General features: G+C 44.0%; 1 protein-coding gene across 1 annotated transcript; it reads left to right on the forward strand.

Moving 5' to 3' along the window:
* The first annotated feature begins 7,236 nt into the window (after positions 1-7,236).
* On the forward strand, positions 7,237-119,931 carry SIGMAR1 (sigma non-opioid intracellular receptor 1). The gene is made up of 4 exons (XM_069214835.1): positions 7,237-7,590; positions 77,296-77,496; positions 94,315-94,407; positions 118,911-119,931. The coding sequence occupies exons 1-4, from the start codon at positions 7,443-7,445 to the stop codon at positions 119,141-119,143; spliced, it is 675 nt and encodes a 224-aa protein (XP_069070936.1). The 5' UTR covers positions 7,237-7,442; the 3' UTR covers positions 119,144-119,931.
* Positions 119,932-144,179: the final 24,248 nt, after the last annotated feature.

Below are 144,179 nucleotides of genomic sequence, written 5' to 3' on the forward strand. Positions count from 1 at the left end.
CTAAGAAGCAAGACAGTTTTTATTTGTACTCTTTGGGGGCCTGGGTTTCTATTATACATGAACACCATTAAAGTTTATTAAACCAAACACGCCAAGGTTTTGTACAGCGCACATCCTTAAGTTGTGTATTTTAAAGCCCTCTTATACGTAATAATGAAGAAAAAGGAGCGAAATAGAAATAATAGTCTAAATAGTCTTTTAATTTTAGCTTTGTCAGACCCTCTGATCCTTGGGTAACAGTTTCTTCCTTTCAGCATAGAGACGCGCTGAAAACAGAGGCTGCCTGTCTCTCCTTGCTGGTGATTTAAAGCCCAGGACTGGAAACTTAATATTACCTTTTAGAGTCACGTTTTTCGAACATTTATTCAGTGGGTTGTGTGCACTTCAAAGACTCGAGTTACATCACTTGACTGAGGTAGACATATCCCTCTGAATGTAATGCACAAAAGGAATAATTCATACAGCAAAGTACTCAGCCTCAACATCATTTATATTTCCAATACCGGAAATGAGTTCTATTTTGAGGGACTAAAATCATCAATTATTTTTCTCTTGCCTGAGACATCAAGGTCACATCATTCTTCTATATTTCCCTGAAGAAGTTGTCTGGATTATATACGGTACTGCACGGACCACGCTGGTTGCTTTTTATGCAACACCAGTAGAAATTGAAGATAAAGGTCTATAAGAAATGTTAAAAGACTGAATAAGTTCTTTTTGTTCTAGTCCGCTGCTCTTTATATAATTTAAGCTGGAGACAATGGTGGGAACAGCGGCAAAATAAGAGCAGATAAATCCTCTCCCAACGGGTGAACTGACGAAAGTTATCCTCCTCTAGACTCTTAGGGCATTTGGAGGTAGTTCTGTCTGAGTTAGGAGTGAGATGCACTCCTTGCACCATTTCTTCACAGCTGTGCAGCACTTAGTGCCAGTTGCGACGTTTAGGTTTGCGCAAGTACGCACGCTGGTCTTTCGCTGCATTGGCAGCAGCCCCGACATTCTGGAAACAGGGCATTTGAGCCTCTTTGAGTTGGCCAGTTGACCAGGGGGTCCTGGTGGTTTGTAGGGCGCCAGGCCCCATTGTGTATTTTTGGTGCTAGGAAATGTATTTCTTGTAGTTTGATTTTCAGACCCTGTTCTGGCTACCTTTAAACTGTGTTTTATGATTTTGAGGTTGTCTTGCATACTTTGGGTTATGCTAGTGAAATTATGTTCCACCCTGTGCTTTTTGCCCATAATGTTGGTGATACTTAGGAGGTAAGTGTCTAATATTAGACTGTTGAGATTTTGGGCGTACAATGCGTTTGATACCTATTGTGATGCTGTGCTTTATATAGTTTATATCTCAGGATGATAAGTACAGTGATTTTCCTTTTACACCACTCCATCTTCAGTCCTATCTTGTTGAATCAGCCCTGTTCTGAAGTAACAACCTACCCCTAATCGCCTCACTTTCCTGTCTCCACAATAACCCAGGTTCCTTCATCCGACGTCTGGATTACGTGCCCCCTTCTTTCCCTCATACTTCTCCCCACCTCCACCGTCCTAGTAACACCCTTCCCTTATCCCCACCACCCTCCTCCTCCACAATTTCCAACATGGCCACCGCTCGAATTAAGTCTGGAATTAATTGCTACAAAATCATCTACCCTTCTAACCTGACTAAAGCTGCAGCAAAACGTTTCAAACATAACACCATTGAATGTTTCCCCGATTCCCTTTTTGTCGATCAGTTTTACAATGGTCGGTATGGGGGGCTCAAAAACGATCTAATTTTTTTCACGCACGACATACCCTCTTGGTCTACCAGCTTTTACAATTCCTTTAACGTCACCTCCTCCTCCTCTATCCCTCATGGGAAACAGCTAAAAATGTCCCCCTCTGCGGGTTTTAACGGCTCCCTCACTATCTCACTCTATAACAACGGTACTGTTATGATCCAAGCCAAAGACACCTGTCTCTCTCTCTTTGACCGCCTCTTCCCTTCCCTACTCCCCTCCCCTGCGACCGGGCTATCCCTTGACTCTCCATCTAGCTCCACCAATTACTCCCTTTCTCCTCCCTTGACCCCCCCACTCTCCAATAGGCTGCACCATGGGGAGGCACAGGTCGACCCTCTTCTCTCCCCTCGGACCTCCCCTCCCATTCTTCCCCCCTCACAGTATGCCCCTCCCCTCTTCACTTCAGCCTTACCTCTAGCTAACACGCTCCTCGTCCATTCTGCACCGTCCCGGCACTCCATTCTCATCTCCTCCCCCCTATCCCTTCCGGCCACCCCCCTCCTTAGACCACCTCTCCTCCAGCCCTCTCCCCCTGTCTATGTTCCCTACGTTCCCCTTGTTCCCTCCTCCTCTCTGCTTTTCCGCCCACTCCTCCCCTCACTATGTACCCCGATTTCCCCACAAATACATTCCATCTCTCTCCCTCCCCTCTCTCCTCCAGCTATGCTGTGCTACCCCCTTTCCTCCCCTGGTAACCCCTTCCCTCCCTCGGACCGAGCAGAATCACTTCCTTTCTTCAACTTCCCTTTCTCCCAATCCCCCCCACTCTGCCTGATACCCGCTCCCTCACAGCCACCTTACTTAGCTACCAGGACCTATCCAACCCCCTCCCCTCCCTTCCTTCCAAACCTCCCTAATCCCTATGACTCCTCACTCTCCTCCTCTCTCCTACCGCCCCACCGCCCCACTCCTCTCCTATCGCCCCCTAATTTTGCCCTTAATTCCTATCCTTCTTGCAACGCCAACAACGACAACTCTCCTCTCACCCCTGGCGCACCATCTCCTGCTCTCATCCAAAACCTTTCCCCACCTCTGAACCCTATACCCCTACTCCCCTCCTGTTCCCCCACCTCTCCCTGCCGTACACTGCCTAGTGCACCCCCTCCTGTTTCCATCGAGCCACCCAACATGCTGTGCTCTTCCTTACTCTCTCTGGAAAAATAAGCTAGGCTCTCTAATCTCCGCCATCTCCCAACTTGAAGCTACCATTTTAGTTTTAAGCTCCAAGATCTCGACTTTTCCACACACCTCAGTTCCTTTGGCAAACACTCACCCTTCCACGAGATGCACCTCACCCCCACACCCCATTATAGTTAAGCATAGCCTGTCGTCTGCAATTCCACACAAGCACTTGAACGCCACCCTTCCTTCACTTCCACTTCCCAGTAACCCTGTTATCTACACTATTCCGACCATCTCCTCTGTCAGAATCACTCGCCCACCTAATCCCTCCCGAGCACCCTCATATAAGTACAATATCCCTATCACCCCTCATAGCCCAAGTGCCCCCGTCACCAAAACAGTTGCGTCAGAGCTGCGCTGTTTGCTCCACAACTGCAGATCTGCAATAAAACACAAACTTGAAATCTCTAATACCATCAACTTGCACAACATTGACATGCTCTTCCTCACAGAGACCTGGTTCAACGATACCTCTCACTCTATGTTTGATCTCCTTGTACCCACAGGCTATTCTATACTTAGAAATGAAAGAATTGACAAAGTTGGGGGAGGGGTTGCAGTCATCTTTAGAAACTCCCTTCAACTTAAGGCTCTTCCTAACAGCTCCTTCCACACTTTTGAATGCCTATCTCTTGAGCTTCAATTGCACCACCGCTCACCTCTCAGATTCCATGCTATTTACCACCCGCCTGGTAGCAGCCCTTTGTTTATGGAGGAACTCACGGACTGCTTCAGCGACCAATACACGCAAAGTGACAATCAGATCTTCGTGGGTGACTTCAATGTCCACTGGGGCTCGCCTCAAGACACCTATGCGAATTTGCTGGCCACCTTCCTCTCTGCAAACAATCTTATCCAACACTGCACAGAAACAACACACTCTAAAGGCTCAATCCTGGACCTTGTTATTTCTAAAGCAGGCTTGCTGACTATCGCTACCCCTATTCATGTAGACTGGTTGGACCACCTCCTCATCCCATTCTCTCTTCACCTATCACACTCTATAACTCTTGGCCAGCCTAAGAGGGCTACTTCCTGGTTCCGTGACACTAAAAATATTGACCTCAGTACCCTCTGTGATTCTGCTTTGCTATCACTTCCAAGGCTAGACCCGGACCTAGATGTTAACGAACTCACCTCCCAATGCCTCACAGTCCTTGCAGTCAAAATCAATAATGTCGCTCCTCTCCAAAGCAAAAAGAAAAGGCCCACTCCCTCAGCACCTTGGTTCAACAAATCCCTCTATGAAGAAAGGAAGTTCCTAAGAGCCCTTGAGAAACAATGGAGACAAGCGCCCTCCACTGAAAATTTGGCCACGCTTCGTTCAGCAAGATCCAAGTACCACAAGCTCATCTTCCTTGGAAAAGCGTCACACTACAAATCCCTCCTTGACTCAGCCAAAAATAGACCCAAAAAACTATTCGATCTCATCAAGAACCCAAACAGCTCTCCCCCAAACTCCAAATTGGAAGATTCCACAAAGAAAGCAGCGGAATTCGCTGTATTCTTTGACGAAAAGGTAAAATCACTCGTAGATCAGGTCATTCATCCTACCCCTACAGAGGAGCGCAAATCCTTAACCATTTGGCAAAACTTTGACCCCATCTCTGACGATGCTCTCCTTAAATGCATCCTCGATACAAAGCCCTCTAACCATTCTCTTGACCCCATCCCTAGTGCCATTGCCATTGACTTCTATACTAACTCTCTTTCCTATTGGACCACTCTGGTCAACCTCTCCCTCAGTCAAGGCTCCCTTCCTGTTTCCTTCAAAACTGGGCAGGTCACCCCTCTGCTTAAAAAACCCACCGCTGATGCAAACGACCTCAACAACTACCGTCCCATCACTAACCTACCCTTTCTTGCGAAAATCACAGAAAAATGTGTAGCGAAACAACTCTCTCACCATATCAAGGAAAATGATCTTCTTGACAATTTCCAGTCCGGCTTCATTCAAAACTGCAGCACTGACACAGCCCTGCTGCTAGTGTTTGATGCCGCGCTGCGGATACTCGATTCAGGGGAGTCTTGTCTTCTAATTCTTCTTGACCTTTCTGCAGCCTTTGACACTGTCAATCACAACACTCTCCTTAACACTCTTCAACAGAGAATGGGCATGGAGGGCACTGTGCTCAAATGGTTTGCCTCCTTCCTCTCTGATAGATCCCAAATGATCAAAATAGCGAACAGTCTTTCAGCTCCTTTAGCGGTCAGTCAAGGTGTTCCTCAAGGCTCCATGCTTGCACCCACACTGTTCAATCTCTATTTAGAACCGTTGGGAAATCTCCTGAGTAAATCCGGGATCCACTATCATCTATATGCGGATGACACTCAGATTTACCTTAAGGTGGCCTCCAATCACGATCTCTCCTTCCTTAGCTCTACTCTCGACTTCATTCAAAACTGGATGTTAACTCATCAACTGATCCTGAATCCCTCCAAAACAGAATTCCTCCTCCTCTCCTCCTCACTTTCTCATCCCCCAGTGCAATCATGGATGGATCAGATCAATCTAATGAACAATAAGCCCATCATTGTCGAGAGCGCAAAATCCCTTGGTGTCATACTCGACAAAAAACTCAATCTACTCTCCCACATCGACTCCATTGCAAAGTCTGCTCGACACCAACTGCGCCTTCTTTGGGGGATTCGTCGCTTCTTCCCGGAGCACGACCTTAAAACCCTGGTCCAATCGCTGGTTCTCTCCAGATTGGACTACTGCAACTCTCTTCTTACTGGCCTTCCCAAATCCCACCTTTCCCCCCTGAAGTCTATTCTCCATTCAGCAGCTCGTTTCATATATAGGGCCAAAAGAAGCGACCACATTACACCCATTTTATCCACCCTCCGTTGGCTCCCCATAGAGGCAAGATCTATCTACAAAACTGCTTGTATCACCCACAAAGCCTTGCACTCCTCCTCCCCTCGCTACCTGGTGAATAAACTGAAACTCTCTGGGGGCTCCAGACCATCACGTAATGCAGAAAAGTTATTGCTTGAATCCCCCATTTTCAAGAAGGAAAGATCGATGGCCCAATCCTTTTCAGGCAACGCGGTGAGAATCTGGAACTCACTTCCGCCTCAGCTTCGGACCACCACCTCTTCCCAGGCCTTCAAAACTGACCTCAAAGCTCTCCTCCTTCAAAGACACTTCCAAATTTAATTCAAGCCCTCTGTTTTCTGAAGGAAGTCCTTCCATTATAGGAAATTCTGTTCTCCATGCCTATAGAAGTGCCTTCCCAGGCACTTGAGTGTCTGCCATTTAGTGCAGTATTATACCTCTACCTGTATTTTGTACTCTTTTGTATCATGCACACGGCACCTCCTTTCCTTTTACAACGTATCATTTGCTACCTCTTATATCTTGTTTGCTTTTGATACATGCACAACGGCTACCTCTTATATCTTGTTTGCTTTTGATACATGCACAACGGCCACCACTGCCGCATGTAACATAACTATTGTTTTAGTGTTTTGAGTGTCTACCACTTTATTTTTTATTTTTATTTTTTTTCCCTCTACTCATACTTTATTTGCTCTTGTAACCTGCACACGTCACTTTTTCCTTTCGTAACGTATCGTTTGCTACCTCATGTATTTTTTTATACTTGCACAATTATCACTATTGCCTCATGTAATGTAACGCTTGCTTTTGTAACAGGCTCACTTGTAATTCTTCTCCTCTTGTATCTTTACTTTGCCTATTGTGAAGCGCTCTGACACCTTCGGGTAAAGTCCGCGCTATATAAAAACGCATTAAATAAATAAATAAATAAATAAAAAATAACAATGTTTTGAGTGCCCATGATGTACACTGTACACATCATTTGACATCAAAGACGGAGTGATGCTTGGGTGAGAACCTCTCCGAACCCAAGCAAGTTAAACCCAATCTAAAATGGACACTCGGAATACTTCTGGTTTAACCGGCGCCCTAAGATCGAAATGTGTGTTCTTTTAGTTAGGCTGCACTGAAAAGGCTCTAAAAAATGAAATGCCACATTGCTTTTGTTTATTTGGGCTGAGGCTGTGCTTAGTGGGCCATATTCATATCAGACCAAGTATGGGGGCGGCATCCTTTGTAATCCTTTCTAATAAAGTATTTTTGTTCCTGCTGATGTATTAGTCACATTAACTCACAAATACCTGGGAAAGTGAGAAATAAATAAATAATCCTTCTCTCCCATTCGAGTACACTAACTATGCAACATACTCTTCCAAGATGGCGCCTGCTTTAATTACAGTGTCTCTCCCCCCTCTTCCACGGCAGGCGGGAGGAGGTGGCTTTTCAGTGCTGTTAACCAGCGCGTGCTAGAGTCCAGCGTACAGGCTGCCAGTGTCAGGCAGAGCGCGTGCGTGCGAAGCTCCCTGTTCTGTGCCACTCTCGCGCCAGGGCGTGTGCGGTCTGCGCCAGGAACAGGGAGGCGGCGCGCGCTGCAGGTGGAGCGTTGCACCCCAAGGTCCTTTTCTGGCTGCAGCATGGCAGTGCTGAGCTCCCGGGCACTGCGGGCAGCGCTGTTGCTGGCAGTCCTGGCTGTGGTCATTCAGTTGCTGAGGACGTGGCTCAGCTCCAAGTCCTATCTCTTCAACCAGAAGGATATCGCCGAGCTGGCCAAGCAGCATGCAGGTGAGACCCTCATTGTAGTCTGTAGGCGCTTCAGTGCATAGATGGGAGGCTCTGGATAGCTCCCACGAGCACCGTGGCAGATAGTCTGGTGTCTACAGGGCATCAGAAAGCATGTCCAGGGTTCATTTAACTTTAGATTTGTTAAATCAGTTAATTCTGAAAGATGTAGTCACGTTTTACTAGTTTTAAAAATTCAATGAATTGACTGACTAAATAACTGATAACTTTCAGCACACGGTTGTGATGCAAAGAATTTCATTAAAACCTGAAGAAAAGAGCTTAAGGATCTAGCGCTGGTCCTGCAGGTCTGACCTCTCCCCTCCCTGTGTGCATTAACCTCCACGATCTAGGCTCAGCGACTGGTGCAACTATTCAAAGAATGTGAAACCTAGGTGTTGCACCTGTTTACCCTGCTGAGAGCTGTACATGTCAAATAACATATAAATCCAGGATGAATAGCGTTTCTGTTTTTTATTTCTGCATGTAGCCACTGCGGAGTAGTGAGTCCGTTACCACCGAGTCGAACGTGTTTTTTTGCATGCAAAGCCCAGTTGCAGCCTAAAAGATTGTGAGATCTATACTCTATAAAGTTTTTATCTTGAGTAAAAACTTTAAAATAATCAAACTGAATAAATAATTCCTTCCTTCCTCGTACCAGATGCAGGTTCTGAACGTTTGGTGTGGGTTTTTTGCTGCAATTGTACATTATATCTACGGGTGTACTATTGTCTTTGGCCCCGTCTTTCGATTTTTTTGTTTCGTTGTTGTATTGTTTCTGAGTCTTAACATTGTGTCTGGACTTCCAAATTCTAGTTTCACAAGGTTTACTAGGCATGATCAGAGATGGTTAGCACTTTCAAAGATCCGTTTTCCTGGGATACTGGACAGTGTCTCAATGTCCCTTTCCCTGCATTCAATTTGATGCATGTATTGCGTCCAGTAAATTCTTTGTACAATCAATCAAGGTTTTTGTGTAGCGTGGCTAATCACCAGCTCGGGTCTTAAGGCGCTCGGGGTTCTGCAGCTCAGTCGAATCGCTGGTTGGCTGGTCTTGAGGTCCTTCCTGAATCGAGGCAGAGAGGGAGATTGCCTGAGATGAAGAGGAAGAGAGTTCCAGGTCTTCGCAGCAAGGTAGGAGAAGGATCTTCCTCCGGCTGTGGTCTTGCAGATCCGTGGGAAGGCAGCCAGGGCCACGTGAGCGGATCAGAGTTGTTTGGTGGGTGTGTGGAAGGTGAGGCGGTGGTTGAGGTAGGCAGTTCCGATGTTCTTGGGGCTTTGTAGGCATGCGTGAGGAGCCTGAAGGTGCTTCTTTTGTTGATTGGGAGCCAGTGTAGGTCTCTAAGGTGCCCAGAGATGTGGCTGCGGTGAGGGATGTCTAGGCTAAGTGTAGCTGCGGCTTTCTGGGTTCTTTCCATCTCTTTTGGAGCTTCTGGGTGGTACCTGCGTAGACTGCGTTGCCGTAGTTGAGTTTGCTGCTGACGAGCGTCTGGGTGATTGTACTTCTGGATTCGATGGGGATCCACTTGAAGATCTTTTGGAGCAGGTGGAGCGTGTGGAAGCAGGAGGATGAGGCTGCGTTGACTTGGAGGTTCATAGATAGCGAGGAGTCGAGGATGATGCTGAGGTTATGTCCATGGACGGTTGGTAGTGGGGGGGTGGGGGGGAGTTCGAGTGCTGAGGGCCACTAGGAGTCGTTCTAGGCAGAGGGGGTGGTGCCCAAAATGAGCACTTCTGTCTTGTTGGAGTTGAGCTTGAGGCAGCTGTCTTTCATCCAGGCGGCGACTGCTTTCATCCTGTTGTGGAAGTTGGTCTTCTCAACTGTAGGTTCATCGGTGAAGGAGAGGATCAGCTGAGTGTCATCGGCGTAGGAGACGATGTTGAGTCTGTGGTTTCTGACAATGTCTACTAGCGGGGCCATGTAGATGTTGAAGAGGGTGGCGCTCAGGGAGGAGTCTTGAGGGGCGCTGCAGATGATCTCTGTAGGTTTGGATGTGAATGGTGGGAGCATGTCTCTGGGTTCAGCCGTTAAGGAAGGAGACGATCCATTTCAGGGCTTTGCTGTGAATGCTGGCGTTGTGGAGACTTGCGCAGAGGGTGGGGTGAGAGACGGTGTCGAAGGTGGCCGAGAGGTCCAGGAGGATGAGAGCTGTGGTTTCACCTTGGTCCAGGAGATTGCGGATGTCATCTGTTGCAGGGAGGAGGGCAGTATTCGTGCTGTGGTTGCTTCGGAAGCCGGATTGGGAGGGGTCCAGTACGTGGTTGGTCTCCATGAATTTGGTGAGTTGGGTGGTGATGGCTTTTTCAATGACTTTGGCCAGGAGGGGAAGCAGAGAAAGGGGGCTGTAGTACTTGAGGTCCGTCGGGTCTGCTGAGGGTTTCTTCAGCAGGGGATTGATCTCTGCGTATTTCCATTCTTCAGGGAAGATGTCGGTCTCAATGGAGCAGTTGACGGTGCGGCAGAGGTCGGGGGGAAATGGTGTCGCTGGCTTGGTTGAAGATGTGGTGGGGATACAAGGGGGTTCTGGGGTGGACAGTCTTCATGATCCGTAGGGTGTTGTCGGTGGTTCTTGTGCTGGCCAAATTTTTACAGACCTCAATCCACAGCAAAGCCTCTGCTGTGGTGATGCCACTCAGTCTGTGATTTCTTCCTCCGCCATGTCCCCCCAGCAGAGTTTTTTTTTGTTGCTGAGTTACACCTCCTTGCTGTATACCTGTGAGTTGCATTTCTTTCTTCAATGTCTGCGTCAATATATGTGCAGACAGTTTCCATGGTTGTATTGGGGAATTCTTCATTGTGTCCATGCCTTTTTCCGTCGTTGATTAAAGATTCCCGTGTCCCCTACCAATACCCAAAACTCTGTTACATGCAGGAGACTCCAGTCCATTTTTACTTTTGTAATCAGTCGAATGCATGTGTGTGATATTTGTATAGCACAAACCTAACCAAAGAGCAGAGCAGCTCTATAAGGTCAAAGGCACAGTCAACAAATGATTGAAGAGGTAGCAAGGCTCTCAAAATATAAGTTAACTGTTACTGCATCGCGATGTAGTGTTCTTTAAGGAGGTGCATCTTCAGCTCTATTTTAAATTGGAGCATGGTTGGGGCTCCAGTTTAGGGCAGAGCGACTGGTGTTCCAGATCCTAGGTACGTAACGTTACATGCTTATAATGACTATGACAAGTCACCTGCAGCATTTTGTGTCCCATGTGGAATGTGAACTTTCCACATTGGCATCTGTGAGAACATGGTACACAAATACTTGTATGAGACCACTTATTTAAGTTTCATCTTTCCCTGAAAAATATTTCTCCATTGTTTGTTTGTGTGGCAACCTGACATGGTCACTGTGGATTTGCAAGTTGGACTTGGATTTCATTTCTTCTGCAGTATCCATCAGGCTTCCTCCTGTTCCTTGTCCTGATTCCTTAGCAGTCTGTCTTTGCTTTGGTGTAAGGACAGGGATGTGGAATTCCTATCGCCCGGGACATCTGGTTTGGGGTCAAGGGCAACAAGTTTTTATGTTTACTTTGTCCTTGGGGCAAGTAGGCCCAACCCTCTGCAGCACAAACCTTTTGGCTGCCTGTTTACAGAGAGTGGAACTCTCTGCAGTTGAGGTAATGTGTTTCCAAAAGATAATGTTGTTCGAACTTGTATTTATGGTTCATTATTTGAAATCCTTCATTATTAGGGTGAGTGCTGTAAATAAATGTTTTAAGGTCACACTTCACTACTGATGTTGGTTCCAGTACAAAAAAGAAAAACGTGTATACACGTTTGAAAAGTTTAGGCTATGAGGCTAAGTATAATGCTCCCAGAATGCTCTCTGATTAGATGCAAATGAAGTGTCATTTAGTAAAATGTGTTGGTGCATGCTAGTATTTCCCAAAAATATTTCTAATGGAAAATCAGTGTAACCATTTTCAACACGATTATGGCAAGCATGAAAATAAACAAACACTGACAAAGCCAACTGATCTGACATATTTTTATAAGTCTTTTAGTTTCATCAATGCGTGTCTTGTTTTGACATGGCTTTTGTAACACTTTATTGTTGTGGGAGCTATCAGGCCCTCAACACTGGCAAAAAAAAAACAAAAAACGTTTTTGAACTCTAAAAGCACACATTGCCACCAGTGGCATAACAAAGGCCCCGCAGCCGCCCTCCTGGGGGCCCCTTCAGCACAGCACCTGGCCTGAGTGAGTCTGGAGACGGGGCTCCTCCATGTTCTTTGCAAAGGGGCACCCTCCAGTTTCGTTACGTCAATGATTGCCACTGTAGTTCCTGACACTGAACAAAACTACTTTGTGTGCCAATTTGCTCCTTGTGGAAGAGCAGAATACGATCGCTCACAGTAAAGCCAGCCGAAAGAGAGAGAAATAGAAGTTTAATAAAAACAAAATGTTTTGTTAACACCAGACCTAATTAGAGACCAAGACCCACATGTAGGTAGCTTTTTGCATGTCGCAAACAGCGACTTTCGCTGTTTGCGGCGTGCAAAAAGCACATTGCGATGCACAAACCCAGTTTTGCCATTCGGTAACCTGGTTACCGAATCGCAAAACGGGTTTGCGACTCGCAATTAGGAAGGGGTGTTCCCTTCCTAATTGCGACTCGCAGTGCAATGTAGGATTGTTTTGTGACCGCGAACACGGGCGCAAACCAATCGCAGTTTTCACCCATTTCAAATGGGTGCTAACACTTTCGCTAAAGGGAAGGGCTCCCCATGGGACCCCTTCCCCATTGTGAATGTCACTGTAAACATTTTTTCAGAGCAGGCAGTGGTCCTGCGGAACACTGCCTGCTCTGAAAAAATGAAACGAAAACGTTTCATTTTTCGTTTTTGTAATGCATCTCGTTTTCCTTTAAGGAAAACGAACTGCATTACAAAAAAAACAGCTTTATTAAAAAGCAGTCACAGACATGGTGGTCTGCTGTCTCCAGCAGGCCACCATCCCTGTGAGGGCCGCCATTCGCAAGGGGGTCGCAAATTGCGACCCACCTCATGATTATTCATGAGGTGGGCATTTGCGAAGCCCTTGCGAATCACAGATGGTGCCATCCTACATTCGGATTTGCGACTCGCAAATTGCGAGTCTCTCTGACTCGTAATTTGCGGGTCGCAAATCTGAACCTACTGACATGTGGCCCCAAATTCTTAAAGAAAGTCACAAAAGTGCACCCATGGTATATGTCGTACCCCTATAAAATATTTGTGAACTGTATTTTAGCATGGGTAAATACGATGTGTAGATTTGCTTATGTGAAAATCTATTGAGCATTTGCAAGTTCATTTTCCCTCCAGCCACTTTCTTCCCAACCCTGGAAGAAGTTCTAATTCTGCCATTGTCAGGAGTAAATGTCCAACCTTTCTTATTATGGGAAAATGTTAGAGAGAAGCTGGTGAAAATCTTTAAAACATGCAGGTTAGTAGGTTTGCAGACTCAAAGGCATTTCAGCCCTGGAACTATTGCTTACTGCTTCCTCCAGCCCCAGTATGCAAATCTGCAGAAAGGTGGAAAAATAAGGAAATTGCTACAGTAGGGATTGAAACTGCAAGTATTCAAGCCCTACTAAGGTAGTAGCCCTGGCATAATCAGAGAGGCTATTATCAGAGCTCTTACATAATGAGATTGCTGCCATAATTTGTCGCCACACTACATGGCACCAAAGGGACAAGTAGATCTTTTTACAGGACAAGTAGATTTGAGAAGCAACCTGTCCCCTGGACAAGTAGATATTTTAATAAATTCCACACCCCTGAAGGAGATTAGTCTGTCTCAGAATCTGCTAGTATTCTGTTTGTATCCCAAATCTTGCCACCATAGCTCCCAGCTATCTTCTCTGTTCAACGATGTATGGTGCCTCGTAGGTCCAAAAACTTGACATGTGAGCCGACCAGCACAGGGTCTGATGGGCGTTTTTTAACAAAGCTAGTATACTTGGGAAAAAAAACATTCCATGGATGCCTGCTATCCAGGCATTCCATGTATCCAAGCAACATAACAGGTTTTTTTTTCTTGAATGGGATCAAATGTGCCATTTCTTTAAAAGATCGTTTTTCCACTTCTCTTTGCCTAAATCACGATAGGCCTTTAAAGAAAAGCCATTGTCCAGCAACCTCAACATGGTTATTTTTATTGTTTTTTTTTTTCCTCCTATATAGCACAGATCGGTACAGTGACTAACTGTGCTTTACATGGGCTCTGTTACATGAGATGCAAAAACAACCATCAAAACACGCTTTAATTGGGGTGACAAAGTATTCAAAATTGTACACAATGTAGAAAGGAACAGCATTACGCATTTAAAATCTCCAGAACAATCAGTTTTCCGAAGAGTTGGTGAAATGCAGGAAAAATGATAAGAAAACAAGAATATTTTTGAAAATCTATTTAGAGCTGTAACGTGCATCGAGCACACACTACTGTTGATTTAAAAAAAAAACTTAGACCCTCCAGATAACATGGGGTCCATGGATAGCATATCCTTGGCTGGAATAAAAGAGGGGGGAAACAGCGGAGAAGGTAGGTTCCATCTAGTCGGGGATGTGCACAGAACAAGAGCATATGGCTTTGAGAGAGAGCCCCAGGAATTGACCCTCAATCCCCTTTTCTTCATGAATGGTAATAATCGTGTACAGATAGTATGTACTTTGGGATGAAAGTTGGTATGCACTAATTTGAAGAACTTCTGGCGTTGTTGGTTGTCAGTTACTGTATGAAAGAAAATTATTAAACCCCTTTACTTCCCATCAACAAAAACGAAATCTCTCCTTTTAGAAGTAGGTTTTTATGATTTCATGTTGTTTCATTGTGTTACATTAAGCTATTGGCATTTGCATAGTCTTCCACTAGTCACCGCTTCCGGGTTCAGTCCATGTACTTTCAAAGCTCCATCTCAGTTCAGAGTCTGATAATTCTTGTGATGATGGTTTTAGGGTGGTGTGATGTATGAGAGCGTGCAGTGCGATATCCTTCCTGCGAGGATATTTGTTGAGTTAATGGGTAACAGGAATATCTTTAGTCCTTTTGGTAGTCTGAAGGGATTTTGAAATCCTTCACGGACATTTGTGTCCCAGAAGTGAGACAGGACAGCGATTGCTTGCATGACTTGTTACCAATATGCTCCTTGTCCAGCAGTTTACGTGTGAATTTACTTTCTGCTTGATGCGACACACTGTAGTTTGTGTTAACTTTACAGCATATGTGAGCTGTATTGGGTGGTGGAGGGTTCTGTCTGTCTAATGTATTCTGCTGTTTGTGTGGCTCTCACACCTTGTTGGCAAGTGCTGTTGACTAGTCTGCTTTAGGCATAACTCTACCATGTTTGGTTCTGTTCAGTTTGTATATATTGTAAAGGAAATGGGACTGCTTACTCTGGCAACAGAGACCCGAGCGTCCTGCATCAATAAACAGCAATGGTCCAGGCAGGTTCTTTTAATAAGGGAATAATACGTTTTCCTAAGCTTTCTCTTCTAGTTGTGCATGTTGCCTCAAGAGTAAGCTGAAATATTTATAGAAGTGCAGTCTGTCCCTAGACCGGCCAAGTATATACAAATTGTTATCAAAGTGCAAACCACCTGTGGGGAAAAAAAAAAATAGAAACGGTAAGAGCTTCAGCGCAGTTCTCGGTACTAGAGTAGGCGGGCAGTAATATATGCATCTACCAGTAATATCTGGTGGGATGCAAATTCCATGAGAACAAAGAAATGCAAACAAGCGGTGTATACATCATCCCTGGCTCTAACAAATGAAAAAGCTCCCTGTTATTTTATATGCATTGATGTTTCAATCTAATACGCACTTTAGAGACCTCGTGAGGGCAGAAACTATTTTGCAAGTTTCATTGTTATACATTGTAAAAAATATATATAAGTAATTCTTCAACCCATATCCCAAGAATTGACTACATATTTCATGTGCCCTGAAAAACTTTATTTTCGCCTCTTTCCTGATCATTGATATCTTTGATAGACTGAGGAATTTCAATGAGATTAAATACAAGACTTTACCAATGGGCAAGAGTGGATGAAGTTACAAGTCTGCTATTTGAAATTCCCTGTTGCAGTTGGCTCTATGATTGTTGAAACAGAGTGGTCAGTTGCTATGGGATGAGGCCATTGGCGATGACCCCCAAATGGTAAATACCTTCAAAGTGAGAGGCGCTTAAAACATTAATATTGAGTTTGCAGCTCTTGGAAAGATGCAAGTTCAAGATTGGGAAGCAGAGACATCCATTGCACGTCACTAGAGGGCAGGAGCGTTGACGGAGTGCAACCTCCAGAGGCTTTTGGCAGAACCTGAAAAGCCATTTTCTGGACCAGGCATGCCAAGACACTTAGGGGGTTATTACAACTTTGGAGGAGGTGTTAATCCGTCCCAAATGTGACGGATATACCACCAGCCGTATTACGAGTTCCATAGGATATAATGGACTCGTAATACGGCTTGTGGTATATCCGTCACTTTACCGTCACTTTTGGGACGGATTAACACCTCCTCCAAAGTTGTAATAACCCTCTTAGAATTTACTATGCTAAAGACCTGTTGCCAGCTCGAGAGGAAATTGGTCACAGGAGAAGGTAGAGAGTCGAACTAGGCCTTGTCCTCCACGGAAGCTTCTAAACTACGGTGTGATATCTCTTTAACTAGGAGAACTGGTTATAGAAATACCATTCATCTTGAAAGGCCCAGTCTTGTGTGAACTGTCAGGTCCTAGCGCTCAGCATAGCTCTGCAGTGTGGAAGAGCCTTACATGGAGGAAAGTTGGTGTCTAACTGGAGTTAATCGGTTTGCTTTCAGCATCTTCTATGTTGGTTCCCAAACATTAAACTACACCCAAAAGTTTCTATCTCTAGGCTGGTTTTTGTGTGAAACTGTTATAAAGTGAAATACATTAATCCTACAGGAAGAACGTTGTGTGCACCATAACCACAGAGATGCGGTTTGCAGCCCACTATGCCAGGCTTGGGTTGCAACGCAGACCAGTTTTGCCCTCCAGTATTTGCTGTTACATTCAATTACATTGTGGCATTTAAATGCCTAATCTTATTTTCTTCTTCCTGTGGTTTTAAACATGAAGTATTTGCATTTGGCGTATTATTTAGTGTGAGTGTAAGTTCTTTGATACTATTGTTAAATATGTGTACGCTGAATTTCTTCCACATGTTTTCTCCAGGGATTGACTTTTCGCTTTGGCTTCGTTAGCAAAGGTGTTTTTAGAAAAACAAGTTTACCTCTGAGGTTTCCCCTGTTTTGGCAATAAGGGAGCTCGACACAGCTCACACCTAGACAGTGATATCTCTCCACATCACCTGCCAGGGCCTATTCCCTAGCACACAACTCGACATTGAGCCAATGTAGATTTACAAAATTTAAGGGTCATTGCGGAATTTCGATTGATGAGTCCTCAGCCCTGTGCCCTTGATAGCAATATGAGGAACCTATAAAGATGTAAAACAAACTCGACCCAAAAATGCAAATGTTATGTTATATTAATATTTTACTTCTTATTTTCAGTTCACTCTCGTTAGCTTAGATTTTATAACTAGGGTTGGGCGGATTAGTGTAAATTTCTCTGGAGAAATTACGCTAAACTCTTTAAAAAAAAAAAATAATAATAATAAATTATGTGTTATAACCCAAATTCCCAGCTTTGGCCTTTTGCACTGTTTTGCAAGAGCGAAATGCATACCTGTGTCCGTTTCTGGTGCAAGGATGCATTTCACTCTAAAAATGCTCAAAATACCGCATGATGGGAACAAAAACCACTTGCTTTCAGTTTGTTTGCATTTTTGCGATAGGATTTTTACTCAAAGTTTCAGTTATGTGACATGATATCATCGGAGAAATTTTGTGTAAAAATAGTAATGAGAAATTCTAGAAATGAAGCAGGACTACGCCATTGTAAATGAAATTTCACCCGGGCCCACTGCCGACATGCAATCATCTTCTGATGCTGTCTTGCCTTATCTGGAGGTGTTTTTTTACTATTGATTCTGTTGCTACTTACGAGTTACTGTCTAAATTAAAATTCTGTTCATGGCTGCACTCCAATCATTAAACAGAAAAAGGCCAGCGCCTTCCATATCATAAGTCGAGCAGGCACCTCAGTTACTCATAATATCGTAGACTTTACATACAGTGTTTTCCCTTGATCTTTCACAATGCTTAAAGAATGAATAATTAATTTAAATGTGCTGTATGCCATTATGCTCACAACGTAGAGGTCCAACTCCCTTCTGACAGCACTAATGAATGTAGAATTACACAGACCTGCACTCGAGTGAAAAATAGTGCTTTGGACCCTTCTAGAACATTCTCACTGCATGGCCAGCGTAGAGTATATAGACTGTTTTCTCATTATAGGGTTTTACTAGAATCGTAAGCTAGGTTCCCCATACCATATTTGCTGCTCCATCTGCTTTAGCCATCATTTTCTGAGTGTTGGCTTTGGATTTTCTATATGAGGTACAACTTGCTTCTTGTAAATAGTGCTCATTTCTTATTTAAATCTCCAATCATATTTCAGAATGTTTGCTCCATACTGAACACCTAAAATAAAACGAATGTACTGTTGTAGAACTCTGAGGTTTATTTCATACCCGGTATTATGATCTGTATGCACTTATGACTATGAGTAAAGAATACGCACACCAGTGCCCAGCTGTACACAGGTGAGAACTTTTTTTGATACCACGGAGAGCCTGCTGTGCAGGTGAGAACTTGTGCAATACCGTAAAGTGCTCATTCCTAAGCGTATATTCCAGAGCCTATGTCCTACCTTCATGTGGACACCAGCAGTAAGATGAGACCCAGTAGAACTTTAATAATATCACCAGGAGCATCCCCTCCCCTTTTCTCACTCCTTCTTGTCAACCCTTCCTTCTCCAATCTTCTTGTTCTCCCTGGTAGCAAGAAGATCATTTGAGTCTAGCGAGGTCCCTTCTCCTGCTGCGGCCAAACTCCTCATTCACCATAGTCAACGAAGCATCCTCATGCATTCAAAAATACCACACGGATATAGGAGTGAGTGCAACAAACCACTCACAACAAAGAGTTAAGCACAAACATCAGACATGTTCAAACTATATCTACATTGTTATCATTTTGAATGAAGATGGAAAGTTTTTTTTTTTTCCTGTATGTTCACATTCCCCAGAGATGTTGCGTGCATAAGCTGTATTCAGAGAAAGCATGTTTGCAAACTTGCTAGACTGAAGCATTCTTTTATGGACACTCTCCTAACAGGAATACCAGATTATCATCTATACAAACATGCAGTTGAGAATATTAAAATACAGTTCTAACCTCCAGGGTAACCACTGAAGAGATCTTAACAGTGTTATGTTACTAGAGCTAGGTAACAGCTCAAGTTGCTAAGATGCGCCCCCAGCAAACTCTGGCAGTATGCACAGTCGATTTCAAACAAGACAATCCCCTGAAACAGCGTGTTAACATATTTTTCTGGACAAATGGTTTATGGCAGTGTCTCGTGCATGCAGAGTTGTGGATCGAAAGTATGCAAGACATTGCATTTCTCAGGTGCAAAGCAGTGTGCATTTATTGATGGGGACTGTGCAAAACATGGTTTTTGCACTCTATCTACCAGGTCTCATAAGAAAGAAAAGCATTGTGTTCTTCCTCTGTCCTGTCCATTTCTTTCAAGGAAGAATCCACATTTCCATCTTCTAAATATTAATCTATTTATCCTCTACCTCACCTCATCTTGGTTTCCTGGACCACAAGATGTAAGAAGTACCAAACTGTGGTTGCTCGAGAATGAGTAAACTACTCATTGCCATGTGGCACGAATACTCTGTGGGCGTCAGACCTCATCCTTCAGTTCTTTAGTTCGTTTGCAACATTGGTTGTTTCCCATCTCACAAGCGTCTGTTGGAAGAAGAGCTTCTACAAGATGCATTGGCCTGCGAAGATTGATATGTTGTCCAGCTATTCATTTTTTTTTTCTAGGAGTAGATCTTGGCTGAAAGTTGACACATCTTCACTGGAGAGTTACAGACCTCTTTAACACCCACTCTTCTTAAGCGCTTGTCATGTTACCAGTAGGAGTACAGGATCAATAGAGTTTGGCCATTGACGCAACTTGTGTCCTGGCCTTCGTCCACATTAGACCTTTCACACTACAGGTTTTAGTTTACAGCTGTGACACTCACATTGCATTGGCCATGTTAGGGTGCTACTGTAGAATGGATATTCTGGCTTGCCCATTTTGTGATCAAGAGTCATTGCAGTTGGCCTAACTGATGTGAGATTCCTTGGAGAGTTGTAGTGCACAGGGACCTCAAAAGGCTGGCACCAGTCTGGTCTCCTGCTCAGAGATCATTGACACAACAACTGCATCCTGATCTGAGTATATGTAGGGAGAGGTTAGTGCAGAAGTGAAGAGTAAAATCCAGCTAGCACTAGGGTAAAAGTGCAAAGATTAGGAGAAGCCGTCTTTGGACTTCAGCAGGCTGTGGCCATTTATGTAAGGTTGCTCAGATGTGTAAAACAGCTACCAAGTTGATTCTGTTCTAATTATCTACACCTCACATTTCTACGTTAATGACAATTGAACACTCCTCTTGTGTATTTTATGTACAGTATGACAGTGACCCTTTTGTGGGGACTGATTTTCTTATAGGAGTTGGTGTAGATAGAGTGCGCGGATGTGAAGAGTGGAATTTGCTATTGTTTTCAATTGTTGAGTGTCAAGAGCCAAAGACTTGATTGGGTAATGGTGCCCTTTCCCTTTTTCAAGAGGGGTCAGAAATGACCTACTACCTCACATATTACACTACTCCTGGCATATTAAATGACCTTACTCATGAAATCTCTAATAGCACCCTTGATTGCTTCATCCAAGAATTGTGTCAGTGTGCTACATGGTTTGTTGGCTGGGGGTAATTCAAAAAGTTAAAAATGAGACCAATCATTTGAAAGTAATAAACAGACAGTGGTATTGTGCATTCGATATTTCTTATTTATCATCTCAACAACATTTAGTGGGTGTCACTCTTCTTACTTGTATTCACTCACATAAGAAACAAATAGACTTTAATGTGTTAACATACTTTTCAAAGTTTCACCACCAACAAAAATAGCGTTCCTTATTAATTCACCTCAGTTGGAATACCTACCAAAACAATACTCAGTGCTCCAAATTTTCAATCGAAAGGGTTGATGTGTATGCTTTAGTCAGTGATAAGCCATCTTCTGCAAGGCTCAATGGACTATCCTCCATTGTTTTGTAAAATACACTACACATCTTGATGAGATGGGCAGAATGACATACACCATTCTAGCCATGCGTATAATAACACTGTTCCTTAATACTTCGGTAACAGCTCACCCCTACATTGTACATTCTTGAAAAATATGCAGTTATTCCAAAACTTCAGGGAAGATCTGCATCTAAACACGATAAGCCTTCCCTTAACTTGCAGTTTGTCTATAGCTCTGTATGCCAACTTTTATCATAGGGTCTTGTGGCCAGGGGTATAGAGATATATTTAAAAAAAAAAAAGTGCATTTTTTTGGGGAAAGTCTGACCAAACTGTAACTGACCAAAGGAAAGGCACTTTTTGTCAGTATAATATATTGTATGATATTTATATTGTTTTTGAAAAATTCAGCTTCTCTCTTTTGTGACACATTCATACAATTTATTTGTGCTCTATTAATAAAAGTATGCTCATAAAACATTGTTTTTGTGCCACACTTTCAAGAATTTATAATACTGACTGGACTGGATTTCACTGTTGGCTAATAGCATCAACAGGATTGTGTGCCTGAGATATGACGCAAAAATTCGTCTTTAGTTTTTTGTTTGTTATTAATTTAATTGCAAAAAAATCTTTGAAAAAACGATTAGCTGCAAGAAAATGTGTACAATACCCTATGTGTATCCATTTGTGTGCAACACACATGCACTTTTTTTTACTGTTCTAGATATCTGCTGTCTTAATGTGACTTTATTCAGTAATATATTTCACTTATATGACCTCGCTACCTAAATGTCCTAATACGTGATTCTCCTCTGTCCAGCTTTAGTCAAAGTCCTGAGGCATTAAGCACTGGAATGTAGTATACTTACACCTGTGAACCTGAACAGACGTGTGGGTTCATTTTCCCAGTGGTACTCCATTTTCTCAACCTATGGAAGATATAAAAATGAAGTTAAGCCTGCACACAGAATATAGCAGAATGGACTTAACCTATTCTGTGTTGGTACAATATATGACGCTAAAGATGAGGTTATGTCCGGCAATGATGGCTGCCCCTCCATTCGAACAATCGGACAATAGTGACTCTTTGGATTTCTGGTTCATTATTAGTTGTCGAGACACACTGATGAGTAATCTCGATTGTGTCCGAATTGTTTTGCAATGAAAATGATATTAATATGCAGATGCTTGTTGCCACACAGATACCTTAACCGTGGAGCCCCCTTATGAAGTCCTTATAAACAACTTTCTAAATTCTCCATTAGCAGTCCAGACATGACTATATGATCTGCTACCAATGAGGACAGGTAGCAGTATGGTGTGCCACAATCGTTTGTGTTGTGGCTTAGGAAGATGCACAGTGAGTGTGTTACATTGCCTAAGCTCAATATTAGGGGATCTCTTCAGGTAGAGAAGAGCCATCCAGGCCCTTTGTAATTGATGTGTAGTAGACAGAATGTACATATCCACACAGAGGAGTACACCTCTATTCTAGACTGTAATAACTTGTTGCTATAATGGTCAAGGATATTTGGTTTATGTACAGATTCCTGAGTTCTACTCCTCATGTCTGGCTATCAAGGTGTAATGTGCCACAATTGGTCTAAGCTTAAAATTGGCATGCCACAAGGAGCCATTGTCTACCCAGGACCAGATAAGGGGATTACCTGGCATCCAGACCACCCACAGGATCAGTGACACTACAGTAGTGACCACATATGCCAGTCCACTTACAGCTCTCCTCTGGAGCCAGTGATGCTGTATTGCTGAGGAGCTGGGCCACTATATCCTTCACTGCGCAGTGGTCGTCCAGCCTGCCAGAGTACAGTACCCACCAGCAGCTCTTGAAGGGCCTAAAGCCTACTTGCCATACCCTTGGGGCACCTACTGTGCCCTGTCTCTGCCCTGCCACAGGGGAGGAACCACATGCAAGCATGACCTCCTGTTGAAGCACATCTGAGGCTGCTAAGCATCAGATGAATGCCCGCCATGCAATTAAATGCCACTTGAGAGGCTTCCAGTGAGAGTGGGGCAAAGAGCCAAGTTTCTAAGCTCGTTTCTAAATGTGTATATACTCTTCACTCCTAAGGACTTTGCGCCACAAGCCACAAAGATTTGCATAATGCTCATTTGAGAGGTGAACAGAAAGGATTTTCAGCATGTTTGGTGAAGGAGCCCAGTGATCAGCAGGTTGAGGTTTTCAGAATTCCTTGTTTACGAGATGGTACCTGAACTGCACAAAGTTCCTTAAGCTGCAAGCCAGTAAAGAGATCCTAGAGAGGATGAAATGTGGTTCAGTTTATGAAGACTAAGTGGCATTTTGAATGTGTTAAGGAAATGTATTGAGTAGTCGGGTGAGACAAAATAGACCAGATCCAGCCTATACAAAGCCTAGGGGTTCTTGATTACCATTTGACTCTAGATGGATAAATATGGCAGAATCCGACTGACCAGGCTTAAGCTGAAGAAAGCATCAACAGAGCACAGCTGAGATTTTAGGGTACAAAGACTTGTTGAGTCTACGATTAATTCTAACAGTTGTCGTAGGAGAAGAGAACGCCCCAGAGGTGGCACCATGTTTTAGTGTCCCATGGCAAAGGTTCCTTTTGAATGGAAAGGATCTTTCCTCTAGTGCAGGTGTCTCCAAACTTTTCGGTACGAGGGCCACATCGTACATTTTATAGGTAATCACAGGCTTAAAATAATCAGTTGGATAAATGAATGAATAAAATTTGAAGGGATAAATAAGGTTTACTTGGATCTTTTTTGTAATTAGCATGATATAATTCACAACAAAAGAGAAATGTGGCAATAACAAAGAAACAATGCCCTGCTTAAAATGAGAAATGACATGCAGTGAGTAAAAATGTCAAACATTAGCAAATGCTCTGACAAAATAATCAATTACTTAACTGTTGATCAAATCTTGGAGAGAGCTGGACGTGGCCTTCTGGCCATAGTTTGGAGACCCCTTCTCTAGTGGGGTTCAACGTGGGAAAATCAGTAATCCTCCACCTGCAGACATCGGATTTTGACTGATTCGACATCCACTCTATTTCCATAAACCAAAAAGCAGCTCAGTGCCTTAAGCGCACACAAATGAATTAACCTCATATGCGTGAAGCTGGAGCAAAAGAGGGAGCCGGAATAAAGCAGTACCTTGAAGGTAGTCCAGCATCACAGCCTTCAGAGTCTCTTCAATAGGAGTAAGGGACACTGATTGGGTTGTAGAAGACAAGAATGATTCTACCTAACTTGGATCACTTTCGTAGTTCTTCAGAGAGCTCTTGAAGGAGTGGTAGTGGACGGTCAATGGCAAAGAAGGGAGATGGAAGATCTTGTAAGATCAGTGATCTCATCCCATCACCATTCCCCTCCTTGCTGACGTTGTCAGAAGCCTATTGTTGATACTCTAAGCACTCTTACCCTTCGAAATCCCTGTTCAGCAGCAGTCTACTTAGTTAATTTGTTCTTAGACCTTGGAATCTGGATAATTTCTTCTTTGTTCAAGAATCTTAGCAGGAGAAAGGGGCAGGTAGATAAGGTGGAAGATTACTGGATCTAAGGGATACATTGAGACCATCTTCGTTCATGGCATCACCTTGCCTTAGTAGCCTTGCCATCAATTGGTGAAGTGGCCATTGGGTTTAGAAGAAATGCATCTAAAGGTAGCTTATGGCTTTCTGAAATTTTACAAGGCAAGGGTGAATGCGAAGCAGGGGAGTTGGGAAACTGTGGAACTAAATGCCCCTTAACGACTGCCCTGGCAGTCAGCACTTAATTTGTGCCGGCGTTTTCCGGTGCTCAGGACCAGCACTTATTTCTCAACACCAGCATTTATTCCTGACAGTACACCACATGGTGGCGCGGTCAGTCTTTTCCTGACATCACATCCATAGATTGTTTAAAATTTCTATATATATGTGAATTAAAATTAAGGCTCCCCGTTTTCCAGTTTTACTTATTTTCACATGATGAATAAAAACAGAAATACATTTATTTTCCATTCTGTATTTTATTTTTATATGTGGATAATTTTTTATTTTTTTATTTGTGATTCTTGAGTGACTTCAGTTATGACTGCCAGGCCATAGCTGTGCGTATTGACAGGTAAGATGGTTACTAAAATGCCTTTCTTTTTTAATCCGGCTTAAGCAGCAGTAGATATGCACAAGGTTGATACTAAAGTTTGCACGCTTTCATATAACTGTATTTATTTATCATCTGTGGGTGTTCGTATCATTGAAACTTAGCAGGCATTCAAGAGTGTACATTTACCTTTTAAATAAAAGTAGAAATACACCAGTTTCAGCTTCATTAAAAAAAACGTTTTTAAAGAAATTGAAAATTAGCACTAGAAATATGGAAAATACAGACTGAGATGTCAAAAAATAAATAACATAAAACCTGAAATCCTAATTAAAATATAAATACTTTGTCCAGTTCATTCTCAAGGGTATGGAATTTAATAAATTATCTACTTGTCCATGGGCCAAGTTGCTTCATAAATCTGCTTGTCCTGTAACAAAATCCACTTGTCCCTTTGGTGCCAAGTAATGCGGTAACAAACCATGGCAGCAATCTCATTATATAAGGGCTCTGATAAATAGCCTCTCTGATTATGCCAGGGCTCATACTATAGTAGGGTTTGAATACAAACAAATCCCTTATTTTGCCACCTTTCTGCAGATGTACATACTGAGGCTGAAGATAGCAGCAAGCAATAGGTCCAGGTTTGGACTGCCCTTTTGAGTCTGTGCAAACCTATGAACGTGCATGTTTTAGGGGTTCTGTAATTGTTGTCCGTAGTAAGAAAGCTTGGACGTTTATTCCTGACAGTTGGGGGAAGAAGTAATTGGAGGGAAAGTGAACTTGCAAATACTCAACAGATTTTGCACAAGTACATCTAGACATACATATTTGCTTAAGCTAAAATGTTGTTCCCCTGTATTTTCTAGGAATACCATTTCCTGGCCTACTTCTGTAAATTCTAGGTAATTCATGAGTTGTAAATCTGTACTAATGCAAGGACATATACTATAGGTGCATTTTTGTGACTTTCTTTAAGAATTGGGCCCCTTATTAGGTCTGGTATAGACCGAGACCTTTTGTTTTTATTACAATTCTGACTCTCTCTCTGTCTACTGGCTGGCTTCACTATGAGTGACTGCATTGTGCTCTTTTACAAGGAGCATATTGTAACGCAAAGAAGTTTTGCTCAGTACCAGGAACTACTGTGGCAATGTGTGCTTTTTGAGTTTTTTTTTGTTGTTGCTTTTGCCAATGTTTGTTATAATAGTGAGGGCCTGGCAGCTCCCACAACAATAAAGTTTTTCAAAAACCATGTCAAAACAAGACCCGCATTGGCAAAACCAAAAAGTTGTCGAACCTACTGACTTTAACAATGCTGATTTATTTTAATGTTTCCCATAATCTTGTTGAAACTGGTTATAATGATTTTTCCATTATGGATATATTTTCTAGAAATACTAGCACGCATCAACATATTTTACTAAATGATGCTTCAAAGAAATGGTGCTTAAAACTTCACAGCAGCTTAGCAGAACATTTTTTCCCTTCCTTGCATTTTTTTTTAATGAACTTTTTGATTTTAAAACCAAGAATCCTCAATATTACTTGCAAGCTTCTGCAAATATTTGCATCTTATCAGAGAGCATTCTGGGAGTATTATACATAGCCTCATATTCAACTTCGCAATGAAGTGTACACATTTTTATACTGGAACTATCATCATTATGGTTGTCTGAGCTTCTACATTTCCATAGCATGCGGTCACCCTAATAATAAAGGATTCACGTTAATGAATCATAAATACAAGTTCGAACAGCATTTAACACATGGACACACATGTTATCTTTACTGACACAATGCCCTTCCATGATCCATAATGTGGTACAGTAAACTGGCAGCCAGAAAGTTTGTGCTACTGGGGGTTGGCCCTACGTGGCCAATGACAAAATAAATATGAAAACTTGTTGCCCTTGACCCCAACCAATATATTCAGGGTGTTGGGCTATAGGAATTCCACACCCCTGCATTATATATTTAATGACTTTGAATAATCCAAATGGGGGCTTTAATTGGAATGTGTTGGTTATAAGGTAAGGGTAGCTCTGGCATTTGGCAGTGATGGCAGGTTGCACAAGCTGCAGTGGTACATCATAAAAAATACCTTGGGCCCTGACACTTATTTTTTCACAAATTAAACCAATGTGCCTTGGTATTTTGGGGGGTTGTTCCACCCCTAATAAATACTTATATCACAAGGGACTCTGCTTCCGCCATATTCTGAATTCCCCACCATTGAATTGAATTGAGAATATTTTTTTCCCTTTGTCATGGATTTGTGTTTGGTTCAGATACAGAACATCTTCACCTGTCCAGAAGGCCTCTTTGATCATAAGTCATTGGTAACAAACTTGACAACATGTGTACAAGCTATCACTTTGACATTTTGCCTGTTAAGGAAAAAGGTCACCTTAGTCAAAAACCAATCCATCACTTTACGTTTTCTACACCCGCCTTCATCTGTATCCTCTTCTCCCCCAATAATACTGCACTTCTTCCCAGTTCCAGGTGCTAAACGAGGACATTTGTGTTCTCTGCACATATTGTGCACGGTTTAGCTGGCAGAATTCGAGTGATAGGGGGTCCTTGGAAACCTAGCTAGCGCAAACTCCTGCTGTTGCTGGATCGAGGTTTGTTTAACCAGGCTTAACTCGGCAGCTCTGCAGTCACGTGGCGCTTTTATTTCTATTACACGGAGCGTGGGTGGTTCCCTTATTACAGAAATCTCCCCTCCCCTCCGAGGCAGAGGGTGCTTGGTGCCCCTGTGCCCGGTCCACTCCTGCAGGCCACGCGAGTATTAAAGCGCTGCAGGCATTGGGCGAGCGCGCCTTGTACTAGAACGGTAACATCTTGTCCTGGCATTTCAGAAAGATTTACACAAATCCACTGAAACATCAATAACGCGCACAGTGGTTGCGCCAGCCCACACAACAAAGAAACAGGAATTTTAACACAAGGAAAGGCGTGGTGGCTTTAGGGCGACGGGAAAACAAACCTGGACAACTTCCTGGCGCTACTAATTGTGTAAGTGGAGGAAGGGGCAGGGTTGGGTTTTACAATTGAGCCAGGACTTCCCTTAACCAGTTGTTGCTGCTGCACTGGGCATTGGGTCAGCGATGACTGCAAGATGCCCGGTGGCACGGAGTGCGATGTTTGGGAGATTTCACTGCCATGTAAACAAGGGAAACAACAGCGTCTTTATTTAAAAAAAATAGGTCTTCCTGGGCACAAACCCTGTGGAGAATAGTAGAGGGTTGATTATCATATACAGTTCAGATTGACATCATAGGAAGTACCATCACAAAGGGCATTTTTGGTTATACGTTTTATAAATCTTAATGTACTTTTTATACGCATGAATGTTTAAATAAACTCCAGAATGGCTAAAAGTCCAACATTTTTAATGAGACACTTGGTAATGACGTTTTTATATTGCTTTTATTAAGTAAGCAGAATGAGCAGGGTATATTTGTTTCAACCATTAAACTTGCTGTTGATTAGTGTTTTATTTCGTGGAATTATGTGTCCACCTAGAAAGCACAAAAGTGCTTCACATTTGCAGTTTGTTAAGCAGTGAAAGAGTTAAGTGTCCCTAAAATAAGAGATTAAAACATAACCCCCCTCCTAAGCCATCCTCACTTTGTAAAGGGCATGCTGCCAGTGGGATAGAGGTTTACACACACATATTAAGGCCAGATAACTCACTTAGGTGGTCATTACAACCCTGGCGGTCGGTGTTAAAGCGGCGGTAAGACCGGCAACAGGCCGGCAGTAAAAAAAATTACAATTACGACCGTGGCGGAAACTGCCAACAAAGACAGCCACTTTAACACTCCGACCGCCACGGTGGTACAAACAGCTTGGCGGTCACCACCAACAGACAGGCGGAGGATAAAGTACCGCCCACAGTATCACAACCTACCAATCTGCAACCTTTTCCGGGGCGGATTCACCGCAGACAAAAGCACGGCGGAAACAGGACTTCGAAGGGAAAACGCTCACTTCTACACACCCCACAAGGAATCCGGACGCCATGGAACCAGAGCTGCAGATCCTGCCAGCCCTTATCTTCTTGCTCCTCTACCAGGAGCACGAACGCCGGCGGCGAAGACAACGGTGAGTATTGCACCTACGACATAGGGGAGGGGGGAGGAAAAAAACAGGGACACACACTCGCAACACCCCCACCCACGACAACACACACACTAATACAGCATGATATATTATAGTTACACCCCCTAACCCCCCTGGAAGAATGCAAAGACAAAAGAAAATGAGTGTAACCATTGTAATATATTAAAATTAAGTACGCCAAAAAAAAAAAAAAAAATATATATATATATATATATATATATATATATATATATATATATACATACACTATACACCAAGCTTAGTAGTCCAGGTAGTGCTCCAATGAAGTCTGTGGAACACGAGGCCCACACAAGATCCCGACCCTGACGGAGAGAACAGTGCAGGGGCATCATAGAGCAAGAAAACGAGCACCTCAGGGGGAGGGAAAGGGGGGGCAACTCAGCCGGTTGAGTGCACAACGCCAAATCCACGAGAGGGCCACATGCCCACTGTTCCATCCTGGGGAGTGCAAAGCCACAGTCTCACAAGTGGATGACAGTCTCCACTGGTTCTGGAGGGGGCATGGTGCCCAGAGTGCTTCATCCTGCTAAGGACTGAGGTAGTGGATGTGAATCTCCACTGGTTCTGGAGGGGGCATGGTGCCCAGAGTGCTTCCTCCTGCTCGTGAAGGACTCAGTAGCGTCAGTGCCCTTGGCGCTCATGGGCCAGCAGTGCTTGTGGCGGCGGTGCCCTGTTCAGCAGTGCTTGTGGCGGCGGTGCCCTGTTCAGCGGTGCTTGTGGCGGCGGTGTCCTTTGCAGTGACTCAGTTGCTGGCGGTCCTTCATGGCCCAGCGGGGCTGGTGGTCCTCTCTGGCCAGCGGGGCTGGTGCTGGCGATCCTCTCTGGCCCAGCGGGGCTGGTGCTGGCGGTCCTCTCTGGCCCAGCGGCGCTGGTGCTGGCGGTCCTCTCTGGCCCAGCGGCGCTGGCTCTCTGGCCCAGCGGGGCTGGTGCTGGCGGTCCTCTCTGGCCCAGCGGGGCTGGTGGTCCTCTCTGGCCAGCGGGGCTGGTGCTGGCGATCCTTTCTGGCCCAGCGGGGCTGGTGCTGGCGGTCCTCTCTGGCCCAGCGGCGCTGGTGCTGGCGGTCCTCTCTGTCCCAGCGGCGCTGGCTCTCTGGCCCAGCGGGGCTGGTGCTGCCGGTCCTCTCTGGCCCAGCGGCGCTGGCTCTCTGGCCCAGCGGGGCTGGTGCTGGCGGTCCTCTCTGGCCCAGCGGGGCTGGTGCTGGCGGTCCTCTCTGGCCCAGCGGGGCTGGTGCTGGCGGTCCTCTCTGGCCCAGCGGGGCTGGTGCTGGCGGTCCTCTCTGGCCCAGCGGGGCTGGTGCTGGCGGTCCTCTCTGGCCCAGCGGGGCTGGTGCTGGCGGTCCTCTCTGGCCCAGCGGGGCTGGTGCTGGCGGTCCTCTCTGGCCCAGCTGGGCTGGTGCTGGCGGTCCTCTCTGGCCCAGCTGGGCTGGTGTTGGCGGTCCTCTCTGGCCCAGCTGGGCTGGTGCTGGCGGTCCTCTCTGGCCCAGCTGGGCTGGTGCTGGCGGTCCTCTCTGTCCCAGCTGGGCTGGTGCTGGCGGTCCTCTCTGTCCCAGCGGGGCTGGTGCTGGCGGTCCTCTCTGTCCCAGCGGGGCTGGTGCTGGCGGTCCTCTCTGTCCCAGCGGGGCTGGTGCTGGCGGTCCTCTCTGTCCCAGCGGGGCTGGCGGTCCTGTCTGGCCCAGCGGGGCTGGCGGTCCTGTCTGGCCCAGCGGGGCTTGTGCTGGCGTTGGCCTCTTGGGCAGCAGGGCAGGTGCTGGCGTTGGCCTCTTGGGCAGCAGGGCAGGTGCTGGCGTTGGCCTCTTGGGCAGCAGGGCAGGTGCTGGCAGTGGGCTTCTGGGCAGCGGGGATGATGGCGGTCTTCTCCGCCGTGCTGCTCTTCCCAGACCTGCTGACTTTCTTGTGGCCCTTCCCCCACCTTGGAAGGTGTCGCAGCTGACTCCACACTCCCACCTCTACCTCTGGGAGCGGCTTCGGTGGCTGGAGTCTCCCCCCCCCCCCCCCACCCCCCCCTCTCCCACCAGGCACTGGTCAACTTTAGATGCTTCACAGGTGGGGGACTGTCCGTGCTGTGGCTCCGTGCCACAATGGCTGCCCTGGTGGGCGGTGCACTCCAGATTCCGGTGACTACAGGCACCACTGGTCCCGGAGATGTTGTGGCTGAGGTGCTAGGTTGGGACCTGGATAGTCTGGCCCTAGGAGGGAGACAGGGTGGGGGAGGTATGGGAAAGAGGTCAAGGTTGGACAGGAAACGTTTTTTGGAAACACTGGGACGGGTAGCTGGAGGGGGTTTTGGAGTGGAGGAAGAGGTTGTGGTTGTAGGAGGTGTTGGTTCGGTGACTTTAGGTGAAGGTGCATGCGCTGGAGGCTGTCTTGAGGTGGATGGCTGTTGGGTGGGTGCGTGCCTGCGTTTGTGTATCTTGGGAGGTGGCGTCACAGACACACTGGGAGAGGACACAGGGGAAGTGTGAATGGCAGTAGAGGTGGTGACTGCATGTGAGCGGGGTGTGGTGGTGTGTGTGCTGGTGATGGCAGTAGTGGCTGTAGATGTCGTGCATGCAGGTGTGAGTGTAGACGAGACTGGGAGGGAAGAGGGAGACGAGGAGGAGGGGGGACACAGTGGAGGCAGTGGATGTTGGTGTGTCTGCATGTGTGTGATGCTTGCATGAGTGCCTATTGGATGTGTGGTGCTTATGTTTGCCTGAGCTTCCCTTGTGTGTTGAGGTGTGTGCATGCTGGTCTGAAGGTGTGCTTGGGATAGCCTGAGGTACAGGGGATTGGGTCTGGGTGGAGGAAGTTGGAGGGGGGAGGCTAGAAACGGGGACAATGGCTGCCATCACTGCTGAGGCCAGAGTCTGAAAAGCTTGCTGAAGGGCCGCCTGACCAGAATGAATGCCCTCCAGGAATGCATTTGTTTGTTGCAACTGCCTTTCTGCACCCTGGATGGCATTCAAAATGGTAGACTGCCCAGCAGTAAGGGACCAGAGGAGGTCAATGGCCTCCTCACCGAGGGCAGCAGGGGTGACTGGGGCAGGGCCTGAGGTGCCTGGGGCGAAGGTGATGCCCACCCTCCTGGGTGAGCGGGCACGGGGCAAAGGCTGAGGGGCTGCTGGGAGGGTGGTGCTGGTAGGGGGGGGTGGCGGCTGTACCTGTAGATGCGGGGGGCACAGATGTTGCCGCCACCACAAGGGAGCTCCCATCAGAGGACGAGTCTGTGTCACTGGTGTCAGCTCCTGTCCCCACCGTGGAGCTCCCCTCGCCCTCCGTCCCACTGGTGTACTCCGACTCCGTTGTCTCGCCCTCCAGGGCCATGTGGGATGCAGCTCCCTCCTGCTCCGTTGCCACTGCTCCTCTGCCTGATGATGCTAATGCACACAAGAACAGGGAGACCACAAAAAGGGGGGGGACGACAGAAGAAAGACATGTTGAGTGCATGCATTACCGCTACCGTTGGCGGACACGACAGACACAGAAGCCCCCTGCACTACGCCGCGCACTTGGCCTCCACTGTTCAATCCCTGGGACATGGCCTACAAGGCTATGGACAATATCTGCGCACAACGATTTTGCAGGAGCCTGATTAGGTGTACTTGGCACTGTACACAGGTGGTGTGGGGTGCCACAGGCTCTGCCAGCACAAGGGGACCTTGCCTCCTAAACTCGCCCTGGCCTACGGAAACCCACAGCCCACCTCCCCCACCCAGACACCTCCATTGCACGCAAAATCAGCAGAATGAGAGTGTACTCACCACCTTGTGGCTGCTGTGATGCCCTCAAGCGCCCATCCAACTCCGGGTAGGCCACCGCCAGGATCCTGCACATCAGGGGGGTCATGGTTCGACGGGCACCCTTCCCACGTTTGGAGGCCATCCTCAGCTGAGCCTCCGCCGTCTTCTTGCTCCAGCGGCGAATGTCCTCCCATCTTTTACGGCAGTGGGTGCTCTGTCTGTGGTAGACCCCCAGGGTCCGGACGTCCTTGGCGATGGCACGCCAAATATCTTTTTTTCTGGTGGCCGCTGACCTACATGAATTGTACGGGGAGAAAAGAAAAGTTATTATGAAATGCACCGTCGCAGTCATTGGCCCCCATCCCTACCCTTGCCATGATGCACATGCACTCACCGTCGTTTCATGCACGCCTCAATCTCTCCCCCAATCTTTCATCCACCCCACTCCACACAGGCATAGCCCATACAGCATGCTTCCAGTGTATTTACCTGTTTGTCTGGAGGACCGTAGAGTAGCGTGTACCGGGGGAGGACCCCATCCACGAGTTTCTCCAACTCCTCCAATATGAAGGCAGGGGCCCTTTCCCCAGTCGCACAAGCCATTGTCTCTTCCAGACTGAGGTCACAGCAGGACTTGCAGTGTAGGTCCTCTCCTGTTGAAGTTCAGGTATCGAGTGGTTGAACAGATAGAAAATGGTGGTCACGTCTGCGGCGGATGCGTACCGTCACCCCCGGCGTACATCGTCATTGGCTCCTGGGACCCATAGGGTCCAATGTTAACCAATGCAGGATTGTGCTGCGGTCTTTGACCGCCTACTGCGATGGTGTACAACGCCAGCGCAGTTACCTCACATCCCACTGTCCCAGTTTACAGGTCAGGCAGCCGCCATTTCAAGGGCCCACGTGGCTTAATTTTTAACTGTGTCACACATGCCTAGCCTCAACACACATACAGGCCAAATATCGGATGATGATTCATGTTCGGTGTAAACTGTGTTTACGTACCTCTGAGTTGTTTGACTCTGTGTTCGCTGTTGTCCTTCATTGGCACCGTCCCCTGGGACATGTGAGGAGATGGCGGCATCCTCCGGTGTACAGACCGCTGGTGGACCTGTCGACAATGGAGGAAAGACGTGATCATCACCTACAGGCTTGACCGTGCCACAATCCAGGAACTGTGTGCCCAGTTGGAGCCAGACCTGATGTCAGCTACCTGCCATCCCACAGGAATCCCCCCCTCAAGTGCAGGTGTTATCAGTGCTCCATTTCCTTGCAAGTGGGTCATTTCAAACAACAGTGGCCATAGCATCAGGGATGTCCCATCCTACGTTTTCCAACGTGTTGTCCAGAGTGTTGTCTGCCCTGCTGAAACACATGCAGAGCTACATCGTTTTCCCTCCTGTGGAGGATTTACCTACAGTGAAAGGAGACTTCTATGCCCTGGGACATATCCCCAACATCATAGGTGCCATTGATGGGACACATGTGGCTTTGGCACCCCCTGCAGGAGTGAACAGGTGTACAGAAACCAGAAGAGTTATCATTCCATGACTGTGCAGATGGTGTGTTTGGCAGACCAGTACATCTCCCATGTTAATGCCAAATTCACTGGCTCAGTGCATGACGCTTACATCCTGCGGAATAGCAGCATCCCTTATGTGATGGGTCAACTCCAGAGGCACTGTGTGTGGCTATTAGGTGAGCACCTGGAAGCAAGTCAGTGGGAATGGTTGTCTGGGTCTGGGGGATATCCCTACAGGTTAGTGTGTGTCTATCAGTTGTCCCTCGCCATTTGCAGGTGACTCTGGTTACCCCAACCTGTCATAGCTACTGACCCCAGTGAGGAATCCCAGGACAAGGGCAGAGGAACGCTACAGTGAGGCCCATGGGCGAACGCGGCGGATAATAGAGCGGACCTTCGGTCCTCCTGAAGGCCAGGTTCAGGTGCCTACATATGACCGGTGGATCCCTATTCTACTCACCAAAGAAGGTGTGCCAGATCATCGTGGCCTGCTGTATGCTTCACAACTTAGCTTTGCGACGACAGGTGCCTTTTCTACAGGAGGATGGTCCAGATGGCGGTGTTGTTGCAGCTGTGGAGCCTGTGGACAGAGAAGACGAGGAAGCAGAAGAAGAGGACATGGACAACAGGAACTCTGTGATCCAGCAATATTTCCAGTGAGAGACAGGTAAGAATACAAACCTGCCTACTACATGTACTTTAACTCTACTACCTCTCTACTGTCTGTCGTTTTCACCCAGTGTATGGTCACTGAGTTGTCACTTTCCCTTACGATTTCACAGATGTGGGTCCCACTGTGTGACATCTGCTTTGATTCCTCATGGACTACAGCTGTGTGAACTAGGTATTTTGACATTACAATTGAAAGAGCATTTTGCCACAGTAATTGCTAATACACTATTCCGAAATCACAGACTGACTCCAGATTGTTTTGTGCTTCAAGGGTGTTTATTTAAGCGCTCAATATTGGAGGGGGTTGCAAAATGGTGAGGGTTGATGGTGGAGGAATGTCCATGGCAGAGTTCAGTCTATTAGTCTCACAGGTGTATTGCCCAAATGGGCAAAGGAAGTGGAACTAGGGCAGTTTAAGGATAGACAGGGTGACAAAGTGGGACAGAAGGATGACCTTCAGTGTGGTCTCATTTCTTGGCGGGGGTCTTGGCATAGTTCTCTGTCTTTGTCCTGGATCTCAGGGACCGTTTGCGGGGTGGTTCTTCCTCTGCAGGGGGTGGGGTGCTGGTGTGGCGGTCCTGTGGCGGTGCCTCCTGTCCACTAGCGCCGGCAGAGGTGGTGGGCAGTTCATCGTCCATGCTAGTGTCAGGGGCCCCTTGTTGTGCCACAGTGTCCCTCCTGGTGTTGAATACTTCCTTCAGCACCCCTACGATGGTGCCCAGGGGGGGGAATTGATGGTTCTGAGTTCCTCCCTGAAGCCCAAATACTGTTCCTCCTGCAGGCGCTGCGTCTCCTGAAACTTGGCCAGTACCTTTGCCATCATCTCCTGGGAGTGGTGGTAGGCTCCCATGATGGAGGAGAGGGCCTCGTGGAGAGTGGGTTCCCTGGGCCTGTCCTCCTCCTCCTGTCGCACAGCAGCCCTCCCAGTTCCCCAGTGTTCCTGGGCCTCCGTCCCCTGGACCGTGTGCCCGCTACCACTGCCCCCAGGTCCCTGTTGTTGTTGGGGTGGTGGGTTAGCCTGGGTTCCCTGTAGTGGTGGAAACACAGCTGATTGATGTGTCTTGGGGACGTAGGTATGGGCCCGCTGGGTGGGTGCTGTGCTGGTGTTTCCAGAGGGGGGAAGGCTCTGTGGTGGCCTGTGACTGTGTGAGGGGAACCAACTGTCCAGAGGTCCCCGATGGACCGGGTTGGTCATCTAGATCCAGTTGGACAGAGCTGTTGTCATCACTGTGGGCCTCTTCTGTTGGTGTGGACATGTGTGGACCCTCCTGTCCGGTGACGTTGGGTAGGGGTCCTGCAGGGGTATAAAAGGATGTTTATTACATCTGTGTGTGCCATGGTGTGCAATGGGTGGGTGTCCGTGTACCCCAGTGCTTGCATTCCTGTGTAGGACCTTGTGTTATGATGGTTTAGGGGGGTGTATGGGTATGTGCAGTGGCCATGCTTTGGTGATGGGTGTTGATGCTTTGTTGCATGCAGGGCTTGGTGTTGGGATGTGTGGGTTGTGATAGTGGAACATTTGTGAGGAGTAGGAGTGGTGAGGGTGAGGGTGTGGGTATGTGATGGCATGCAGTTAGGGTGGGGGATGTAATAGTTAAGATTTGACTTACCAGAGTCCATTCCTCCATCTACTCCTTCAAGGCCCTCAGGATACAGAATCGCCAAGACCTGCTCCTCCCATGTTGTTAATCGTGGGGGAGCAAGTGGGGGTCCGCCGCCAGTCCGCTGAACTGCAACGTGGTGTCTTGAGACCACGGACCGCACCTTCCCCCGTAGGTCGTTCCACCTCTTCCTGATGTCATCCCGATTTCTTGGGTGCTGTCCCACTGCGTTGACCCTGTCCACAATTCTTCGCCATAGCTCCATCTTCCTAGCAATGGAGGTGTGCTGCACCTGTGATCCGAATAGCTGTGGCTCTACCCGGACGATTTCCTCCACCATGACCCTGAGCTCCTCCTCCGAGAACCTGGGGTGTCTTTGCAGTGCCATGGGGTGGTGTGGGGTGGTGTGTGTGGTGATAGGTGGGGTGATATTTAGTGGTGTGTTGTGTGAGGTGCGTGGAAGTTCTGTGGGTGATGGTATTGTGTGCCTGTGGATGCTTGGTAGTTGTTTGTGGTGTCTCTCTGGCCTTTGTTCGGGATTTTTGGTCGTAGGGGTTTGTGGGTGATGTAGGTGTGTGTTTTATATTGTATTGAGTGTGTGGGAGTGGTGTGTGTATGTGTATCAGGTGTGTGTATTTGGAATTGTCCAATGTGGCTGTGTTTTGTATGTGTGTGTGTATTTTGAGCGCAGCGGTGTGTACCGCCAATGGAATACCTCGGGTGAAAGACCTCCGCGTGGATTAGTGTGTTGTGATAGTGTGGGCGTATTTCTGTTGGTTTTGTTTTCGCCAGTTTATCACTGACCTTTGGTGCGGCGGACTTGTGTGGGTGTCTGAATTTTGTCGGAATCCGTGCTGTGGGTCATAATAGCTGTGGCGGAGTGGTGCGGTGGTGTGTTGGCAGTCTTCTGCACGGCGGAAAGCGGCTTTTACCGCCAATGTTGTAATGAAGGCCTTAGTGTTTGAAAATGCATCCAGCTGCAGTGCTGGGGCACTCCGATATCTTTCAGCCTTGGGACCTGGGGACTCAAGTCCTCTTTCTAAAAAATAGTGGAGGGACTTGGTCCAGCCCCCGACTTGTGCCCTGTTTCTATCTAAGTGAGTCTATGCACTGTTTCTGCAAGTGTGGGCACGTGAGCCTATGCAATATTTCTGCAAGTTAGTGCATGCTCATGAGCCTGTGCAGTATTTCTGTGTGCGCACTTGAGCCTGCGCAGTATTTTTGCAAGTGTGTGCGTGACCTTGTGCAGTATTTCTGTAAGTGCACGTGAGCCTGTGCATTGTGTGTGCGCATGTGCGACTGTGCAGTATTTTTGTAAGAGTGTGTGTGTGTGCATGTGAGCTTGCGTGGTATTTCTGTAAGTGTGTGCATGTGAGCTTGTGCAGTATTTCTGTAAGTGTGTGCAAGTGCACCTGTGCAATATTTCTGGGTGTATGTGAGCCTTTGTAGTATTTCCGTGTGTGCATGTGATTCTGTGCAGTATTTCTGCAAGTGCGTGCGCGCATGACCTTGTGCAGTATTTCAGTAAGTGTGTGCTTGTGAGCCTGTGCAGTATTTCTGTGTGTGCGCGTGAGCTTGTGCAGTATTTCAGTAAGTGTGTGGGCGTGAGCCTGTGCAGTATTTGTGTGTGGGCGTGACCCTGTGCACTATTTCTGTGTGCGTGCGTGCCTGTACAGTATTTCTGTGTGCGCGTCTTAGCCTGTTCAGTATTTCTGTAAGTGTGTGTGCACGTGCACCTGTACAGTATTTCTTTGTGTGCATGTGCCCATGTACAGTATTTCTGTGTGGGCATGTGCACCTGTATGGTATTTCTGTGTGGGCATGTGAGCCTGTGCAGTATTTCTGTGTGGGCACGTGAGCCTGTGCAGTATTTGTGTGCGCATGTGCGACTGCAATTTTTCTGTGGGTGTGGGTATGTCAGTTTGTGCAGTATTTCTGTAGGTCTGTGCATGTGAGCTTGTGCGGTATTTCTGTGTGCACGTTCGCCTGTGCAGGATTTCTGTGTGTGCATGTGAGCCTGTGCAATATTTCTGTAAGTGTGTGCATGTATGCCTGTGCAGTATTTCTGTGTTTGCTTCTGAGTCTGTTCAGTATTTCTGTAAGTGTGTGCATGTGCCCATGTACAGTATTTCTTTGTGTGCATGTGCCCATGTACAGTATTTCTTTGTGTGCATGTGCACCTGTACGGTATTTCTGTTTGGGCACGTGAGCCTGTGCAGTATTTGAGTGCGCATGTGCGACTGCAGTTTTTCTGTGGGTGTGGGTATGTCAGTTTGTGCAGTATTTCTGCAAGTGTGTGCATGTGAGCTTGTGCGGTATTTCTGTGTGCATGTTAGCCTGTGCAGGATTTCTGTGTGTGCATGTGAGCCTGTGCAATATTTTTATTAGATTTCGCCTGCTGCAAAGTCTTATCTTATGTTAAAAAAAAAAAAAAATGAAAAACTTTCAAAGGTCTTAGAACCCACCCCTACTTCGCCCCTCAGTAGCCTGAACTTCCCATTTGTTCATTCAAACATTGCTCCAACGTCGCTTGAATTTACTTGCATTTTATTGGCTAGCAGGTCACTTCCTGCTCTTCTGCTTTTACGGTTGCGTGGAGCGTGATCAAAGTACACCATCCGGTTTTTGGTGATTGATTACTTGTTAGGGTTTGTATGCGAAAAGATGAACTGAACGCAAGTCACTTAGCATTGAAATGTGTTTAAACATATCGGCCATCTTGCAATGGAGTATTGAGTGCAGATAGCAAGCAGAGAGTGAGCTCATTATGTTATGTTTTTCATTATTTAATAATTACATTTCTGATGAATAACAGTTGTAAATATTAAAGTTATTTGTTTCTTTATCTCTTAAGTTACCATTCACTCATTTTTAAAGAAAAGTCATTTTAGGGTTTAGCGCAAAGCGCTCTGTCCCTGGTGTAATCTCTCTGTAGCCCTTTAACCACGCCCATCAGTTTGGTTGGTTTGATGGGCTTGCCTTTTAAAATACTGTTGATTTAATTAGTGAAAGGCATGCATATGTCATGCCTTTTCTGGTGTTTAGCCCGCCTCGAGCGCACGGGCTGACTACTGAAAACATATAAGGCTCGATGTTTTCCCTGTGGTTTCTGGACTACTTTTTATTTTTATTTCGTAGGCAGCGCAATATTGCTAGGCAGTATTCCAGCGCTTTGCATGACATCGACCCTGTTACATGGATAATTGCACTTTTGCTGATTACATGGATAATTGCACTTTACCAATACGTTACACCGCGACCGAACTTCTGTTTCCTTTTCTGTGTCTGCTTCACGCTCATGGCAGCCGTCGGCTCGCTTATGTGAAACTCTTTTACTTTTCAGTTTGTGTCAAGAAAAGTTTGGTTAGGAGTTTAAAATGCTAATAGCTCTAACTCGAGCAAACGCAAGACCCATTGCATTGCAAATGCTTGTTATAATTGGGCGACGTTTTATTTTTAATTGTTATTCTCTCAGTGACTTATTAGGCAGTAACAAGTGCAGCTATCTTGCAGGCACTAGGGCCATGGTTTGAATGGTGCAGCAGGTGCAGTGGCACCAGGTCCAAAAGTTGTCAGAACTCCTCTAAACACCAGATATTGCTATATTTTACTACTAAACAGTTAGTCACAAGTGCTGTTTACTTACATGCATTAGGGTCATGATTTGAATGTTGCAGCAGGTGCCGTGGCTCCGGGGCCACAGGGTGTCAGAACCCATCTAAACATAGACTATTGCTTAAGTTTACTAGTAAATATGCTGACACAAGTGCAGATATCTAGCAGGCACTAGAGTCATGATTTCAATGGTGCAGTAGGTGCAATGGCACCGGAAGCAAAAGCTCTAGGCACCCCACTAAACACTCATTATTGCTATATTTTATGAACAAACCAGCAGTCACAAGTGCAATTATCTTGCAGGCCCTTGGCTCATGATCTGAATGGTGCAGTGGCACCGGGGCCAAAGGTTGTCAGAACTCCTCTAAACGCCAAATATTGCAATATTTTACTACTAAACAGGTAGTCACAAGTGCTGTTAACTTGCAGGCACTGGGGTCATGATGTTAGTGGTGCAGCATCTGCAGTGACACCAGGGCCAAAAGCCCTCTAAACACCAATCATTGCTATATTTTACTACTAAATAAGCAGTCGCACGTGCAGTTACCCTGCAGGCAATATGGTAATGATTTGAATGGTGAAGCAGGTGCAGTAGCACCAGAGCCAAAAGTTGTCATAACTCTTTAATACTAAAATATTATATTTTGTGCTGAATGAGCAGTGAAAAGTGCAGTTATCTTGCAGGCCCTAGTGTCATGATTTGAATAGTGCAGCAGGTGCAGTGACACCAGGCCCAAAAGTTGTCAGAACTCCTCTAAACACCAAATATTGCTATATTTTACTACTCATCAGGCAGTTGCAAGTGCAGTTACCTTGCAAGCATTAGGGTCCGGATTTGAATGGTGCAGCAGGCGCAGTGGCACCGTGCCCAAAAGCTCTAGGAACCCCACTAAATACAAATTATCACTGTTTTACTTCTAAACCGGCTGTCCCATGTGCAGTTGTCTTGCAGGCACTAGGGTCGTGGTTTTGATGGTGTAGCAGGTGCAGTGGCACCAGTGCCACAGTGTGTCAAAACCCCTCTAAACTTAGTTTATTGATAAATTGTACTTCTAAACGTGCAGTCACAAGTGCAGTTACCTTGCAGGCATTAAGGTCATGATTTGAATGATGCAGCAGGTGCAGTGGCACTGGGGCCAAAAGTTGCCATAGCTCCTCTTAACACCAAATATTGCCATATTATACTACTAAACAGGCAGCCACTATTGTGGTTACCTTGCAGGTAAAAAGGGCATGATTTTAATGGTGCAGCAGCACTTTACTAACACCACATTACTATACTCTAATACAATGCCATATTAAATGAGATACAAATTACGAGTTTGGAACACTGGCATATTAATTCAACATACATCACAACATAAACAACTATTAACAGTTCATCACATTTGAAGCAAACATTATTATAACCTTTTTCTAATATTTATAATCCAGTTAGTAAGATAGAATACAAAAGAAGAAACAAAGGTGAAAGCTATTGGCTTTGCTAATGCTTGTCTCTGAAAAGTGCTGGCGAAGGGGTGAATTGTGGATTCGATGAGGGAGGATCGAGGACTCCAAGGGCAGACAGGGTAACTCTTCCTCTTCTCCCCTGCACTGCGGTGCTCGGCCTTGATGCAGGCACAAGGCAACCTCAACCTCGTTGATTAAAGACCAGGCCTGTTTTGGGGCACAGATCCCAGTGGAATGAGCTGCAGAATCTAATGTTGAAGCATGGATTATGCAGAAGGGACAGATCCTACTTGGCTGGTTCTGTTGGTCCCTCCTACATCAATTCATTCTCTCCTAATTGGATAAGCTTTCACCTAACGGGTAGGCTCATCCAGTGAAGAGACAAGGCAGAGACCTGGTCCAAGACTCTTTAGGTTTTGCGTTAGCCAAGACCTTTTGGTATTTCTAAAATAATATGTATAGTATACGTAAAACGGCTTTCAGCTACTTCTCTTCACCCATTGGTCTGTTGGGTCATTCCAGTTTTGCTCCTACCCACTACACAATACAGCAATGCGTCAGCCTACATACTCTTCTGGTTGCCTGATGTGATAGTAGGAAGCATTTGAAGTGAACTTGGGGCATATTCCAGCTTTATGGACCCATCTCCAAATGCAGTTGTAAATTCCTTTTGAAGTTGACTGCTGCTATTTCACAGCACGCAATATTGTGTTCCTGGACTTGGTTTCACCTATGGTTCTTTGATAAACTTTGCTTAGTTGGAAAAAAAAAAAAAAAAAAACTTTATCTTGTTTTATTTGCAGCACACTTGTAAACAGTTGAGTTTTTTTTGTTTTTTTTTTAAATAGGTGGGGTGTAGTTTGGGTTTTAGTATCCAATATTTTATTCTGTGAACTCTCCTTCTTTTTTCTTTCCTACCTTCGCTTCTTTATTTTTTTATTTATTTTGTCTTTATTGCCTTTTTCCCTCTTTTCCCTTTTCTTTTTCTTGCCTTCTCTTTCTTCCTTTCTTTTTTGCCTTCTCCATTTCTCTTTCCTTCTTTTCTTTCTGTGAATTTTCATATTTTCCTTTTCTTGTCTTCTTTCCTTCTTTCTTTTTTCTTTCCTTCATATCTTTCTTTGTTCTTTTCTGCCCGCTTCCATTTGTTCTTTCCTTTTTTCATTTTGTCTCTCTTCCTCTTTTCTGCCTTCTTTCTTTCCTTTCTTTTTGGCCTTCTTCCCCTTTTTTTTCTTTCCATTTGTCTCTCCTTTTTGCATCTTTATTTCTAGCCTTGTTTACTTTTTCTTTATTTTTTCTTTGCCTTCTTTCCCTCTTCATTTCTGTTTGCTTTCTTTCCTTCCTTTTCGTTTTTGCCTTTTTCTTTCGTTTTGCCTTTTTTCCTTGTTGCTTTCCTTCTTTCTTTCCTTCTTTCTTTTATACCTTATTTTTTCTTGTGCCTTCTTTTTCTTTCCTTCTTTCTTTTTGCCCTCTTTTTCCTTTTTGCCCCTTTTCTTTCGTGCATTTTCATTTGTATCATCCTTTTTGCTTTCTTCCCTTCTTTCCTCCTTTCTGCCTCCCTCCCTTCCTCCCTTCCTTTCTTCCTTTTTGCCTTACTTCCTTCTTGGCCTTGCTTCCTTCATTGTTTGCTCTGTTTTCTTCCTTTTGTGCCCTGCTTTCCTTCCTTTTTTGTCAGCCCTCCTTCCTCGATTTTCTTTCCTTTTAGTAGGTCTTCTTTCTCAGAGGCAAGGCTAGCAGCCAATGATAGAGAAATGGCTTTCTTAGGTCAGTGTTAGCTAAGACCTTTTGATTGTACTAAAAGTATGTATAACAGTTACTTATGGTTGTTGTCAGACACACTTCATCCATTAGTCTGATTGTCATTCACATTTTTCTTCTACCTTCTCCAGCATGCATCGAGGGGGAATGTTAGAGCCATTTCAACCATTGACAGACTTTACTATGGTGTTATGTTCATTCAGAAAAGAATGAGCAATAAAGATGCCTTTAAATTTTGTTTTATCTTGACACATTTCTTGTCTGTTCAAGGACAGAGGTCAAATATCAGTTTGTCTTTTTACTAAGTGCTGCTTGTCTTATCCTGAAAATTAGTGTTTACTTTGTTTCTCTTACTACAGTTAGATGATTTTGTAAAGTGAGCTTTCTGACAATCATTGTGAAACAAAAGGCTTTTAGGATGCCAGTTTTTTTATAACACACATTTAAATAGCTTGTGAAATTAATAGTGCAAATATTTCATGATATATGAGGAGTTACAAATTGATGTTTTTGAAATTCAGATGGGCGATGGAAAGATTTAGATAGCAGCAAAACAAATCAGAACACTTTACTTGGTGATGCCCAAATGACAATTATTTTCTGAAACTCGATTTGCAAACATTACTGTTTGTACACTATATAGTTTTATCAGTAAAAACACGTCGTTGGGAAATGTTGTGGCTATTTTAATGTAAAATGTCCTCATTGGAAATGACAGTATATGCTTCCACTTCATGCTTTAGTTACAAATTCATTAAAAGTGCTAGTTTTGAACCATGATTAGAGAAACAGTCTTTCCCCACCTCAATGACAATGCTGTTAATGAACTAAGAGCAGGGCCACTGGAATTACACAGTAGTAGGGGTCTAAAATATGTGGCAGGGTACAGTAAATTATGTGGCAAAAAGGCAATTTATGTGGCATAACGCAGCTCATTTCACAATAATATTACTTCATTATTTTGTTATTTTTAAACTTGGTAACACAACTGGGAATTGTGTGCACCTCATTAGTAACAATTTAAAACCCAAATATAGCAATAAGCAACAGAAAGGTGACCAGCCTTGCAAAGGCCTTTCAGTGCACGGCAAGACATGTTGTATATTTAGTGACTTTTGAACCGTTTGCACTTGAAACAACATTTTTAAAATCTGTAGATTATGCAGCCAATAATGTATTATGTATGCAGCAAATCTATAATTATGAAAAAATCACCGCAGCCACACAATCGTATAATTCCAGTGGTCCTGAGTAGGCAAGTCAGGGGTCAGATGTATCTTATATGCGCCTAGATTTGTATTATATATGGAAAAAACATGTATTCTATTAGACAGGAGTTTTTTGTACAGCAGACATGCTGCACTGACACATTTAAAAATGCTATCTTGTGATAATGAACCAAAATAGTAGCTCTGTGAATTAACATATTTGACCAGTTTGCATTATTTGAAACCAGTTTATGGGTCAAGAGCATCACAGTTAGGCCGAGTAGATTATTTAAATCACTAGACCTGCAGGTCTAGTAACACTTTAATATAGCCTTAGAACCCGCCGTAGCGGGCTCTACCGGCTATTAAAGGCCCGCTCCCCGCGTTAAATGCCCGAGCCGAAGGCGAGGGCATTTAACAAGGGAGAGGGACTTTAATAGCCGGTAGAGCCCGCTACGGCGGGTTCTAAGGCTATTAGAACATTCTGCCACACAGGGCAGAATGTTCTATTAAAAAAAAATAATAATTCACGGAGCCCGGGGGGATTAAAATCCCCTCGGGCTCCGTGAGGCTTTGTTCACAGCTGTTGCTGTGAACAAAGCGAACATTGGAATGTTGGCGCTGCGGGCTTTTACCGGCCAGTAAAAGCCCGCAGCACTCCATTGTCTTCAATGGACATGCCAACATTCGAATGTTCTAATGATTTTTAGAGGCCTATCTTTCATAAGGAGCACGTCTACACACAAGTTACTTCCCTTCAGTCCCTGGTGTACCATGATAATGTGTACTTTTTGAAACCAGAAAAATACTTTTTCCTTTTAACAGTTGTTTTTAGATTTAATGAGGGCCCAGCACATTACTGAACGTTAAAGTAATGTAAAAACCATGACAAAACAAAAAAGGAGTTACCAAAAGACTGGCGGCCAACTCCATACCTATTGACTTGCCAATGCTTGTTTTCATTTGCCCACCTTTCCAGGGAATGCTTACTCTGTGAACAGAGAGGCTGCGACCTGGCTCACATTGGTGTAATTATGCGGCAGACTTGGGCAATGAGGATAGGAGAAACGTGTACACTGTCTTGACTCCTCGTTGTCTGACTCATACATTACGGTCAGCCGCATATCATTCTTTTATTCTAAGCCTGCTGAATCATCATAGGTAAAAACAAGCATTGGCATAGCCAATACATCTGACCTTGGCAAGATGGTGCATTTTTTGTTTTGATCTATTACTATTATGTATCTCTATAATAAAAAGAAGAAAAAAGAAAACAAGTTCAAAACGAAATTTAACAAGGCATAAAATGTTGATAGTAGAAAGCCTGTAAGAGGCCTTTTTTAAGCCATCAGTTTACGAAGGTCATATTGAGGCGTGGGTTTCAAGGCGCTTTAAGCAGTAACTTATTTTATCGTCCTCTGAAGGATGTAGAACTGTGTGACACCACACGATTTAGACTTTTTGCTCTAACAAAACGTGTCCAGCTACTGACACATTTACAGCAGCTCTCTAGCCAAGGACGCACTGCCCTCTCCTCCTCCACCCACTCTCCCTACAGTGGCCTCTCCCCCATCTGCAATGTGCTGCAGTAAAATGATCTCACTGTTACCCGCAATCATCCTTTTGCATGTCTCTTTTCCTCCTCGTCAGTTCGACCTAAGCGGGCGCCCACATGCAGTAACAGAAGACGACTCGCAGTGTACAAAAGGAGTTACCTACTGGCTTTGGCCATCACGAGAACAATGTGTTCCAAAGCATGCGGTCACATTTCAAGCTTGTGTTTTTATTAACACGTTATATTTCCTTTTTACATTGCAGAGTCCGCATAGTCCCTCTTTATTCCACAGCTCGTCTGCTTGTGCCACTCTCACCACTTCCAGAAGAGGAGTTTTGCCCTCTAAAGAATACACAATGGGGAGAAAAGCTGCTTTTCTGCTTGTGGTCGTCGCCCGCGCAGGAATTCTTCCTCGGATCTGGCAGGGATCTGTCCTCGTGTTTCCTAAATCTCATATAATCCCTCACTGACTGCTAGCAGGAGGCGTGCAAACCACCGGCTGCGAACACTCTCTCACCCACACAAAAGCAGCCATCATTCAACAACTCATTCGTTTACTCCAGCCCTGCGCGCTACAAGCCAAACTGACTCGTCTCTAGATACATCTAGGGGAGAGGATGCAATTAAATACACTAATTAATAAAAATAAAATACATATATGTCGACGAGGAGAGCTGGGTCAGCCATTTTCATCCATTGGCCTGTTCAAATACCATTGGCCCTTTCTGTACAGCATGGAGAGCAGGTCAACACACTCGAGAAAAGGACTCTCTTGCACTGAGACGGGCAATGTTTTGCCTGATGAAATATGCAGACCTGCCTAATTTGAAGTGCGCCTCAGTGTCGAGGCAGTGAGTAGTACTGTATTTACAATGCATTTTTTATTTTCCCTTTTTTGTCATTCGAGTGTGTTTAGAAAATACCATTAGGCCACAGTGATTCAGAGCTATTAGGATCTTTCTCGTGGCACAAAATACATTCTATTTTTCTGTGATGTGCATTAACAATAAAACGTGTTTCTAAATACACCTGCCTTTTATGAATTTATCAACGATCCTATTAACAGCCTATCGCACGAGACAACGGCACTAAAGTCTAGCTGACCTGCAGTCATTTTTACTTTCTTTAGACTGACCATATTGTCGGGTCACCTGGTATCGGCACGTATTTAGACTGGTGAACTTGGCATTGTAAAAAAAAAATGATGTACATGCCTGCAAGAAGCGGTGCGACTTTGGAACTTGCAGACTTGGCTTCTGCTCGGGGCTTCGTCACGTGACCCGATCCCTGCTATTTTTAGCTGAACACCTAAGCTCCTTCTGCCCACAAATATATGACGCGTACTTGTCCAGTGCAAAAATCAGTTTCATGCAAACTGGTAAGGAGACAACATAAACGAGGTCTACGAGCTTCGTTTCTTTCCTAAATGCTACTGATGTACAGCGCGTCTCTCACTCTGTCATCCACCACCCTGACGTGGTGTATTACACAAACAGAATTACATAGTTGAGCGAGTTAGGCGCTTGACGCTTGCATCGAGTTTCACGAGGTAGCTGCTAGTTCGAAGCTCTGAATAGCCAGGGCAGCCTTTCATCCTTCCGAAGTTGGCTTTTTAAACACCCACTGTCACAGCCAGTAACGCTTGCCGTTTACAGCACCATGCAGTGCCAATATTGTGTTAACCATAACTATAAAAGCTAACATATTTGGCTTATTTATTTTTATGGGCCAATCAGAAGCAGACTGAACTGCCTTGTATCACGTTTTTTATTGCCCATTCGAGCCAATTGTACTAAATTGTGAAAGATGAAAGGCTGATTTTTCCCTGCTAGACTTAGACGGTCTTATAGGTTACACAGTGGGCCTTGCAGCAGGTGCAGTCACCCACTGCGCATTCTTACTGGTTCGAGTCTTGGTATTGGTTTGCGCATTTTTTGCCTGTTGACAGAAGGTGAGAAGGAAGTGACGAAAAAAAGGATTGCTTAACGTTTAACCAATCACAGAGTACGCCTTGCAGTGCCCTAAAGAAAAGTAAGTGCATGTCTTTTAACTTACAATGAAGAGACAGAAAAATAAATGGTATATAGTGACCAGTTTTAAAAAATAACCCAAGCTGCAAATTGACAAACGTTGTATGTAGATGGAAGAACATTCAGCATAGCTCATGAAGAGACACTGGTATATAGTTATTTTTCAAGTGGTATTCTATACACTAGCGTGCACTGTACGTTTGTTTCCCTTTATGCTCACTAGAGTAAGACAGAACATGTCCCAGTGCACGGAGTGAGTCCCCCTCTACTCCTGGTTTTCGATATCACTCTTGTGCCTTAAATTCAGTTTCTTATCCCACCATTTGACCTGTAATTAACTTGAATGGCATGGTATTGTGTTCAGGGGCGGCTCCTCCATTAGGGCGGTGGAGCATCGCACCCTCCCCCATTCCCCCCCCCCCCCCACCAGCAACGGCAGCTGCAAACCTTTTACCAAAAAATAATAACAAACTGTATTTATTATCGTTTTACGGTAAAAGGGGCGACGGGCTGTAACGAGCACATGTATGTTTGGTCGGCTGTCTTGGGCCGGCCAAACACACATGCGCAGTAGGCTCTCTCCAGCCCGGCAACACGGTTGCCGGGCTGGAGAGAGCAGGCACAGGCTCCCAGTCTGCTTGGGAGCTCCCCTGGCTGGGCGCGCTCAGCCGATCCTGACGCTGCTCTGAGCAGTGTCAGGGTTGGGCGCAGGGCAGGTTGGGAACCTGTGCATGCAGCTGAGGAGCGGATGGAGCGGTGCAGCGACGATGGAGGTGTTTTTTAAAAATTATTTTAATGTAATTTTTATTTCATTCCCTCCCTCCTACGTGCGCTGCTTTGCCCTTCCTGCTTGCCGCGACTGATTGTATTGTATTCTATTGCAACATTTACGTAGGTTTAACAATCCCTATGTGGGTTGGAAGGGCGTTGTCTTTGTTTTGATCATGTGTGGGCAGTGTTTCCATGTGGCACGTGATGACCACTGGGCACAGTTGTGTTATGGGGCTTGGCCGTGTGGTGAAGGTAGAATTATGAGAGACAGGCGCGCTGTTTATCGTTCTTCAGTAAGCTGGCAGCTCTGAGCAGCTCTGCAGGACCCATTTATAGCATCTCTTATTTTCATAGTCCACTTTCATGGTTACTGCACTGGGTATGTCCATTCTCAAGTATTTTGGCTAAAGTTTATGGTTCTTGAGCAGGCGTAGGTTGGAGGAACACATTCATTAGAGATCTGCTGAGATGGACTTTGTTACGTATCTGTTTGCCCTTGCGAAACGTCAAAAGACTCTTATAGCGTGTAGCTACGCAGGATCCACAGTGTTGAACTAAATTAAAGTACACGTTGGCCAGCGGCAGATCTCTTACTGTCCATACCTGTTCAGTTGGTGATGGGCAGCTTATTGGTGTGGACTGGTAAATTACTGGCTGATGGACATGACCCTTATGCGACTGTAAAAGTGAGTATCAAGCAGTACACGGAAATTACTATGCAATCTGTATAGGCTACAGTCGACTGCCCAACTGTTGAGTGTTGTGGTATTGTGCGTTATATATTGTATTTGTGTTATATGTTGTATTGTAGTTGCATTTACGTAGCAGTTACTACCTCTGAAGTGGTATTGTAGCACTTTGTCAGACTCTGCTCCAGAGCCCAGAGTTAGTATGGTTTTTTATTTTTTTTTAAATGTATTTATTTGGCTCATTGTTAGTTCGATTATTAGCCTTACACTGTTAAGGAAACCATTTCATGCTTTTACTCCATATTTTATGTTGTAGATTACATTAATAGGAATTATGTAAGGTCTGTAGTTGAAGTAGGGGATATGTGAATTTGTGCACTTTTAGCAGTATTATTGGATGAGCTACAGGCGATTAGGTATTGTGAGTTTGCAGAAGTATGCTGTGAAGGAGAGGTTGTGATCTTTAAAACAAGGCTTGGGAAATTTGCAGAGACTGTATAATAGGGGTTATTGCAAACATGCATGTGACCTAAGAGTATCCTGTGCTCGGAGAAAGGCATGCAGAGGATGGAAAAGGAGAAGGGGGTCATTTGAAAGAGAAAGTTGTCAATTAGAAGTTTTAAGTCACTAAGTTTTCATGCAGGGTATTTAGGAGTATTTTAGAGGCTCCCTGAGATTGCATGCAAAACTGTAGAAAGAAACATTATTTGCATGTGTTGCAAAAACATTGTAGGCTAGGAGAACACATTGCACACACAACCACATCCATCACCTTAAGATAAATAGCTTTAAAGTAAATATGGTTTAATTTGCTCATAAATCAGATAGAAGGAAAAAAACAGAACAGGAATGTTGCACTTTAAATGTTTGTGCTTGATTCGATTTTCCCCTTTCCACCTGGTGATCATGGTGGGATGAAGTATTACCAAGTCTGCTTTAGAGAATTTGTGTAAAGTGATGCTTATGAGGGGAGGTAACAATAGGACTCTCTTAAGTATGGAATACCCACAGCATTGGGGCAATGAAGTGTGAGATCTTGTATCTGTCTATTCTTCAGCCTTCCTGTAGCAGTAACCAGGAAATGCCTGCCTAGAAACTTCCTCACTGGCAGAATAGAAACTGCAGTCCCTTCAACACTCTCTCCCTCTCCCGCCTCAGGAAACCGAAGCTATCAGTAGCTCTATCCTAAAAAGACCTTCTTTAAATTTCTAAAGAAAGCCGTGTGCAGCAGTGGTTGGCTGCAGGGTGGACCCAAAACCTGGTGCACGTGTCCAGCCCACCCCAAGGACCCTCAACCCACATTTCTTTTTTTTTTCTCTCATGGTACCAGTGCTGAAGCTTCACCACTGTGGTGTGGTACAATCTTCCCCCACGGGAATCTTACTAGATACTATGGTACTATAGGATCAACACTTTAAAAGTGACTTCTGTGAGAGTACCGCAGTAGCTTAAGAGAGGGCCACATCGAGTCCCATGAGAATACCATGGTACCCGCAGAACAATGTTTTTAAAAACATTTTTGGCTTATTTGAGGGTCCCTCTGGTTCTCCAGCCAAACCTCCCATTTAATGTAGGGTAGATTTCTAGAAAACTGGGAGGGTATCCAAGCGCTGAGTAGATGAAAGGAGGAGTGTGGTAGGGCTGGTCCTGAGTTCAGGCAGTCTCGATGGTCCCACAACAACACCAATTGAAAAGCCAACTTTTGAACTGGCCTTTGAACTTTACGCTGCCCCCTTATGAAGTTTTTCTAAAAAATAAATTAAAAATAATAGCATGAGCAGGACCCTAGTCCCCGAGTCCTGTAATAGCCTTCTAAGTGTTTAGTGTTTTTAATTTCAATATTGCAACACCCCTTCTGTTAATAATGTGTCTGACTTGTGACACAATTTAAACTTCAAATTTGGCAAACAGTATTATTTGTATCAATATAAAAATGTTGCTGCAATTTAGACAAATAATGTAAACTTCATAACTTAGCCATATACGTGCAGAAGTGCTGTAAGTTTATAAGTCACCATTCAGAGATAACGTTCTAATTTGCAGTAATAAAGCAGCCAGTCGCATGAAGTTGACAACCATGATTAGCATATAATAGGGTCAGTGTGCTGTGTTTGCACCAGTGTTCAGTGGCCGCAGAAAACTTGAAGCCTGTTGTAACTACCAACTCTACTCCTGTACTGCCATTGCAATAATTTAGCCCCACAGGCAATAGTAAGCCACTAGAGCAGTGGTTCCCAACCTGTGGTCCGGGGACCCCTGGGGGTCCGCGAAGCCTCCTCAGGGGGTTCGTGAGAGCCTAGAAAATCAAAACATATTAATAAATATTGAAAAATTAGGTCCCCAGCTTCCAGTAATGACTCAGGTGGGGGTCCCCGGATTCCTATGATGATTCAGTGGGGGTCCCTGGGTTCCATTAATGTTAAAGTGGGGGTCCACAGAAATCAAAAGGTTGGGAACCACTGCACTAGAGTGTTTTAGTTTTTAGCCTTGTAGATGACTGTATGTAAAAATTATATAAACACAACATCCTGGAAAAAGCAAACACTCTTCAGGAATGCAAGAAATCTCCACAGGAACTGCATCAGTGACATTGATTGCCTTAAAAGTTTTTACAGTGATTGTTCAGAATCGATCAGATGGCCTTCCGTAATAGGGGCCTGTTGCAGGGTCAGGCTCTAATTACTGCTAGGTCTGAGACCTGGAGGGACCCCCCTCAACTTAAAGATCTGCCATTACAGTAGAATAAAATTAATGAAATTGTACACTCATTCCCCTTCTCAAAACCCATCCGACGACCCCAGTGAACCCAAAAACTACCACCCTCCGACCCCAGTGAGGTAAAACAAACTACTACCCCATCCCACTTCTCCCCTTCCCTGCCAAAGTACTTGAAAAAGGCATCAACTGGCAAGTCACTGAACACCTGGAGAACAACCATCTACTGGACACCTCCCAATCCGGACTCCGCACCAACCACAGCACCAAAACTGACCTAATTGCTGCAACTGACGACATAAGAACCCTCCTCGACCGGGGAGCGACCGCGGCCCTGATCCTCCACGACCCCTCGGCAGTGTGTAACACCATATCCCACCACAATCTCATCAAAAGACTGCATCACATCGGAATCCAAGGAGACACCCTCATGTGGACTGCCTCCTTCCTCACCAGAAGAAACCAGAGAGCCTGGCTACCACCGTTCACCTTGGAACCCAAGGACAGGTCAGCCCCAACCTGTTCAACACCTACATAACCCCCCTGTCCAACATCGTCCGGGCCCATGGATTAAACATCACATCCTACACACACGACACTCTGCTCATCATATTGCTCTCAGAAGACCCGCCACCACGAAAACCAACTTCCGCAGATGAATGACGAGCGTCACTCACTAGATGAAAAGCAGCTGCCTGGAACTCAATACAGACAAAACTGTAGTATTGATTTTTAGCAACAACAGCTCCCCATGTAATTATTCCTGGTGGTCTTCTGAATTGGGGCCCTCACCCACACCGACAGACTACGCTCGCAACTCTGCATCATCCTCGACCGCAAACTCGCCATGAAAACCCAGATCAGCGCAGTCTTTACCGCCTGCTTCCTCACTCTTCCCATGCTCCGCTGCGGCCAGACTCATCCTCAGCCTCCCCAAAAGAACCCACTTCACCCCTCACTTTAAGAAACCACACTTGCTCCCCATACAGAAGAGATGTCAATTCTAGATGCTGATCCACACCTCGAAGGCCCTGCACAACCAAGGACCAACCTACATCAACCATCGGCTGAACTTCCACCAGGCCTCTGCCGCTGTCGCGCACACACCCCACATCCGGCAAAGCAACTGTGGAGGACGCTCCTTCTTCTACCTCACTCTGAAGTCCTGTAATGACGTCCCCTGCACCTCCAGACCTCCGCTTCGCTCCTTGAAATCCGGAAGGCACTCGGCCTGGCTGTTCAGCAGAACCCACCATCGCAGCACAACTCTTAGTGCCTGGTTACCCTCACGGGTGATTAGCCACACTTTATGAATCCCAGTTGATTGATTAAGAGACACTCTACTGTAGGTCGCTAATGCAGTTTGTCCTTGGGGACCAAAGTTCTGTACTCTGAGATCTTTTTGATAGCAACCAAATTTTGTAGATACTATGATTATGAGAAATGATTCTAAAATAAATGATGGCCTTGAGCTGACAAGCCTCCTTCAATCCAGACACACAACAAGGCACACGGAAAATCGGAGGATCCCCCACCCCCCATCATGTAGGTAGTCACCCTGGTCACGTAGGTATTGTATTGTATTGTAATAGTATTTATATAGGGTTTACTACCCCTGACGAGGCGTCGAAGCACTTTTTGGCGAGTAGCGCGCTACTCCGGAACCCAAAAGGAATTAGTGGTGGATTAGTATAGGGAAATACGAGTACAGTATTAGTATTATTATGAGTTAATTTGAGCAGAGGATATGTGAATTTTACTTGGATTGACTTAAGTAATCGAGGGATAGAGGAGCGAAGAATCCAGAAGTGATAATTAGGAGTTTATAGTAATAGGATGAGGCTTGGGATTAATAAAGGAGAGATGGAGGCGGAAAGAGTCTGTGGAAAGGGTTAGGGAGATGATAGTAGCAGGAGGGGTTTTGGATGAGTCAAAGGTGAGATAAATGAGGGAGAATTTAGTAGGGTTGTTTGGGAGCTCATGGTAGTAAACTGAGGTTTGGGGCGAGTTAGATATGGTAGAGGAGGAAAGAGCTTAGGCAGGGTTATTTTGGAGATGAAGGTAGTAGAATGGGCTTGGGATGAGTCAGAGTGGGGATGGAGGATAGATTGATATAAGCATAGGGTGATGGGGAGACAGAGTAAAGCTTACAAGGGAATACATTTATATATTTTTTTATTTAGGCTCCATGGGCTTAGGATGAGTCAGAGTGGGGATGGAGGATAGATTGATATAGGCATAGGGTGATGGTGAGACAGACTAAAGCTTACAAGGGAGAACATTTATATTTTTTTATTTAGGCTCCAAAGGGCATAGACAGGGCTTCCTGGTAACAACGGAAGGCCTCGCCCGGTCATGAAGAAGCCCCCAACCGCCAGCTTGAAGGTAACCCGCCTTCATGAAGGGAGCTCCCCTTTTGCCCCCGTCACTAAGGATCTCCCCCCCCATCACAGAAGTTTGGCACTCTTTGCTGAAAGTAACCCTCACCCCTTTTCGCAAAGGTAGGGTACCCTGTTCTGAAGAAAATCCCCTGTCATAAAGGTAAGCCCTCTCCCTGTCATCAAGGAGCCCTTTCTCAGGAAGGTTTGGCACCCTGCCTCGTAAATAACCCCTCCCTCCCCCGGAAAGTAGAACACTCTTTCACGAAGGTTGACCCCCTGTCTTGAAGGTAGGCCATATCAGGATCGATCGCATCGTTTTTAGTGTCTTTATTTGTTGATGACTGTATGCTGCTCTTTGGGAACTATGAGCTGGTGGTTACTCACTGATGTGGGCATTGTAAAGCTGGGGATTATTCATACTGACAACCACAAAGAAAAGCATACTTGAGCTCTCCAGACTTTATAGAGGGAGTTGCCACTACTCTGCGAGGAGCCTACTATGTGAGGGTTGTGTCTATTAAGTAAATATCTTAGAAATAAGTAAAACAGAAATCTGAAGCTTTTGAGTGCTGTAGTATGTATGTATGTTTATTTAATTTAACATCTCCTGCTCCCATAGCCTGTTAGAGTTGCTGTGGGTCCCAATGAGCTTTGTAATTGGTCTTCCTTGTGTGGGGTATTCCTGTGGTGCTTTTTCCATCTCACAATTACATACTTCAGAGTTTATAAAAAAAAATACCTCCTTTTTCCAGTCTTGAAACGTTGGAAGGCCAATTTAGACCTGTGACCTGCAAATCCCAGCAGATCTCCACCGTGAGGGATTAACTCGCTGACCCATCGTGCCTATATTCTTATGCTTAGTCCTAGAGTGCTACAGATCCAGTAAGTGACATATTCCAGTTCACGTCCTACTTGTGGCTCTCGCGTTCTGTTTCCCTGCTCTTGAGCTCGCGTTTGAGAGGGTGAGTGTGTCAGAGAGTATGTGGTGATGGAAGTTAATGCTGGTGTGTGTGTGCTGGCACCAGCATGGTATTTACTTAATGCTGTAGGGAAGACGGACACCCGACAGGAGCTAAGACAAGCCAGAATACTTCCTTGATCTCCGTGTTGCTCCCTTGGAGAGGCTTCCACCATTGGTCCCCTCTCTGTCCTCTTTACTGCTACTTACTTGCTTGGATGTCTTTCCATGACATTTTACACTGACCCGTGCAGGTGTAGGAGGGGCGTGGAGATCTTTGAATGTACTGGTTCATTGGCACATGCCTGTTGGCGTCCCCATGACACCTCTGTGGCATCAGCCTTGGGAGATGAAAACACAAGCTCTGTCACCTGACAAGGGGAGCCCTTATAGTTTTAAAGTAGATTTTATAGGTGCTTAAAAATGTTCCTTTTGAATCCTCCTTCACAGTTCATAAATAGCGCAGCCCACAAGATCATGCTTCAACACCAGATGCTCGTGGAAAGAGTGTGATTGCCAGGGGAAGTCTCTCTGGTTTGCTAAAGACATCTTGGGGCCTTTCAGAAAGTTGACCTAGAAATGCATTCCGCCTGTTGATTACCTTTGGCTTTGTAACTCACATTTTCTGCTTTTCTGTTTGCTGGCTTTCTTTGCTTTAGGCTCTCGATGTTCAGTTTGTCCCTTCCTTTGCCTAAACCATGTTTACTGTATTCTTCCACACACTCCCTTTCTGTACACAGGCCTTTTAATCTTGTTCTTATCTTGTCTAATTTGCTTTGGATTCAGAGACCGAGGTGAAATGTCAGATGCTGTCTTCTGAGGGCTCTTGTTCACTTTTCCTTCTCTGACTTGAAATTGAGGGGATTTATGTGACAATCTTGCTGGATACTGAGGGGTAGGAAATAGTTTTTTTTTCTAGCACCCAACAAAATGTAAATGAACTGTGTAAATATTTCAGAATATATTAAAATAGGAACACAAATGAAGCCCTTTTTTGTTATTTCTGAAGTGTGTTGGAAATGAAAAATGTCATTTGATCAAAGCAAATCATTACACTAAGTGATGCAGTTTCCACACATTTTCGTCTGTGTACTGTATAGTTTATTAGTAAAACTGTATGTCTGTGCAAATGTAATGGCTATTTCAGTAGAAAATATGTTGTCTGCAATGGCAGTGCGCTGCCATACCATGCATACTCTGCTCTACGCCACTCCAACCTACTCTGCCTGCACCACACCACTTTACACCTCTACACACCACTGCACTCTGCACCACTCCATGCCACTGCACTCTATGCCACTTAATGCTGTGCCTCTCTACTCTATCCTGTACCACTCTACACGAGTACTCTTCATCACTGCACTCTACACCATTCCAGTCTCTGCCACACCAATCTACTCTGCACAACTCCACTCTATGCCACTCAGCAACACTGCACTCTACACCATTGCACTTTATGCCAATCCTCTCCATGCCAATGCACTTTAATCTGTAACACTCAACTCAATGTCACTATGCACCACTCTAATATACGACACTGCATTCTACGACGCTGCATTGAATGCTGCTGAATTCAGTGCCACTGCGCTCATTGCCACTATAGTCTGCAACACTCTCCGCCAATGCACTCTACACCAGTCCACTCTACTCCATGCCACTCCAGCGTATGTCACTCTATGCGACTCCTCACTATGCCACTTCAATACACAACACAACACTGTCTACCACTCTTCACCATTCCACTCTTCGATACTCCAAACATCTCTCCTAAACGCCACTAACTTTTAGTCATGCTAAACAGCACCCACAGTAGTGTACAACATGACTAAGACGCATTGGCAATGCCAACAGCTCTTGCATAGGCAAGACCTATTTTCTTTGCCAATGCTTGTTTAGGTCACAGTCTACCAGACAGCACAGTTATCTGGTTTGCTAATGTCAACTTGGGGACATCTAGAAAGTGACCTAGAATGCATTCTGCCCGTTGCTTGCCATTGGCTTTGTTGTTTGCAACTCACATTTTCTTGTGTTCCATTTGCTGGCTTTAGTTTTTTTTTTTAGGATGTCCAGCTTGAGTTTGTACCTTCCCTTGCCCAAACATTATTTACAGTATCCTTCCGAGTGCTCCCTTTCTGTAAACAGACTTGTAAATCTTGTTCTTATCTCACACATGTGCTGTGCATTCAAAGACCCATGCCAAAAGTCAGGTGCTGTCTTCAGAGGGTGTTTGTTTACTTTTCTTTCACTGACTTCAAAGTGGAAGGATTTATGTGCGAATCTTGCTGGATACTGGGGTTAGGAAAGAGTTTTCTTTTCTAGCACACAACAACATTTAAATGAACTGAGTAAGTATTTCAGAATTTATCAGAATTAGGAAAATAAATTAAGCAATTTTTTTGTTATCTGAAGTGTGTTGATCAAAACAAATCATTGCACTAGGTGATGTAATTTCCACACATTTTAACCTATGCACAGTATAGTTTTATTAGTAAAACTGTAGGTCTGTGCAAATGTAATGGTCATTTCAATTGAAAATGTTTTGTCTAATGGCAGTGTGCTATCACACCATGAATACTCCACTCTGCGTCACTCCACTTTGCACCACTCTACACCACTGCACTCTACTCTGCACCACTCCGCTTTACAACACTGAACTGCACTCTGCACCACTCCACTCTATGCCCCTGAGCCACTTCACTCTACGCCTCTGTACTCTACTTCGTACCATTCTACTCTATGCCAAAGCAATTTTTCCACTCTACATCACTGCACTCTTTGTCACTGCACTCTACACCAGTACAGTCTAGGCCACACCGATCTACGCTGCATTACTTCAGTCTACACTACTGTACTCTACATCATGCTGCAACACTGCACTCTGCCACTGAACTCTATGCCATTCTATTCTGCACTACTCCACTCTACGCCACTGCACTCTACGGCACCACACTGTACTCTGCACCACTCTACTCCACTGCACTATATGCCACTCAAATTTAATCTGCATTCTACACCACTGCACTCTATGCCACTCGACTCTACTCTGCAGCACTCTACTCAGCGTCACTGCGCTCTGCACTACTGCACGCTACTATGCGATGCTCTAATCTATGCCACTGCGATGCTGCATTGTACTCTACTGCACTCAATGCCACTATACTCTGCAACATTCAATGCCAATGCACTCTACACAGTCCACTTTACTCTGTCGCTCCAGTGTATGCCACTCTACTTGACTTTACACTCTGCCACTCCAGTACACAACACACTCTGCCACTCCACATCACTCTACTGCACTTTTCACCATTCCATTCTACAACACTTCACACCACTATTCTCCATGCCACTAACTTTTAGCCATGCTGGTGTACAACATGGCTCACACACATTGTCAAAGCCAATAGCTCTTGCATAGGCGAGATCTATTGGCTTTGACAATGCTTGTTTTCCTTATGGCCAAAGGATGTTTGTGACATTTTTAAAATTCACAAAACAATTAACAAGTGCACCTCAGATGCTTCGACTGGAGTACTCGTTTGCGTAAAAATCTACATGTTTAGAAATGGTCCAAGTGTAGAGTACAAATGGCTGTTTGGTTTAGACCCCCTTCCATTTAAACTTGTGGGAAAATACCTTGTCAACAATTGCAGGATTGGCCTTACCATTTCTCGCCTTGCATTTTCAGGGATGGAAATGTTTTAAATGCCTACAAATCTACAGTTTTTAGATGTCACAGATCCAGTGTGGCTATTTACCCCGTAAATACAGTAAGCTGTATGCGTGAGTGATCATATCTGTGAGTTCAGATTAATTCTTTGTGAATCACAATGTTGAGTTTGCATACATTAAAGTGCAAATCAGAATGTGGCCGAAAAGGGGAAGTATTATGTAATTTTCCGGTTGCTTTTTTCTATATTTGGTTGTTAAACTGGTACTAATGAGGTCAAAGCTTTGCCCAGATAGTATTACCTTGTGTAAACATTACAAAGTAATAACACAAAAAGTGCTGCATTATGCCACATAATTTGCCTTTCTTTGCCATATAATTTAGTCAATCCTGCAGCATCATTTGGACCTCCCCCGCTGCATAATTCGAATGGCCCTGTCTATAATAATTTCAGCTCGTTGTGTCTATAGCTCCCTATAACCAGGGTCTTCTGGGCGCTGCCTCCTAAAACCGAAGAATTGCAATCGAGAATGTGGGGTATTCTCAATGATTGTGTTTTCTCAGAAGTTGACAGAGCTCAGCACCTCATTATTCTGCACTTCATGGGCAGATTGATGGACCGTGTGATCTTTATAGGCTGTCCTTGTCGATTTTTTTTCTCAGGTGTAGGAAAATCTGAAAAGTCTTTCTTGTGTATCATTCATTTACGGTACATGTGGTAAACAAAAAATATGCATGCTTTTTGAAAATTGTGAATGTGCTGTCATCTGCTTGCTAGGCTGCTCGGCCATTAATAAGTAATGCCGTTTCTTTTATTTGTTCGCCAGTCAAACATGTGCAGGAAAAGGCTTTTTAATCTAAATTCTAGACGCATCATACAGCTGCTGACACGTGTTTCGCACATTGCGATGACATTTTCTCAAAGCAAGTAGACTTGAATCGTTTGTGCGCTTCACAAAATGTAACTTAATAGCATTTTTTTGTTCAGTTTCCGCTCATTTGATTGCTATATATTTATATAGTGCCTACTATCCCTTTGTAGTGCACTGAAGCGCTTGCCTACATGAGTACCTCGCTGCACTGTGTAGGGTGTGTGTGGTTGGAAAGATGCTGTCTTTGTTTTGATTCTGTGTGGGCGGTGTTTCCTTGTGGACCATCGAGATGCAGTTATCGTGTTACGGGATGCATCACTTTGCAGTGTGATGGATGAAGTGTGGGAGATAGGCTTGCTGTTTATGGCCTCCACTAGCTGGCACTTTGAGCAGCTCTGCAGGCCCCAGTCCATTTAAGTGGTCACTGCAGTAGATTGTCCATTCTGGGATATTTTGTTGAAAGTTAATGGTCCTGAGCAGGCATAGGTTTGAGGGAGAAATGGAGAGATCTGCTGGGATGGGCTTATTTGGTATCATCCCGTATCTGATTGTCATTGTGAGATATCAAGAAGTGGCCATAGTATGTAACTAGCTGGAACAGCAGTGGTGGACTAAATTAGAGTCCTCCCTTGTGCAGTGGCACTCGGCAGATCTCTTCATTTATTCGATGCCGGCTCAGTTACTGATGGGTGGTTTATTTTCTGTGCACTTGTATAGTACTGGGCGCAGGACACAGCCCTTAGTTTTGTCTTATGTTACAGTAAGAGTGTCATGCAGTAAAAGAGAATTATTATGCGGCCTGTATGAACTACAATCGAATACCCAACCACGGAGCTTTATGATATTGTTATTAGTGTGAATTTTATATAGTATTTGTTTTGTAAATGCATTTACTATGCACTTACTTCCCAATACAATGTGTTGAAGTGCTTTGCCCTGAGCAGCACAGTGCTGCAGAATCCAAGGTTAATAGGTTTTGGTTATTGGGATTAGTCTTGCACTATTGAGGAAATCATGGCACACTTTTACTCCAGTTTCTGCGTGGTAAGTTAAATTAATCAGTTAGATGTGTTCTTTAGTGAGGGGATGGTATATGTGAATTCATGCATTGGTTGGCGATTTTAATAGATTTGATGCAGAAAATCAGGTATTGTTTGAATGCAGGGCTGTGACTTTTAAGCAAAGGCAAAACATACATTTGGCTTAGAGTAGGCCGTGCTCAGACGGAGGAGGCACGCAGAGCATTGACAAGAAGAAGAGATTTGTTTGAAAAAAAGTGAGACGACAATTAGAAGTTTTGGATCTCGGTCAATTTTCATGCAGGGGTTTTAGGAATATTATGAAGGTAGCATGCAAAACAGTAGAAGGAAAAAAAACAATATTATTCACACTTTTTACACTACTACTGTTCGCCATGAGAACCCAAGCACGCTCACACACAGTCAACCACCCATGGGTAAATACAGTTTAAATATGGTTTAATTTTCCCATAAAAACTGATGAAGCATGCCATTGAAAGAGGTATGTTGTACTTTAAATGTCTGTTCTAGAGATGCTCCTCCACTTCCCCCTCTGATAATCGGGCCATTTTAGTGAGTTGGTGTTAAGTAATTCTTCCCCGGGCAGGTAGCACTAGGCCTGCCTCCAACCTGCAGCACTCGCAACATAAGCACAATGACGGGCAAGTTGATGCATCTGGCTGTCATACAGCATTCCTGTAGCAGCAATTAGACACACAAAAGAAAGGTCCTTTTCAGAGGCACCCCCACCTGAGCAACAGAAATCGCAGTCTCACCCTCACATTTCCCATCCACCAAACCTGCCTGTTTGCTCGCTGGCGTTGGTCGTCAGTGACACATCATTCTTAATACGGCTGTTTTACTATTGTTCTTTAGTATAAACTAGTATCAGTGAGAATACACAATCATTTGATTTGGCGTAATGTGGGGTTGGTCTTTGAAACACATGTAGCTTCCTCGCAGTCGCTGGTTCTCTTTGAAGGTTTGCATGCTAAGCGGTTGGTGGACATACACACCAACCAGAGACTTATCTGGAAAACGGCGAAATCAGCTGCCTTTGCAATTATTCCCCTGACAGTATTGATTTAGCACTCCTAGGAGTGGCCACCTGTGCATCTCAAACAGAATTTGATTTAATTGAAGTGGGGCAAGAAATAGAGCTGGGATAATGCAGTTTACAATAAACAAGTGTGACCATAACATGACCACTTGCAGACTAGAGGGATTCTCAACTAATAATGACACTCTCCAGGCAATAACAGGATTGTTTGGAGGTTACAGAGAGTAGATCTGCAGTAATTAGAGATTAAAGGGGTGTGCAGTGAGGGAGGTACCCAGAGAATGTTCAGTCTAAGAACAAGTATGGTACAGAACAATGTTTCTTAGACGAGACAGATTTTGCAAACATATGGCCCTCTTAGAGTGTAATTGATTATTGTGAGAAAGTAGCCTCTTTCTAGCCTTGTTACCCCCACTTTTGGCCTGTTTGTGAGTGTATGTCAGGGTGTTTTCACTGTCTCACTGGGATCCTGCTAGCCAGGGCCCAGTGCTCATAGTGAAAACCCTATGTTTTCAGTATGTTTGTTATGTGTCACTGGGACCCTGCTAGTCAGGACCCCAGTGCTCATAAGTTTGTGGCCTATATGTATGTGTTCCCTGTGTGGTGCCTAACTGTCTCACTGAGGCTCTGCTAACCAGAACCTCAGTGGTTATGCTCTCTCATTTATTTCAAATTGTCACTAACAGGCTAGTGACCAATTTTACCAATTTACATTGGCTTACTGGAACACCCTTATAATTCCCTAGTATATGGTACTGAGGTACCCAGGGTATTGGGGTTCCAGGAGATCCCTATGGGCTGCAGCATTTCTTTTGCCACCCATAGGGAGCTCTGACAATTCTTACACAGGCCTGCCACTGCAGCCTGAGTGAAATAACGTCCACGTTATTTCACAGCCATTTTACACTGCACTTAAGTAACTTATAAGTCACCTTTATGTCTAACCTTTACCTGGTAAAGGTTGGGTGCAAAGTTACTTAGTGTGAGGGCACCCTGGCACTAGCCAAGGTGCCCCCACATTGTTCAGGGCCAATTCCCCGGACTTTGTGAGTGCGGGGACACCATTACACGCATGCACTACATATAGGTCACTACCTATATGTAGCTTCACAATGGTAACTCCGAATATGGCCATGTAACATGTCTATGATCATGGAATTGCCCCCTCTATACCATCCTGGCATAGTTGGCACAATCCCATGATCCCAGTGGTCTGTAGCACAGACCCTGGTACTGCCAAACTGCCCTTCCTGGGGTTTCACTGCAGCTGCTGCTGCTGCCAACCCCTCAGACAGGCATCTGCCCTCCTGGGGTCCAGCCAGGCCTGGACCAGGATGGCAGAACAAAGGACTTCCTCTGAGAGAGGGTGTTGCACCCTCTCCCTTTGGAAAATGGTGTGAAGGCAGGGGAGGAGTAGCCTCCCCCAGCCTCTGGAAATGCTTTCTTGGGCACAGATGTGCCCAATTCTGCATAAGCCAGTCTACACCGGTTCAGGGGACCCCTTAGCCCTGCTCTGGCGCGAAACTGGACAAAGGAAAGGGGAGTGACCACTCCCCTGACCTGCACCTCCCCTGGGAGGTGTCCAGAGCTCCTCCAGTGTGCTCCAGACCTCTGCCATCTTGGAAACAGAGGTGCTGCTGGCACACTGGACTGCTCTGAGTGGCCAGTGCCACCAGGTGACGTCAGAGACTCCTTCTGATAGGCTCCTTCAGGTGTTGCTAGCCTATCCTCTCTCCTAGGTAGCCAAACCCTCTTTTCTGGCTATTTAGGGTCTCTGTCTCTGGGGAAACTTTAGATAACGAATGCAAGAGCTCATCCGAGTTCCTCTGCATCTCTCTCTTCACCTTCTGCCAAGGAATCGACTGCTGACCGCGCTGGGAGCCTGCAAAACTGCAACATAGTAGCTAAGACGACTACTGCAACTCTGTAACGCTGATCCTGCCGCCTTCTCGACTGTTTTCCTGGTGGTGCATGCTGTGGGGGTAGTCTTCCTCCTCTCTGCACTAGAAGCTCCGAAGAAATCTCCTGTGGGTCGACGGAATCGTCCCCCTGCAACTGCAGGCACCAAAAAGCTGCATTACCGGTCCCTTGGGTCTCCTCTCAGCACGACGAGCGAGGTCCCTCGAATCCAGCAACTCTGTCCAAGTGACTACCACAGTCCAGTGACTCTTCAGTCCAAGTTTGGTGGAGGTAAGTCCTTGCCTCACTTCGCTAGACTGCATTGCTGGGAACCGCGACTTTTGCAGCTACTCCGGCCCCTGTGCAATTCCGGCGGAAATCCTTTGTGCACAGCCAAGCCTGGGTCCACGGCACTCTAACCTGCATTGCACGACTTTCTAAGTTGGTCTCCGGCGACGTGGGACTCCTTTGTGTAACTTCGTGTGAGCACCGTTTCACGCATCCTTATAGTGCCTGTTTCTGGCACTTCTCCGGGTGCTACCTGCTGCGAAGAGGGCTCCTTGTCTTGCTCGACGTCCCCTTTACCTCCTGGTCCAATTTGCGACCTCCTGGTCCCTCCTGGGCCACAGCAGCATCCAAAAACGTTTACCGCACAATTTGCAGCTAGCAAGGCTTGTTGGTGTTCTTTCGGCGGGAAAACACTTCTGCACGACTCTACAAGGCGAGAGGGATCCGTCCTCCAAAGGGGAAGTCTCTAGCCCTTTGCGTTCCTGCAGAAACCGCAGCTTCTTCTGTCCAGTAGAAGCTTCTTTGCACCCGCAGCTGGCATTTCCTGGGCATCTGCCCATCTCCGACTTGCTTGTGACTTTTGGACTTGGTCCCCTTGTTCCACAGGTACCCCAGATTGGAAATCCAGCGTTGTTGCATTGTTGGTTTGTGTCTTTCCTGCCTTATTCCCCTATCACGACTTCTTTGTCCTTTGGGGAACTTTAGTGCACTTTGCACTCACTTTTCAGGGTCTTGGGGTGGGCTATTTTTCTAACCCTCACTATTTTCTAATAGTCCCAGCGACCCTCTACAAGGTCACATAGGTTTGGGGTCCATTCGTGGTTCGCATTCCACTTCTGGAGTATATGGTTTGTGTTGCCCCTATCCCTATGTGTCTCCATTGCATCCTATTGTAACTATACATTGTTTGCACTGTTTTCTAAGACTATTACTGCATATTTTGGTATTGTGTGTATATATATCTTGTGTATATTTCCTATCCTCTCACTGAGGGTACACTCTGTGATACTTTGGCATATTGTCATAAAAATAAAGTACCTTTATTTTTAGTATAACTGTGTATTGTGTTTTCTTATGATATTGTGCATATGACACTAAGTGGTACTGTAGGAGCTTCACTCGTCTCCTAGTTCAGCCTAAGCTGCTCTGCTAAGCTACCATTATCTATCAGCCTATGCTGCTAGTCACCCTATACACTAATAAGGGATAACTGGGCCTGGTGCAAGGTGCAAGTACCCCTAGGTACTCACTACAAGCCAGTCCAGCCTCCTACATTGGTTGTTCAGCGGTGGGATAAGTGCTTTGAGACTACTTACCACTCTTGTCATTGTACTTTTCATAAGAGAAAAATATACAAAACAAGTTCAGTGTATATACACATAACCAAAAAGTTTTGCATTTCCTCTTTTCACTATTTTCTAAGTGCTGAAAAGTACTTCTAACTTTCTAAAAAGTTTAAAAAGTTTTTTTTCTCTGTCTTTCTAAAAAGCTCTGACAAACTTTTTTCTCTTTTTCTATCACTTTAACTCTCTCTAAAAATGTCTGGCACAGGCCAAAATGTTGACCTGTCTAAGATTGCATATGACCACCTTAGCTGGAAAGGAGCAGGGAGTCTCTGTGTAGAGAGAGGTTTGAGTGTAGGGAAGAATCCTTCCTTGGAACTGTTACTTAACATGCTTAGAGAACAGGATAAGGCTAGAAGTGCCCCATCTGTAGAAAAAGTAGCTAATGGTTCCCAATCTGATCCAGGGACTCCCCCAGGAAAAGATTCAGGAAAGAAACTTCCAAGCCTGCCCATTACTAGACAGTCTAGCATAGTTGGTAATGATGAAGAGCCACACCATACAAATAGTGTTGTCTCACATCATAGCAAAAGCATTTATTCTCACCACAGTGGTACTGATGTTTCTGTTAGCCAAGCTGTTAGGGTGCCCTCTGTAAGGGACAGGTCTCCTTCTGTCCATTCTCACCATACTTCTGTTTCAAGGCATGTCCCTCCCACCCACCCTGATGACAGATTGTTAGAAAGGGAGCTCAATAGATTGAGAGTGGAACAAACCACACTGAAGCTCAAGAAGCAACAGCTGGATTTGCATAGACAGACTTTAGAAGTAGAGAAGGAGAGACAGAAACTGGGTTTAGAAACCCATGGTGGCAGCAGCAGTATTCCCCATAGTCATCCTGAAAAAGAGCATGATTCCAGGAATCTGCATAAGATAGTTCCCCCTTATAAGGAGGGGGATGACATTAACAAGTGGTTTGCTGCACTTGAGAGGGCCTGTGTTGTACAGGATGTCCCTCAAAGGCAGTGGGCTGCTATCCTATGGCTATCATTTAGTGGAAAAGGTAGGGATAGGCTCCTTACTGTGAAAGAAAGTGATGCCAATAATTTTACAGTTCTTAAGAATGCACTCCTGGATGGTTATGGCTTAACCACTGAACAATACAGGATAAAGTTCAGAGAGACCAAAAAGGAGTCTTCACAAGACTGGGTTGATTTCATTGACCATTCAGTGAAGGCCTTGGAGGGGTGATTACATGGCAGTAAAGTTACTGATTATGACAGCCTGTATAACTTGATCCTGAGAGAGCATATTCTTAATAAATGTGTGTCTGATTTGTTGCACCAGTACTTGGTGGACTCTGATCTGACCTCTCCCCAGGAATTGGGAAAGAAGGCAGACAAATGGGTCAGAACAAGGGTGAACAGAAAAGTTCATACAGGGGGTGACAAAGAGAACAATAAGAAGAAAGATGGTGAAAAATCTCAAGATAAGCATGGGGATAAGGGTAAAACCAAAGATCCCACTTCAAATCTTAAACTCTCTTCAGAGGGTGGGGATAAAACTAATTATTCCTCTTCTTCTCAACCTGCACACATTAAAAAGCCTTGGTGCTTTGTGTGTAAAAACAGAGGCCATAGGCCAGGGGATAAGTCCTGTCCAGGTAAACCCCCTGAGCCTACCACCACTAATACATCAAGCTCTAGTGCCCCTAGCAGTAGTGGTACTAGTGGTGGGACTGCTGGCAACAGTCAAGTTAAGGGTGTAGTTGGGTTCACTTATGGGTCCATAATAGAAACTGGGGTAGTCAGTCCCAAGACAGTTTCTGTCACACCTAGTGGCATTGGCCTTGCCACACTGGCTGCTTGTCCCCTTACAATGGATAAGTACAGGCAGACAGTTTCAATAAATGGTGTTGAGGCCTTGGCCTACATGGACACAGGTGCCAGTATCACTTTGGTGACTGAAAACCTAGTGGCTCCTGAACAACACATCATTGGACAACAGTATAAAATTATTGATGTCCATAACTCCACTAAGTTTCTTCCCTTAGCTATAATTCAGTTTAGTTGGGGTGGAGTTACTGGCCCTAAGCAGGTGGTGGTATCACCTAGCTTACCTGTAGACTGTCTCTTAGGTAATGACCTAGAGGCCTCAGGTTGGGCTGATGTAGAGTTTTATGCCCATGCAGCCATGCTGGGCATCCCTGAGGAATTGTTCCCTCTCATTTCTACTGAAATGAAAAAGCAAAGGAGAGAAGGCCTGAAAACTCAGGATCCCTCCCCATCAACAGGTAAAAAGGGTATCACAGTATCCCCTAACCACCCTACCATTCAGGATACCATTCCTGTGGTGGGAGAAACCTCTCCTGGGGTGGCACCTGTTCCAAGGGAATCATCAGCTGGCAAAGCTGGACTCCCTGAGGTAGAAGTACCTCTCTGTGGGATAACTAACATTGGTGAGAAAAAGAGCACCATTTTAGTTAACATGGAGCATCCCTCCAACCCTCCCAGAGAAACTTTAGTGCAGAAGCTCTGCACTGCCTCACAACACTTAGGACAGCATCCCTGCCCTAGTGTGGAGCTCATAGGACAGCATCCCTGCCCTGCTCCAACCCAAGAGAAACAGCATCCCTGTTCTCTCTTCCAGCCATATGGACAAAGTTTTTGCCCAGCTATGGCTTTTCTGAGACAGCATCCCTGTCTGGCATTTCCATCACTACAAATAGGTTCAGTGGACAATTCCCACTGCTCTAAACTAAAACTTACTGATAAAAACTCTGAAAATACATCTTCACATTGTTGCTTAGCTAAAAAACTTCAAACAGGGTGGTTTACATCCCCACAGGGAAGTAACCATATAGTGGATGATAAAGGGAGTAACCAGTCTATTGCAGAGCTACTCTCTACTTATCACCACTTAGACAATAAAGTCTCAACTGGCCAAGGTTAGCCTTATTGTCCTTCGTTTGGGGGGGGGTTGTGTGAGAAAGTAGCCTCTTTCTAGCCTTGTTACCCCCACTTTTGGCCTGTTTGTGAGTGTATGTCAGGGTGTTTTCACTGTCTCACTGGGATCATGCTAGCCAGGGCCCAGTGCTCATAGTGAAAACCCTATGTTTTCAGTATGTTTGTTATGTGTCACTGGGACCCTGCTAGTCAGGACCCCAGTGCTCATAAGTTTGTGGCCTATATGTATGTGTTCCCTGTGTGGTGCCTAACTGTCTCACTGAGGCTCTGCTAACCAGAACCTCAGTGGTTATGCTCTCTCATTTATTTCAAATTGTCACTAACAGGCTAGTGACCAAATTTCCAATTTACATTGGCTTACTGGAACACCCTTATAATTCCCTAGTATATGGTACTGAGGTACCCAGGGTATTGGGGTTCCAGGAGATCCCTATGGGCTGCAGCATTTCTTTTGCCACCCATAGGGAGCTCTGACAATTCTTACACAGGCCTGCCACTGCAGCCTGAGTGAAATAACGTCCACGTTATTTCACAGCCATTTTACACTTCACTTAAGTAACTTATAAGTCACCTATATGTCTAACCTTTACCTGGTAAAGGTTGGGTGCAAAGTTACTTAGTGTGAGGGCACCCTGGCACTAGCCAAGGTGTCCCCACATTGTTCAGGGCCAATTCCCCGGACTTTGTGAGTGCGGGGACACCATTACACGCGTGCACTACCTATAGGTCACTACCTATATGTAGCTTCACAATGGTAACTCCGAATATGGCCATGTAACATGTCTACGATCATGGAATTGCCCCCTCTATACCATCCTGGCATAGTTGGCACAATCCCATGATCCCAGTGGTCTGTAGCACAGACCCTGGTACTGCCAAACTGCCCTTCCTGGGGTTTCACTGCAGCTGCTGCTGCTGCCAACCCCTCAGACAGGCATCTGCCCTCCTGGGGTCCAGCCAGGCCTGGCCCAGGATGGCAGAACAAAGGACTTCCTCTGAGAGAGGGTGTTACACCCTCTCCCTTTGGAAAATGGTGTGAAGGCAGGGGAGGAGTAGCCTCCCCCAGCCTCTGGAAATGCTTTCTTGGGCACAGATGTGCCCAATTCTGCATAAGCCAGTCTACACCAGTTCAGGGGACCCCTTAGCCCTGCTCTGGCGCGAAACTGGACAAAGGAAAGGGGACTGACCACTCCCCTGACCTGCACCTCCCCTGGGAGGTGTCCAGAGCTCCTCCAGTGTGCTCCAGACCTCTGCCATCTTGGAAACAGAGGTGCTGCTGGCACACTGGACTGCTCTGAGTGGCCAGTGCCACCAGGTGACGTCAGAGACTCCTTCTGATATGCTCCTTCAGGTGTTGCTAGCCTATCCTCTCTCCTAGGTAGCCAAACCCTCTTTTCTGGCTACTTAGGGTCTCTGGGGAAACTTTAGATAACGAATGCAAGAGCTCATCCGAGTTCCTCTGCATCTCTCTCTTCACCTTCTGCCAAGGAATCGACTGCTGACCGCGCTGGGAGCCTGCAAAACTGCAACATAGTAGCTAAGACGACTACTGCAACTCTGTAACGCTGATCCTGCCGCCTTCTCGACTGTTTTCCTGGTGGTGCATGCTGTGGGGGTAGTCTGCCTCCTCTCTGCACTAGAAGCTCCGAAGAAATCTCCCGTGGGTCGACGGAATCGTCCCCCTGCAACCGCAGGCACCAAAAAGCTGCATTACCGGTCCCTTGGGTCTCCTCTCAGCACGACGCGCGAGGTCCCTGGAATCCAGCAACTCTGTCCAAGTGACTCCCACAGTCCAGTGACTCTTCAGTCCAAGTTTGGTGGAGGTAAGTCCTTGCCTCACCTCGCTAGACTGCATTGCTGGGAACCGCAACTTTTGCAGCTACTCCGGCCCCTGTGCACTTCCGGCGGAAATCCTTTGTGCACAGCCAAGCCTGGGTCCACGGCACTCTAACCTGCATTGCACGACTTTCTAAGTTGGTCTCCGGCGACGTGGGACTCCTTTGTGCGACTTCGGGTGAGCACCGTTTCACGCATCCTCGTAGTGCCTGTTTCTGGCACTTCTCCGGGTGCTACCTCCTGCTAAGAGAGCTCCTTGTCTTGCTCGACGTCCCCTCTACCTCCTGGTCCAATTTGCGACCTCCTGGTCCCTCCTGGGCCACAGCAGCATCCAAAAAAACGCTTACCGCACGATTTGCAGCTAGCAAGGCTTGTTGGCGTTCTTTCGGCGGGAAAACACTTCTGCACGACTCTACAAGGCGAGAGGGATCCGTCCTCCAAAGGGGAAGTCTCTAGCCCTTTGCGTTCCTGCAGAAACCGCAGCTTCTTCTGTCCAGTAGAAGCTTCTTTGCACCCGCAGCTGGCATTTCCTGGGCATCTGCCCATCTCCGACTTGCTTGTGACTTTTGGACTTGGTCCCCTTGTTCCACAGGTACCCCAGATTGGAAATCCAGCGTTGTTGCATTGTTGGTTTGTGTCTTTCCTGCCTTATTCCCCTATCACGACTTCTTTGTCCTTTGGGGAACTTTAGTGCACTTTGCACTCACTTTTCAGGGTCTTGGGGTGGGCTATTTTTCTAACCCTCACTATTTTCTAATAGTCCCAGCGACCCTCTACAAGGTCACATAGGTTTGGGGTCCATTCGTGGTTCGCATTCCACTTTTGGAGTATATGGTTTGTGTTGCCCCTATCCCTATGCGTCTCCATTGCATCCTATTGTAACTATACATTGTTTGCACTGTTTTCTAAGACTATTACTGCATATTTTGGTATTGTGTATATATATCTTGTGTATATTTCCTATCCTCTCACTGAGGGTACACTCTGAGATACTTTGGCATATTGTCATAAAAATAAAGTACCTTTATTTTTAGTATAACTGTGTATTGTGTTTTCTTATGATATTGTGCATATGACACTAGTGGTACTGTAGGAGCTTCACTCGTCTCCTAGTTCAGCCTAAGCTGCTCTACTAAGCTACCATTATCTATCAGCCTATGCTGCTAGACACCCTATACACTAATAAGGGATAACTGGGCCTGGTGCAAGGTGCAAGTACCCCTAGGTACTCACTACAAGCCAGTCCAGCCTCCTACAATTCATTTCAGAGAGAGGAGGGACCTCCAAACCTGAAACATGGGTGATGGGCGCCTTGTAACTAGACATACACAATAAAAGAGGGGCATCCTAAGAACAAGTAACACCGAGCACCAGAAATAAGAAATATGGGATAATGAGGGGATATTGACTCCCAAATTACCAAGTTTTAAAGACAGCGAGTCTTGAGGACACTCTTCATTATTCCCTGATGGAGGCGAGAGCAATGTGAAGTTGTTCCTGACTAAACAAGTTATTTGAGAGCTGAACTGGATTGATAGACAAACGGAGATAACCTCTTGTTAATGGGTATCATTTAAGTTCTTTTCTCTTCCCACCTGATATCGATGCTGTAAATCATGCTGGAGGTGGCACTTGTATAAAATTGAGAAGACTCCGACTTACGGAACAGTGAGGTACATATAAGGAGAAGGCGTGAGTAATATAAAGTTTAAACGTTTTCGAGTGACACTGAATGCATTATTTTTGCCCTGGCCTCCATTAGGGACTTTAAGACCATGTTGCTGTAAGACAATTATGTGGTCTTGAGGTAGTGACCTACTCAGTAGAAGACCTACTTTCTTCGTGAAAGAAGAGCCCTGAGGAAGAACTGAGGTGTTTGCATATGAGAGATGCTGTGCTGCAATGGTAGCAGAGAAGGGAAGAATTTTGTATTAAAAAAAAAAAAAAAACAAGTACCCCCGTTTACATTTCAGGGAAAGATGGAAATGTCTTGATGAGATTAGCGGGAACTGCAATAAAGGAAATGAATTGGGGAGGCATAACATAAAATTCCAAGCTCTTCAATTAAATTGTAGAGTGTTTTATTTTCTGAGATACCGGCTACATCAATCGCATGAGAGGGGTACTTCTGCACTGAAGCCACTTAGAATATTCCTGCAAGACACTTATACACATTAGCTACAGAGCATTTCAATAAGGGAAAAACAAAACTAGGAATTCTGCAACCCAAACCTTACCCACACATAAGAATTAAATGATCCAGAAGTGCATGATAGATTCTAGAAGTGCCAAGGTAATTGTTTAAACATTTCAGCTCTCCATTAATGTGAGGGGTACACATTTGTTTCTGTTATTGGAGAAGCTTGCGATCTTTGGTGGTTTGCTAACAGACACACTGAAGTGTACAGTAGGCTACTTGAAATTGATTTTAATGATCGGACATCCAGTTGACATTGAGAAATTGTCTCCTGGTGGCACTTAATGAAGGAAGAATTGACGATAGCATTGATTCTCCCGTAGAATTAATTGCAGGATGTTTTCCTTGTATTTGACCTGTGGAATTTAATACTGTAAATACAAGTCAAAAAGAGACAGTTAATTAGAAGTGGGAGGCATCCATATAAGATACTAAAGATGCTGAGTGACTAGATACTGTCCTTGAAAAGACGTCTACCCTAAATTAAAAGCCAAAGAGCCAGAGGTGGACGTTTCAGTTCCTAGTGCTTTAGACCCTACAGTTACGTTAATGTATCCGGTAATGATTTGCTATTTGTAATATCCGTCCACCTCCTTATGGTTGTATAAGACATTGAGATTGAGAGGAGTCCCAGGACATGGATGTATGCAGAGCAGAGGGTCTCTTTTAGAAAAATTACATTTTGGCCAAAGGACTTGAGGTTGTGGTCAAAACGTATAATTTTCAAATTCACAGCATTGCCACCTCTGACTTCTCAAGATCTCTCGCAATTCAACATGGTACGCTGTGTGCAGCAGCACTAGCCTAGTGTGAAAGAGAAATGTGGTTAAGAATTTTCGACCTTTCCAGCTGTCATAAAGTTTTCATGGTCGGTCTGCAATCACGGTTACAGAATTTCCGTGGCTTACGTGAAGCGGGCTATATTTGGGTAGTTAATGACAAAACTGTTTGGGCCATACTTGGCGAACCTCTTGGCTATGTGAAAGGAGTTTTCTTCAGGGCAGACCTTATGATCCAGTTGTTTGGCGTAGGCAACAACAGGTTGCCTTAAACAGCAATAAATGGATGTCACCTTGGTTGATTCATTTAGACCTCGGATGTAACAAAGGTGATGCACTGCTACAGTTCGTTGATTGTGCAAATTAAATTGATTCTGCAACATTTCTTTGTTTCTGCGGGGAATGCACTTTCCATTAAAGAGTTAGATGAAGGTCATAAACTCTGTTTCTTGCAAATTAATTGCAGCTTAGTTTGCTGGTCGTTAAGAAAGCTGGAAATTGAAAATTGTCTATTATAGCCTTAGAACCCGCCGTAGCGGGCTATACCGGCCATTAAAGGCCTGAAGGGAAGGGAATGGAAAGGGCCTTTAATGGCCGGTAGAGCCTGCTACGGCGGGTTCTAAGGCTATTAGAACATTCTGCCACTAGATGGCAGAATGTTCTATCAAATAAAACAAATTTCTCACGAAGCCTGAGGGGATTAAAATCCCCTCAGGCTCCGTGAGGCTTTGTTCACAGCTGTTGCTGTGAACAAAGAACATTGGAATGTTGACGCTCTGGGCTTTTACCAGTGAGTATAAGCCTGGAGCACTCCATTGTCTGCAATGGAGCCCCCATCATTCCAGTGTTCTAATATAGCCTTAGAACAACCCGCCATAGCGGGCTCTACCGGCTATTAAAGGCCTGCTCCCCGCCGGTAGAGCCCGCTACGGCGGGTTCTAAGGCTATTAGAACATTCTGCCACTCAGGGCAGAATGTTCTATTAAAAAAAAAAAAAATTTCACGTAGCCCGAGGGGATTAAAATCCCCTCTGGCTCCGTGAGGCTTTGTTCACAGCTGTTGCTGTGAACAAAGCGAACATTGGAATGTTGGCGCTGCGGGCTTTTACCGGCCAGTAAAAGCCCGCAGCACTCCATTGTTTTCAATGGAGCCCCCAGCATTCCAATGTTCTAATAGAGTGTATTCCATGAAGGTGCATAGGTTTAGTGCATAATTATTATATGCAACAAGGGAACATAATGGTAATGTTTGAATCACAACATCCGCAAGTACCTTATGCTGAGGAGACCACTTCCCAGAACATCAGCCAGTGTACGGGATCCATTGGTCCAGTCACAGACTTATAGCTTGCCATTATAGCCATTGCTCAGTGTCCTGGAAAGGGTCAACAAAGGTTTACATCTTACAATTCTACCTTTTTTACCTGGGAAATAAGGTCAGCTAGGCACAAGCGAAGAGGAGTACTGTTGTAGGGCAGTTCAACCAAACTTAATTCAAGCAAATCCACCATGTCTTAGATAACGGGGGTGGGGGGGTCTTTTGAGATATATCATAGAAAAAGCAGAGCTCCTCACTATGTACTTTTTTATTAGGGAACTCTTTTATAGCATTAAAACCTGGTTGAGTATCCAAATGCTGTGTGTTTCACGAGGATGCACTCTTGATGGTGGAGTTTGTACCATTGCCTTATAGAATACTTGGTCTAGAGTAAGTCGGCCTTTCTGGGGTACTCTAGAGCAAAGACGCCTTGGCTTTTGATTTTGCCGTTATCTTGTGGCTGTTCAAATTACAGTCAGTGCTATTGTACCTACAGGATTACACGCCTTTCAGTTAATTTACTGAATACTGATTGTTAGTTTACTTGTAGTGGGTAAGTTGTGATGCAATCAGTTACTCTTTTATTTAATTATGGAAATACATAGTACACCTTAAATATATCTGGTACAAGTCACCAAAGATTGTTAGCAATTTGATAAATCTTATATATATTTTTAAAACTGCAATGATTCCACAATATATTAAAGAATAAATTAAACACATCTAGTGTTTTGTTTTGTACTAGATTGGGGCGATGTAGGCGTTATCCTGGTGTTGGCGTTAGGGTTATTATTAAGGATGCTTTTGGGCAAATTGCTGCATTTATCAAATTTTGGTTTTGTTGGTTTAAGTTTTTTTTTAGATATCATCTACTAGCATTTTCTATGCTGTAGTTGTGAATCCCACAAAGTGAAACATCGTTCATGTAAATGTAACCTAGAGTAACATGATAAATATCCTTACATCCCTAACAAAACAAAGTAAAATGGCACCTAAACGTATATGCATAAAACAAACATAAGGACTAGTTCTAAGGTTGGGCTTAATTCGAATGGCTAATACAAACAGACAACTAAAGGAGGAATGATGTGAATGAGCTGAAGATCCTACAGAAGAGGATGCTGGAACTTGTACCATGAACAGTAAACAACAGTTGGAGATCTGCTGCGTTTCAGCCAGTCCTGCAGTTTTTCCTATAAATTGGCCCGCTATCGCGCGTGTAGCTTTCCAGACTGGCCGCTTCACTCTCCTGTATCTGCACACACTTTTGCTTAAAAGTGAACCATGAGTTGATTTACATTACTTAGTCCTGATGAGATGGACCATTTATAGAATGTATGCAATGTAACCTGAACGGACAGATTTTAATCAGATGGTGCAGAGAATTGTCTGAATAGCAATGAAACGATCAGTGTTCATATGTCGCATGGTAGATAACAGCTTAAATTAGTTGCAACATCCTGCGTGTAGGCATGGTTGCCAGGCATCGCAAATTCCTCCATTCACAAAAAAAATGGACTCCTGTCTCTAGAGCGATGATTAGGAGCTAACGGTGCTCCTATTCATCCAGACATAAATTTAGGATTTTGAAAAGCCATAAGGGTGGTGTGATGCCAACCTCATTATACAGAGAACATAAAAAGTGTGTAGTTGTTCCCTCTTTCTCCTGACCACACATGCTTTGCTCGGTCTTGAGGGAAAGAGTCAATATTCATAGGGTTGTATTTGGGATTTACTGATGCACTGGCTCATGTCAAGTAATATTTGAAGTAGAAGGACAATGGTATAGAGATTCATGATAGGTCACAGTTTTTTTCCCGAATAACTTGAGATCTGTTCAGGAGAAATAACTCTCTAAACATTGAAATGTAATAAAAGTTATATACACAATCTAAGTGTTCTTTAATCCTACAAGTCTGTTCTTCCTTGCATGCACTCCAGGCAAGCAGTGCGTATCCGCTGCCACTATTTATTAGATTTAGATTCACATGCACACAAACGGTATATCCACCCTACTCGTGCACTGCTGTGTTGGCCAAAAAGTCTTGTCGGCCATGTCTTTCTATGGGGATCTTGGAAGTTCTTGTTGACATGTCTCCATCTTCACCGACTTTTTCTAAAATGTATTCTTAATTATTGAAGCTACATCTTTAGAAGAAATACTGTATATGAATCATTCTTCAAGGTTAGCAGTAGGGACGTGTCATTACTTGGACCACCATTCCTTCAGCACCCTGTAATGGTAACTCCAACTCTGTGTACTTCAGCCCCATATGTTGTAATGCTATCTCTGCTCATGCTTACATTTTAAGTGTTCTATTCCTTTTTGGTTGAGTCTTTAATATATAGAGACTTCATTTCTCAAAGAAAATTATTGAGGTAACAATTATTTCACTTAATGTACAGGTATGGACTTTGAGGTGGCCTTTTCGAAAATCATTGTGGAGCTGCGAAAGAAGCACCCGGGCCACATCCTGCCCGACGAGGACCTGCAATGGATATTTGTGAATGCTGGTGGCTGGATGGGATCCATGTGTCTGCTCCACGCCTCCCTCACAGAATACATACTGCTCTTTGGGACTGCATTAGACACCGGCGGCCACTCTGGTAAGAAGCGTAAATCTGCTCAACCTCATTTGACCGGTGTGTGTGGGCTCAGTGTCTGCAGCCAAAACCAACCTCAAAGTGTGTGGAAGGGAACTGTCATGCAGTAGAGGCAAAACACACACTGAGTTTAAGCTGCTCTAGTCACATAGTCAAGCTCATAGAGGCCTCCACTGATAGAGTGGGTTATAAATGCCTGTGAATCAAATAAATATTCCAGCAGCTTTCCATGCATTGTCTTCTGGAAGGTTGTAGCTGCAAGGGATATCTGCAGTCGGGTACCTCAAATTTGCAAGCCACTATGGAGATACGCACGAGAATAGGAGTGCTTGTCCAAGGTCCAACACAGTGGGCAATGCAGTGGGTATGTGTACAGTTTGCTTTTAAGACAGTTACTTACAAATTAAGCATAGAATCTGAAACCACATTTATCCTTTTGTTTTTTCTGATTCCACAACATTTTTTTAATTCTTTTAATTGGGTTTTTAGAACACAACATAACATCTACAGAGAGTGGGCTCGTGATCACAACATTTGCAATATTGCATTATTTTATAAGTCACAACTACTTGAGAAGTTTATCGTTTGTCATTGATAGAGGACTTAAAATTGTCATCTCTCAATCAGGGAGTATTCCCACTATTGGTTCCATATTTTAGATTTTTTTTATGGGAACAACCTGCCTTGTATACCATCTCCCCTGTTTTTGCACAAAAATCCATGCCCTGGTCCACTTGCCCAGTGGGCAAGCCAAGTTATCTTTAGCAATCAATAAGCCTGTGGTAATAAAGAATCTTGCGAGAACCACCCAATTCCACTGGAATTCTCAACAGTATCATTTTGGGGTCTAGTTCCACCTCCATACCTACCACCCTCCTCAATAGTCTTGTTAACTGCAAGACATTCCTTAATAATCTGTATTTTATCCGGTTACAGGACATAATTTGCAAAACCAGAGGTGGTGTGCTGTGGATTAGTAAAGTCTAACATAACAGTGAGAATCCATATTGGATACAAGGAAGTGCATTTCACCCAGCGTATGCTAGACTTGATTAATTCAGCCTCCTAGAAACTAGCGAAGGAAGCTATCCATCTGTAGAAATGCAAGTATCTTCCTATTGCTGCAGCAGTACATAGTAAAATAGATCTCTCCCTTTCCCTGGGGCAGGGACCAAGTACAGTTTCCCTGTGCCAGTGTCCTTCCACTGTCCGCAGGCTTGTGCAGGTTCTTTTTTCTATTTCTACTTTTCAGCATGCACTCTTAGAAGAGTGCATATGTCTGCAGTCCCTTTCCTATAACCCCACCCTCCTCCTCTTCTCTGTTATGTTCACCTTCTGTCCTCCCACCCCCTGCCCTCCTCCCGGTCTCAATGATGTGAAGTACTCCTGCTCTCTTCCCTCTGACCAATCTTTGTAACCTGCCCTCCTCCCACTGTCCATTCTTTTTAAAACATCCCACCTGCTGTTGTCTTTATCCCATCCTGCACCCTCCCTCTACACATTCCTTGTTCCCTACCCCTCTTGTGCTTGCCACCCCCAAACCACTATGCTCTTTTAAGGTATATTGCACAGCAGCATGGGCTGGTGTGCAGCAAGGCTTAAAGGTCAACGCTGGCTGCCCAATAGCACGTTTAAAAAATTTACTTTGAGTCATTTTGCACAGCAGTCATCGCTGCTATGCAACATCTTTTAAAAACAAAGGTGAAAACTATTGGCTTTGCCAATGCTTGTTAGTTTTTGGTTGGGGGGGGGTGTTTGTTTTTTTGTCAGGCCCGTGGAGAGTAAGCAATTTGTCCAAAATCACAAGATGTTGAACAGAGGCCTTGCCTCAAACCAGGTTCCTCAGTTACAAGGTCAGCATCTCCATTCTTTGAATGTTTCTGGATGGATGCCAAAGTGGCATCTGAGACAAAATGCACCTTTTTTTCCGCAGTCATTATATTAACTCCAATTTCAGCCTTCTCCAGTAATTGATTTGAGGTCCTTAAAGCAGCTTCTGTTCTCCTGAGGCTGAATAAATCTAGTCTGAGTTCATCTGTTCCAGTGATATTGGCACCGGACTGAAGATGCCCTTTTATGACAAGGACCTTACGGACATGAGTTTAATCTCCAAGTGCTCCTGTGAGCTACAGTGATTGCTTCTTGGACTCCCGCCCATTTGGACTCCATCCATACAGTGGCACTGAGAGGATCAAAATTATATGCTGCGTATTGGAGGGGACTGTGATGTGGAAAATAAACATAGTAAACTCTGCTGCATTCAGCAGTCTAAATAACTCTGTTCTTTTAGGCCCAGCTTCAGTACAGTGAAGGTGATGTTCTCTTTCTACACCAAAATATCTAAGGTGTTCTAGGCAAGACCCTTGTTTCCCTTAACACTATGGGATGCTGTAGCATAGCACATAGCCTCTTACTATGTTTTGTTGCATCATTGGGCGGCCGTGTTAGAAAAACAGGCATGCATAACAAACCCCATTTGGTTTGATGTTTCACCCCTTGCCTGCCATGGACATAACGGTTACGTCCACGGCTGCCGCGCTGCTGTGCCAAGGACGTAACCGTTACGTCCTGGACCCGACAACCCCCCCACCCCCTTTATGACACCCCGTCCCCCCACCGGAAATGGCAGCGGAAGGCCTTCTGCTGCCACCCTTGACACCCCCCCATACCCCAAGTGATATCTGATGATCTGTTTATTTTCTCCTCTGGAAGGGGGAAAGGGGAGGTCCGAGAGGCATGGAAGGAAAGGCTTTTCCTTTCCTTTCATGTCTCTCTGAGCATAGTGATCGTACTGCAAGCATGCTCACTAGTAAACCAGGAAGTTTTTTTGTTTAAAAAAAATATATATTTTCACAAAAGGGAAGCGGCCCCTTAGGCAAGGGTCGCTCCCCCTGCAGGCATATTATTTTAGGCGATTTCTGCCCCCCTTGGGGACAGATCGGCCTATTTTTATAATCCCCATCTGCCCGTAAAGGTGGGAGAAACCACTTAGGCACCAGGGATTGTTTTATGTGTGTGTGTTTTGTTTGGGGTGGCAGCCCCTTGGGCAAGGGTCCCTCCCCATGGGGGCACATTACTGTTGGTAATTTCTGCACTCCCTGGGGAGCATCGGCCTATTTTTATTAGGCTCATTTGCCCCCAAGGGGGGCAGAAACCACTTAGACACCAGGGATTGTTGTGTGTTTTGTTTGGGAGGGCGACCCCTTGGGCAAGGGTCGCTCCCATTTGGGGGGGAGGGGGCACATCAGCCTATTTTTGTAAGGCCCATCTGCCCCCAAGGGGGGCAGAAAGCTCACTAGACACCAGGGATTTTTTTTTTTTTTTAAAGAGAGTGGGAGTATGGCCATACCCCCTTCCCAATAAATGGGTACAAAGTTGTTCTGTCCACTGGGGGGCAGATGGGGTAATTACCCCAATCCGGTTCAGGGGGGAAGGGGGACAGAAAGCCCAATAGATTCCAGGGAATAAAATAAAAATTAAAAAAGAGGCGTGGGACCTGCCAACCACTATGGGCATGGTCATGCCCCCCACCCCAACTGAAGGGGGTAACAGTCTTTCAAACCCCGCAGACTAAAGCATCTCATCCCAATGGCAAGCAAGAGGTCATTTGTCTCTTCAGAGTTTTGATTTTACATATGGGGCAAGAGAGCTTGGCTAACTCCCAATTGGAATAGTGAGCCCCCTCACTTTGGTACGCTGCCACCTTGAAAAACATACCAAACACATCTGAAAACTAAACCCACATGCCCTACAAGCCTCTAACGTTTCTTGAGATCACACATTTTCCCTACATTTTTGTGATGGAACCTTCTGGAATCCACAAAATTCCTACCACCCAGCATTGTCGTCTTTATAGCAATACAAATTCTGCCCCACTTGTCAGCCTATTTTTCAAACTGCCCTTTTGGACCCTCTTTGGTTCCCCCCTCAATTTCAACATGTTTTTGGCCCTTCCCTATCACAGGCACTTGGCCCACCTACACAATTGAGGTATCATTTTTTTATCGGGAGACCAAGGGGAACGCTGGGTGTTAGGAAATTTGTGCTGTTGCGGTAAGTCCACACAGAAATGTGAGGAAAATGTGATTTTATTTAGCTAAATTTGAGGTTTGCAGTGGATTCTGAGTAAGAAAACACTGGGGGTTCCACTCGAGGCACACCTCCCTGGACTCCCTCAGGTGGCTAGTTTTCAGAAATGTCTGGGTTTGGTAGGTTTCCCTAGAGGGCTGCCGAGCCCAGGACTAAACGCAGGTACTCCCCTTGCAAAAACAGGTAGTTTTGTAATAGGTAACTTTGATGTATCCATGTTGTGTTTTGGACCCTTCTGTGTCACGGGCACTAGGCCTACTCACACATGTGAGGTACCATTTTTATCAGGAGATGTGGGGGAATGCTGGGTGAAAGGAAGTTTGTGGCTCCCCTCAGATGCCAAAACTATGTAGCACAGAAATATGAGGAAAAAGTGTTTTGTCAGCCAAATTTTGAAGTTTACAAATGATTCTGGGTGACGGAACTCAGTGAGAGCCCCACAAGTCACCCCATCCTGAATTCCCCTAGGTGTGTAGTTTCCCAAAAATGTGTAGGTTTGCTAGGTTTCTCTAGGTGCTGGCAGAGCTAGAGGCCAAAATCCACAGCTAGGCACTTTCCGGAAAACACATCAGATTTCAATGTAGAAATGTTGTGTGTCCATGTTGAGTTTCTTGTTGCGGGCACTAGGCCTACCCACACAAGTGAGGTACCATTGTTATCGGGAGACTTAGGGGAACACAGAATAGAAGAACAAGTGTTATTGCCCCTTGTCTTTTCCATACATTATTTTCTTCCAAATGTAAGACATTGCGTAAAAAAGAAGTCCATTTGAGAAATGCTTTGTAATTCACATGTTAGTATTGGGACCCCGGAATTCAGAGATGTGCAAATAACCACTGCTTCTCAACACCTTATCTTGTGCCCATTTTGGAAATACAAAGGTTTCCTTGATGCCTATTTTTCTTTCTTTATATTTCACCAAATGAATTGATGAATACCCGGTCTACAATGAATACCCATTGCAAGGTGCAGCTCATTTACTGGCTCTGGGTACCTAGGGTTCTTGATGACCCTCCAAGCCCTATATATCCCCACAACCAGAAGAGTCCAGCAGACGTAACAGTATATTGCTTTTCAAAAATCTGCCATAGCTGGACAAAGTTATAGAAGAAAACGTGGACAGAAATGGCTCTTTTTTCACATCATTTTCAAAAAAAAAATTCATTTCAGCTGTTGCTTTCTGTAGGGAAACCTTGAAGGATCTACACAAATGACCCCTTGCTGAATTCAGAATTCTGTCTACTTTTCAGAAATGTTTAGCTGTCCAGGATCCAGCATTGGTTTCACACCCATTTCTGTCCCTAACTGTAAGGAAAGCAGTAAAAATGGAGTATGTCCCAGTACAATGCCAAAATCGTGTTATAAAATGTGGTTTTCTGATTCAAGTCTGCCTATTCCTGAAATCTGGGAAGATGGTGATTTTAGCACCGCAAACCCTTTGTTGATGCCATTTTCAGAGGAAAAAACACATGCTTTCTTCTGCAGCCCTTTTATCCCATTTCAAAAAATAACCTGAGATTTTAGCTGTATTTTGGCTAATTTCTTGGTCTCCTCCAGGGGAACCTACAAACTCTGGGTATCTCTAGAGTCCCTAGAATGTTGGGGGGGAAAAGGACACAAAGTTGACATAGATAGCTTATGTGGACAAAAAGTTATGAAGGCCTAAGCTCGAACTACCCCAGATAGAAAAAAAAGGGCTCAGAACTTGGGGGGGGGGGGGGGGGGGGGGGTGGTAGTAAAGGCCCTGCAGCTAAGGGGTTAAGTCAATTTGTCAGTGACAACATTAACATTTTAAACTAAAAACTAAACACAGAAAGTCAGGAGTTATAGTTAGCAGAGCTTACTGTAACTTGTGCCCCGCCATGCACTGCTTATGACCTCACGTATTACATCACTCATGACATGTTCTGTGAAGTCATTTGAGATCACTGATGACACAATTGATACATCACTAATGACATCATACAAGCTTCTTTTTTCACATTGCTCTATAAACGGGTATAGCATTAGAGCTGTGAAAGTAAATATATGGATCTGATCATCATGGCATTCCTCAAACCACTCTGCAGAGCTTTAGCGCTTTAACATTTTTATGGAACCTAGGATTAAGCGGCAGAGAGGGCCAAATTATAAAGCAAGTTTGTTTAAATTATGCAGCAAAAATGCGAGGTATGTGGCGCCTTCTGTAGCATTATTATCATCTATTTGAGAGATACCATTTTTGGTGAAATCTGCAAATTGTGACAAATGCAGTAAAGCATACCATGTAGTTATGTGGTGAATGTTGCAGCCACAGAATCACCTAAATTCACCGATCATCACCATTGCTGATGGTTTTATAACAATTTATTCAAGAAATGTAATCAAAACCTAAACATTCGGCTTCCCCGCAGGATACATTGTTAATTGCATTTGAAAGAAAACAGCTTTTTTTCCAGCTTATTACGCAAAAATAAACATATAATGTATAAAAAGGCATAACAGTTCCAAATATACTATGATCCTGTGTTACCATATTGGGATTCTAGTGTAATTTATGAAGCATTCGACCTTTGGCCTCGGGGTTCATGATGTCACCAGAATTCCTTGAAACAAGTTTTTATTGTTTAATAACAATCTGTTTTCTTTAAAGGAAAATAGGATGCATTTAAAAAAGGAAAAGAAAAAAAAAAGAGTAAAAGTTTGAGTAACATTTTTGATGAGTAGGCACTGGTCCCTGGGACAACTGTGTACTCCAAAAAATGTTTTTATCAACACTCTCACCCTTCGTAACCCCGTCTCGTTTGTGAATGGCTTACACCCCCTTTGAGGAGGTGGTAAAAGATTAATGTTTTGCAGTCAGAATTCGGGTGCAAACATCAGCACATACCAACATGAATCACTGTTTGGAAAGAACGCTCTAAATCCACCCTTCCAAATAATGATTTGCACTTTGGTCACAAACCCAAATTATAATTCGGTAACATGCTACAGAATTGCAATTTGTGATCTGCAAATACAGAAAAGTCTTTTTGCAGCCTCAAACGGCCGGATGTTTCCAATATGACCTTTTTATTTATTTTTTTAACCAAAAAAGGCTACTTGCGTCCGGCCCGTAGCACCTTCTGGTGGCAGCCTGTAGTCTCTTCTGTATGAGTGAGTGGATCATTTGTGAATGAAAGCAGCTACTTCCCTTCTGACTTTACACCTTTCCTCAGGACTGAAGGTAGCCTACGTCAACGATGTTAAACATTAAAATAAACAATTGGGTACACATGCCTGCCAAACAGTGCAAAAAACACTGGTGTTCCAGTTTTGAAGCCCTTGAGTAGGCCTGGCCCACCTCTAAGCCAGGCTTACTCTACAGTCCTAAAAATGCCCTGTACGAGAGCATTGATTGGTACTGTTGATCCTGCACTTGTACACACAAATAAGCAGTGCCAAAAATCGATAGAGAGGCGCTGAGGTTATGTCAGATTTTAAGGGCCTGTCCATGAGATAGATTTATATAAATAAATCTACTTGGGTTTTATTTAACATAGTTGGTAATTCTTCTGCAAATCTCATGCCATTTTAGACAGATGTTGAATACTCCTTCCTTAAACAGCGTTTCCTTGTTATCTATTTCTTCTGGAAATACTACTTGCCAAGAACCAATAAAGAGCTAACCACACACCTGAATTCTGCTTTTTCTGATTTATGCAAATACACTTAGTATTGTAGGCCTTGTAGCCTCCTGTTTTTAATACTGTTTTTAGCTACATGTGATGTTCTCCCTTGATGGAAGTGGCAAAGATCAACTCAGTTTTTTTATTACAAAAGGTAGAGCATATTGGTAATTGTAGATTAAATTATGCTTGTGTATGTATATATGTACATGGCACGAACCTAGCCAAAAGGCAGCGGAGCGCTGTACATGGTGAAAGACCTGCATAACGCTGGCGGGTAAGAGGAGAGGAAGCCAATTTATAGATGTTTAATGTATTATGATGTAGTGCTCTTTAAAGAGGTGAGTCTTCATCTTTTTTCTAAATTGGAACAATCTTGAGGTTGCCCTAATGGATATGGGGATGTTATTTCATATTCTGGATGCACAGATGGAAAAGGCCTACTATCTTGTTTTGTTAGTCTGAAGTCTGGTGTTGTCCTGGGTGCAGGTGTGCTAAGATCTCTCAGAGATGGTGGGCTTATCTGCAAGATAAGCAGGAGTGTTGGTCATGATGTATTTGTAAATGATGGAGGTGGCAAGGGCAGCCAATGGTGTTCCACTATGGTGGGGATGATGTGACCATATTTCTTGAGGTCATGGATGAGACGTGCTGCAGCACATGGGTACAATTGTGGTGTTTGGGAGTCCAGGTATTTGGGCATTACCATCTCCCATATGCAAGAGTACAAGGGCTCGAACAGCGCTTGTGAAGTTTCTTTCTGGAAGAAATGGCTTGATGACTGTAGGAGACTGGGCTGGTACCAGCCCGCCTTTGTTTTCTTGGCAATGTGTTTTTTGACAGTGAAGTTTGTGTCCAGGGTGAGTCCAAGCAACTTGCCATATGGTGAAAATTATGGATTTGAAGCTGTGAAGATGTATGTTGTACTAGCTTTGTACTGCCTTGTTTATTGTTTTTGACAAAAATACAAGTGTTATGCATTGAGCTTCAGGAGGATGCCAGACATGCTAGTGTGGGTGATGTGCAAGCAGTGTTTGAGGTGTTGGATGTCTAAAGGAGAGGTGATTTTCAAATGTAGTTGCGTTATTGGTGAATCTTGTTGCTGCTATCATGAGTACAGAACCAAGCAAGAAAGGGTTTTTGTGACCTAGAGTTGCCCAGGTGAACAAACCGCTATCGGTTGGAAACTTAGAAGGAGAACCAGTGAAGGACATTGCCAGTGAAACTCATTCAAGACTCCGGGGTGCATTTGAAGGTGGGATGGTGAACGTGTCAAAGACAGCTGAGAGGTGCATTATTATCCACAGGCACGGGCCATATTCATTTGTGGTCAAGAGGGTATGTGGTGTAAGCTTGCAGTCTTTGTACTGCAGTGTGACCTAAAGTCAGACTGCCAGTTGTGTGGGAAATGGTTAGCATTGATGTGGTCTTGGAGTTGGTTGCTTTTCCATTGATTCTGCAGATAATTGGTAGATGAGTGATGAGTTGTTAGCTGATGAGGTCAAGACGATCTAGTGTAGACTTGTTTTAGAGAGGGAGGTGTTGTGGCCTGTCTTGAGAGTTTGAGGGAAGATGCTTTGAGTGAGGGAGGCATGGACAAATGTAGTTAGGGGAAAGAACACATTCCCAGAGAGAGCTTTGAAGGACAATAATAAGACATCATCTTCATAAGAAGTGCGTTGTTGAGTTACTTACAAATGTTTCAACAGTTTAGCCAACATCCAATCACTCTATATTAGTGGAATGTTTGGACAGTGTTTCAGAGTTGCACGGAGCTGTAAGGTCTGTCAGTATGCATGGACTGTTGTTTATTACACAGATAATGGTCATTTGTAACTATGCTTTGTGCCAGTGCGCTCAGGGAAAAATTAAGTCATTGAAGGGTTTCTTCTCTTTTCTTTTTTTTTTTTATATAAATATTTATTTGTGCACTTGATATCATAAACTTGCTTCAAACAACTCAACTTACCATCCATGCTTTTCAGGAATCTACTTCCCTTCTAAGGGTATAATTTGCATAGTTGTAAACACAAAAAACATAATTACTTTCAAGATTTCCTCAAACGTATTTAAAGTTGGGCAAGTTCACTTATACTAATCAGACAGACCTGTGAGGTATCAATCATGCAAATGTTCATGACAAGTATTACCTCAAAACTAATTGTAAAAATTCTCCTATTAAAAAATGAATTTTGCAAACATGTAAATCGTATTGTGCAGCAAGAGGGAGCACCTATTGTCCAAGTGCCCACTTACCACTGATGTCCATTACTGCAGTGCGAGAAACTCAGTTATTCCTCATGTCCTCTAGCTAATGTGTAGCAATGCTTTGCATTAATGAAAATAGTCCTTCCTTTAATCATTCAAACCTGAGCTACATGAACAGTTTAGGGATCATGTTTGAGAAAGCTCATTGGAAAAAGTCTTTTTAATTCCCTGCAAGTAAAGTTAGGTTTAGAAATGGTGTTGAAGCTATCCAGTTTAGGTCTAACTTCAGAGTCTAAGGGATTCAGGGTGGGGCCCAATTGGATAATTCAGGTGCCACAATTGACTTCCTGGGAAGCCATGTTTGTCTGGCAAACCCTCCATGGCCGATCTCTGTGCTGACAAGATGCCATCAATAAGAGTAAGACTGAGTGTCTGGATTAGAGGGAACAATCTTTGTCACAGAGATGCTGCAGTGGGGAAGGTGTTTGAAGATTGATACAAATTAAAACACTATTAAAGTACAATCCTAACAGATGTTTCTCCTGTTTTAAAGAGTCCGGGAAAAAGAAGAGAGCTCATCCGGTGTCTGTTCACAAAGGCAACTTAAAATGTGAAATTGCATGTATTCAAGAGAAGCTGTGCATGGGCCATGTTGTATCGAAGTGGGAAAGGAGTCCGGAGTTAAGGTTCAAATTTTATCAATATCCGGCATTTAACAATTTGGAACTCTGCGCTGCTCTAACTTCTCATCTACTTCAAAACTGAAGTGACAATCGCTGTACAGATTATTCACTGACCATTGCACTCAACCAGTTGTGAGATGTTATGGATTAAACCTTTCTCCAATCACTATTCTGTTTTCTCTGAACTTTGACTACTGCATCTAGGGTATTCAACTCTGTCCAGGCCATGAACCTTGATTACAAATCCCAGAGTTCTTCATCCTTTATCTGTTACTGTGTCTGATAGTGCTGCAAGGTTGCTTTGCACGCTGCGAGCATTAGCTACGCACACAGTTGACCCACCCAACCAAGCCACAAGATTTATCATGGGTGCAGAGTCCATAAGCTACATGCGGTTGAATGTGAGCAGAGGCCACTTTCAGAAGAGCTTGTTTTCTAAACTCATCCGATTAAAAGCCACTAACTCTTATCCAACATGCCCTGGAGAGTTCTAAAATTGACTGAGCAGGGGAATAAGGATGCACTCCAAATGAGGGTAGGGTTTTGATGGATGAAATCAGGAGGAGTGCAGTTTCCATCCTATACAGGACAACAGATACCACCAATCTACCCAACATAATGCAGAGGTTAGGAGAAAAATGGACCACAGATTTAGCCAGACAGAGAATGTGGACTGGGATAAGTCGTTAGCACTCTTATGAAGTTGCTGTCCAATACACTTTCAGGCTAATACGACGAAAATACTACATAGAGTATTTTATCAATGTTGAAGTTTACATTCTATGGCATTGATGATTCCCCAACATGCTTGAGGTGCAACATATGGGAATGTTTGGCCATTTTAAAAGTTTGGTTGGCATTTCATGTTTAACCTAGGCCTTTGAATGCGCAGATACAAATAATCTGCCTGTATGGAATTAAGGCAAAAATGGTCTACCTAACTATAAATGTTTCTGTACAGTCTGAAATTGATGGTGGCACAGAAACCTGTAGCTCAGGGTTAAAATTTGCCTGACCTTACTCTCATGGAGGAAGGACATGGGCTGGTGTATGAGCATGGAACAGTTCTTTCATAGGAGTTGCTGATTGATAAATAAATGAGAAAACTATGCAGTCTACGGAGACACCATTAACAGAATGTTTACATGATACTATGCCTAGAAGGCCCATTATGTTTACTTAGAGTTAAGAACTGTGTACCAGATCATTGAGAATCACCCTTTATCTTTCACTGAACCTTCAGTTTACCAGCAATGAAGGAAGAGTGCAACTCTCTGATGTCTACAGCCCATTTTTAGAAAACTGTGTATCTCTTACTTGAGATACAAAAAAGAAAAGTCAATATTATTTTTATTTTTGGAGTAACCCCATAAAACACCAAATAAACATCAATATAACATTAATCAGCGTTACATATAAACAAAAATACAACAAGATAAAATATATACACGTATTTACAGCATAAACATATAATCATTTTATTAAGTTTGTTTTTTAAAAATAGATAACTTTGATTCAATCACAAGTAATCCTCCTCCGCTTTTGCCAAGTCGCTTGCAGATAGCGGGACACACTAAACCAATTGGGCCACTTGTATTAGTTCTAAGTAATTGTAAGCCACGTTGTATTGAGAAACACTCGGGAGTCTACAGACTGGCAGAGACCACTTTATTCTTTGTTTTACATAACAAGGACAGAAGAAAATAAATTGGGCCTCTGTCTCCCTCGTTAGCGGACACATTGGACACAGGTCTTCTGCAGATGAAACACTATTAGAAGACCATCTGCACATGATACTATTCAGGGTTAAGACTCAATTTCTGAATTTCAGATATAATTTTCTTGCAACCATAGGACAGATTTGATGTAGACGGGGTTCAAATATCAATTTGCTCTTAAAGTCAAGGAAGTAGCTAATGCTACTTTCTGAATGCGGCAATTGAAGCCATAACTCTTGCACTTACAACCAGTAGTGTTTTGTTTTAAAAAAAAAATCAAATTCCCCTTCTCTCTAGTTACAGAGTCAGGGTTGGTCCACAATTCAGTCATCCTCAGGGTGTCGAGCCATCTCTTTACAGTTTGGGGCCAAGAATGGCACAAGCACAGTCTAAATGTGATACATCTTGCACACACCGTCTATATGGTGTGAGATTTTCATTAAAACAAATTCTGCGCCAGTATGAAATAGGCCTGGATTTAATTATGTCCTCTGGTCTCTTCATGGCCTTGTCAAAGCATAGTAGCAATATTGGTGAGCTTTGGGGATAATTTCACCAGGAATCTTAAAAATGTATTCTCAACTGTTGTCAGGTCTCGTACATTAACGTAGCCCCATAGTTCAGCAGCATATTGTACGGCACCCAGCGCGTTTGCCTTTTAGACCTGCAGTGCTGGTAATTCACTTCTAATACCTTTTTTACCAATATATTTTAAAATAGCAGACTCACAATATTGTAGGGCTAGTTTGCTCTTGGTGGTTTGGGATTACCATGACATATTGCTGGATACTTTGACACCTAAATATTCAAAGTGTGTAAACTTTTCTGTGATAGGACTACCCCAAATCAAATTCCACCGTTGTGGTCTAAGCAGTCTGTGAGAACTAAACAAGTTTGGCGGTCCGAGGATCACTGGGGGGGGAGGCCGCTGGTATAACAGCAGCCTCCTCACCACGGCTTTGGTGGTGGTATAATTCCGACCGCCAAAATCGTAATGAGGCCCTTAGTCTTTTGTGGATTCAGCTCTGGTCCCTAATCCTCACAAAAGCCCACAAATGAGCAGTGTATCGTCAGCAAAGAGCAGTGCTGGAATTTAGCTCCCTGCTATTCTTGGCTCATCATTTGTACTGAAATTGAGATAGTTCATGACCCCCATTACTATTGCAATGCAGTCTGTTAAGTGCCTTTCCATCTCCCATCGCGCCTGGACATAATTGTTAGTATGGAGGCAAATTGGTAAAGAAGTTATCTGCAACCTCCTAACTCCTCCAAATCTTCCCATAGTTTGTCTGGGGATCATGTGGCAAGCAGACCAAAGGTCAATAAATGCTACATATAACTGATCCTTTTGCAGAGAAACTGTCTTCCAATAAATGCATAGAGAGCGGAAGGTCTGGTTTATCGTACTCACCATATTCCTAAACCCAACCTGTATATGGATGGGAATATTGTTCTCAAACATCTAATTTTGGAGTGTATCCAGGACTGACTGCATAAAACCTTTTGCAGCACGTAAATTAAGCTGATGAGGCGATAGTTTGCTGTGTCTTCCCTTCTCCCCTTTTTATATATCTGGACGATTACCACCCGCACCAGCTGTCAGAAATCTCTATACTCATCGATATACCGTTTGAAACCTCATTAGTATATGGACACCATATCTTAGTTTCAGTGAGATATAGGTTCCCAGGGATTTTATTGGCACCAGGTGCCTTCCCCAAGTAAAAAAAAAAAAAAAATATATATATATATATATATATATATATATATATATATATATATATATATATATATATATATATATAATATAATATAATATACTCTTGAATGATTACGTGGTCAAGGAAGTTGTACCATGTCCTGATCATCAATTAGAGCAGGGCTGATAGCTGGACAGGCTATATCCGGGAGCTGACACTGGGGATGCCTGCTTGAAAAGATGGCTGCCTCTTCCCTCTCCACGGAGTGCCTGCTACAGTAAAGGACAGGCTGTATGAACTAGTGAGGTCACTACTTGAAATGAGAGCATCTTTCAGTCGTAGGAGGGCTCACTTGATGTTCTTTCTGTTTCACTGTATCTCAAAGTAGAGTGATTTAAGCTGAGGTAATTCTAATAACACAGTGTTACAATTCTGTTTCTCGTATTTGTTAGAATTGCTAAGTATTTTAAATTCCAAGGAAGAGTACTGTCCAATTTAGTGTTCATTATGGAAACCCAGCTCTCAACACTCCATAATGGAAAGAGTTCACATTACTAGACATACCCGCTGTTTCTCTATTGGAACTCCTTAAATTCAGTCACATGTTTATCCATTAGAGACGTTCTTTTGGAAAAGACCAGGGAGTACTGAAGATTATGTAAATGTGTTGGTTCCCCACAATTATTGGATTTTTTTCAATATTGTTTTGGGTGAGGTCCAAGGCCTCCCCCATTATTTCTGTGGCACAGCAGATTTGTTTCAGGATTCAGATGCCTGACATATAAAATATCCATTCTCAAAGCGTGTGTGTAAATTGCACAACTACTTTTTGTGAATGGAAAGTAATTTTGTAAACTGATCAATGTATTAATTATTAGGTCGCTTCACAAAATCAATAATCATATTGGGTCGCAGTCTGACCTACCTCATCAGCGTTCATGAGGTAGGTTGCAAATTGCGACCAACAACAAATCGCTGCCATCAGAGGGATGGTGGCCTGCTGGGGTCAGTTGAACACCACATCTGTGATGATTTTAAATAAAGCAACTTTTTTGTCAACAGGCAAATTACATCAGCAGTAATAACACTCATAACCCATCCTGAATTGAAAATTATTTCTGCTGTACATTTATTATGGACAAACAATAGTTTTTTTCCCCATACGATGCAAGTTGTTTTTAGAAAATGCTCACATTTTACTTAAATGTTGGTGTCATAGTTTTGATTAAATAACTTCATTCGCCGAAACTTTGTCATTTCTAAAAGTTGTAAAAGTAAAAAAAAAAAAAAAAAAAAGGCAAATACATAACCCACCTCAAATACCAGCCTTTCATTAAGTGTGTCTATTAGTTATTACTCCAAATACCACCTCGACAATTTAATCAGTTATTTCCACAGTGACTGACCCACATGGGCAGAACCTCACTCAGATGCCCCCGTACAGTACGATCTATCAGAACTTATGGGTCACCGGGTGAATCACAATGCCTAGCAGCAGAACGACTATAATACAAAGAGGGGGGGCTCTTTGTGACTGCTGATGCTTCTGATGGGAGTGAAGCCTTGGGGGAGGAAAGAGTTTGCCAGATATCAAGGGGTGGCCATTAAATCCATGAAGTGGCACCAACCAAATGCGAAAAGTTGTCCACAAAATAAAAAACCCCACCCCCACATTTTACCAATATAGTTTGCTTTACAGAATGATGGTTTCTTTCTAAGACTTGTAAGTTCCATTGTATGGTTAGGATATGAATTTTACCATTAGATGCTTGGGAAGGTGTCATCAAGTACCCCAAAAGACTGTCTCTCAAAAGCCCCCCACATCAACAGTTTCCTATCAAATATTCTAAAAGCTCTTAATACGTAATTGTCAGTACAGCACATAAAAAGGCATCAAGTACTCTTTGTTGCCTCTTTATCACATTTGAAATGTGACGCCATATCCGTGATGTCATCAGTTGTGTCAGCTGTGATATCATCTGTGATGTGGGCGAGTTCATGAGCAGTGGCCTGGAGGGAGTGTGACTTGAGGATTTTGCTATTGAAAAATGTTCTACCTGCACCACACTGCCGGAAGCCACGACTATAATAGAGAGGTACGGTTGGTTCATGGCAGCCCATCCAGGCCTTTAGCTTGCAACGCGCTGTGAAAATACCAGAGTTGCACAATAGCCTGTCTGGCTTTGCTCTAGCCCAATACTTTGGGCCTGATTACGAGTTTGGCGGATGGGATACTCAATCACAAACATGACGGATATATCCTATGGAACTTGTAAAACGGCGGGTGGGAAATCCGTCATGTTTGTAATGGACTATCCCATCTGCCAAACTCGTAACCAGGCCCTTTGTCTTTTACCGCTGCTCGCAGTATTTTTTGGTTTCTAGCTGGAACAAAATTTTCATAAAAAGCACACAAAAAAACCACAGGAGGCGGCCAGCCATTTTTGTATTATTTGGAGCGAAATATGCCTTTGGTGTTTGAGTGAAAACTTCAACGGTCTCACCCCCTCCACTCACCAATAACATTTCCCCCGACTACCGATCTTCTCAAATTCTGCTTAAAAAAATAATCCAGCTATCTTCCATTTTATTCAAGAAGTTTTGTGAAGGTTCATCATGTGACCAATGTTGTGCCTGTCAAAAGGAACTTGTGACTCACTCCTAACAAAATAGGCACAATTGCTACCTTGATTAAGGGGCTTTGATATTGATTAATATCACATGACCTTTGTATAGCCACTAAAAATCTCTTGCATTATTTTGATCTGTCTTGCAGGTCGCTACTGGGCAGACATCTCGGATACAGTCATCTCTGGGACCTTCATGCAGTGGAAGGAAGGGACAACCAAAAGTGAAGTGTTTTACCCAGGTGAGCATCGCCCATCTTTCAAAATCAGTTCATCTCTTTAAATCTAGAGTTCTATTCTCAGGGTCATTTTATTAACTATATTTTCTTCATGGATTTCTGTGTTTAGGCACTGATAGATAATTCTTTTGAGTTTGTTCTCCTTGAAAAGCAAATGTATTCCCTAACATGCCAAGGTTTTTAAAGCTAACATAAAAAGTTACATACTTGAGATTTTCCAAGTCTGGAGAGAGAGAATCAAATTTAGTCAAAGAAAAGTATGTGACTGTTATGTGTAGTTTCCATGTAATCTGGTAATGTGTATACCTTCTTTATTAAGGAATTTATCAATTAAAAAAAAATAGTATGAGCGATGTTGCATTTTGATGTACGGATGGCAATGACTTTAGTTTGTGATACAAAGTAAATTGAAGATCGTGTTGATCTGTGCTGCTTCCCCTCCCCGCTTTCATATGAAGCCGAAGGACTGGAGCGAAGAATCTCCCATGTACCAAGTTAGTGCAGTGGTCCGGAGAAAAGGGCCAAGATGACACCATCATCCTTTTGATTCTTGATGCGCTCATTACATCAGAATTACAGTATGTCCCCACTTAAAAGTTGTCTGAGAAAACTGCCTGTGCCTTTTACCTGCATCGGCCAGATTCTCTGATTTTTACATATTTATTTTTGTGTGTGTCGTGAAGTTGCTATAAAACTCTATTGTACTGTCCTTAAACTGAAGACATTTGTTTTCAGACTTCTTTAGATATATTTGTAATACTGCCACACGGTTGACTTTTAATATGTAATAATAAGTTAATTTTATACTTTTTACACATCAGATCATTAGGGTTGTTAAGCAAAATCTAAATTCCCATAGGCAGAGTAAAGCTATCCTCTGACAGAATGCGAGATAGTCTTCTTTCAGGTTTGCACATTGATGTTTCGTTTCAAAATAAGGTGGGATGAGCAGGTATTTCTTGGATTGCTTACCCTAGCATCATATTACCGCAATAAAAGTTGGTACTAAAGATTACTGTTTATTTTGCATTATGTGTGATACGGTTTTATTCCTTTAATGGTTTTAAAGACTAAATAGGGTATTTCAACCAGATTCTGCACCTTAAAACGTTAGGCATGGTTTGCTGTCATGGTCACACAGAGAGCGGCTTAGTTTGTGGCAGCAGAAGGAGCACAAGCATTCTCTTAAAACATGCTGGGTTTATTATATTCAAACAGTTCCATGCAGTAAGGATGCTGGTGTTAGCGTGCCCGTGGCTTATCTATTTCATCATAGTAAGTGGTTGGACGCTGCTTTAAGGTCGATTAATCTCTTGACTCGTTTAAATTATAGATCGATCATATATCATATAACATAACAGCGTTAAATAATAAAATCACCAGAGTCCGCAAAGAACACACCATGACCAGTTTGGCCACAACTTTTAATATCAATTAAAATGTTTATTTTCCTATATTAACATTGCTAAGGTCACGAAAATTAGTCTCAACACCAAATGGTACAAGTAAAAAACATCACAGGCTGTCCATAGCTCCTAAAGAATCTTGGCTTAAACTTAGCAATAAGAACAACAATCTCAACAGCGAAAACACTCATTAATAGCAGCAATATTGGGGAAAGAGATATATAATACATTTATCCAGCAAGCAGATTAATATCAGGTCATTGGCATGAAGAAACACCTCACTAAAATTATTTATCTAAGGCAGGAAAGTGCTACAGGCTGTAAGCATTGACTGCTAAAGTAAGCACCAGCGTCATTGCATGGAGCATGGGAAATAACTCATAATAATAAATTACCAGAATGTCAGTAGACTGACTGGCAAAGCATGAAATGTCAAAGTGACAGATCATAAAAATGAGAAGTGAAGTCTCTGGAAACCAGGAAGCAATGAAACCTAAATGTCTGTTTCTCAAACATTAAATTAAACTTGCTAAACATTTACCATTTACTAAAAACGTCATATGGAATGAGATCATTCAATCATAAAACATCAACTAAACGAATTACATTTAAAGTATCATAATATTAGTTTAAATGCTTGGGGTGTGCTGCTTTTACCTTTTGCGTAAGCCCAAACCATATTAATTGTTGCATCTGAAACACACTTCAGAACGGTTCAGTAGAGGCCTTTGTCCAGCCACTCCAAAATACACTGCTGCCAGACGATAGTTACAAAGAAGTAGAAACATTTTCAAATCGGTTCTTTCCCTCGAGAGAACCATTGCATTAGTACAAACAAAATATAAACTCATGATTCAAACAAAAGAAGCTTGAAGCATGCAGTTGATACTTTAGCTCAGCATGGCCGACAGATAACTACATGCTATGGCCTTGCCAGCTTCAGGTCCAGCGGAGAACAAGAAATACTCATATTGAAAGAAATACATTTCATTAATAAAAGTTTTAAACAAGACAAGTTTGAAATTCAAACAAAGAATGTGTTATACAGCGGACATGAAATCACTCTACTAACGTGGTCAAGCCCCTCCAGAAAAAGCCCTCAGCTGACCCTAACGAGCTCAAGAACTACTGCCCTATCTTGCTCCTCCCTTTCCCTGCCAAAGTCCTGGAAAAGGCCATCAACCACCAGCTCACTGACTTCCTCGAAGACAACAGCTTGCTCGACCCTTCCCACTCAGGCTTCCGGCCCAACCATAGTACCAAGTCCACCCTGATCGCAGCAACCGATGACATAATACACCCACCGACCTAGGAGGAACAGAGGCCCTCACCCTCCTCGACCTATTGGCAGCCTTCTACATTGTCACCCACCACACTCTCATCATCAGATTCCACAGCATTGGCATCCAAGACCGCGCACTCAGCTGGATCGTCTCCTTCTTCTCTGGCCGAACGCAGAGGATCCTCCTCCCACCCTTCGTCTCTGCACCCAAAAACATAATCTGTAGCATTCCCCAGGGCTCCTCCCTCAGCCCCACTTTCTTCAATACCTACATGACTCCACTGGCTGACATCACACACACCCACAGCTTTAACATCATCTCCTATGCGGATGACACCCAACTAGTCCTGTCCCCCACTCACAACACCTCCACCACATGAGTGAACTTCCAAAACACCATGGCCGAAGACACCACTTGGATGAGGACCAACTGCCTCAAACTGAACTAAGAAAAGACAGAGATTCTCATCTTTGGGAACAAGCCCTCCCCTGGGTCGGCACATGGTGGCCCGCCACCCTGAAGACCCTCTCTCACCCTTGCCAACCATGCACCAACCTTGGCAGCATCCTGGACATCCAACTCATCATGAAACAACAGATCAACACCGTCTCCTCTGGCTGCTTCCACATCCTCCACATGCTCCGCAAAATCTTCTGATGAATCCCCATTGTGACCAGGAAGACAGTCTCCCAGGCCCTCCTCTCCAGCCCTCTCTACTATGGCAACGCACTCTACGCTGGAACCACGAAGCACCTCATGAACTGCCTCCACAACATCCTGAATGCGGCAGCGCATCTCGACCTCCCCAGAAGGACAAGCGTATCTCCCCACCTCTGAGCCCTTCACTGGCTTTCCATCCAGCAGAGGTGCCACTTCAAGCTCCTCACACACACCTACAAGGCCCTCCACAACGCCGAACCTGCCTCTGTCAACACACGCATCACTTTCCACCGACCTACCAGAGAACTCTGCTTAGCCAACCTCGCCCTGGCCTACGTTTCCAATCCCATCCCCACCCCCATCCGTCAAGACTGCCTCAAAGTTCACTCCTTCTCTCATCTCGCCGTCAAGACCTGGAACAAACTCCCCCTTCACCTGCTCCCCTCCTCTTCCCTGGATGACTTCTGAAGACTGCTCAAGAACTGGCTCTTCGGCCCCCATCATGAGCCGGCCACCTATTGCTTGGAGAACCCCCCCCCATAACAAATTCACGCTCTACAAATCCCCGTGATTGAGGAGATGGATCTCATCTACCTTTTTGTTTCTAATTTCTCTGCTCCTTGGTTTTCTCCACCTGCAGATTTGAGAGTCTCCGAATCATGTTTCTTATGATGCAACACACTCTAACATTCTACAGCAATGCAACTGATGGTGGGGGTCTGTCATTAGCAGGTTTGCATTGAGCAGAAACTGGAGGCTTTGCACACTATTGCCAGTCTTAAGCTAGCTAAAGACTCTCTAAGGAAGGAATACATGTGAATGGATTGGCCAAGCTAAAGGTGTGATCCCAGAAAAATTGCCAGAGGTGACAGGCAACACACAGTGCCTAATAGTTAAGAGTTAATGAAGTTCAGGACCACACAAAGAGATAATTATATAAAAATGTGTGTTAGCTAAAAAACAAAACTCCTCCTTTTAGTCGCTGGAAAAGTGAACACAGGCTAACATTGAACTTAAAGTGATACAAATTGTAAAATTATTAGGTGCAGTGCATCAGAGGCATAACTTTGGTTCAACCTGCCCTGTCAGATGTTTACCCCAGAGAATTCTGAGGAGAGTGCTTTGATGTACTGGACACTCATTCTTGGTCTACATTTGCTGTGGGCACTGAGTGATGGGGTGGGGCATCAACCAACCTTAGACTGGCTCTCCTCACCTGACTTTGCAGCGTTGGTCTTTGTCACAGTCAGTTCTTCATTGATTTTTAATGAACTCTGATTTTTGTAGGAGCACCGTAGCTAATCTGTCACCTTCATAGCGGATTCTAGAGTCCAGCTCCTTAGTTGGTTCAGACACAACCTATTGGTTCAGACACAACCTATCGCTAAACTGTTCATACTGTCCCCCTCTCTCCTGAGCAGGTTTAGGTCTGGAAGGAAGACATTTTTCCTAGAAGAGCACACCTGTCTGCCCAAGTATGCCACATGATTGCATTCTTAGCAACAATTATCAAAGTAGGACCGACAAATGTGAACGCCTCGTTTGTCTCTTGGTGAGGTTTTAAATATCCTGACCCTTAGGTTAGCATCCAGGAAACCAAGAAGTGATTGCAGGGCAAAAGGCAGGTGCAACCTGCAGTGTCAGAAACAGGCAGCCATTAGTTACACTTACAGGAAAGGATCTCTGAGTTTGCATAAAAGTGCCAGTTCAGACCTGGAAGTGCTGCCTATGCTGGACATCCTGGACTGTCAGGCTCAGATTAAGGCAGAGTGACAATCTCAGGGTGTGAAACCCCTGAAATGGCGGTGGTGCAAGTGACAAAAGAAAATGAATGATCTAATTCAAGGACGTCTACAGCCCATAACCTCTGAACATAGATTTAGGCACTACAACCTGTGTCCATGCTGGTGTTAAGGATTTGCTTCGATGTAGGACATGATAGTTTTATGGGCTTGGCTTCCAACTGAACAGACTGTGGCCTCCTAATGTTCTCGTGCAGGCCTGATTATTGATTTTATAGAGCTGTCACTTTTGGCAAAGTACCTTCATTGTTGCTGCTGAAAAGCCTGGTAAATAGGGCAGATCCGTTTCCTTGTTCCCAATAGACATCAGAACAATTTCAATAAAAAACATTGTCATTCTGGCTGTGGTAATGAACATTTAAGCCTTCTGATATTGTTAGAAAGTTTCTAGGAAAAACCCAAATCCGTGTCCACACCACTCAACAACGTTGTAGGAAACCGGGTTATTTAAAGGATTTAATGTCTAAAAAGGGACCTTTAACCAGGTTCTACTCCTTAAGAAGTTAGGCTTGGTTTGCTGTCGTAGTCACAGAGCTGCTTAGTTTGTAGCAGCAGAAGGAGCACAAGCATTTTCTTAAAAGATATTGGGTTTATATTCAAATAGTTCCATGCAGTAAGAATGCTGGTCAGCTGTGGGGTACGTGAGGCTCACAGTCTTGATGTGAGCATGGCTGACTTCTGACAAAACCTAGTCATCCTGTCTGTTAAGAAACTGGTTTCTTTGAGGAATAGCTGCCTCACTTGGTAGGTTGACTCAAAAGTCAAGGCTTTCATCTGAAAATTGCATGCAGTACGTATGCAACACCATCAGATCATCTTCTGCAGCTGACCTGAGATGGACGGGGCTGGGAGAAAGGTTATTGGTCTCTGTGAACATGCTAACTGTCGGGATTGAAAATATTTGGGAAATTGAAATTCTTCACCAGGAGAAAAGGCCAGGAGTTGTGACGCAGAAGTGCTCCACAAGGCTGTTTACTCCATGATTTAGTGGTCAGTGTTCCAGGCAGGTTAAACCGCTAATGTGGCAGCATATTTCCCTTCTTTTGTATGTTCTTGATGCTTTCCTAGGCCTTGGAGCAGCCATTCATCCACAGAAATTCACAGTAGAGCTGGAGGTGCAACAAACTATAGATTCACCCTCCACACTAACCTCACCCTTAAGGAACACCAGTAGGAAAAGACCACCTTTTGAAAGGTGTATCCCCAGATTTGTGCGTTGACTGTTTTTCCTGGCTGTAGAACTGTGCACTTTGCCCCTGCTAAACACTGGTAAAGTACCTGTGCTCCCCTTTCAACATGATACATTGGTATACCCCTGGTTGGTATGTTTAACTTGTCTATCAGTCCCTAGAGTATTCTACCAAGCCTACGCTTCTAAGTTAAATGTCACAAGTGGACTGCAGTGCCCATTGTGCGATCCCTACATTGACAATTAAAACATGGCTGAAGACTTACCATTTGAAGCCTGGCTATGCAGTTTTAAACTGCAAAATTGACCTATCAAAACAACCCTTTCGAGAGACACAAACCATCCTTTGAAATATTAGTAAGTCATCCCTAAGTAGGCCTTCCACCCATAAGGTAGGGTGCATGGTGTTTAAAAGTAGCACATATTTAAAATTAAACTTTTAAATGTCCAGACTTGGCTATTGTAAAATGTTGTTCTGCGAGCTGCTAAGCCCTCACCATTGTAAGTTTAAAAAAAAAAAAAAAGAATTTGCAAACGGCAAAAATATTTTGGGGTCTCAAAAAGCACACATTGACACAGTAGTTCCTGGCACTGAATGAAATTACTTTGTGTGCCGATAGGCTCCTTGTGAATAAGCAGGCTGCTGTCACTCACAGTGAAGCCATGGATAGAGAGAGAGATAGACTTATAAAAACAAAAGGTGTTGGTCAACGCCAGACCTAATTAGAGGCCCAATTCTTAAAGAAAGTCACAAAAGTGCACCCATGATGTATGTCTTTGCATCAGTGCAGATTTATGTATTTCATGAACTCACACAAGTTCACAGAAGTAGACCAGGAAATCGTACTCATAGAAAGTATTTGTAAACTGTATTTTAGCACAAGCAAATAGGCATGTGTAGATTTACTCATGTGAACATCTGTTGATCGTTTTTACAAGTTAACTTTCCCTCCAACCACGTTTTTCCCAACCATGGAAGAAGCTTTACTTCTGCCCTTGTCAAGAGTATATTTCCAAACATGCAAGTTAATAGGTTTGTACAGACTCAAAAGGACATTCCAACTTCTGAGCTATTGCTGATTTTTATCTCCAGCACCAGTATATAGATCTGCGGAAAGGTGGCAAAATAAGGAAATTGCTAGTACTAAAGTCCTACTATGGTATTAGCCCTGCCATAATCAGACAGGCTATTATCAGAGCATTTATATAATGACATTGCTGCCATAATGTGTCACTACACTACATGGCACCAAAGGTACAAGTAGATTTTTTTTTACAGGACAAGAAGATATATGAAGCAGCTTGTCCCATGGACAAGTAGATATGTCATTAAATTTCACATTCCTGCCATTTCTTGCTAGGCCTGAGCGAAATTTAAACTATGCCGACATGCTTCATTTAATTTCAGAAATATTGTGTTACACTTGTTATGGGGAATTACCAAAATTAAACTAGGTTGCATTATTATGTTGCATTAACTATAATAATTTACCCTGAATGCACAGGAACAAAAAAACCCAAGCAGCTATTTCTTTTTACCATGAAATGAGCCCTAATGTCAAAAATTGATGTGAAGATGCTTTTCACTCTAAAATATAGCTCTAGGTGATAGATTTGCATTTTTAGTAATTATGTGTAATTTTGCATAATTACTCAAAAGCAAATTATGTACATTTTGTACATTTACTTCTTCAAACAGTGCTGAAGTTGTAACCAAAGCTACCTGCAAGGGTAGGTCCCTCCTCTTGGCCTCCCACAGTGCTTTTAAAACGCTTCACGCTAGGGTGGTTAAAATTGCATCCTTGCTGTCTGAGGTACTGGAAGCAGTAGTTGCATTACAAACATGCAGAAGTACTCCCGGGTATTCGTTGCAGCATGTGCTGCAGGTTGTAGATGGTGCATGGTTAGAAGATGGACACAGCATGTGGCAGACTCACTTGCAATAACATGTTGCCACAGAATGATGGTCCTTAAAGCATTCGTGTAATAACCAATCATATATTTGTCATGGTTGGCAATTAAAAAAATAAAACAGATATTATTGCACAGTTTTGAGTTACTTGCACTTGTTGGCAACATGCCACATGAATCTACACAGTTTTGTAGAACAAATACAAAACTTCCTTGTTTGCAGATAACATCCAGATTTCTATCTTTGCTATTTCCCATGAGTCAGCACGGGCTGGTTGCTGGTAGCTCAGCTGCCTTTGCATCAGATGCACAAGCTGACCTGAAAATAATGCAAGAGTTCATGCAATATTAGGGCAGCCTTTGCTCTAAATGGCCAGGTACTTTTAATTATATTTAAATAAAATTATTTAAATTGAAGTGGAGAGTACCTGTGCTTCTTAGCAGGGGTACAATACTTTAAATAGGTGAGTACCTGCACTCCTCGGTAGCAAACAAGTACTCTGGGATACCGGATACCTACACTTGTATTTTTCCATTTCCTCCACTGAGGGCAAATATTTTAAATTTGGTTTATGACCATTGGTCTGTGGTAAAGTTGGGTATATAAATGCCTTCCTCTTCAGTGTGCAGTTTTCTCTGCCCTAACCACTTGCACCATCCTGAAGGGCAGGTTTGTGGTGCATGAAAGCGATGGCTTGAGAGTGACCTATTTGCCTGATTGGTGCTTGTGCCTTCATTTTGTTCATTCTGATGTAAACAGACAAAAATCTATCATTCACTGCATGATACTGCCACATACTCATAATATCAAATAGCTGTGTTGCGGATTGATCTGAAAAGTGAGTGACGGCTGCAGCAGTCAGTGACTGAAGAGGGGCTGGTCCGAGCCCTTTCCACGTGCAAATGTATTGTTTTTCATCATAACAATGGATAAACCTACTGATAAAGCTGAGTTTAGGCAGTCCTAAACAAAAAAAAAGTTAGACACCTAACGAAAATTTCAGAGACCTCATAATTCTGAGTTATTACACAGTTTCTGAGGTTAGGGAGGTTTTTTGGTTGCAGCAAATGTACAATTACGGAGCTTATTGGTATGCTTGCTAGATAGCTAAAAAGGAAGGAACAGATATGGTGCTAAGGAAGCATGTGAGATTGCATACCATGCGTGATGAGGAGAAACCAGACACCTTTGACAGATAACACAATCCTCTTCGTTCGGAGTTTTAATAATCTGGCTTGACAGTGCAGCTGTTGCCAGACATTTATGTGAGAATCACCAGCAGAGGGGCTCTGCCCACATGTTGGGAGCCAGGAGAACATGTTTTGATTGGGCAGAAGTTATGTGTTTTAACAAAAACGTGTTTGCCCACCACACTATTGTGATCATTTTGTTTATTTATCCAGCTGGCTGAGTTTGATATTTTAAGGGCACTCATAGGATATTGTTATGCTATAAAAGTGTTTATGGTGTTTTTCTCTGGCAGTAGCACAGATGTGAGGAGGCCAGTAATTAATGTTCATGAATTTTGGGGTCTGACCTAACAGTTAATTTGACACTTAACCTTATGTGATCAACAAGAAGATATTTTAAAGTTCCACTGAGCAGAGGGGCTTAGGCTCTACCTACATGTTGGTCCCGCTGGGTACATGATTTGGTCGGGACGGATTTTTGTGCTTCCGCTAAAATGACTGCATGTATTGCAGTTTTTGACTAGTGTTAAAGTTTATACTAGATGCAGTAGGACACAGCTTGTTATGGTGGCAAGCCATTGGTCATGGCTATAGGCCTGATCTGTTTATCATTTAGGCCTGACATATTTAATGCAAACGCGTATGTTACTCAATAGGCATTTTGGTGTGGGCGGAATGTTTATTGCCGTCCGCAGAACTGGTGGTATTTGGTGACTTTGCATTAGTCTTGTACCGGCCAAATTTCGCCAATCGTCGCATGGAGGAATTTTTTTCCCTGCAAGGCTCCAGAAATATGAGCGAGATTTGGCATCCTCTAGTGCCATTTTCTAATGCAGGCGGTCGCAGTCAGAGGCTGCTTCTCGCTGTAGATTTGCTGCAACTCGAGTAGATTTTCCACTCAGCCGGCAGCAAATCAACTCAAATGGCTGCACGCACCTGCGCACCGCATGGTGCTGTTTGTGCTGCTTTTTCATCGCTGCTCGCTCTACTGGACCTAAATTGCAGCGCAATATACATCCACTAATCTCGCTAAGTTTTAATGGAAACACCATGGAATTCCACAGAGTGAAACTCCGCTTGTTCCGCCCAGCCCTAGGTAATACTCTATATTAAAGCCTACAGAAAGTATTTTGTTCCATCAAATGTCACAGATTAATGCAGTAGGCAAAGGTTTTGGTGTTGACCACCTACTCTGACAAACCCTGGGTTATTTCACTATGGTGATTCTTGTTAGGCCCTCTTGAGCGGGGTTGTATTTTGTTTTGCAAGCTGTATTTTCTACATAGATATGTAATTTTATTACTGTATGCATGCTGCTTGCCAATTTATGTCCAATTAACTAGGCTGGTTTTGGATAAAGTGTAATTCCAATGTTAACCACTTCGCTGCCAGGCCTTTTCCCCCTCCTGTGCCAGGCCTTTTTTTGCCTATTTGGGGCAGTTCGCGCTTAGGCCCTCATAACTTTTTGTCCACATAAGCTAACCAAGCCAAATTTGCGTCCTTTTTTTCCAACATCCTAGCGATTCTAAAGGTACCCAGACTTTGTGGGTTCCCCTGAAGGAGGCCAAGAAATTGGCCAAAATACAGTGAAAATTTCGTTTTTTTCAAAAAAATTGGAAAAAGGGGCTGCAGAAGAAGGCTTGTGGTTTTTCCCCTGAAAATGGCATCAACAAAGGGTTTGCGGTGCTAAACTCAGCAGCTTCCCAGCTTTCAGGAACAGGCAGACTTGAATCCGAAAACCCAATTTTTCAACACAATTTTGGCATTGTACTGGGGCATACCCCATTTGTGCAATTTTTTGTGCTTTCAGCCTCCTTCCAGTCAGTGACCGGAATGGTCATGAAACCAATGCTGGATCCCAGAAACCTAAACATTTCTGAAAAGTAGACAAAATTCTGAATTCATCAAGGGGTCATTTGTGTAGATCCTACAAGGGTTTCCTACAGAAAATAACAGCTGAAAAAGAAAAATATTGAAATTGAGGTGAAAAAAACATAAATGTTTCTCTACTTTTTACTCTGTAACTTTTCCCTGCAATGTCAGATTATCGAAAGCAATATACCGTTACGTCTGCTGGACTCCTCTGGTTGCGGGGATATATAGGGTTTGTAGGTTCATCAAGAACCCGAGGAACCCAGAGCCAATAAATGAGCTGCACCCTGCAGTGCGTTTTCATTCTATACCGGGTATACAGCAATTCATTTGCTGAAATATAAGGAGTAAAAAATTGCTATCAAGAAAACCTTTGCATTTCCAAAAAGGGCACAAGATAAGGTGTTGAGGAGCAGTGGTTATTTGCACATCTCTGAATTCCGGGGTGACCATAGTAGCACGTGAATTACAGGGAATTTCTCAAATAGATGTCTTTTTTACACACACTCCTATATTTGGAAGGAAAAAATGTAGAGAAAGACAAGGGGCAATAGAACTTGTTTTGCTAATCTATGTTCCCCCAAGTCTCCCGATAAAAATGGTACCTCACTTGTGTGGGTAGGCCTAGCACCCGCGACAGGATATGCCCCAAAACACAACGTGGACACATCACAGAAAACAGAGCTGTTTTTAGCAAAGTGACTACCTGTAGATTTTGGCCTCTAGCTCAGCCGCCACCTAGGGAAACCTACCAAACCTGTGCATTTCTGAAAACTAGAGACCTAGGGGAATCCAAGGAGGGGTGACTTGTGTGGCTCGGACCAGGTTCGGTTACCCAGAATCCTTTGCAAACCTCAAAATTTGGCTAAAAAAACACATGTTCCTCACATTTCTGTGGCAGAAAGTTCTGGAATCTGAGAGGAGCCACAAATTTCCTTCCACCTAGCGTTCCCCCACGTATCCCGATAAAAATGATACCTCACTTGTGTGGGTAGGCCTAGCGCCCGCGACAGGATATGCCCCAAAACACAACGTGGACAAATCACAGAAAACAGAGCTGTTTTTAGCAAAGTGACTACCTGTAGATTTTGGCCTCTAGCTCAGCCGCCACCTAGGGAAACCTACCAAACCTGTGCATTTCTGAAAACTAGAGACCTAGGGGGATCCAAGGAGGGGTGACTTGCGGGGCTCGGACCAGGTTCTGTTACCCAGAATCCTTTGCAAACCTCAAAATTTGGCTAAAAAAACACATGTTCCTCACATTTCTGTGGCAGAAAGTTCTGGAATCTGAGAGGAGCCACAAATTTCCTTCCACCCAGCGTTCCCCCACGTCTCCCGATAAAAATGATACCTCACTTGTGTGGGTAGGCCTAGCGCCCGCGACAGGATATGCCCCAAAACACAACGTGGACATATCACAGAAAACAGAGCTGTTTTTAGCAAAGTGACTACCTGTAGATTTTGGCCTCTAGCTCAGCCGCCACCTAGGGAAACCTACCAAACCTATGCATTTCTGAAAACTAGAGACCTAGGGGAATCCAAGGAGGGGTGACTTGTGTGGCTCGGACGAGGTTCTGTTACCCAGAATCCTTTGCAAACCTCAAAATTTGGCTAAAAAAACACATGTTCCTCACATTTCTGTGGCAGAAAGTTCTGGAATCTGAGAGGAGCTACAAATTTCCTTCCACCCAGTGTTCCCCCAAGTCTCCCGATAAAAATGATACCTCACTTGCGTGGGTAAGCCTAGCGCCGGCGACAGGAAACACCCCAAAGCGCAACGTGGACACATCCTAAATTTTGGAAAAAAACAGAGGTGTTTTTTGCGAAGTGCCTACCTGTAGATTTTGGCCTCTAGCTCAGCCGGCACCTAGGGAAACCTACCAAACCTGTGCATTTCTGAAAACTAGAGACCTAGGGGAATCCAAGGAGGGGTGACTTGCGGGGCTCGGACCAGGTTCTGTTACCCAGAATCCTTTGCAAACCTCAAAATTTGGCTAAAAAAACACATGTTCCTCACATTTCTGTGGCAGAAAGTTCTGGAATCTGAGAGGAGCTACAAATTTCCTTCCACCCAGCGTTCCCCCACGTCTCCCGATAAAAATGATACCTCACTTGTGTGGGTAGGCCTAGCGCCCGCGACAGGATATGCCCCAAAACACAACGTGGACATATCACAGAAAACAGAGCTGTTTTTAGCAAAGTGACTACCTGTAGATTTTGGCCTCTAGCTCAGCCGCCACCTAGGGAAACCTACCAAACCTGTGCATTTCTGAAAACTAGAGACCTAGGGGGATCCAAGGAGGGGTGACTTGCGGGGCTCGGACCAGGTTCTGTTACCCAGAATCCTTTGCAAACCTCAAAATTTGGCTAAAAAAACACATGTTCCTCACATTTCTGTGGCAGAAAGTTCTGGAATCTGAGAGGAGCTACAAATTTCCTTCCACCCAGCGTTCCCCCACATCTCCCGATAAAAATGATACCTCACTTGTGTGGGTAGGCCTAGCGCCCGCGACAGGATATGCCCCAAAACACAACGTGGACATATCACAGAAAACAGAGCTGTTTTTAGCAAAGTGACTACCTGTAGATTTTGGCCTCTAGCTCAGCCGCCACCTAGGGAAACCTACCAAACCTGTGCATTTCTGAAAACTAGAGACCTAGGGGGATCCAAGGAGGGGTGACTTGCGGGGCTCGGACCAGGTTCTGTTACCCAGAATCCTTTGCAAACCTCAAAATTTGGCTAAAAAAACACATGTTCCTCACATTTCTGTGGCAGAAAGTTCTGGAATCTGAGAGGAGCCACAAATTTCCTTCCACCCAGCGTTCCCCCACGTCTCCCGATGAAAATGATACCTGACTTGTGTGGGTAGGCCTAGCGCCCGCGACAGGATATGCCCCAAAACACAACGTGGACATATCACAGAAAACAGAGCTGTTTTTAGCAAAGTGACTACCTGTAGATTTTGGCCTCTAGCTCAGCCGCCACCTAAGGAAACCTACCAAACCTGTGCATTTCTGAAAACTAGAGACCTAGGGGGATCCAAGGAGGGGTGACTTGCGGGGCTCGGACCAGGTTCTGTTACCCAGAATCCTTTGCAAACCTCAAAATTTGGCTAAAAAAACACCTGTCCCTCACATTTCTGTGGCAGAAAGTTCTGGAATCTGAGAGGAGCCACAAATTTCCTTCCACCCAGCGTTCCCGCAAGTCTCCCGATAAAAATGATACCTCACTTGCGTGGGTAGGCCTAGCGCCGGCGACAGGAAACACCCCAAAGCGCAACGTGGACACATCCTAAATTTTGGAAAAAAACAGAGGTGTTTTTTGCGAAGTGCCTACCTGTAGATTTTGGCCTCTAGCTCAGCCGCCACCTAGGGAAACCTACCAAACCTGTGCATTTCTGAAAACTAGAGACCTAGGGGAATCCAAGGAGGGGTGACTTGCGGGGCTCGGACCAGGTTCTGTTACCCAGAATCCTTTGCAAACCTCAAAATTTGGCTAAAATAACACATGTTCCTCACATTTCTGTGGCAGAAAGTTCTGGAATCTGAGAGGAGCTACAAATTTCCTTCCACCCAGCGTTCCCCCACGTCTCCCGATAAAAATGATACCTCACTTGTGTGGGTAGGCCTAGCGCCCGCGACAGGATATGCCCCAAAACACAACGTGGACATATCACAGAAAACAGAGCTGTTTTTAGCAAAGTGACTACCTGTAGATTTTGGCCTCTAGCTCAGCCGCCACCTAGGGAAACCTACCAAACCTGTGCATTTCTGAAAACTAGAGACCTAGGGGGATCCAAGGAGGGGTGACTTGCGGGGCTCGGACCAGGTTCTGTTACCCAGAATCCTTTGCAAACCTCAAAATTTGGCTAAAAAAACACATGTTCCTCACATTTCTGTGGCAGAAAGTTCTGGAATCTGAGAGGAGCTACAAATTTCCTTCCACCCAGCGTTCCCCCAAGTCTCCCGATAAAAATGATACCTCACTTGCGTGGGTAGGCCTAGCGCCTGCGACAGGAAACACCCCAAAGCGCAACGTGGACACATCCACAATTTTGGGAGAAAACAGTGCCTACCTGCGGATTTTGGCCTGTAGCTCACCCGGCGCCTAGGGAAACCTACCAAACCAGTGCATTTCTGAAAACTAGAGACCTAGGGGAATCCAAGGAGGGGTGACTTGCGGGGCTCGGACCAGGTTCTGTTACCCAGAATCCTTTGCAAACCTCAAAATTTGGCTAAAAAAACACATGTTCCTCACATTTCTGTGGCAGAAAGTTCTGGAATCTGATAGGAGCCACAAATTTCCTTCCACCCAGCGTTCCCCCAAGTCTCCCGATAAAAATGATACCTCACTTGTGTGGGTGGCCCAGGTGCCTGCAACATAATAAGGCCCAAAACCTGAAGGGATAGAAGGGATAGCACAGCAAGTTTATAAGGGCATATTCTTTTATACATCTTTAGACGGACTCTGCTTTGGGGACCCACATAAGTGAGGTGTCATTTTACTTGGGAGACTGAGGGGAAAACTGGGGAGTAGGAATTTTGTGCTGGAGCGGTGATCCTACTAAGAAAAATCAGGAAAATATGCTTTTTTATGCAAATTGTGAGGTTTACAGAGGAGTCTGGGTAAGAAAATGTTGGGGGAGCCACACAAGCCACACCTCCCTAGACTCCTTGGGGTGCCTAGTTTTAAAAAGTTTCTGGGTTTTGTAGGTTTCCCTACATGACGGCCGCACCCAGGACCAAAAACATAGGTGGGCCCTCCCCCCCAAACACAGGTATTTTTGGAATATATCACTTTGATGTGTGCACATACGTCCGTGATGTGCCAAACACTAAAATTGTGAAAAGAAACACACTTAGGTTATGTGAAGAAGACCCCTCACCCACCAACCAAGTTGGTGGCATGCTTCATCATCGGGGTCCCACCTGAGGCACCTAGCGTGTCTCAAGTGTGCTGCGACGCCTGATTACAGCGGAGCAGGTTTTGTCATTTGTACCACACATACTAGTTGGATTTGGCACGAGGGTGAGTGATGGTTCAGTAGATCAAATTTTATTAACAAGAGATTTCACAAAAGTGAAATGCACTGGTAATAACTGAAAGGCCAAAAAACTGAACCAATGACTCACAGCTCGTGAGCTGTAAAGCCACGACAAGGCACCAACCGCTTTACAGTCCATTCACACACCTTTCATACATGACATGCACTAGACCATTCACGCCGCCAGCCACGGGCCCAGCACATTACAAGACTCGCATCCACAGACAGCGCCAGTCAAGGGCCCATCACTTTCATACGCCCACATGCCTGATACAGCAATCACACCAGCTGATGAGTGTGTGGACTGGCGTTTGGCCGGCACTGCCAGCCAAGCGCCACCCCACCCACACCACCAGCCAAGCGCCACCCCACACACACCGCCAGCCCAGCACCACCCCACACACACACCGCCAGCCCAGCGCCACCCCACACACACCGCCAGCCAAGCGCCACCCCACACACACCGCCAGCCAAGCGCCACCCCACACACACCGCCAGCCAAGCGCCACCACACCCACGCCGCCAGCCAAGCGCCACTCTACACATGCCATCCCCTTTTTTTTGTTTTTAAACAACAAAGAAACCACTAATCATAAATTAGTACAAAACTACAAACACAAAAGCTCTAACTGAATACATGACTAATGCCAACCGTGAAACCGAACATATAAAAATATAAAACACCAGTTTACGCTCACGGAATTTCCCAATAATTCTTCTGTGTGTGGTAGCTCCTGAAACAGCCACCCACACACAGCCCAGGCTTTGAAGGACAATCAGGGCAGTACATCCTAGTCTCCTTCCTGATACCTCTTCGAGCACAGACTCTACATCTCTTAGCAGGAAAGTTTTTTTTGGCCGTGGGAGGAATGTGCTCAGCAAAGTGACGATCTTTCAATCTAGCCACATCCTCCACCACTGCTTCTCTAGGAACTCTTGCCTGTTCCAGCACAACAAGGCTAGCTATGATAGACTCCTGAAATTTCACAAATGTCATCCTTGACTCTGGAGAACTATCCTTAAACACAACAAAAGCATTAAAAGTTGCCAAGTGGAACAAGTGAAGCGCTAATTTCTTATACCACACATAAGACTTACGAGCAGCAGTGTAAGGTTCTAACCTCTGATCTACTCTATCAACACCACCCATGTGCTTATTATAGTCTAAGATGCACACAGGTTTGCGCACTTCGGCAACCTGACCCCAAACAGCCACAGGTGAAGTACTCTCATCATGGATGGTGCTTAGCATGTATACATCCCTCTTGTCTACAAATTTCAGAGCTAGCAGCTCATCATTCCGCAAGGCACTGCACTGTCCCTTCTCAAGTTTTTTACAGACAAGCTCTTTTGGATAGCCTTTCCGATTAGAGCGGATTGTGCCACAAGCAACAGTGTCCACTCTGAACAACTCCTTGAACAACCGAACTCCAGTGTAGAAGTTATCTACATATAAATGGTGACCTTTGTTAAACAGTCGTCTACCAAGTTCCCACACAATTTTCTCACTAACTCCAAAAGTGGGAGGACAACCAGGGGGGTCAATATTGGAATCCCTACCAGTGTAGACCCGGAAATTATAAACATATCCTGTACTACTTTCTGACAGCATATACAATTTAATTCCATACCGTGCCCTCTTGCTAGGAATGTACTGCCTAAAAACCAAACGACCCTTGAACAGGACCAAAGACTCATCTACAGATATTTCTTTCCCTGGAACATAGATCTCTGAAAACCGATCTACCAAATGATCAAGGACAGGTCTAATCTTAAAAAGACGGTCAGAATCAGGATGATCTCGTGGCAAGGCTAAAGCATTATCTACAAAATGCAACATCCGAAGAAGAAGCTCATACCGGTTACGACTCATGATGGCAGGAAATATAGCAGTTGCCATCAAGGGACTAGTAGACCAATATGAAGACAGCGACGGCTTCCTTATCAGCCCCATCAAAAAAGTTAAACCCAAGAACTTTTTCAACTCTTCCAGATTTGTGGGAATCCACCGGCTAGCTCTAGAGTGTGGCCTAAGTCTGGCAGCGTTGTCCCTCAAAAACTGCTCTGCATACAAATTAGTCTGCTCAACAATCTCTTCCAAAAATATATCGTCCATAAACAACTCAAAAAAGTTGACGGGCAAAAAGTTTTCCGTATTAACTCGACACCCTGGAAAACCAGTAAACGCAGGCAACTGTGGCTGCTCCATGTTTGGTGCAACCCATGCGTCAGGTCTTCCAATGGGAAGCCTTTCAGCCGCTGGCTCCTGCACCATTGGCACATCACTGTCCTCCTCTAAAACAGGCCCTTCATCAGCACTGAGAGTGGCTTCATCATCAGATGATTCATCTCTGACAGAAAATTCACTTCCAGAATCCTGCACTTCCTCCTCTGCCTCAGATGCAGAGTCAGTCTCATATTCATGGTCAGAAGATGACTCAAAAAGCACACTAACAACCTGCTGAGCGGTCATCCTACGGCTGGCCATGATCCTTCCTACTAAAATTAACTGGACAAATACACCACCAACAACCAGCACTGTGTAAGATAAGTAACAAAGTATAGGTTTATCACTAAGAATTATAAACTCAAAAACTATACTGCTCACTTGCCTGAAAAAGCTTGACTCACCAGCAACTACTCTGCACAGCCACAGCAATCACCAACGATATCCCACTAAAAAGAGAAAAAAAAAAGCAAATTAGACATAAGACAACACAATAATCATTGTGCATAACTCTAAGGACAATTTCACACACAATCCTGCATTCAGTACACCACCTACAAACATGTCATTCATGCATTGCAACAATACTCACTTGGAGTAAATTTATTTACTTACCTAAAACATGCAACTACGCAAACCGCAGGACAACTACTGCCAAAACTGCAACAAGCCACAGCAAAGTCAGCAAAAGCTTTGAACTAAAACAAAAAGGAGAAAAACTGTTATTATCATAAAAGTAAATACTTCGCCAGTTGACAAACACTCCGCCACTAACCATTTTTTCATTTTCCCGTGTCTAGTCTTCTCTGCTTGGGGGAAGATGGGCCTAAAAAAAAAATAGGCCAATCTACCCCCAAGGGGAGGGGGCAGAAATCACCCAGATTACATTGCACCATTTGGGGGGGGGCGACCCTTGCCCAAGGTGCCACACCCCCACACAAAGCACACACACACATACATAGTATCCCTGGCGCTATGGGGATTCTGCCCCCCTTGGGGACAGAAAGGCCTAAAAAATAGGCATATCTGCCCCCTAGGGGGGCAGAACTGCCCAAAAATACATGTGGGCCCCTGGGGGCGACCCTTGCCCAAGGGGCCACCCCCCAACACAAAAAATAAAAATCAACAATAAAATCCCTGGTGTCTAGTGGCTTTCTGCCCCCCTTGGGGGCAGATCGGCCTAAAAATAGGGCCAATCTGCCCCCAAGGGGGGCAGAAACGACAATAAATACATTGCGCCCCTGGGGGGAGCGACCCTTGCCCAAGGGGCCACCCCCCAACACAAAGCACACATACATACATACTATTTCTGGCGCTATTGGGATTCTGCCCCCCTTGGGGGCAGAAAGGCCTAAAAAAATAGGCCTCTCTGCCCCCAAGGGGGGCAGAACTGCCCAAAAATACATGAGGGCCCCTGGGGGCGACCCTTGCCCAAGGGGCCGCCCCCCAACACAAAAAATACACATCAACAATAAAATCCCTGGTGTCTAGTGGCTTTCTGCCCCCCTTGGGGGCAGATCGGCCTAAAAATAGGGCCAATCTGCCCCCAAGGGGGGCAGAAACGACAATAAATACATTGCGCCCCTGGGGGGAGCGACCCTTGCCCAAGGGGCCACCCCCCAACACAAAGCACACATACATACATACTATTTCTGGCGCTATTGGGATTCTGCCCCCCTTGGGGGCAGAAAGGCCTAAAAAAAATAGGCCTCTCTGCCCCCAAGGGGGGCAGAACTGCCCAAAAATACATGAGGGCCCCTGGGGGCGACCCTTGCCCAAGGGGCCGCCCCCCAACACAAAAAATACAAATCAACAATAAAATCCCTGGTGTCTAGTGGCTTTCTGCCCCCCTTGGGGGCAGATCGGCCTAAAAATAGGGCCAATCTGCCCCCAGGGGGGGCAGAAACGACGTAAAATACATGTGCCCCCAAAGGGGAGCGACCCTTGCCCAAGGGGCCGCCCCCCAACACAAAAAATACACAGCAACAATAAAATCCCTGGTGTCTAGTGGCTTTCTGCCCCCCTTGGGGGCAGATCGGCCTAAAAATAGGGCCAATCTGCCCCCAGGGGGGGCAGAAACGACGTAAAAAGCATGTGCCCCCAAAGGGGAGCGACCCTTGCCCAAGGGGTCGCTCCCCTACACTAATATTCACTCACACACACACATACAGAAATCCCTGGTGTCTAGTGGGCATTCCTGCTGCCCGATCGCATCGCGATCGGGCAGCAGGAATGCTCAAAGAGACATCGAGGGAAAGGAAAACCCTTTCCTTTCCCTCGATGCCTCTCTGAGAGCACCCCCACCCCGCACGAAGGTGAAATACTCACCTTCTCCCTTGACGCGCTGGAAGCAAATGGCTTCCAGCGCGTCATTCCCCGTTTCCATGAAATCAGCGCGCGATCGCGCGCTGACGTCATGGGGGGGGTTGGGGGGGGGGCGTGAAAGGGGAAGAGATTCCCCTTTCAGCCCTGGCCTGGGGGTGTTGGGGGGCGGCCCTCGGGGGAAGCGCTAGCGCTTCCCCCGACTGCCAGTCCCTGGACGTAATGGTTACGTCCATGGCGCCACACGGGCGCTGCCATGGACGTAACCATTACGTCCGTGGCGGGGATGGGGTTAAAGGGCACAGTTCATTGGGGAAAAGCATGCCAGATTTCTTAGGTTTGAGCTGTTTATCACAAACACGTTATCACAAAGCCAGTAAGCCTTTCCTGCTTATTTCCTTATTATTGTACAAAGCATGCATTAAAGACAGGAGGTTTTTAAAGATGGATTTTTATTACACTGTGCACAGGCCTGTAGGCAGGAACTTTGTTAAATGAAATTTCACCGATTACTGTAGTGGGGAAGGGTCTTGGTGTTTGTGATCTACCGATACAAACTGCGGCGATAATAGATATGGACTACAATAATCCTTATTAGGTTCTCTTTGGAGCAATAGTATTTTGATTTACCAACTGTGATTTAGTATAATTTGTACTTTTATAATTTTGTGCCGAATGGTTGCCTTGTGGAACGTTTATGTTCAGTACAATGGGGTAAATTTGCTTTTGGTGACATTACAATAATAAAGGCTACAGTCTGATTGTTTATTATGAAAAGTCACGATAAAGGCAGTATGCCTGACGTATTGATTGTGAAAATCATATATTAAAGTCAATATGCATTTAAGAGTGGAATGTTATTGCTTTCAATCAAATCCTACAGACCGGTATTTTGTTACATGGAATCTTAAAGATGACCCTACCAGGCTTGGGTTTTGATGTTGGTTACCACCTCTGACAAACCATGAGTTAAGCCCCGCTCGGAGAGATACGATATTGCTTTGCCAACTGTAATTTTATATAAATTTTTGATTTTACGACTGCATGCCTGATGGTACCTTACAGGAAATCTTATTTTTAGTACAGTGGACTTGAATTGGTTATGGTGACCTGCCAATAGTAACAGTTATAGGCTTGACTGGTGTGCGGGGAAATATTGTACCCAAGGCCTAGCCTGTTTATTGCGTAATTATATTGCAAAGTTAGTAGGCATGTTTTATTTGTTGTGAAAAACATGTGGTAAAGCCAAAAGGCCTTTAATGGTGATTTTTGTCACATTATGTTACAGGCTGTAGAAAGGCATTTGGTTACATGTAATGTAATTGATTTACCATAGCAAGCAAGGGTTTTGCTGTTGGCCACCATGACATGTCCTGGCAGTAGAATTTCACTGATAACTCTCTTTGGGTCCCAATGAGACTGGGTGTATATTGTTTTGCCAACTGTAATTTTGTGCATATTTGTAATTTTGTAAATGTATGCCTGATGATCGCTAGCCTCTGCTAACTTCTGTAGGTCTGGATTGTAAATAGTATCAAGCGATTGGTAAAGGGTAGAGGCCTTTTCACTTCACTTGGACAAGTTATTTCAGATTCCTTAGGTGTGATCTGTTTATAATGAAATATTTTTACAAAGCAAGTAGGCCTTACTTATTGTGAAAAGTGTGCGTTAAAGGAGGCTTTTACGGCTGGATTCTTATTACACTGTGCTAAATCCTGTAGGTAGGCATTTTGCTGCACAGAATCTCACAGTTTACTGTAGTACGGAATGGTTTTGGTGATGGTGATCCACCTGGACAAGCGATGAGGATTGAAGATTTGCACCATAGTCATCCTTATTAGGCTATATTAGTAGGGATTTTGTATTGTTTTGAGAACTGTAATTTGTACATATTTGTATTTTTACTATGGTCTATCATTTGGTTGTCTTGCAGGAAATCTTCAGAACCAACAGAGTAGGTCTGAGTTGCTTATGGTGACAAGCTAATGATCGAGTTTATAGACTTGATTGTTTATAATTAAAAAGTATTATAAATTCAGCAAGCCTGACATATTGTTTGTGAAAAGCATACGTTAAAGACTTTAGGCATTTATAGGTAGATTGCTGTAACTTTGCATTAAATACTACAGATAAGTCTTACATTGAATCTCACAGATTGCAGTATTAGGCAAGCATTGGTGCTGTTCACTTCCTCTGACAAACTGAGGATATAGAAGATGTGTGCTGACAAAATCCCTCATAGAAGCAACAGTATTTTGCTTTGCCAACTGTAATTTTGTATACTATGCAAATTTATGACTGTACACCTGATGGTTGCCTTGTGGGAAAAGGCATGGTGAGTGCAGGATGCCTCAGTTGGTTATGGTGATAAGCCATTGATAATCCCGACAGGCCAGTTTGGTTTACGAGAAAAATTGTTTCTGTTTCCGGAGGTTTGATCTGTTTATTATGAAAAGGTATTAGGCTTCACATACTCATTGTGAAAAGCATATGTTAAAATCAACCTGCATTTAAGAGTGGATTGTCATTTCTCTGTACTAAAGCCTACAAATAGGTATTTTGTTACACAAAATGTCAGATTACCTTTGTAAGGAATGATTTAGGTGTTGGTTAACCATAGGAGTAGAAGATTTGAAATGTAACAATTCGTACTAGAATCACTTAGATGTCTGCCAGGATCGTGTAAAAAAAACATTAAAGGATACATACCTCCATACATATAAATATATTTCTATATAGCTACACAGAGGGCTTTAGGCTCCATTCTTTCCTGCCATTGGTCTGTCTGAGTGTTATTAATTCTCCACTTCCGTCCATGACAGCAGTCTGTCCTTGTCCCTCTTCCCTGTGAATGCTGGCATTTTCTGATCATGAGCGTACATTCACCTGACAATAAGTGTTTGAGTATCAGGGCTAGTTGTCCACTCCTTTAGTTTTCAATTTTCTCCATTTATTGTTCCCCTTTCATTTCGTTGTCTCATCTGTCTATTTTAACATTTAAAAGAGGATACTACAGTTCTCCATGATGTGCTAACGGATTGCTAGCTTGCCTCTCACATCCTCTGCAGTGCACCACATTCCAAGTGGCCAGTTTCTCTAATACAGTAGATCATTATGAAATGCTGTTGTCCATAGTTTATCATTGTTTCACCATTCAAGATGGCCAACACACTTGTTCTACACTTTACAGTCATACTTGACGTTTAAAACAACAATACAGTATATATAGTACCAGAAAAGGACACCCTCAACTTTATATCGTTTGGTATTGCAAATGTATGCCCACCATCTTTAGAAGGCAACATGTTTTCTTTCTGATTCATTTTTTTCGTTTATTCTGCATGTATTGTTGCATTTGTGTGTGTTTTATAGCAGTTGTGTCGGAGGATGAATGGAAGAAAGTTGGAGGATTGAAAAATTTATGCATGAGTGCAAAGATGAGTGGCAGTTCATGTATGATGAATTACGTGTCTAAACACACTTTAATTCATAAACCAGACATATTGGCATTGCCATTGGTTGTAAGTAATTTGTTGTCTTTAGACTTTTTATCTACAACACATAACAACCCTTCCCTTTTGCTCTTCTGTCCATGCAGGCGATACCATCATCCACGTAGCAGGGGAAGCCACCTCCGTGCATTGGAGCGGCGGCACATGGATGGTGGAGTATGGCCGCGGGTTCATACCTTCCACAATGGGGTTCGCTCTGGCTGACACCATCTTCAGCACTCAGGACTTCTGCACATTGTTCTACACGTTCCGCATCTATGCCCGCTGCCTGCTGCTTGAAGCCCACACCTACCTCTCAGAGCTTGGACTACTGTCTTAGTGGACTGCTGAATGTGATGCCTTGAAACAGGAGAACAGAAAAGCGCTGTACAGATCTCGCTCATGCCAAGAGACATCAGTGCGTGTACTGTCATCAGCCTGTGTTCCCTCTCACTGTACTTGACATGCTGAAATTTACTTGGAACCTTTGTGATTTCACAAAGCACTGATACTAAAAGGAAGCAAAAAGCAATAGACCAATATAGACTGCTATTTTTCTATACAAATATTTTCTAGCATATTTATATACAGGTAGGTTTGCTCCAGATGACATTGTGCCTAAGTCCACATGTACATAAAATATTTGTATATTAATATATTGCCTTGTTGTCTCGGTGCTCTGTGAAAACACCACATGTCTTATTAACCCTTTCTCCTCCAGCAGTCCATATGGCTAGCGTGTGGTTGTATCACGGGTATGTGACTTCATACGGTTGAACCGCAACTGTACCTTAAGTGATGGGACTACATGCTATATATGCAGATGCATTATTCACCATTATGTGTTGGACCTGTGGGGTATAATGTAGTGCTGTTTTCGTCAATCATGGTTACTGATAGGATTTGTGACTTTTTGTTTATTTTACTGAGATTAATGTGCTGTATAAGAGGCCCCTGGGCCACAAGTCACCAACTGTGAAAATCCGTGCCCACTGAACATTATGAACTTGAGTGAGTTAAGGTGCCCTCAGTGCCTCGATTAGTCTACTGTAAATTGAGACTGAAGTGGGGTATTCAAGCTCGACTTCAGGGTATATATACAAACAAATAAAATAATTGTGAACAATATAGTCGGTTTCCTACCATTTATTTGTGAGTGAATGTTTCAGGATAGCTTTGCTAAAAGCAATCTCCAGTACTGCTGTACGACATGGTTATGTGTTGTGTTATTGTAAGAAATTGGGTTACTGGTTGAGGGGGAGGGGGGAAACTCTTCTCAAGCTGCAGCCACAACTCTTCTCAGGGTGAAGTCATAGGTAAACCCTAAATTAACCTGTGCTCAACCCTCGGGTAGCTTGGCACAGAGCAATCAGGCTTAACTCGAGGCAATGCATAAAGTATTTGTGCAACACTTCAAACAGTAGAACAGTATAAACACACCACAAAAGGAGCCTGCAACAGAATTATAAAAATACAGTGATTTTCAATAAATAAAACAAGACAAAAATGACAAAAATCCAAGTAGTAGAACTAGAGACATTGTCTTTAATTTTTTTTTGGGAGCAAATCGTGCCAAAAGGTGTAAAGCGCCAACTGTGGATCTCTGGTCGCACCAGATCAGGACATAGTCAGAAGTTCATGCCAGCTACAATGGCGTGCGGGCCAGGTACAGGGTCCGCTAAACAGATGCCTTAAATCCTGGTTTGTGGAGCGTTGCAAAGTTCCACGTCGAAGGTGTGTCTCACAGCTGATTAGTGATGAGTCTCTTCCGAGATGTGGCAAGGCTGCAGTACGAGGTCCAGTTGCATTGCTATCGATGATCCCGTTATAAGGTGCAAGGGCCTGCGCCAAGGATGCGTCTTGCAGCGGCAGTTCCGACGGCAGTGCGCGCTGCGCCAGTGATTCAAGTCTTTGCGACGGCTCCAAACCATGCAGTAGCAGAGATGCATCGATTCTGCTCTGGGTTGCGCCGCACAGCAGAGAAAATGCATTTGTTCTGCTGGATCCACAGAGGCTGGCAAATCATCTTAAGCCCCTTGACTTCCAAGAGTCAAAGACTGGGGTGGAGCCTCTTTGCAGTGTAGACTCACAGATGGCAGAGTCCAGGTGCAGAGGCAAGGTTGTTGAAAGCCTGTTATGTCCCTAAGGCTACAGATCAGGAGGCCAGCCAACTAGCCCTTGTAGTCAGTCTAGGCTTTGTGTTCAAGAAATGCAGGTTAAGACCTTCTCTCGGGGGCAGCAGGTCAGCACAGCAAAGCAGGAGTCCAGCAAAGTCCTTCTTCCTGGCAGAGTATCCAGAGGTCCAGAAGTGTCCTGAAGAGTTGGTGTCTAAGCTCCTTCTTATATACCCTGGTGCTGTGCTTGTGGAAGAAGGCTCTAGACAATGGCTTTAAAGTGCTTGGAATTCCATGCCTCCGCTGCCCTGGCTCCAAGCTGGCTGAAGTGACAATGCAGGGTCATTAGGATATTTGTGGGAAGGCAGATCACAGGCTATTCAGTTGAAAGTGGGGCTGTGCTCAGCTCCGCCAAGTCCTGCCAGCCGATGGCCCGTTTAGGCACACCTAATCCCTCTATTATGTGGCTGGGAGAAATTCACAAAGTCTGTCAGCTACACCCAGTCATGTGCCCCAAGACAGGGTGCAGGCAAAAAGGTCTGAGGGCAGGAAAATGCCAACGTTCTAAAAAGTGGCATTTTCAAAATTGTAATTACAAATCGAACCTTACCATTAGAGGGTGTTTAGCCTTACAGTTTCATAGGTACTGAACATGACATGTTAATCTGCTCCAAATTGGGAATTACAGCTTATTAAATGTTATAAGGAATCCATAAGGTTACCTTATGGAAGGGGTAGGCCTCACAGTAGTAAACAGCGAATTTAAGGAGTTTTTTTTTTTTTTTTTTACTACCAGGACATGTAAAACTTAGTGCATGCCAAACCTTTTAATTACACAGCACCCTGCCCTATGGGATACATAGGGTCTACCTTAGGGGTGGCATATGTGTAATAAAAGGGCAGTTCAGGAATTGGCAAGGGGGCTTAAATGCCAAGTCGACCTGACAGTGTAACACCGCATTCAGGCTGCAATGGCAGTGCTGGAACATGTATTAGAGTGCTACCTAAGTGGGTGGCACTAAAAGTGCTGCCGGCCCGCTAGTATATACCACTATACAAGTGACTTAAAGTAAATTAAATATGCGCGTTGGGTATAAACCAATTTAACCATGTTTTGGGGAGGGAACACAAGCATTTTAGCTCTAGTTTGCAGTGGTAAAGTGCACAAAGTCCTAAAGCCAGCCAATTCATCAAAAAGTTGAGGGTAAAAGGCAAATAGTTAGGGGGTGACCCTGCCGCGAGGTCCAGGTCCAACAGTTATGTTTTATGTTATTGTTTTATGTTCTGTTTTGTTTTACGCTTTGTTGTGTGGACCTAGGCGAAAATCCATGCCTTCAGGTGGTTTTGCATAATTCAAGAATTGAGACTGCTGTGATGTTTAACAGCAGGTTGTACTAGAATTAGGAGTTTTGGGTTGACCTCTGCTCTGGTTCTGTCTATTTGTGGAGTGTGTGCGAGAAAGAGTCTGCCAGAGCAGAGGTGTCTGATGGGTCTTTAGGGAAAAAATTTGGTTGTTGAGATAAGCTGGGCTCATACTATGTAGGAATTTGAAGGTGCATGCATGGAGTTTGAACTGGGCTCGTTGGTATATTGGGAACCAGTGGAGCTCCCTAGAGTGCAGTGATGTGCCTGCAGCATGGTAGACTGGATGTGATCCTGGCTGCTGAATTCTGTATGGTTTTGAGTTGTTTGGTGACTTGCTTGCTGAATCTCGGGTAGCCGGTGTTCCTGCAGTCCAATTTGCTTGTGATGAGGGTGTGTGACTGTTTTGCAGCTGCTTGCATAAAGAGATTTGAAGATCTTCCTTAGCATAATCAGGATAGCAGGAGGCTATGACAGCATTGACTTAGACGGTCATGTTGATTTGACTGCAAATGACAATCCTGAGGTTCCTAGCGTGGGTGAGGGAGGTGTAAGTCCTAGTTCAGCTGGCTCCTATCCTAAATGGAGTCCCTCAGGGAGGACTTCTTTCTGAAATGTGCTCCTTCGGTCTTGTCATTGTTCAATTTGAGACCATTTGTCTTCATCCAGTCGGCAACTTTGATCATGCAGGTGTCAAGATTGGGTCAGTTGTTGAGTGTTTTGTCTGAGAGAGTGAGTATCAGCTTAGGATAAGATGTTGATTTATTGGGCACAAATCATGCTGGTGAGCTTGGTCATGTATGTGTTGATGAGGTTCGGGCTAACTGATGACTCGTGCAGTACTCCACAGATGAGGCTGCAGGCGTCTGACCAGTAGGGTGCCAGTCAGCCTGGATTCAGTGAGAATGGAGCAGTTATAGTATATGCTTGTTATCTTGCTGCAGAAAAACTTGGAAGGCCTGGTGCAGACGGCCAGGGTAATGCTGGTGGAGGTGGCTGATAGGGGGGTTAAATCTTTCATGATGACGAAGATCTCTTTATTGCTGTTAATATCAATGAGGTCCACATGCTTTGAGCGTTGGGTGGCTTAAACCAGCTACTGATAGTGTCTGAGGGAGAGGTAAGAACGTGTTCCTCTCTGATATTTCCTGGCTCAATTTCCATTTGTCCTCTAGTTGTTTGAAGTGACACTCAAAACTTATAGTACTGGTTGCAAAACAAAGTTAGCTCTGCGTCTCAGTACTGCTGTAAGATAATTTGAATCTGCAATGACACCCATGTTGAAGCTATGCCATACAATAGCCAACAATAACCATGTCATACAATAGCCAATGGATAGTTGGGAAGAGAAGGCAGCTCATTCTTTGGACTGATTTAAGAAAACACAAGTAGCTCACATGCACAGCGTTTATCATTCCTGGAAAAAAAAACATTTCATCAACAGACTACAGTATAGGGAAATTTGAAGATACTGCCATTGGTTCAGAAGGCCAAGCAGCAAACACATCTTCCACCCCTGCAACAGTCTTTCTTCTCTGTGTTTATGATTTAAAACCCACTTTAAGACCCCGACTCATAATTGCCATGACTCTATTTTAAGGCGACTGCCTTTTACCAAGAATTGTGAGATATTCTCTGTGACCGTGAGGCTGTTTTCTTTCTCTTGCTATTTTGAAAAAACTGGCACTGGTGTCCCCATTCCATTAGCATGAAAATTATGAAACAGATTGTTCCCACATTCAGAAAACGGCCTTCGAAAGAGGGCCTCTTTCTGAAACTGGAAAGGTTGTTTATCCCATTTTTGTTTCTTAATCCTAGAAATGCAGAAGGGTAACATTTAATCGTAGACCTGTGATTCTTTTAACACATTTCTAAGGATTAAAGATGGTGGTGCTTGTTACATCCTGATTTAGGTATAATGCATTCTCTCACTCCCTAGTTTCCAGATACCTGCTGCTCGGCCAGGGTGTGTGTGATGTCATAGAATGTTTATGTATGCCTGGAAGGATAAGTTGGAGAGAGTGGGCTGGGCAGCAGGATGCTGCTCCTGGTGAAGCAATAATATGGCGTTGATACAGAATTGAGATGACACCTGTACTAAAACTTTATTCTTCAAATCATCTTCATCATAAAACCTATGTTACTTCCTACTGAGGATATATTTTTGATTGCAACAGTGCTCCATCGTATTCTGCAAGCTTTGCAGGAGAAATACAGCTAAGTCTATTTAGAGCAACAGAACTTTTCATATACTTATAGGACACTGCCACAGGATGTTTTTAAGGTTTGCTGTTCTACAATTTGGCCTCTTTGGTCCCAGAGTCTCTTCACTCAAGTAGTATTTGGCATCCCACCTGACCCTCTGCATAACAAAGGTGTTCATGTTTAACCATACCAAGATGGCTACCTTTTAAAAATATTAATTTATCAACTGGTTATACAGTATTCACTCACTAGCATCATCTTTCCACATATTCCAGAATTCTCTGTCAACCTTGACACACTTTTCATCACAGAAACATGGCTCATCCCCACATCCAAGGACGTTTTAGATGCCGTTGTTCTGGGAGCTATGGAACTAGTGCTGGAACTGCAACTATAAGAATAGAGAATGCTTCACCGTCGCCTAAATGTCCTTTTGGTTCTGCACCATAAGCAAGTAAATGACACTGAAATGGTTCCATGCCATTACATAGGTCTACTCTGTGGCACATCCTACTCTGTAGCTCAGTCCACCACCTTCCACCTCGTGTGCAGCTTTTCTGGACAGCCCGGAGGGGGCTTCCCAGACCTTCTCACTGCCTCATTCATCTGACATTCCTTCACCACCCTTCTCTGTGACTTCAGACTCCCTGATAATTGAAGCATGAAAAAAATATAAGAGACCCTGCTCAACCTCATTGGGGCACTCCATATGCAGTCTGTCCTGATTTCAGTATTTATATTTGTGGATTCCAGTGGTGATTTCTCAGTGTTTTCCAAACTTTTTTAAATCAGTGTTATTCAGCTGCTTAACTTCCAAAAAAGACAAATGACGTATGTTACCATTGTTTACAAAACATATTTTTTGCTGTGATTGTTATAATACACATTTATTTAAAGGAGAAGTAATGAAGGGAATCGAGTCGCTTCCCTATTGCACTATATCCAATGGACTCATGTTAGACTGCTTGAAGCAGTGAAAGGCTGAGTATTGCACTCACACCTCATCATCTTCTCTCACATCTCATTGTCTCACACACTCGCGCAGTCAGGAATCTGTTTGGTTTATAGGACTGCTAATGGATTAAAGAAAGTAAGAGTGTTGCGTTCAAATGTTTTAATGAACAAATTCCTGTGCACAGTTGGCGGTTATTCACCGACTCCTTAGTGAATATTATGACATTGTAAGAGCGGTCCACCCTGCAACAGCCTATTACCTTGTTAAACCTTTAAATGTTTGGATCAAACCAGATTAATTTATAGTCCTGAATTCTTGATGCTTTAAACATGCTCATCGCTGCTTTTCTGCACTCTTTGCCTGAATACACTACAGCAGTGCTGCTGCTGTTTAGACATTCAAAGCTGCCAAGTGTCCCCAGGGCATATGCCTCCTCTTCAGTTAGTCCAGGCCTTTTAGCAGACATCACATTGTATTCCTGGACGTGAAATTTGATTTTTCACATTGTTACTTTGGGATCAAAACCCCCAGCAGTAAAGGTCAGTTGAGTAAAAAGCCAGGAGTAGCTGGAGGTATCTCACATAACAATGGGCCACCTTGCAGCTGTGAATTTTGTTGGTGTGTGAAAAGCCTTGTGTAATGTTTCACAACTATCCCACGTGCATGGTGACAGCATTATTTTCACAGTACCAGTCACTGCTCCTTGTATTGAATATTTAAAGCCTTGGGAGTTTGGGAGGTGACCTGTTTTCAATAGTGACTTATTAGAAAAAGCGAATGACGTATCAAACTGTTTTAACTATTCTGTGTCTGTGGATATATGTGATAGTACATATTAGCTAAGATTCCTGTGAGCCATATATTTCACCAATCAATGAAAAAAAAAAGACTGCCAAAAGTCAAAATATTCCCAGATTCTCTTCAGTATATAAAATAATGTAATCATACTTAAAACATGCTTCTCAGTCCTCCACTTTTAATGCATGCACACACAAATGGATGAAACTAAAGAAAGAAGAAACAGTAATTTAGCGACAACCCTAATCATCGGAACTCAAACAGAATAATCGTAGGCCAGTTTTGCTTGCAGCTACCTTGCATAACAAAGTCACATTGTGTTGGTTTATTCAGAAATAAGTACAAATGACTCATTCTCTCTCATTTCCCCTTTTTAATGGCATTTTAGTTTGTGGTTATACATGTGTTTATCAGTGTTCATATGTTCACATTGATGTTTCCCTTTTGGTGAGTTTTTATCAGTTATTATAAGTTTAAACTTTTAAACAGGATAGCATATCCATTTGGTACAGCATTCTCACCCAGCCAACACGCTCCGAAGTCCAGCTCCTTAACCTTATCTTCTCAACAGCACCTACCTGTAACGCTAGACTATACAAACCACCTGGCCACCCCATCACCTTGATTGATGGTCAACATTTCAAAGTGACCCTAATAGAGTACAACAAACCTTCAGAGCTTTCATAGTTTTCTACACTGTCAACCTAAAGCTCAAACTCCTTTCTCTGTCTTCCTCTCTATCTTTCTGCCACCTTTCTTATTGATGTGAACAGCTTTCTACAAATTTGTGGAACACCACATAATCACTAACACACCAACTGAAACATGCAGGTACAATCTGAGCCCTTTACTGCCATGATAAAGACCTTCTGGACACCAAACTCTCCATTCTTAGGCAGGGAAGGAAATCGAAGAAAGAAAACCATAAATGTTGCTGAAGTCTCTCCACTCTACAAGAGGAGAACTGATCACAGCAGCCAAATGCAATGACAATATCAAAACAGAATGTTTGCTATTGCCAAGATCAGCAAGCAGCAACTACTCCAAACCTGGCTCAACGACAATGAACCTGAATGGATTTGAATCACACCTTTCACACAATGCCTCATCACTGATTCACCCAGGATACCGACTTCTCCCACCAGGAACACATGGCTAAGAAAACCAAGAGAACCTAGAAAGAACTAAAGAAAGTGAAAACGTTCCTCACAGAGAGCAATTTTGGAACATGGTTTGTTCTCTCATTTTCTTACATCTGGATGGTGGCAGTGTCATGCTTCATAGCCTTCCTCACTGGCTCCTATTTAGGGCATCCTACACAACACAGCACACCACTAAGGCCTGTGGAAATATTACCCCAGTGCCCCACCTCTGATGAGATTCTATTAACTCCATTAGCTTGTCGGCCTTCAATGCCATCTATATGATCAAAACTGTATCAATCGGCATCCCCTCCTGTCTGTTTGACAAGCTCGCCAGCTCCAGGGCTATTGGAACACCTGCAGCAAGGACACCATAAGACAGAAGACAAAAATGCACAACAGGAAGTACAAAGCAGTTGAACTTCTCAATTTAGGCACTGGAAAGACATCAACAGGAGAAGCAACAGCCTCTTTCTTGGTTGTACAACTGAGCTCCTAGGAGTCGTCCTAACCCATTTAGGTTAACCTTTCAATCAAAGTGGTCTAATTTGTTGCGCCTGGTAGACATTTCACACCTAGTTAAGGTCGAACCCTTAATCAACAGCTGCTGGAGAGCTAAAAAATCAGCCTCAAGGAGCTTCAGGCAAGGAAAAGGTCGTTTTCTAAAAGTTAATTTTACTAAATATTAAAAATCCAACTTCACTGTGGATTTGGGCTTTTAATAAAAATTGAAGAGTGGCTGAATTTTTTTTTCTAATTGGTCTCAAACCTAAGATCATTTAAATTTTAATCTGTACTCTAGTTTTTTGTATAGGACAGCCAGGCTTGTCACAGTGAAAATAGCTTGTGGAGCCTCATCACTGTAGGGAGATGGTGACATCACTTTTCAACATGTCCCAATTTTAAATACCACACACCCTACCTTGTGGGCTACAGAGCCTACGTAGGGGTGGCTTGGTAATATTGAAAAGGGAGGTCTTTGCTTGTCAGAATGGGTTATTCCAGTAGGTAGCACTGCAGGTTTTACTCTGCAGCATTCTGGCTACAATGGTAAGCCCGAAGCCATGATTGGTAGGTCCACTCTGAACAGCACAATTGGTGTTGCAATCCACAGGTGGCTTTTAAATTCCAGGCCAAGGGTGCATCTTCTACACCATACATTAAATACTTATAACCAAGATAAATATTTATTAGGAAAAAGCAAATTTAACCATGTTTAAGAAGGAGCAGAGGCACTCTACGCATGATTAAGAGGGGTAAAGTTTACAGAGTTCTAAAACCAATAACAATAGGATTGAGAAAAAGGTAGAAAAATATGGGGTTAGCATGCAGAAAAGACAGATTTCCTACAATTAGAATTCTCATTGTATGGTGGCTAAGATGGTGAGTGGCCCAACAACCCTGATGATGATACATTTTCTGAGAGAAACCTTCCTTTAAGAAGGAATCCCTCCAGCCCTAAGAACTGACAATGGTGTACAATTTGCTTCTCAGAACATGAGGAGGTTCCTAAACGAAATACTGGGTCAGCATTTAAAAACTGCTCTGTTGCCCTAAAGCAAATTAGTATAAAGGGTTAATACAGTGAGCGAGAAATGTGTCCAAATGGCGAAGCTAATTGGTGATTTTATAGCATTGTCACTTCAAAACCTGTTGTGTTCTTACTAACACAGTGGCTCATGTGTCCCTATTCATATTACCGAAGGGAAGGCACCCTGGTTTTGATCAGTCTTCCAACTGGTTAAATTTAAGGGATCCTTGAAGGTGTAGGGGTGGGGTTGAGAATAAGAAAATTGTTTTTTTCACCAACAGTACCAAGAGGATGTATGGTGTTAAACAGTGAGTGAAGGAACAGAAATTTGGGGAAGAGTTAGAGTTAAAAAATCTGAAGTGTATAAGGTAAGGCATTAAAAAGAATGTGATGGTTCTGGAAAATGGACAAAAGATTGAGCCCTGACAGGTCTGCCAAGTGCCGCCTTTATCTTGTCAAGAACCTGGTGTCCCTGAACCTGGTGTCCCATCATGTTTCCAGTCCTGGCAACTCCAGACACAGGAAAGATTCTGTCACTTGACCAGCTGACACAAAGACTATGGGCCTCATTAAGAGTCTGGCGGTCACTAGACCACCAGACTCTCAGATGGCGGTCGGATCGCTGCCAATGTGACGGTCCGACCGCCACATTACAACGCTGGCGGTCGGGCTTCCAGGGAACCGTCAGCTCTGCCAGGATCAGAGATCCCGGCAGTCTGGAGGTGGCGTCGGTCCTAACCCCCTTCTCCAGCGGTTTCATTGTGGTACCACTGTCATGAAAATGCTAGTAGAGAAGGGGTGCAGGAGGCCCCTGCACTGCCCATGCACTTGGCATGGGAGTGCAGGGCCCCCCTGGCCAGCACCATCACAATGTTCACTGTCTGCTCCGCTGCCTTTTGGCTATAGATAATACCACTTACATACATGCATACATTATACATAGTCACAACTAAAATTGGTACTGCAGCTTTTCTCTCCCACATCCTCCAAGTCGGATGTCCCACAGATTTTCTTCCATATTTTCTTTCTTCCATATTTCAAAATACTGCTGCGATTTTTGGTTAAAATATTTTTAATTAAAAATTTACCAATCTTCACTCTTTTAAATATTTTCAGTCCTAAGTTTTTTTTCTGCATAAAATGAAGTGCAAAATAACTTCTTCCCCAATCCACTAGGAACCGCATTAGAGGTCAGAAGGCAATCTCTACTGCAAGAAACATACAGATGGAATGGCTAAAAATGGATGAAACTTCCCAGGTCTCCCGACCCCATAGTTAAACGTTTACTTATACACTGGAGGTTTCCATATCTTTAATCTCACTACTGATTGCCTATAGCATATGATACTGCAAACTATTTCAGCCTTAATACAGTTTTGCCAACTGGAGTGAAACACTTCTCCCCTGAATAAAAGTTGAGGTTCAAGAGCATGTTAAAAACAAGGTACAGAACTGTGTATATAGGAATGTATAGTGAACACAAATGCCTTAATCTTGAACATCTTTGCCACAAAATGTGCATGTGGGCTTGGACTCATTTCATATACATACTAACTATATATACAGGAAATTTGAATATGGTAAAATTGATACTTAAGTTGGTCTAGTTTGATCCAAAACTAACATTTAACTCACATTTGGCACGGATGCAAAACGCATTTGCCGAATTCAGTATTTTAAGATCATTTGTTTTTAGAAGGACACTTGTTTGACTTTTGGTACCCTGTTGAGCATTACATATTGCATCCCACGTGCATTAATCTCCATAACTGGGCTAGAAATGTTTTTGTTGCTGGAATCTAGAGGTAAAACTCGAGATTGTGAATTTAGGAGCAAATTCCCGATGGCCCTATCCACAAATGTAAATTTACATGTGTAGATTTATTCCTGTGCAAATTTAAGGGCACTTAGGTGTAAGTCTACTTTTTCGTTATTCACCATTTTCCAAGGGTAGATTTGAATTACTTGTAGACTTAAATGTCTCCACCACCTCAGACCAAGGGATAGAGATCTAAGAGTGAATTTACGATTGTAAAGTTACCACTAGTAACTTTTCACACATAGGTGGAGTTCTCCACCACCAGGGCGGAGGGCTTCCTAGGATAAAGTATGAGTGAATAATAAAGTTGATTTATTCTTTAAAAAAAAGAAATATATATATATATACATATATATAAATGTAAAATAAAAATATAAATCACTTTAAATTAATTAACATAGAATTAATAACAAAATGGTAAAGCAGATTGACTCATCAAATTAAATGTTTATTAATAATTAAAATAGATTAGCTTACATATTTGCAATCAAAATTAAAAAACTCACTCTAGTATTTTAATATGTAATAAGTGTAATTATTTGGTGTATTCATTTAAAAAATATTTGGCATATATTTGAAATACTTCATTTTTAATTTAATCTTATTTTTTAACACAGAAAATAATTACCTATTTAAAAGATCAAGGTACGTCTCAGAAGAGTGGGTTATTTAATTTACTATGGATATTTGTATGCAACTTGCAGGTCAGAGGATGCACTTTTTACCTGTGGTATTGCCCAGTTCTTTTGTGACATATACAATAGGAATTAGTGAACCGTTAGATGGACTACTCGATTTACACAAGTTACTTATTGAACATTTGCCTATCATATACACAACACAGTACATTACTCTCCTGTATTGCATGTTAAAGCAGCTCCCTATAGCTAGTATGAAGTAATTGTGTGAGTACTTGGCATTTCTGCAATCAGCGGTGCCTGGCTCCTATGATGTAGAAGAGGTCTCTTGTTCCTCTATAGTTTCAGGAGTGCAGAACTCTTGATTGTGTAGTTGCAGCTTGCCCACTTCTTTCACGTGTGCCACAGGCTTCATTGTTGAACATTCTCTGCTTCTGCAGCTGGAGAAGCCCTCCTCCGTAGGCTGGAAGAAGCACAGAGGGCTCGCTGGGGGCACCCACTGGGAGTGCTCTGCTGCTGTAGGGGAAGCAGACCTCCTCCATTGGTTGGAAGATGCGTTGAGGGCTAGATGAAGTCAGCTGCTGAGACTCATCTGCAGCGGAAGCGGCCCTCCTCCATTGGCCAGAAGTAATGCGGAGGGCTAGCTCGAGACAGCCATCAAGAGTGCTCTGTGGCTGAAGCGGCCCTCCTCCATAAGTCTGAAGAAACGCGGAGGGCTAGCTGGAGACAGCCTTGGACAGCGCTCTGCAGGGGAGGCGGGCCTCCTCCATAGGCCAGAAGAAGCACAGAGAACTAGCTGGAGATTGCAATCTAGAGTGAAGGGGCCCTCCTCCATAGAGTCGAAGAATTGGGATGGGCTAGGTGTAGACAGCCGTCGAGAGTGCTCTCCAGCAGAAGGGGCCGTCCTCCAGAGAGTGGCAGATGTGCGATGAGCTATATGGAGACAACCGTCGAGAGTGCTCTCCAGCTGAAGGGGCCGTCCTCCTTAGGCCTGGAAGAAGCACGAAGGGCTAGCTGGACACAGCCGTTGAGGGTGCTGCATGCTGCAGGTAAAGCAGCTCTCAAAGATTGGAAGAAACATAAATGGCCAGCTATAGACAGCTGTTGAGGGCCCATGGCTACAGTCACACATTGCTTACCTGTCCTATCTCTTCCTTTCCGATTGAGCCCTATTAATTGGGGTGATTTCACAATGGAAAGTCATATAAGAGTGTATTAGCAAATACAACACAAACACATATGCTACCATTAACCCTCTTCATGAAATAAGACACCCTAGTGTGTTGTTCCTGATTTCCCACTGCATTCAAAGTGCTTCCACATTTCCCTGCACCTACACCAAAACATATTTTGTTTTAGTTCTGGTATAAGTTAAGTCCTTTTCATGTCAATAAAATTATACATATAATTTGCTTATATATAGAGGACCTTCAGCCAGCCTTCTTCACCCGTTGGTCTGTCATCAATCACATTGTTCTTCCGCCCACTATAGCAAACCGCATGGGGTAATGTGTTCCCCACTTAAGCCATTGGCTAACTTCACTGATGAGTGACTGCATTCTGCTCTTTCACAAAAGCACATTCCCACAATAAGTAGTTCCCTTCAGTGCCAAGGACAACCATGCAGTGTGCTTTTTGAGACTTAAAAATGTTTTCTTGCTAATAGGCATTTGTTATCTTGTATTAGTGAAGGCCTGGCAGCAACTCCAATAATAACATTTTTTTTAAACATTGCCAAACAAAACAAGCATCGACAAAGCCCAAAGTTCAGACCTGTTGACTTTGTCAATGCTTGTTTTCTTAGTCACTGCTGTACTTTAATTAGTATTTTTTCTGATACATGTGCCTTTTGTTTTCTGTAAGTACCATCTTGACTAGGTGCATCTATTCTTGTCATCAATTAAAAAGTTTAAAACTTTGGCAAACTTTTTGTAAATTGTAAAGTTTCCTTAGTCATTCTGTAGCTTGAGAGGTGCTCTGCCATAGTCTAGGTTGGAGATAGATCTCAATACCATATTGATGAAAGCTAAACAAAATGAGCATGTGTGGTAAATTTATTGGGACCTCATGGCTGTGTTGTGTATGAGGTGGGTTTTCGCGATTGGCCGAAAAGTTTGAAATAAAATGAGAGTCAGTAAATGATAAATACATTTATCAGAAAAAGATCATTGCAAATAACCTTTTGATAGCAATTGGAAAAATAAGAAGCATTGACAAAGCCAACAACTCACTGGCAGTAGCTGAAGTTTAGTCTGCGCCAGTGCTTTTTGGCGATGCTTCTCAGCATTGCCAAAAAAATTAATTGCTGACGTGGAAAAACATCAACAAAATCAAGACAAGATGCCCAACATGATGACATATACGTGCGTCACCATGCCTGCATCGTAACTATTTATTTTTTAACTTTAAAGTTACCATTTCAAGATGGTGGACTGACTGTGGACCGGTAAATTATAAAATGAGTGCACAAAAACGCACTGAACAAATAAAATCAGTGTAGCCCCATAGCGATGTGGAGCTGATGGTCCCTCCAAAAAAAAGAAAGAAAACGCATATTTTAAATAAAGGAATGCAATGGGGAAGGGCAGTGGTGCAATGTGTTAACGGGCAAAAGTCAGCACCTTTGGAGAGTGGAGCAACAGAAGAGCTTGGTGGTTTGGAGCTTTAAAAAATAAAAAAAGCCTTACAGGGACGAGGTGGGGATAAATTGGCAAGTGGGAAGGGGGGGAGTGAAGAGCAGCAAGAAACTGTTGGTGTGAAGATTTGAAGGGTGGAGCAACACACAAGGGGGAGGCCAACAAAATACAGATTACCATGAGGTGCTGAGAGGAAACGAAAAGAGTAATTCCTGAATACAAGAAGTGGGATACAAGTCATCAATCAAAAGGATTGTAAAGAAGCTATGCAAATCATTCAATAGATGCAAATGAGATTGGCAAGTAAGCCATCCAATTGAAACATTGGATTCACCAAAAGTGCACTCTAAAGCATTCGTATTGTCCACAAGAAGTCTTTAACAACAGACAGCTAAAAGATATGTGTAGGCAAGACTTAAAAGTGAGTCAAATCGAACAATCCAATAACTCAACAACTAATGCTATACTTAAAATAATGAATACTTGTTTTTGTAAAGAACGTGATACTACACTGCACTTTGTAGCTGTAAATTCGAAATTACATTTTTGTATATTGTTACAGTTGTGTATCTGTGGATTCACTATTGTTGTTTTAAAAATAAATTAATAAGAGTTGTAAATAAATATTCTCTTAGTACTCATATTTAATAGTAATGTCACAATACAAATCTTTTAGAGCTGCAGCCAGGGGTGGTTTGGGCTTAGGAAATTTCCACGGGTATATTTGCATTAGATCAGTGGTTCCCAACCTGTGGTCCAGGGACCCCTGGTGGTCCACGAAGCCTCCTCAGGGTGTCTGCGGCTGTTTAGAAAATTAAATATTATTAACAGATTAGGTCTCTAGCTTTCAGTAATGACTCAGTGGGGGGTCCCAGGATTCCAATAATGATTCATTGGGATCCCCGGTCCCAGTAATGTTAAAGTTGGGGTCCACAGAAGTCAAAAGGTTGGGAACCACTGCATTAGATGATCATTATCCCGCGACTGGAAAAGTGAAGATGCTTGGTGGCAGGATGTGGGGGCACAGACAGTGAGAGGTATTTCGGAGTACAGGGATGGCCCTCACAGGGATGGCCCTCACTTTTTCATTAGAGAAAGTACATACTTATTTGAACATTTTCTGACAGTGAGATACTAGGGGTACAGTCTGTGTGGGAGGGTGATGAGAAATCTGCAGTTATATTGAGTATTCACCAGAAAGAGCATTACTGAACGTAAGTAAGTAGCTTGTTATTCTGATGGATAATTCTAACTGCAGATTCCTCACCTTGTGAGTAGGCACCACTCTCCAAGGTGGTGGTTCTGTGGAGTGGGTCAGATCAAATAGTCTAATTCATTGAGGCCCTTGCCATTGAACCTGGCTACTGAGGCAGCAGTGCTTTGATTGTGTGCACTGATGCCCACGTTGCAGCCAGATAGATAACCAGAGCGGGCGCTCTGTATGCCAACACAATGGTAGCAGCCTTGGCTTTGGTTGAATGATCCTGCAGACCTTCTGGAAGCTGCTTCCTAAGAAGTCCTACCAGTGCACAGAGAATATGCTGTAAAATCCTTTGGACCCAGTTTGGTGCCTGGTGATATTCACAAGGGGAGGAAACTTTGGTTAGATGAAGTATCCACCACAGAGAGCAATACTGAAGGTAAGTAACTTGCTAATTTTAACCGTTGCATTAAAATGTTATACTCTAGATACTGTTTTTCAGTTACAAGTTTTTTTGTAACATCTTCCCAAACCTAATATAAAGACATGCTCCTAAAACATAAATGTCTCCTTACATCAATACAAAGAAATATTTAAAGATGTTTTTATTAATCTGATCCACCGCTAACAGAAGAGAATCATCCACGCTGAATGAAGCTGTTGGTATAAATTTACTTCGGAAGATCCCCAGTGTAGCCACTGTGAAATGGCCAGCAGTTGACTGACTCTCCCATTCTAAACATAACAAGAACATCTCAGGTGACATATAAGCATTCCAAACTATAAGGTGTGAAGCATTCTATTCAATATGTATCAACACTACATATCTCCTTTTCTTACTAAAATATATAAACAAAGTTTAATGTTTAAAGTATAATGCAGACATACATAGAAACATATGGACCAGAGCACATGGGTAAAGGTAATGTGAAAAGTAATAGAACATTTATACAAAGGAGCATGTGCAATACATGGGGCATAGCTGATTACATGTGTAGTTTTTGTATAGGCGGCAGTTCTTTGCCACACACAATTCTTAAAACTACAAGTAATCCTTACTTCTCTTCTATCATTTGCCATTATTACATAATTTGTTTTTGCTTCCAGAAACTGGTTTCTCATTTATGTTCATCTCAAACATAACAGCTGCTCTTATTTCATCTTGAACCATCCTCCAGTTCTATGTGTTGTTAGTACTCTTTCAACTACCTTGGGGTCTGACTACATATATTTACTTTTTGCAACTATTCTGTGGAAATTTAACTTTGACACTTTGCAATTCTGTGGGAATTTAACTTTGACAAACTGACCCTCTTTTACCTTTCTTTTATATGATTCTTGTTTGGATAGTATATTCTTCATATCTTCAGCATAGACCACCACAGATGCATCACTGTTGGCCCTTGAAACTGCCAGTTTGGGTTTCCTCCTTTGTGATTGTTCATATGTTGACTGGCCTGTTGTGCAATGTTTGCTAGTTCTATACCACCACACCATCTGCTTGTTATGATATTTAAGTGATCTAGCATTTGCCTCAGCCAACTGAATACCTTCCTTAATTACCCTGTTCACCCTCTCAACAAGACTATTGGCCCTAGGGTGACACACAGCTGTTATGGAGTGTGAAATATGTCTATCAAATAATCATCCTCTTCTATGGAACAAAACCGTGGACCATTGTCTATCACTATTTCTTGAAGGTTCCCTTCACTAAGGACCAACCTTCCCATGAACCTTATGAGAGACTTATCTGTTACTTCTCCAACAAATTCTACCTCAAACGATTTAGAATAATATTCAGCTATCACTATGATAGTTCATATGGTGACTGGCCTGTTGTGCAATGTTTACTAGTTCTATAAGACCACATCATCTGCTTTACATGAGCTAGAACTGATTTACAATTTGCCACAAAGCAACTGAAAACCTTCCTTCATAACTCTGTTTACCCTCTCAACAAGACTGTTGGCCCTAGGGTTATACACAGCTGTTGTGGAGTGTGACATATGTCTATCAAATAATAATTCACTTCTATGGAACAAACCTGTGGTCCATTGTCCATCACAATTTCTTGTTACTTGATGTGATTTAGAATAATAATCACCTATCACTATGATAAACCTGTTTTGGGCACCTTTAATTTCCATGTGGCCCATTATGTCCATCACTAATTGAACCCACGAGCGCATAGGAAATTTCACTGGTGGTAGCGGTTGACCACTAAATATGGTATACAAATATTGCATGTACTTCTTCATAGTGTGACTGCTTCTAGAATGGTTCACGTTCTGAATCTATCTGGTAGATAAGCATCCTCTTGGGCACATGCTATGCTGCTCTTCCTCACGCAGCACACGAAATGGTTCAGCTGACCACACTTAGAATACCTAGTGTATTTTGCTGCACACTTACTACGTTGAAGACCCTGAATGCTGCAGCAGATCTAGAGCTGTGCACACTGGTCTGGCCAGTGAGGTCATATGTAGGCTTTGCTGTCCTGTCCAAAAGTTTGCTGGCCTATTTCAAAGCCTCTTTCTTGAGCTTCTTCGCCACAACCACTGCTTTGATTTGAATGGCACAAGTCTGTGAAAACTCAGCTCCTTGGCCTACCGCAAGCAAAATTGTAGCTTTACTCCTGTATTCCGTAAACTGTTGTTGAAGCTGCACCCCCTCACCTCCAAGAATGTGCTACTTCACCTCCGTGCAGTTGAACATGATCAAGTGATCTTCCAGGAGACCAAGACAGGCATCCAAGGACCCTGTGCGCATATGATAGTCCATGCGCAGTAAGAAGATTTAATTGTTTAGATCTACCCGGTGGGGCAAGGAATGTGTGTAGGACATTCACTACAGTGCAAAAGTTGCCTCATATTTGCCAATTTTAAGAACATTTTCAGAACATTGCCTATTTAGTGTAGCAGGAGCGAGCGTTTTTCAGGATGTTCATTTTCCCTAGTGGCCATATGCATTATGTAAAATGCAGTGAGCCACAGATTGTGTTGTGAAGCATTTGTGGATTTTGTTATATGTGGCCTCAACAGCGGGTAGTGTGAGTGACTACATTGCGCACATTCAAGACTTTGCTGCCCCTAAGCACTATGTGTCATCCCTTTGCCTTACAGCAAGTAAGATGCTGTATTTAGTTGTAGGAAAACCTGAGGCAGCCACATCTGACACTAAAAATGCTAATTCAGGAATGCTGCCCAAGCACGTGGAAATCCTCTGTTTTTCGCCTTGACGTCACATTCAATATTCCAAGTGTACCATGCAGGTGTGCTGGGCCCGCTCTCTGCTTCTGCACCGTGGAGTGAATGCCTTTTATAATATAACACACATCAGCAGAATTGAAAGGGGACATGCCTGCATGGTGGATGTAACCCAGGGTTTTCTGGGCTGTACTGCACAACATCCATCATATGCCAGTAGCCAAGGTGCCAAGTTCCCACTGTCACCTGAAAAAGTGCAGTTACAATGATTAAGGGGAATGCTGCACCATCCAGGAGTTGCTGGGGTGTGTGTGCTTCGCCCCCAGTGTGCTTCGCCCATGAGATGTTTCTCAGTGAAGAAGAGGAGGCCAATGCAAACACAAACCATGCAATAGGCAATGCATGATCTTGTGAGTGCATGAATGAAAGGTTGGAGCAGACAGAGTCATTTTAAGGATTTTAGGGGGTCCTAGGCCAATCGTATTTTGGGGACCACCGTTTGTAACAGATATGAATTTATTGATCCAGTTTCAGCTCTTTCCTGCCCTCTTTGGTCAGGTAATTGACAATGCACACTCGTCAAAACTCTAAGGGGGTCATTCTGACCCTGGGGGTCCAAGACCGCCAGGGCCACGGATGACTGAAGCACCGCCAACAGGCTGGCGGTGCTTCATTGCCCATTCCGATCGCAGCTGTAAAGCTCCCTCCCTTTTTTCATATGTGAGGTCCTGTTTTGATCTACAAGAAACTTTTTTAATGTATGTTGCATGCAACACAAACACACTTCTCTGCGAAATGTCTGTAATAGGTTCACACATTTTGCACATTAAAAATAAATTGATGGAAAACGTTATTTAAAACAAGCTGTTTAAGAACTATTGAAGGTTAGGGAGGCAAGACTGCAGAACTGAGCTGGCTGTATCAGGGGCCCCCAGGAAGGCTGGGGCCTTGTCCACAGCACCCTTTGCCCATGCCTTAAAATGTCTCTGTGGGCATACGGCGCACACTGCACGTGAAGCATCAACCATTTCCGGTGACTGTACAAGGAAGCCCCAGTTTTCGCATGCAAGCTTGCACTGGGTGATCAACTTGTGCTCGCTGCAGCTCTTTGGCAGTTCTTTCTGCTATTGCATGACGAGAGGGGACAGCTGATTTGCTAAGTGCTTCTACAAAAGAGCTTAGGCATGCAGGAGTTCTAATTAAATGTATTTGCTTGCTGATGCTAGGAGTTCTGTAAATGCCTTTTTTTTTTTTTTGCAGTTTTATATATAGCATGAACTCGACCCGAAGGTATTGGAGTGCTTTACATGAGCACCAGTTACATTACACAAGGACATATTCATTCTGGTAGGCTGGAAGGCACGGGGAGATTAGGTGATTTGCCCAGAATCACAGCATGTTGAGCTGACTCCAAGTCTCAAACCTAGTTCCTCAGCTCAAAAGTCGGCAGCTCCGGTCATTACGCCCCACCCTTTTTCTGAAAATGGTAGCCTATCACAGGCTTTTGTAGGGCATGTGCATAGGGCTAATATTTACATGCTCATTAGACTACCTGCTGTTGTAAGTGTTTAACAAAATGATCACGTGAGTGGTACCTACATCATGAATATATGTACAAGGGAAGCAAGCAATGCACTGCTTTATAAAAACGTTTGAGGTGAACGTTAAGCTATGTCCCGTTTTTCCTTGCAGTCCTTTCCTGGTTGCATTTAATTATTTACTTTGCAATATAGCTGACTTTGAAGTCAACTTCATGTGCAAAATAATAGGGCGTGTTTGCCTACATTTTTACAGAGAATTTGCAGCGTACAAAGGATTGCATGTGGGTTAGTGAAGATTGCTATCACCCGTGATGTCACAGTGTTTATCTATATGTGACCATATTATAATCATGTGTTAACTAATAGTTTACTAAATGTAAAGTGGTGCGTTCAGATCATATAATGGAGTGCATTCACTGTAGTGTTAAGAGACAAATATACTGTGTGGCATAACCATATTAATTGAAATGTAATCATTTATGAAAATTGTATAACCATTCTCACATTGTTAGGGTGGTTACCTTTAAAACGACAATGGTTTGTGTAATATGTACACTAATGCTGTTGATTAATGTTGAGAAATGTAGCTCTCCAATATCTTCAACTACATGTGTTAACATTTTATTTTGTTTTATATTAACTGTAACATGAAGTTTAAATTGAGAAACTATAACTGACATTTTAAAATGAAAAAGTTAACATGCACAGCAATGTAATGTGAATTAAATGCACCATTGAACTACTACTCTAGCTTGCCTCGACTAGGCCTGAATCTTCTGTAACTTGAGAAAATGTTTTTCACTTTCTGCTAACTTGTCATGTCATTGCAGGTATTCATACAGAAAAATTGTTAATCTGGAAATAGATGTGCTATTGTCTTATTCGTAGGAAGTCTGAGAAAGCAACCATTGGAAAGTTAGGTGGGGAGATTGAGAGGAGAATTGACTGCCTCTTTTCATACATGTTGCAATTGTTGATCAGGAGAGCAAGGACAACTACCTTCCCAGGACTGCCTTGGGAACGCAAGGGATTGTTGCGAGTTCCACCGTGAGATGAGAGAAGATGCAGCCTGAAGTGGTGTGATTGAAAGAGGCGATTCCTAACCAAATTTAAGACTTTGACTAGGACTTCCATTGGTTCACTGGAGAGCAAAACAGAGCAGATTCTCTTGGGCTTTGAGAGGTACAGACCTCTGACTTTCCCTCTGATTTCCCATGCTTTCCGAGTGTGGCTTTGGCACACACTTTATTCTCTAAGAAGACTCTTGACTGAGCTTCTGAAATGCTGACACCTTCCATTTCTTTTTCATTTGCCCGTTGTCTTTTTGAAGCCATTCTCATCCTATTCTTACTATTTACTTTTTGCCATTATGTCCTTAATATTCATTATTTAGATTCTTTAGGAAAATCCCCTTTTGTCCGTAGCCAGTTTAGGTAGATGTCTTTAATTTGCACTAATGTGTAAAACATGTGACCAGTGATTGATTTCAGGGCATCAAATAATTTTCTTAAGGTTTTCATTGCAGTAATGGAGTTCCTTGTTTGGCTTATGCTAATCCGTTTGAATTTTTTTCGGCGCTTTGGATATCCAATTGGTATTCTGTATCTCTACAGTATGTTTTTGAGATTGGTTTATATTAACCTGAGTGTCCACTTGTAATAAACTGCTTTAACTTTTCTTTCCGAATTGGGTTTTCATTGCGTGGCCAATTGGTTACACTGTTTAACTAATGTTGATTCAGGTCCTACTTAGACACAAACAATACGCCGGGGACCTCTGTTGCAGTGGTATGGGAGGCCTTGAAGGCAGTTGTAAGAGGCCAATTTATAGCCATTGCAGTGTGCACTAACGCACTCTGGCGGGAGAAACGTCGGCTATGGGAGGCCAAGATAAAAGAACTTGAGGGGAGGCATAGGGAAACGAACTCTATGGCGATGAGACGACAGCTCAAGGTGATCTGTAAACAATTACACGCCTTAGACACTGACAACGCGGAATATGCTCTACTACGTACCAAACAAAGGTATTATGTGGGGGGACGCAGGGTGGGACGTCTCCTGGCACACCGGCTCCACGCTCAGGCAGTGCAACAACAGTTGAATGCAATTCAAACCCGGACTGGCACTGTGACTAGCAATAAAGGTTTGATTCTTAAAGAATTTGAGATGTTTTTTGCATCCGGGTACACTGCGGAGCAGCTGGAGGCCGATGCAATAATTTGACATCTGCATTCTTGTCTCCTTCTCCTACCTCCCTCAGTCATTAGCCACTGCATTAGATATAGATATCACCCCCACTGTGGTCCTACCGGCTATACAGTGCCTCTCAATGGGCAAAGCACGGGACAGGACGGGCTTGCTGTAGAATATTTGTCGATTTCTTGGCCCTGGTGTTGGTGCAGTTATTTAATGGGTTTGTTGCTATGGGATCTCTCACCCCATCGATGCATCTGAGCATGATCATGGTTATCCCAAAGCGTGGGCGGGATCCTCACCTCTGCTCGTCTTATCAGCCTATTACACCGTTGAATGTGGATGCTAAACTTCTTACTGGCATCCTGGCTGGCAGTCTGGCCCCTTAAACGAGGGGCTTGGTGGATCCAGACCAATCGGATTTTATCCCAAAGCGAAACTGCACCGACAATACTAACTGACTTTGCCATCTTTTAGATAAGACTCAGCGTGCTCAAATCCCATCACTGCTCCTCTCCATCGATGCAGAGAAGGCTTATGACTGGGTCCATTGTGAAATTGTATTTGCAGTCCTATGCTGATATGGTCTGGGTCTGAAATTCTGCAAATGGGTATATTGCAATTGTACTCCAGCCACCCCCTAACCCCCCACAAGGCCAGGGTGAGCGTTAATGTTGTTTTATCTGAGACACTTTCTATTGCCAGAGGGACCCGACAGGGTTGTCCCCTATCGCCATTATTGTTTGCCCTATATATGGAGCCATTCACTGAGTGTATACGACAAAATCAGAATATAGGTGTCATCCCGATGGGTGATCGATCACACAAAATAGCACTTTATGCAGATGATGTTCTGCTTTATCTGACACAGCCAAACAGGTCACTTTTGGCGGTTTTGGGTGAACTGCTGGGCTTTGGGAAAATTGCCGGCCTTAAGGCAAATCTGTTTGAATCTTCCATTCTTAACTTGACAGTGCTGGAGACGGAGGTGGAGGCGCTGAAGCCCATCCTGCCCTTCACATGGGCTAACCAAGTGGTGCAATACTTAGGCTTATAAATTCAAACCACTTGTGCATCTACAGCCGAATGTAATTATGCCTCCCTGCAGAGTGTGGCTCGTGGGCGCTGGTCAAGTGGAAAGGCTATGGTCTCTCTTGGCCGGGCCGCGTGTCAGCCATAAAGATGGTGCTCCTGCCCAAGGCGCTGTTTATTATGAAAACCTTATCATTGCATCCCTCCCCCCCAAGGTACTCAATACAATTCAGAGGCTGAGCTGGGAGTTCATCTGGGCTGGGAAAAAGGCGAGAATGGTGCAGGCTGAGGCCTACCTGCCACAGTCGGAGGGAGGGCTGGGAGTCCCCCATTTGGTTAGCTACTGCCAGGCTGCCCTACTTCACTACCTGGTAGAATGGTCTCGTATCAGCACTGAGGAACACTGGTGCTTTATCGACCATGTGGTGGCCGGGCAGCAGCTTTTGAAAGATACCTTTGCTCCCATGGGTACACCGCCCTCCAGGGGTGTACATCTCCCCATCCTGCAAGCCCCAATGGATGTCTGGGATAAGGTGCAAACATGTAAGGGCCTGTCCTCCCTCCTATCCCCACAAACACTGAATATCAGTAATCCAGATTTCCCGTTGGCACTTATTGGGTCCTACTTTCAGATCCGGCAGGACTCCAATTGTAAACAAATTGGGGATCTCTTTGATGTCAATGGCATTATGGACTTTTCTCAGCTCCAAATAGCTTATGGCATCCCACAGGTGGCACACTGGCAGTATTTGGCGGTCCAGCATTGGATGTCCTCCCCAGAAATTCGACCACATGCAAGCAGGCACCTCCTTCCGTTTGAGCAGTGGCTATTAACATGCATGAGTAATAGGAGGCGTCCCTCCGACATTTACAGTTTTTTGGTCACACCGCCGCTTCAACAGACACCTGCGAAACATAGATGGGAGATGGAATGTGGCCATTCCTTTACGGACAGGGAATGGCGAGACGTTCTACATCTTGCTCAGGTCAAGGCCCGTAACATG

This window comes from Pleurodeles waltl, chromosome 1_1 (genome assembly GCF_031143425.1).
Source record: "Pleurodeles waltl isolate 20211129_DDA chromosome 1_1, aPleWal1.hap1.20221129, whole genome shotgun sequence".
Classification (NCBI taxonomy): Eukaryota; Metazoa; Chordata; class Amphibia; order Caudata; family Salamandridae; genus Pleurodeles; species Pleurodeles waltl.

Excerpts from the sequence above, each read along its gene's own strand:
- SIGMAR1 (XM_069214835.1), top strand. The coding sequence starts at position 7,443 with ATGGCAGTGCTGAGCTCCCGGGCACTGCGGGCAGCGCTGTTGCTGGCA. Across the intron at positions 7,591-77,295 it reads GCTGGCCAAGCAGCATGCAG|GTATGGACTTTGAGGTGGCC; the intron begins GTGAGACCCTCA and ends CTTAATGTACAG. Across the intron at positions 94,408-118,910 it reads AAGTGAAGTGTTTTACCCAG|GCGATACCATCATCCACGTA; the intron begins GTGAGCATCGCC and ends CTGTCCATGCAG.